At 37.3% G+C, this 131,103-nt stretch overlaps 1 protein-coding gene and 2 pseudogenes across 2 annotated transcripts; 1 reads left to right on the top strand and 2 right to left on the bottom strand.

Moving 5' to 3' along the window:
• Positions 1-9,822: 9,822 nt before the first annotated feature.
• On the top strand, positions 9,823-84,461 carry CD58 (CD58 molecule). Of its 2 annotated transcripts, XM_012549631.3 has the most exons (6): positions 9,823-10,170; positions 10,367-10,491; positions 59,324-59,641; positions 75,185-75,433; positions 78,004-78,096; positions 83,081-84,461. In XM_012549631.3, the coding sequence occupies exons 2-6, from the start codon at positions 10,431-10,433 to the stop codon at positions 83,098-83,100; spliced, it is 741 nt and encodes a 246-aa protein (XP_012405085.1). In that variant the 5' UTR covers positions 9,823-10,170; positions 10,367-10,430; the 3' UTR covers positions 83,101-84,461. The 2 variants fall into 2 exon arrangements, with proteins under 2 accessions (XP_012405085.1, XP_031823224.1); XM_031967364.1 differs by lacking the exon at positions 10,367-10,491.
• On the bottom strand, positions 55,174-56,016 carry LOC111720744 (annotated as a pseudogene).
• On the bottom strand, positions 71,667-72,273 carry LOC105750520 (annotated as a pseudogene).
• Positions 84,462-131,103: the final 46,642 nt, after the last annotated feature.

The raw sequence follows: 131,103 nt of genomic DNA, 5'->3' as shown, positions 1-131,103 counted from the left end.
CCATTCTCCAACTGATGGGCATCCCTCGTTCCAGTTTCTGGACACTACAAAGAGGGCTGCCACAGACTTCTTGCCTGGTCCCTTTCTCTTCTTTAAAGATCTCTTTGGGAGATTTAAAGAGGAAAGGGACCTTATGCCGGTTTTGTGGCAACCCTTTTGTTTAAACGGCTTGGATTCCATCAGGGAAAATCGAATAAAAATGATAATAGAATATTTTTGAAAGCCCAGATTTCGAAAACCTGGAAAGGACTTCCTGGTTTAAATTAGCAGACCAGAGATCTTTTCTTCAACAACAATACAATGATGACCGGTTCTGATGGATCACCTCCTCAACGAGATCGCCAAATCATTTCTTGGAGAGAAGAACCTTCCGAAAAAAGAACTCTGGAAGAAAACTCTACATTGAATTCCCCAATCCTATTTTTACCTGCTCTTTGATTTCCTTCACAAGCAATGTGCAATAATTCAAGTCTGTCTTTAAACAACAAAATTCATGTATCTTTTTATCTAAGTTATATTTTAATATTTTAAATCTCTGGTATCCTGCCATTTTGGGGAGAAATGGTGGAAAAAAAGGAAAAGGTATTAATGTAAAGTCCATGTTTCCTGTAAATAAAGGCTATTAAATAAAAAAAAAAGAACTCCAAATTAAAATTCACAGTGTATAGTAGCAATTATAAAATACGTTTTCTTATACATATAATTATGAAAACTTTAAATGTAAAATTATAAAACTTATAAACAATTATAAACAAATATTTTATGTGAGAATTATTTAATAAAAAATCTCAAAAAACAAAAAAAAAAAAAAAAGATCTCTTTGGGATATAAACCCAGTAGTAACACTGCTGGATCAAAGGGGTATGCACAGTTTGATAGCTTTTGAGCATAGTTCCAAATCACTCTCCATAATGGTTGGATGTATTAACAATTCAAACAACAATGTATTAATGTCCCTGTTTTCCCACATCCCCTCCAACATTCCACATTATCTTTCCTTGTCATTCTAGCCATTCTAGTCCTGTCATTTTGACAGGTGTGTAGTGCTATCTCAGACTTGTCTTAATTTGCATTTCTCTGATTAATAATGACTTGGAGCATCTTTTCATATGGCTAGAAATAGTTTCAATTTCTTCATCTGAGAATTGTTTGTTCATATCTTTTGACCATTTATCAATTGGAGAATGGCTTGATTTCTTATAAATTAGAGTCAATTCTCTATATATTTTGGAAATGAGGCCTTTATCAGAACCTTTGACTATAAAAATGTTTTCCAAGTTTATTGCTTCCCTTCTAATCTTGTCTGCATTAGTTTTGTTTGTACAAAAACTTTTCAATTTGATATAATCAAAATTTTCTATTTTGTGATCAATAATGATCTCTAAATCTTCTTTGAGTACCATATATTTTTGATAATTACTGCCATATACAAATTTAAGATCTAATGCTGCTAAACTTACTTCCTTTATTCCCCTTCCCATTTTTTCTTTAAAATTCTTTACTTTTTCTTCCAAATAAATTTTGTCATTATTTTTTGGTAATTTAATTAGAATGACATTGAATAAACAGATTAGGTAAAATTGTCATTTTTATAATATAAAATTATTGCTTACCTATGAATGATTAATATTTCTCAAATTATTTAAATCTGACTACATAAAATTTGTATAAAGAGAGTTATATAATTATATACACATAGTTTCTAGATCTGTTTCAGCAGATATACTCCCAGATATTTTATACTGTCTATAGTTAATTTTCTTATAGCTTTCTATAATTATTTTAAATGGCGTATCTTTTATTATCTCTGCTTGAAGGGTTTTGTTGGTGATATATAAAAAAGCTGATAATTTATGTGGGTTTATTTTATATCCTATTACTTTTGCAAAATTATTGTTCCAACCAACTTTTTAGTTGAATCTGATTCTAAACTCTTCTGCTAGAAGATTGCATTAGGATTGAGTTTGATTTTAGGCTTTCTGATTTGGCTGCCATCTTAGTGTTCATTTATCTTGAGCTTTTAAGCTATAACCCCCCCCCCCATAGATTTTTTTTCACACCATTTCCCACCCACATTCTCCCTATATTGTATTTTGAAATTAGAGCTTTACACCCAAGTACAGAGATTAGCATTTTTCTTTATCGAATCTCACTTTATTAGATTCAGCCCATCATGTTGGTCCTTTGAGGACTTTGTGATTCAGGACTTTGCCCAAATTCAATGTTCTCTGACTTCCAGAATCTACCTTCTCCTCTCTCTCTCTCTCTCTCTCTTTTAAAATTAGTACATTTGCCCCCTCTCTAGCCCTGAAGTATCTCTCCTATACACACTCTAAAATGATCACTGAAGGAGGCTCAGTCCTCAGTAACCTGGGGTGCAGTTCATCTGGGTCTGGTGCTAGAATTCATTAAGGAATCGCTAGTGGTCACATTTGCTCTTTTCTATTGTATTTCAGCTCCCTGTGAATGAATGGATAGATGAATGAGTGAAAAAAACATTTATTTAGCACTTAGCTGTGTATCCGACATTGTTAACTGCTAAGAATACAAATATTAGAAAAGAAAATGGCCTTGTCCTCAAGGAACTTGTACTTTAAAAGGGGAAAACAACATATATGGGGAAGTCATGATGAGGGAGAGTTTTGTTCTTGGAACGAGAAGGGATGTAAGTGAGGGTACAGTGAAGGTGAAATGGCCTGGCTGGCTGGCTGGATGTGTGGGATGGAAGTCTGCTGTCTAAGAGGAGGCTGTAGATATAATAGACAAAATGGTCCCTGGGATGGGAACTCCTAAAATGAGTGGATTAACTTTCCTAAAACCTGGGAGACCCCAGATTGGAGGTTTAGGTCTCTGTGGATGGTATTGATCCACATAGAGAGGATCAGTTTAGCAGCAACAGACAGATGAGATAGGCAGGCATACTGGCAGATCAAAGAACCTAACCATAGTAGTTGAAAGATGATGGTGGGAGTAACTAGGTAGCACAATGGATAAAATCACTAGCTTGAATCAGAAGGACCCAAGTTCAAATGTAATCTCAAATGTAAGTCAAATCTTAAATTTGTATATGGCAGTAATTATCAAATGACCTTTACTAGGTCTGTGACCCTGAGTAAATCATTTAACCCTAATTGCCTCAAAAAATGGTAGGGGGAAAACAAGAATGAGTGGTTTTACCTTCTCAGTGTTCAATTTTTATTGTCCATTTTATACCCCTGGCAGTCACACTGTTCAGGGGATGCTTGAGTCATGTTATACCTGCTGATTTTTAGTTTTATATGTGAGCATTTATTTCCATATTGGAAATGGGCAAATACTTCAAGTCAGGGCTTGGTTTATTGTTTTGTTAATTTTCTAGATTTAAGAAAGTGAAAAAGAAAATGTTAATTCTGCAAATCAAATGTAAATATGTGTCCTGGACACTTGTCCCCTCCCCCAGCCAGTTAAGCACTTTTCAGAATCCCTTGGCTCCATCCTTTCTGTGATCTTCCTTTTTTCAATGTCATTTAAGAAATCCTTTTGATTGCTTAGAGAACAAGACCATAACTAGTCTTCCTTTATTCTGAGCTTTCATGTTCTGGCTTTACTGGATAAAATATGATTAGATCCCTCTTCATTATCCTTGGATCCCCATTTATCTGCTTCTATATGTATTGTTGTAAAATCTATGTGTCTTTGTTTTGTTTGTTTTTTATAAAGTTCAAGTACATGAGGACAGGTAGGTGCCATGTGACCAAAACACTGGCTCTGGAGTCAGGAGGACCTTGGCCTCAGATAATAGTTGTCTGATGCTGAACAAGTAACTTCACTCTGGGGGGGGGGGGGGGGGAGTCAGGGAGGGGGAGAATGGTGTGTCTGTGTCTGTGCCTGTGTCTGTGTGTGTCTATGTGTGTCTGTGTTTAATAAAAAAGTCCAGGTATATCTAGGCCAAATTATTCATCTTTCATCTCTCCATCTCTTCAAACCTTTCTGTCTTAATTCATTCTTCTTTCCAGCCTCAAAGGATAAGTTCTCCCTATGGACTATCATCTTCTAGCTATTCCCTCCCTTAAGTCTTTCTCCTTCTGCTGATCCCTTTCCTTCTGAAACAATCTAAGGAGACACACAGAGAGAGACAGAGACAAAGACAGAGTCAGAGAGAGAAGCAAGTAGTGAAACAGAGAAACACAGAGAGAGAGAGAGAAAGACAGAGACAGAAAAAGGGACAAAAACACAGAGTTAAATCCTTCCTTTAAATGTGACTTTATTGAGATACCATTGTCATTGTATCATTCCACACAATGCCCTCCTCATTCCCCTGCAATTTGGATTCTGTTCTCATCACTCTCCTCAAATTGCACTTTGCCAAGTTACCAGTGATTTCTTAACTACTGCACAGAATGGGCTTTTCCCAGGGGAGTCCCCCTTGACCTTTCTGCTGACCATCCCTTCACTGATTGTCTTTTCTCCCTCTGTGATACTTTAATCTGACTCTCCTCTTACCACTCTATTTCTGCTCTCCCCTGCTGCCATCTAAATATCAAAATTTCCCAAGACTCTGTCTTCAACCATTTCTCTTTCCTTTCCTCCCTCCTTTCTTCTTTCTCCTTCCCTTCCTTCCTCCCTCTCTTTTTTCCTCCCTCCCTCCCTTCCTTTCTCTCTTTGTCTTTCTCCTTCTCTCCCTCCCTCTATCTCACTATCTGTCTGTCCCATCTGTCTTTCTCTGTCTCTGTCTCTGTTTTCGCTGTCAGTTTGTCAGCTTGTCTGGCTGCCTGCCTCTTATTCTCTGTCTGTCTCTCTCTGTGTCTCTATCTCTGTCTGTGTCTATGTATCTCTGTCTTTGTCATTCTGTCTCTCTCTCTCTTTCTGTGTGTGTGTGTGTGTTTCTTTGTATATGTCTCTATTTCTATCTTGGTCTCTATCTCTCACTCAATTTCTCTCTCTCTCTCCGTTTCTGTCTCTGTCTCTCTGTCCCTCTGTCCCTTCCTCCCTTCCTTCCTCTCTTCCTCTTTCTCCCTCTCTCTCTGTATATATCTCTGTCTCTATCTTGGTCTCTGTCTCACCCTCTCTCACTCTCTGTCTTTGTCTCTGTCTGTCTATCTCTCTTTTCTGTCCCTGTCTGCCTCTTTCTTTCTCTCCTTCCCTCCCTTCTTCCTCCCCTCTCTCCCCCCTTTTCCATTTCTGTGCTCCCTCACTGGTCTCACCCACTCAGTTTATTTCACTTGACCCCTTGATGCAGATGCTTCCCAATCTATGCCTTTAATCCTAGTGCCTCCTTCAGCTCTACTTACGACTGTTAGGATGCATCTCAAATTTTTCCTGGAGAGTTCATTTCAAGTACCACTTCCTCCATAATTGGAAGAAGGATCATTATTTTCCTAATGCAACTTCCCCACTCCCACTAGATTTAACACATCTCCCTTTCTCAGTCATTTAAAATTTTGTTTATACATTTTGAACTTAAATTCAAAAAGATCAAAAAGGGGAACATTTCCATGTACACGTAAGAGGATTCAATCTAAAACCATGGATTTATTTTCAATAACAAACCAAGTAATAAATGCTACATATCATTTTTAAAACTGCCCTGCTTTTCTGTACTTCCAATTAAGTTTTCTTTTGTTGTTTGCTATGAAGTTTTAATGTTTTTTCTCTTTCTTTCCCTCCTCAATCCACCCTAGAGGAGGGCTACCATTACACAAGTATGTCTGTGTGCATATGTGAGAGAGAAACTACTATATATATATACTTCTGTTTAACAGTTTTTTCTCTGGATGTAGATAGCATCTTCCTTCATAGAGCCTTTGTAGTTGATTTGAATATTTATAATAATCTACGTTTTCCACATTTTCCCTTTGTCATTCATTCACTCATTCAGCAAGCAGTTTTTAAGGCAATTAACCAAATTAGTTCTCACAAATTCTATAAAACATCATTCCAGGAAACAATGGGGTAGGGGAGAAGGAAACCACTCAATACAAACTAGCCATTCTCAGAAAACCTCAGAGAAGCTTCTATTTTAGATCAGGAGAAAATCTTTTTCAAAGAAGTCAAGAAGTAGTAAATGTTAAGAATAATAGTTTGTCATATATATAGGTCACTTACATTGTGAATATAGGATGGGGGATTGCTTGCTTCAACAAGCATTTATTAAACACCTACTGTGTGCACCTGAGATATAAAGACGGAAAAAACTATGCCACTTCTGCCTGAAGGAGTTTTTACTAAATGTGGGCAAACATGTACACAGAGTAAGGAGAAAAAAAATTTTTTTAAGTAAATAAGATCATTTGCAGGGGAGGGGGTCAGAAAACACTTTGTGTAGAAGATAATACTTGATCTTAATCTACATTGAGGGTGAATCTCCTAAGATTCTGAGGAACAACAGAAGAGAATTTGAAGCATGGGGAAGAGGGGCAGCCATCCATAAATAGACACAGAGGAAAAGTGTGGAATGGAATATAGGCTAGAAAGTAAAGTGTGGGAGAGGGTGTGATATAGATCTAGAAACATAGGTTGGGTTTTAATGTGATAGAGAAGTTTCTATTTATTTCATCCTGAAGGCATAATGGAAGGAACCATGAAAACTTCTGAAGAAGGCAACGAGGTAGTCAGACTTGTGCTTTAGGAATATCTATTTGGCAGCTGTGTGGAGGATAAATTGGAAATGAGAAAGAGCAGAAAAGCAGGCAGATCAATTATGAGTTTATTGCAATATTCAGTCAGAGATGATGACAGTCTAATTTAAGGGAGGGTTGCCCCATGAGTGGAGACAGGGGAGATATGGAAGTGGAATACCCCAAACTTAACAATTGATTATTTATGAGAAATGAGGGAGAGTAAAAAATTAAGGATGATGGACATTGAACCTTGACCATGGTTAGTGGGGTGGGACATGGAAGATAATCCGGCAGAGGAGACAAGGAAGACATCGGCAGGCAAGTAGAACAGTGTCGTCCAGGGAAGAGAGACTATCCAGAAAGAAAGGGTGGTTACCTGTCAGTTGAGCAATTAAGAAATTCTTAATCTTATCAAAGTGTTTTAGACAAATGATCAGATTAGATTAGAATAAGATGAGAAGTTGAATGAGAGAGAAGGAAGTAGAAGTATTTTTTCTTACCACTTTAGCTAGGAAAAGGGAGGAGAGATGTAACTTGAAGGATGGAGACTCAAGTGAAAGTTCTTTAGGGATGAGTCAAGTCAACAAGCATTTAAATGTCAGTTGTTTTCTAGGAATACAAAGAAAGGTAAAACAAACTAAAACTAAAAAAACAAAAAACAAAACCCTGCTTAATCATTGTCCTCAAGGACCTGAGGAAACAACATATGACCAACTCTGCAGGACTGGGATATGTTTGTAGCCAATAAAAGAGTCCCATTTTAGGAAGAAATTTTAGGTTAAAGAGGGAAGAGCAATGATTTGAAGAGAAAAGCTACTGGAGAAAGAGACAGATTGCTATGGGATCATGGGCACAGGTAAAAGAATTGGACTTGGACTTGGTAGTCTTGGTAAGAAGAATCTCTTCCTCAGAGACTCAAGCAAGTAAGGAGAGAAAAGGAGATGATATCAAGGAGTTTTGAAGCATTGAAAAAGGGAGAAGGAGCTCTCAGTGAAGGGCCTTTAATCTTCCAATAAAAGTATGAGCAAGCCCATCTGCTAAGAGGAAATTGGAGGAGGAGGAGCAGGAAACTTGAGGAGAGAAGGCTTGGAACAGTCTGCAGGGGATTGTTGTTGCTTGTCTATTCTGGAAGAGGATTGATGACATCACCAATGACATCAGGAGAATGATATCCGGACTTGCAAGTGAATTGGATTTGTGTGGCAGAGCTACGCAAATTCATCAGCCTCATTCTCTCCTCCAGAGTCAAGGGGTCCCCCGGCAAGACATAAGTCAGAATGACTGGTGATGACCCCTAATATAAAGAGTTAATAAATTAAAAGAGAAAAAGGATTGCATTCTAGCTTTGAGGGCCCAATTGAGATGAGATAACAAATATAGACCTAGTTAGCACAGTTGTGTGAGTTCTTCCAGTATCTTCAGTAGAGTAAGAATAGAAGAGGAAGATAATTGGGTAACTCTGGGTTAGGGTTTAAAGATTTGAGAGTTAATTAATTGGATCGATAGCCTGAAAAAGCAATGAGAAAAAAACAAAAACCTAGAGATCTCAACAGAGATTTAGGCAGATTGAAGCACAAGGAAACAAGAAAGGAGGGATGAAGTTCAGACAAGAATTGTAATCTGCCTACCAGCTTGTCAAGTATGTGGCTATTGTTAAGTATATGCATTATATATAGTGCTGAGAGAAGAGTTTTCACAAATCATGGGACTTGACTGAGGACTCTGGTGAACTGGGAAACCAGGTTGTTTAAGGGGACATTAACCTGTATATTAAATGTTGTCAAGTAGAAGAGAAGTTGTTGGGTGGTGATCCAGCTATTTAACTTCTTGAGAAAGAGAGGATAACAAATACAGGATGAGTAGGAAGAGCCCTAGAGATTGAGCCTTAATGACTTATTTTACAGATAAAGAAACTGGGAGTCCAGAAAAATTAAATCATTTGCCCAAAGTCAGTTAGCTAGTAGCTAGGTCTTCTTGACTCCAGCACTCTCTGCCTTTTACTACACTGCCCCTCAAAACCTTTTGACCAACTACTGGCAAAAGGATCTGTATAGGGCATTATATCTGAATGGGTTCATTCCTTCATTTCTCTCCATTCCTGATTTTCTGGATTTCTCTTGTTACCATATGCCAATAAGCCTTCTCATCTGGAAAGATCTTTCTATTCCTATTGTCCCTTCCATGGGGGGTCCTCAAAATACGACCCTTGGGCCATGAAGCAGCTGAGGACAATTATCCCCCTCACCCAGGGCTATGAAGTTTCTTTATTTAAAGGCCCACAAAACAAAGTTTTTGTTTTTACTATAGTCCGGCCCTCCAATAGTCTGAAAAACAGTGAACTGGCCCACTATTTAAAAAGTTTGAGGACTCCTGCATTAGTCATTTCCTTCCAGATCCTCCATTTTAAAGAAGAGGCCAGCCATGTTAATTCCTTTATACCTTTCTGGGCCCTATCCCTTACTCTTTGAGCAGGTTCCTTCTTCCCTTACCCCTTACATTGTATTTGTATTTTCATTTCTTAGCCCAGTGCCTATCACTTAAGAAATGCTTCTTGATTTGACTTAGATTCTCCCAAGCAGAGGTTGTTAAATGATGGGGCAGAAGAAGGAACTAGAAATGTTTATAAGGATCAGAACCAGGACTGTTATAGCAATGTGACTAGTGTCAGGAGAAGGTACATAAAGACCTGGATAGGACAGTCAAGAATTGAGTGTATTGGGGATGGGGTAGGGTGGATAGAGGGAAAGCCATGATTAATTTCAAAACTTGGGAGAGAGGAAAAGAATGGAGGGGTAGTCGCGTGATGGACCATTGTCCCAGTGGGCACAATAACAGGGGAAAGCAAAGCAAGATGGGGACTTGACAAACGCACAGCTGATGCCGGTGGACATGAGCCAGCTAAGGTTGGTAGTAGTTTGTCTATAGAGCAGGGATCCAGTCTGGCCAGAGTTAGGGGTAGGAGAGGTGGGACTTTGCTAGCCATAGCGCAAGCGTTTAGGGCCTTTAGATTGAGGACCCTCAGGGGCCCTGAGATGGCAAGAGGATGCTTTAGAGAAAGATAAAGAAATTGTCTTAGAGAAGTGAGATGAGAATTTGAATCTCCTATGAGGCTTGAAGCTATGAGAACCCGAAGTACTGCAAGGGTTAATTAGAGTGCGATTTCAAGACAAAAGGCGGAAGACTTTTTTTTTTTTTTCTTAAGAGTTAGACTGGAGTAGAATTGTGCTTGCTTTCCCCCTGTGGCTGACACTCATCCATGGAGTAAAGGTAGCTCCTCTCTCGGTGCTTTCCCCTCCCCGCCAATTTAAAAAAAAAAAAACGGCGGGAGATTAATCCAGCTCTAACTCTCAAGTACACTAACGGACTATTGACCGTGGCAAACCCCGCCCACAGCCCTGGCTTCCTCGGTGCCTTTTTGCGCTTCCTGATCTTCAGCCCCTCGAGCCTCTGCGCCGCAAAGTCCCCACTTAAACTGCGGGACAGTTTTCATCAATGGCGTATTCTAAAAACCACTTTGCATGAGCCCAGAAACGAGTGCCGGACCTCCTTTTAACCACGGACCTAATTTGGGGTAAGCCGAAAAGGACCCTAGAACTCAGGGGAAGAGGGAAGTAAAGGGGTGGGGGAAGCCCACAATTAGAGAAGAGACCTTGGAGCTACGTAGGTAGGTTGGAGTGAAAAGGGAAGGAAGTACTGGGAAGGAGATAGGAGTGTCTTGGGATAGGTCCTTAGGGCGGAGAAAGTTAGTTTCCTCTCGCCTCTTTCAGAAGCCCCAGCTGCCTCTCTCAGAGCGCCCAGCTCGACTTCTTCTGCGTCTAGATCCGCGACTCTATGGCGTCGGACTTTTGGGGGGCAAAGATCCTACTGGCAAGTGTTCTGATCGGGTATTTCGGTAAGTGGGAGCTCTGGCCTAACTTTCCGGGCGGCCGCGGCCTGGAGAAATTGCGTTAGAAAGTCGAGTGAGACTACGCCCACCCACCGACTTTCTGGGGACTCCGGGGACAGTTGCTCTTGGGGAATAGGGAGGTGCTCCTCGGCGAGAAACACACTGGGGAGGGTGGCGGGGTACGGGAATTCCGGGAACTAGGAGAGACGCGGCGATGGAACTGCCTCTTGGCCAGGATCCAGAACAGTTTGAGTAGAAGCAATAAATGCCAGAGTGATGGTTTGCTGTCAGAGATCTCTCGCTCTCTCATAGTCATTTCCTCATTCTTTCTGCCATTCTGGCCTCTCGGTCAACAGAATCTCCCTTGAGTCCTCCTCTCCCAGCTCTACAAACAGAACTTTTTTTTAAAGTAAGGAAACCTCGAAGAAGTTTATGCTCACTTGAACTTGATCAAGTTTTCTTTTATTCCACCTGCTTCTTCCCCCTTCATCTTCCTTCCCTCCCTTCTCCCCACCCCCAACTTCAATCCCTCGTGCTTTCAAAACTGGGCGGCGTTTTCAGAAAGTTTTAAGGAATCTTTCGCTTCGGTCCCTGTTCACGAGCTCGTGAAAAATTACCTGTTTAATCTATACTGAATTACTTGCCGTCTAGGGGAAGGGGGGTAAGGGAGTGGGAAGAAAACCAAAGACAAAATGACTTGCAAACCATTAGCATATCTTGGAGGGGCTTAACTTCCTCCTTTCCCCCATATCTGTGGTTTCCCTTTGAGTTAGGGTACTCAGAGTTTGCCTCTTATTATTTAATAGATGCTTATTGCATTGCAATAATCAGTTCCCTTCAGTTTTTCCACTTTCCAATTCATCCATACCAGAGATGCCCCTAAACCAAGTCACTCTGGAGCTGGAAAGTCTTCTATGGTTCCCCACAGGTCACAAAAGGGGGGAAAAAATTAGCTTTTTGTCTTAGGGACTGTGCCAGTTTGGGAGTTAAGTGTTTGGGAGTTAAGTGTTTTTATTAAACCCATTTAACAGATGAGCAATCGGGGTTAACTGACTTGTGGAGGTTCCCACAGCTAGTAAATATATGAGTAAATATATCCCAATTGAACTGGGATTTTCCGATTCAAGGCCTGGTGCTCTATCTACTGGCTGGTGCTCTATTCACTTCACACCTAGTTACCCTGGGGTGGGGAAACAAAAAATAGTTCAAAATAAATTTCTAAAACTTAGAAAGTTCCTTATGTTAATTTAGCATTTTCTTCCCAGAAACCCCCAAACCCTAACTGTATTCTTTGGAACAACAGATTCCAGATATTCTTTGAATATTTGAAGATAGACCTCTTACCCATTGTCTTTATCAAGTGAAATATGCTTACTTTTTTCATCATTTTGTGTGTGTGTGTGTGTACAATAGGGTTTCATCATTGTTCTAATTTTCACTTTCTGGCATAGACTTAGTACCTTTTAAATGTGGCATCAAAATAGACCACAATTACACCAAAACAGAAAATGATTTTCCAGATGTGGATTGACTGATACAGTGCAATAGGATGATTGTTGAAATCAGAACAATACACATCTATTAATTTCGTCCAAGATTTAGGGTCTTTTTTTTTTTTAAGCAGCTTTACTGTTGCTCCCACTGAATTTGTGACTTTTTTTTTTTTAAAGCAGTTTCAACATTGCTCCTAGTGAACTTGTGACTTAAAAAAAAAAAAAAACTTCATATTTCCACTGAATTTGTGATTTTTTTTTTTAATTTAATAGCCTTTTATTTACAGGATATATACATGGGTAACTTTACAGCATTAACAATTGCCAAACCTCTTGTTCCAATTTTTCACCTCTTACCCCCCCCAACCCCTCCCCTAGATGGCAGGATGACCAGTAGATGTTAAATATATTAAAATATAACTTAGATACACAATAAGTATACATGACCAAAACATTATTTTGCTGTACAAAAAGAATCAGGCTCTGAATTATTGTACAATTAGCTTGTGAAGGAAATCAAAAATGCATTGTGCATAAATATAGGGATTAGAATTTAATGTAATGGTTTTAGTCATCTCCCAGAGTTATTTTTCTGGGCATAGCTAGTTCAGTTCATTACTGCTCCATTAGAAATGATTTGGTTGATCTCGTTGCTGAGGATGGCCTGATCCATCAGAACTGGTCATCATCTAGTATTGTTGTTGAAGTATATAATGATCTCCTGGTACTGCTCATTTCACTCAGCATCAGTTCGTAAGTCTCTCCAGGCCTTTCTGAAATCATCCTGTTGGTCATTTCTTACAGAACAGTAATATTCCGTAATTTTCATATACCACAATTTATTCAGCCATTCTCCAACTGATGGGCATCCATTCAGTTTCCAGTTTCTAGCCACTACAAAAAGGGCTGCCACAAACATTCGTGCACATACAGGTCCCTTTCCCTTCTTTATAATCTCTTTGGGATATAATCCCAGTAGTAACACTGCTGGATCAAAGGGTATACAGTTTGATAACTTTTGAGCATAGTTCCAAACTACTCTCAAAATGGTTGGATTAGTTCACAACTCCACCAACAATGCATCAATGTCCCAGTTGTCCCGCATCCCCTCAACAATCATCATTATTTTTCCTGTCATCTTAGCCAATCTGACAGGTGTGTAGTGGTATCTTAGAGTTGTCTTAATTTGCATTTCTCTGATTAATAATGACTTGGAGCATCTTTTCATATGACTAGAAATACTTTCAATTTCTTCATCTGAGAATTGTCTGTTCATATCCTTTGACCATTTTTCAATTGGAGAATGGCTTGATTTTTATAAATTAGAGTTAATTCTCTATATATTTTGGAAATGAGGCCTTTATCAGAACCTTTGACTGTAAAAATATTTTCCCAGTTTATTGCTTCCCTTCTAATCTTGTCTGCATTAGTTTTGTTTGTACAAAAACTTTTCAGTTTGGTATAATCGAAATTTTCTATTTTGTGATCAGTAATGATCTCTAGTTCTGCTTTGGTCATAAAGACCTTCCCCTTCCACAGGTCTGAGAGGTAAACTATCCTATTTCCTCTAATTTATTAATAATTTCATTCTTTATGCCTAGGTCATGAACCCATTTTGACCTTATCTTGGTGTATGATGTTAAGTATGGATCAATGCCTAGTTTCTGCCATATTAGTTTCCAATTTTCCCAGCAATTTTTATCAGACAGTAAGTTCTTATCCCAAAACCTGGGATCTTTGGGTTTGTCAAAGACTAGGTTGCTATATTTGTTGACTGTTTTGTCCCTTGAACCTAATCTATTCCACTGATCAACTAATCTATTCCTTAGCCAATACCAAATAGTTTTGGTAACTGCTGCTCTATAATATAATTTTAGATCTGGTACAGCTAAGCCACCATCATTTGATTTTTTTCATTAATTCCTTGAAATTCTTGACCTTTTGTTTTCCATATGAACTTTGTTGTTATTTTTCTAGGTCATTAAAATAGTTTTTGGGAGTCTGATTGGTATAGCGCTAAATAAATAGATTAGTTTAGGTAATATTGTCATCTTTATTATATTTGCTCGCCCTATCCAAGAGCATTTAATATTTTCAATTGGTTAGATCAAGAGTTAATTTGTGTGAAAAGTGGTCTGTAATTTTGCTCATAAAGTTTCTGATTTTCCCTTGGCAGATAGATTCCTAAATATTTTATATTATCAGTAGTTATTTTAAATGGAATTTCTCTTTGTAACTCTGACTGTTGGAATTTTTTTAGTGATATATAAGAATGCTGATGACTTAGGTGGGTTTATTTTATAACCAGCAACTTTGCTAAAGTTGCGGATTATTTCTAATAACTTTTTAGCAGAATCTCTGGGGTTCTCTAAGTATACCATCATGTCATCGGCAAAGAGTGATAATTTGGCTTCCTCATTGCCTATTCTTATTCCTTTAATCTTTTTCTCAGCTCTTATTGCTATAGCTAGTGTTTCTAATACAATATTAAATAGTATCAGTGATAGTGGGCAGCCTGGTTTCACTCCTGATCTTATTGGGAATGGTTGCAGTTTTTCCCCATTACATATGATGCTTACTGATGGTTTTCAATAGATGCTGCTGATTATTTTAAGGAAAAGTCCACTTATTCCTATACTCTCAGGGGTTTTTAATAGGAATGGATGTTGGATTTTATCAAATGCTTTTTCTGCATCTATTGAGATGATCATATGGTTTTTGTTAATTTGGTTATTAATATGGCCAATTATATTGATAGTTTTCCTAATATTGAACCAGCCCTGCATTCCTGGTATAAATCCTACTTGATCATAGTGTATTATCTTGGAGATGATTTTCTGTAGTCTTTTTGCTAATATCTTATTTAAGATTTTAGCATCAATATTCATTAGGGAGATTGGTCTATAATTTTCTTTCTCTTTTTTTTTAAAAGCAGTTTCAACATTGCTCCTAGTGAACTTGTGACTTAAAAAAAAAAAAAAAAACTTCATATTTCCACTGAATTTGTGACTTTTTAAAAAAACAGTTTCACTGTTGCTCCCACTGAATTTGTGACTTTTTAGAAAAGCATTTCACCATTGCTCCCACTGAGCTTGCAACTTAAAAAAAAAAAGCAGCTTCATCATATTTCCACTGAGTTGGTGACTTTTTTTAAAGCAGCTTCATCATGCTCTTACTGAATTTGTGACTTTTTTTAAAAAAGCAGCTTCACCATTGCTCCCACTGAATTTGTGACTTTTTTAAAAAAGCGGTTTCACTGTTTACTCTGAATTTGTGACTTTTTTTAAAACCAGCTTCATCATGTTTCCACTGAGTTTATAGCCTTTTTTTTTTTAAGTTGCTTCACCATGTTCTTGCTGAGTTTATGACTTTCTTCCTTCTTTTTTCTAGTCATTGTGGTTAAATTACTTGTTCAGGGCCTATACAGCTAGTTAGTATTTGAGATCATATTTGAACTGGGGTTATCCTAATTCAAGGGCTAGTTGCTCTACCTATTGTACCACCTACCACCAGTTTGTGACCTTTTAAAATTCTCAGATCCTTTTCAAATGAACTTTTCTTAAACCAGATGTTTCTCATCTTTTACAGACCCTTTTAAAATTCATTAAAATGCAGCTTCTTGTATTTCTTTCTATTAAATTTCATCTTATTCACCTACTGAAATAAGGCAGAATAACTAACAAATCGGATGCTCCACTTGAACATCTAGGTTTGAGTTTTGCCCCTGGACATTTACTAGTTGTTTGACCTTGTGCAAATCATTAAGTCTCTTTGTTCCTCAGTTTTCCATCTGTAAAATGAAGGAGTTTAACTTGATAACCTTTCTAAGGTCTCTTCTTGATGTAAATCTAATGAATTTTGACTGTTATCCAGTATATCTTACACACCTCACACCTCAGGGTTCTCTGTAAATGTCTTAGCAACCAGTCAACCAACAAACATCACACACTATAGCTGTATCTTCATCTAAGTTATTGATAGCACTGAACAGGAAAATACATGTGGAGCACTGAAGTATTCATCAAAGCATTCCCTTCCTGTTCTTTTGTCAGTCCACTAGCTCTGAATTCTACTAGCTACTATTACTGGACCCATTTTTTTAATGTCTCCAGCTACATCATGAGTGTGAGGTGCCTTATTTGAGAGCCACCTGGAATGTAGCATTTTCCTGGAAAAGATATTTTATGAGAGAGAGATTTTGATGAACATTTTAAGTAGATTAGTGAAGCACCTAGGTTTTCCTGGCCATTCTGGTTTTTTGAGAAACTGATTCAAGGATGTCTGTCTTATTGCTCTGTTTTTCTTTTTGGTAAATTTTATTATGGTGATCTTTCTGCTTTTTTGAACAGTAAAACAGTGAGTATTTATTAAATTGTTTTGCAAAACATCTGTGTTGTTCAGTCATGTCTAATTCTTCCTGACTTGGGGTTTAGCTGGTAGAGATAATCGAATCGTCTGTCATTTCCTTAAGTAACTTGCCCTAGCTATTTAGTATCTGGGATTGGATTTGAACTCAGGAAGATGAATTTTCCTGACTCCAGATTTGGCCTTGTATCCACCAAGGCACGTAGTTGCCCCAATATTCTTTACTAGAATAATGATTTTAAATGCATAAAATAAAATATACAGTATTACAAAGGAAACTATACTTCCTAAAGTTATCAAAATATTGGAATATTTTTGAAGTTCAAGTATCTCTGGTTAGGAATCTCTTCTAAATGAATGTTATCCATCAAAATGATTTCCAGAGAACAAAAAATTACAGAAATTTATATTTGGAATCATTCTCAGAACCAGCTATTCAGATAAAAATTTTAATAAACTCATAGAAACTTGTCCCTGGCCCTTGGTTCATACTTCCTGTTTCCTTTTTCCCCTTTTGCTTTTTGCTCTTTAAAGATAGCCCTCTGCTTTTTCTAAGGTCACATTAATTGAGAGCCCAAAGCCCTTCCTCCCTGAAAAAAGTTCTAGGCTGAAACTGAGATCCAGGAGAAGGAAAGTAGAGAAAGAGCTGTGACATGTGGGTTGTGGCAGGCAGCCTGGGCTGTGCTGTCCTGATAATTGTGGGCTACATTTTGTTTTTGCAAGTTGTAGAAGGAATTCATAATAATCCCTATCACGGCCTGCCTTTATACTCTGATGAAGTCATTTCCCTACCAATTCAATTCGAACTAAGAAGCATTTATTTAGTGCTTTCTGTGTACTATTACCAGCTCTCACAGATCTGTACTAGTACCTGGCAGTTTGAGGAAGGGGAGATGGTAATAAATATTAATGAAATGCCTATTATGAGCCAGGGACTGTTGCTAAGTGCTTCATAAGTATGTCCCTTGATTCTCACCACAACCAAAGTAGATAGGTGTCTTTCTTATTCCATTTTACAGTTGAGGAAACTGAGCTAGTCAGAGGTTAAATGACTTGCTCAGTCACACAGTGTCTGAAGGCTAGATTTGAATCGGGTTTTCTGGACTGCAGGCCTATTCTCTATCTGCTTCGACACCTAGCTGCCTTAACTGGTAAACTCATAGGGCAGTGCTTACTTAAGAAATCCTACTTGACTGACAGGAGGACATTTAATATGGAATCAATAAAATACATACACCATAATTATAACTCTGTAAATGAAAAGATCACATTTGAGACAAGGAAAGTCCTGAATGTAGTGTAATTGTAATAGCTATGCTAGGGCCTGGAGAAAAGAGGGGAAAATGTGCCCCTTTTCTCTGCTTTGCAGAGGTGGGGAGCTCTGGGTGTAGAATATTGCATGTACACTTAGATTCCCCTGATGTGTTGGTGAGTTTTGTTGAACTGTTCTCTTTCCTCTCCAGCCACATTTTAAAAAATTCTATGTGATAAGAAATGATTCTATAAGTAGGAACTCTAATCCTATTCTTTAAATAGGTTCAGTCATTTCAGTCACATCCAACTCTTTATGATTCCATTTGGGATTTTCTTGGCAGATATTGGAATGATTTGCTGTTTCTTTCTCTAGTTCATTTTACAGATGAGGAAACTGAGGCAAACAGTTCAGTGACTTGCCCAAGATCACAGTTAGTAGATATCTGATGTCAGATTTGAACTCAGGACTTCCTGAGTCCAGACCTGGTTCTCTATCCACTGAGCCCCTTAGTTTTTCAAGAAGGTGGAAGAGGAAAATATTTGAAAATGTAGATGATTTTTTAGAAAATGACAAAAATGAACTAACCCGAATCTTGCTTTGAAGGTGTTTATAATGGACCTGGAAGTGGAGGGATATCAATTAATACAATATATTTTTATTGAGGGGTGATGTGGTACAGTGGAGTCTGGGAACCTGGGTTCAAATGTGACCTCTATTCTATGTGTGGCCTTGGATAAATCTTTAAAGCTCCTTTCCTCATCTGTAAAGCAAGAGGATTGAAGTTGAGGATTTCCAAGAGCCAGTTCCATTTTAGAATTATTTTTTTCTTATGTTTAAGACACTAGGGATATAATTTAAAAAGAGGTGCATGTGAGTAGTATACCTGGATTTTTTTTTTTTTTTGCAAATATGATTTCATTTAATCCTTATGACCTTTGAGATACTTATTATTATCTCTATTTAAATTTGAGGAAACTGAGGAAAACAAAGGTTAAGTGACTTGTCCAGTATTTGAATCTAGATTTGAACTAAAGTCTTCCTATCTCCAGTACTCCATTCATTGTAGCACCTGGGTTGGTTTTAGTAGATTAAAAAATGGCAGAGCTCTATCAAAACATAGATATTAATCCTGTGCCTTCCCTCTGAGATCTCTGATTCATTCTATGTCTTGTTTTTTGAGCCAGGAAGTCCTGAGTTCAGACACTTACTAATAGTATGAACTTGGGTAAATCACTAAAGCATGCAAAAATAGTTGTTTGCATATTTTCCCCTGCATTAAGTGTGAGTTAGGATTCTTTTATACCCAACTTCCAACCCTCATTATTCAGCATGGTACCTAATTTTATGTAGTAGGTGCTTGATAAATGCTTGACTTGACACTTAAATAGCCAGTCCCTTCTGATATGATATCTAAGTCTTTGCCTCTGCTGAAATCCAGTCTACAGCCACATTTACCATTTACAGATGGCCACAAGCCAGCTAAGTCTTGTGAATTGAAAACTGAAGAAGGAAGGAGAATTCCCAGCAATAAATATAACTTCTAATAGTAGAGCTAAAATGATAAAATTTGATATGCTGACTTTTGACCAGCATCTTCAGTGCCTTTCTAAATTGTTATTTGAAGGTTCTTTGGGTGTGGTTTCCCTTGTAACTCAGTTCTTCTTTCTGATGACTCATGAGATTGTACTGAGCACCCATTGGGGATTCTGAGTGGGGGTAGGAGGCAGAAGAAGCAACAGCCTAGCAGGGGGATGGGAGGAGTGTAGCCTAGAGTGCCTAGAGATTTGAGAGAGTGAACTCTTAAAAATGAGGAGTATAAGTCTCCATGGTTGGCTCTGGAGATAAGGCAGAAAAAGGCCGAAGGGCAGCAACAAAATAGGAAGATGAAAACAAAATGATGAGCATGGTAGTGTGGAGAAACTTCCCCCCCTATCACTAGAAGTCCTTTCCTCCAACCCTTTTCACTGTAAATCCTTTACTTTCCCCTAAACATTGTTTCTCATTTTTCTGCTTTCTTTCTAATTTTGGTTGCATAGGTTTTGTTTGTGCAAAATCTTTTAAATTTAATGTAATCAAAATTATCCATTTTGCTTTGCACAATGTTCTCTATCTCCTGTTTGGTCATAAATTCTGACAGCTGATTTATTCCTTGCTGTCCTGATTTGTTGGTGGTATCATGCTTTATGCCTAAATCTTATACCCATTTTGACTGTTTCTTGTTAGATGTTGGTCAATGTCTAATCTTTGTCATACTATTTTTTTTCCCAGCAGTTTTTCTCAAATAGTGAGTTTTTATTCCTGTAGCTGGGGTCCTTGGTTTATCAAACAGTAAATTACCACAGTCATTTTCTGCTTTGTCTTGTATACCTGAACTATTCCACTTATTTCTTAGCTAATACCAAATAGTTTTGATATGCTTTATGATATAATTTTAGATCTGATATGGAAAGACCACCTTTCTTTGCATTTTTTCAGTAATTCCATTGATGTATACATATTTTTTTGCACAATAGGATTTTTTTCCCCCAATAACATGTAAAGATAAATTTCAGCATTCATTTTTGTAAGATTTTGAGTTCCAAATTTTTCTCCCTTTCTCCTTTTCTTCCTCCTTCCCCAAGACAGCAAGCAATCTGATATAGGCTATACAAATATAATCATGTTTAACATTTCCATTTTAGTCATTGTTTTGCAAGAAGAATCGGGACAAAATTCCCTTGATATTTTTGATCTTTTATTCTTCTAGATGGATTTTGTTCTTTTCTTGCTCTATAAAATATCTTTTTGGTAGTTTAATTGGTATAGCACTGAATAAATAAATTAATTTAGGTAGAATTGTCATTTTTATTATATTAGCTTGGCCTACACATGAGCAATTGATATTTTTCTAGTTATTTAGATCTGATTTTATTTGGGTAGAAATGATTATGTAATTGTGTTTTAGGATTGTCTTGGCAAATAGCCTCCCAAATATTTTATGTCGTCTGCTGTTTTTTTAAATTCTATCTTAATCTCTTGCTGCTGGGTCTTGTTGGTAATAAATGGAAATGTTAATGATTTATTTGGGTTTATTTAATTTCTTGCAACTTTGTTAAAATTGTTAATTATTTCAAGTATTTTTTTAGTGATTCTCTAGAATTCTCTAATTATACCATCATATCATCTGCAAAGAGTTATAGTTTTGTCCTCATTTACTATTCTAATTTCTTCAATTTATTTTTCTTTTCTTATTGCTGGTTAACATTTCTAGTATAATAATGAATAATTGTAGCGTTAATGGGTATCCTTGCATCACCCCTGACCTTATTGGAAAGACCTAAACTTATTTCCATTACAGATAATGCTTTCTGATGGTACTTAACATTTTCAGAAAATCTCCTTTTATTCTTCTGCTCTCTGGTATTTTTAATAGGAATGTGTTCTGATTTTTTTTTTTTTTTTTTTTGGTGAGGCAATTGGGGTCATTGACTTGCCTAGGGTCACTCAGCTAGCAAGTATTAAGTGTTTTAAGCTGAATTTGAACTTAAGTCCTCCTGGCTTCAGAGCTGGTCCTCCATTTACTGTGTCATCTAGCTTCCCCAAGGTGCTGTATTTTGTCAAAAGCTTTTTCTGCATCTATTGAGATAATTATATGATTTCTGTTGGTTTTGTTTTTGATATGGTCAATTACATAAATAGCTTTCTTAACATTAAACTAGCTTGTATTTGTGGTATAAATCCCACCTAGTCATTGTATATTCTCCTGGTGATAAATTGCTGTAAACTCTTTCTGAATATTTTATTTAAAATTTCTGCATTAATATTCATTAAGGAAATTGGTCTATAATTTTCTTTCTCTGTTTTTGCTCTTCCTGCTTTAAGTATTAATACCACAATTGTGTCATTAAAAAGAATTAGATGGGACACCTTCTTTGCCCATTTTTTCCAAATAATTTATATCGTATTGTAATTAATTGTTCTTTAAATGTTTGGTAGGATTCACTTGTAAATCCATAGGGCCTTGGAGATTTTTTCTTATAAAATTCTTAAATTAAATTTAAATTTAAATCTCTCCTAGATCCTAATTTCCAGGTCAGTTCCCCGCCCCCCCCCCCCATCAGATATTTTACATTTTTTTCTATTTTTTTTCATTAATTTGATTTTGTTTGACTGATTCTTGGTATCTTACAGAGTCATTAATTTACATTTGCCCATTTCTAATTTTTAAGGAATTATTTTCTTCAGTTAGCTTTTGTACTGCCTTTTCCATTTGGCCATTCTATATGTAAAGACATTGTTTTCATACTTTTGAAGGATTCTATTTTTTAAGGAGCTGTTTTCTTCAGCCAATTTTTGTGCTTCAGATTCTTTTCCCTATAATTCTCTGGTTATAATTAATTTCTTTTCCCAATTTTTCTTCTACCTCTCTTACTTGAATTTTAAAATATTTTTTGAGCTAAGAGGACTTTTTTGGAATTGAAACCAATTCACATTCCCCTTTGAGGCGTCATATGTAGGCATTTTGACATTGTTGTCCTTTTCTGAGTTTGTTATCTTCCCAGTTATCATAGTGGCTTTCTATCTATCATTTCTTCATTTTGTAAAATTGAGCTCTGCTCCTGGGATACAGGGAGCACTTTCCAAGCTTCTTGCACTGGGGACTAATAGCCCAATCATTGCTTTTCTGTTCTGGGGCCTCTGAGGCTACAGTTTGCCCACCACACTAGAGTCTAGTAGTACCTCTTGTACCCTGGTTCCTGGGGCTAGCAGTTTGCCTGCCCAGTTGGGGCTGAAGGCCTATGGCTGGGCTTCTGTGCTACTGACCTGCTGGGCCAGGTTTGTGGGAGACCTTAGTTGCTGATCTGTACTGTGGCTAAAAGATTTCCATTATTAACTTGCCCAGACACCGCCAGTACTGGGCTGTACTCCCTTTTTGCCCAAGTGAGACAGACCTTTCCTGAAGTCCTTCTAAGTTATCCTGGGCAGAAAATTGTTTCACCCCGTCTTTTTGTGGATTCTGTGACTCTAGAATTCTTTTAGAACATTTTTTCCAAGGGAAACTGGGGAGAGCTCAGGCAACTTCCTGGCTTCTCAGTTCCACCCCTTTCCATAGTTCTATTGTGAAGTTCTGTGAGTAAAGCAAAATAGGTCTCCCTGTAGTTTTCCTTCATTAATTAGTCCTAGTTTTGCCTTCTGGAATTATCCTCTTCAACACTTTAGGTGGATGAAGACAATTATTATATGTCTCTCCTGCCAACTTTTTTCCCTCCAGAAATCTTCTCCAGTCTGAATATTCTCACACCATTCAATTATCTTTCATCAAGAATGGCTTCTAGAAGCAATCAACACGATGATTTCAGAGAGGCTTGTAGAGACTTACATGAACTGATGCTGAGTGAAGTGAGCAGAACCAAGAGATCATTATACACGGCAACAACAAGACTATACAATGATCAATTCTGATGGATGTGGCTCTTCTCAACAAGGAGATAATTCAGGCCAGTTTCAATAGACTTATATTGGAGAGAGCCATCTGCAACTAGAGAAAGGACTATAGAGACTGAATATAGGTCAGAGATTAGCATTTTCATCTTTTTTGTTGTTGTTTGTTTGCTTTTATTTTCCTTTTTGATCTGATTTTTCTTGTGCATGATAAATATAGAAGAATTGTACTTGTTTAACATAAAAAAAATTCTTCCCATTTGGAAAAAAAAAAAAAAAGAATGGCTTCTAGAGCCATCATCATACTGGTTGTCTTTTTATCTCTAATATGTTAACTTTGGTCTTGGTTAAATTGTAGTACATATACCAGGACACAATACTCCCAGTGTGATCTGACCAGTTTAGGAAAAAATGAGACCATTTCCTGTTTTAATCTGAATAGGAGATAGCTAGGTAGCAGAGGAGAGAACACTGAACTTTGAATCAGGAAGATCTGATTTCAAATCCGGCCATAGACATTTTACTAGCTGTGTAACCCTGGCCAAGTAGTCACTTAACAATACTGTTTATCTTAATTTCCTCATCTGTAAAATGTTCAGATGAATATTTAGCACACTGTTTAGCACAGTGCTACAGCAATGTTAGCTATTATTATGATTAATACAGCCTGATTGTAGGAGCTTTTTAGGTAGCCATTTTTCCCCTATGTTGCCTGACACTGAACTTTTGGTTAAATAAAGCCTCCAACTGTTTTTGAGCTGGAGATCTCCTGTTTCGAAACTTTTTTTCTTCTCTGTCCCTGTGCCTCTGTGTGTGTGTGTGTGTCTGTATCTGTGTCTATGTTAGTTCTTGGAGTATGACAAATTCTCTTCTGACTGATAAATTGAACTCTGAAAAAAATATTGAAAAAAAGTATTTGAAGGATTTGAAGCCGGATCACTGGGTCAAAATGCTGGCAGTAACTATGTGCATAAACCTCATACAGATGCATCAGCATAATTTTTGCCACTTTCATGAAGTTCTTTGGAAAGGGACACCTATTTTGGTTGAAAATAATGTCTCATTGTCCAACTGATCCATCAGTAATCAATATATTTTGGTGTAGAACACTTAACAGGCTTCTTTTTTAATATAAAATTCTTTATTTTGAACAGTAAAGTATATGTATATATAATGTAATTTCAAAATCAAATCAGTATTAAAAAATAAAAGTCAGGACATATACCTAGTCTTAAAAAGTACTCATAGAGTTTATACACATACACACCACATTTTACAAACCTCTTTGATTTAATTAACTTTCAATCATAATAAACTATGCAAAGTGTTGACCTACATTTATATTAGAATTACAACATAAGCTATATTTGTATGTCCATGAAAAAGAAATTGGAGTCCCTTTATTCAACCACATTCTTTTTTTCTGGCTGGAAAATGGAGAGATTTTGGTTTTTATTTTAAATATAGTCATAAACTTATTTATAAATATGGAAGTGAAAAGAACATTAAATTTGTAGTCTGAGGACTGTACCCCCTCCCTTTCTTTTTTTTAAAAATATTTTATTTTTCCAAATATATGTAAACATAGTTTTCAACATTCATTTCTGTAAGACTTTATATTCTAAATTTTTCTCCCTCCTACCTTTGTCTCTCCCCTCCCCAATACACTAAGCAATCTGATATAGATTAAATATATCAGACATACTCTTAATAGGCTTGTTTATCTTTGATGTGGTGATGGGTCACTATTTTGGCAGAGAAACCCTGAATACTGATAAGATTACTCCCTGAGGCAAGCAGGGAAGGACACTGATGGGGATCAGCTCAACCTTACAATTCCACCCTTTGTGGAGGTCTTGGGTAACCCCATTTCACTGTATCTAATAAGAAAGCCAAGTTATGTCAGACTTCTGAGGTTAACTTTTCCCTATAAATTTGCCCATGGCTCATGTCATTTTTGCTGAATTCTTTTGGGTTAGTACATCACAGTGTTCTCCCTCATGGTGTCTTTCTTCCCATTTCTTCTCCCATGCCTCATGGTGTTTTTCCTCCATATAGCTGACTAACTCTTTTAAGGTATTAAATTCCTCAATGGATTTAGCCTACCAATCAATGGCATTTTCCCATCACATAAAGTAATTCCTTTTTCCTGGTTAATTGCAAATTCTACCGGGGAAATAGTTGTCTTTTCCATTGTTAACTGTTATATGATCTCCCAAATCTGTTCCATATTTATCATTTCTTGTATCTGTTATCGCTTGGTTTTGTCTGTAACCTCTTCTCATAAATAACTGTCTCTTTTGTCAAAGAAAATGGCCATTGTGAATTAGGCCAAACCTAATTTGGCCAAACCCCAACATTTGTTGTCAAACTCCAACATTTAGTGCCAATTGCTTTTCTCAGTCTCATCATGTAGGTTCTGCCCAATGATATTCATTGCCCAATGATATTCATATTTTGGGCTGGCTGATGTCATGGGGCAGGTCTCCTTAGTACAAAAGTCCATGATAGTCCTATAAAGTATATTGATCTGGGTAAAGAAATCCACACTGTCTATTGTGGCCCACCCACACTGGTGAGAACCTTCTGAAATGTTCTTCTTTGGCTTACAGGTTTTAGAGGAGCACTACCACTCACAATTTTTGTGTTGCTATCATTTTGTGCCTTGGAGAACAAGCAACTGCTTTTTCCTCTGAGGATCCAACTCCTTTTCTCCCCCCCGCCCCCCATAATCCATAACATGTATTTCTTATTAGAAATTAAACATAGAAGAAAATTAATAATTATAAAGACAAAGGAAACCCCCCCTCCCCACACTTATTAGCCTATAAGCAATGAATTGAAAATGGAGCTAAGCCGGGAGGGGGAAAGTGTGTGTGTGTGTGTTAAATCAGGCTTAAGTCTAATGTATTATAAATGGTCTGCCCATTCACAAGCTTTCTTTGTTAACACTTTTACCATGGTTAACACCTTTCTTATTTTCCTTTCCTGAATCATCTCTCTTCAGATAAACACTGGATGAAGGAAGGTTAGGTATCACTGGGTAAAAAGACAAAAGCAGCCTAAATAGCTAAGTAAACAAAGACTATTAAAGCTAAAACAATTAACTCTGATCATCCTGTGGTTTCTACCTATGTAATCTTTTCTTGTTCATATAAAATTTAACCTTTCTTAGAGAGACTGTGAAGTTCCATGTGTAATATGCCCAAGAAAGCCTTGTACTCACAGTTACGTTGTAATGCACTGAATGAAATAAAAATGGATTGTTGACAATTTGACATGATCTTAACAAAAGCATGAATTGTTTCTCGAGTGCCACGATTGTCCACATTGCTGACAAAACTAGAAACTGCTTCAAAGGAGGACTTAAAGTGAAGAATGCATGGAGGTTCATTTACAAAGAATTTTCTTAACTACAACCTTTTTCTTTCTTTCTTTCTTCCTCTTTTTTTTTTTTTTTTTTTTTTGATCTCTCTCTATATATGTGTAATTTTTCCTTAGTTTTGGGAATTCCCCTTGGGGAAACTCCTTTACTTATGCAGATCAGCTACTGTTCTGCATGTGATAGTTTAGATGTCTACACACTTTGAGAGAGTAATTGTCACCCAGATCTGCTTCCAATCCATTTTGTATCTTGACCATAAATAGCTCAAAAAACCTATTTGAGTGTTGGGTGTATTTTGAAAATCTGAAAGGTATGTACAGCTGTGAAGAGCTCTATATAGAAAGACATCTAGCTTCTACAGCACTAAAAGTTTTGAATTGTTTTTGGCATACTTATATCCTATTATGGCAGTTTCATTCTTCCAACAAATATTGTATTTGCAGGAAAGTCTATCTTTGCCACAAACCTTATGCCTTTTTTGGGGCATTCATTGGGGTTTGGGAATCCTTTTGCAAAGTCTGCTATCTACCAAGGGGATCCCATTGCTATTAGGGATCTCTTACCCTCCATTCTGACACCTCATCAGTATTCAAAGCTATGTTATAGCTAAGTGGTTCATTAAAGAGAAGTAGATAGAAGACTCATCTTCCTGAGTTCAAATCCAGCCTTAGACACTTATTAGTTGTGTGATTCTGGGGGAGCCATTTGACCTGTTTGCCTCAGTTTCCTCATCTATAAAAATGGTAATAGTCAGAGCACCAACCTTCTACATTTGTTGTGAGATTCAAATGTGATAATATTATAAAATGCTTTATAAATGATTCATTGTAGTTACTATATTAATGTTAGCTAAAATGATGATGGTGGTGGCTGATAGAGGGAGAAGGGGAAATTCCCCTCCCAAGGTCTTTACCATAGTCACGTTCTACTTTCAAAGACTGCAACTCAATAAACAAGGGAACTTTCCAAAGGCTTAGCCATGCAAAGCCCAAAGAAACATTCCTTGCACATAGTAGGCTTTTAATAAATGCTTGTTGGATTAGATTATTTTGGTTTGAACTTCTTACAAGAAGCAAAAAAAAAATCTGTCTCCCTAGAATTTCCTGTGCCTATGTTCCTATGAGCCAGGAATAATAAAAATGTAAATGTGGATTTTGAGAGTGCTAATTGTTTTGCATTCTAAGTACCAAAAAACTAGCTGCCAAAGAAAAAGCTCTGGGCCACTGATGAGGACGCCAGAGGGAGGTGTTTTGGGGGAAAAGATCAAAAAGATGTAACGTCTAGGAAGTCACTGGTTTAGAGAATTAGAATTTAATTCTACAAGCATTTATTGATCTCTGCTTTCTGCAAAGCACTGGGGATTCAAAATAAGAGTCCCAGACTTCTTGGAGTTTACTGAATGGCAAATACACAGATAAGTATTTATAAGCAAGATATAAAGTAAATGCAAAGTAGTTTCCTGGATAGGGTTGTTTATTATTAACAGCTAGGGATTTGAGGGGAAGGCCTCTTGTAGGAAGTGGCAGCTGTGCTGTGATTTGACAGAAGTGAGGGATTCTGGGAAGGCTAGTTTGGTTGGAACCTAGAGCAAATTGTTGTTGATGTGACGTTGATGGTGGTGGTGGGCCTTCCTTCCAAAGGCATCAGCAGAGAGATTTCTTGACTTGCAATTGAATTGGTTTTGAATGAAGCAGATGTACAAAGTTATCAGCCTCTCTTTCCTCCAAAGTCATCTGAATCTAGAGGCAAGATAAAAGTTAAAATGACTGGGGATGAGGCTGGATTCAGTGGGAGACCTTAGCCTTTCCAGGTCTTTTTGTCTGGGGCAACACTCATTCAAGTAGTTAAAGGCTAGATACAGATTGAAACAAAACAAAAGAATTATTTTGGGAGGAAAAGACCCTCAGAGTTTCTCACTTAAAGCAAATGAAGGAGAGTAAAAAAGAAGATGGGTTTGATTTAGATTGGGAAGGGCTTTATATGTCAAACAGAAGGGTTTATATTTTTTCTTAAAGGCAATTGGGAGCTACTGTTCCTGGAGCACAGGAGTGGCCTATGACATTGAAACTAGCTCAAAGTGATTGGAGAGTCATTTAAGTGTGGAATTTTCAGCCTGAGCATTTACACTTCAGCAAAGGCTACAGATCAGGCCTTGATTTATTGTTTTGTTAATTGTTTAGACTTTAAAAAGTGTTATAGTAAAGAAAATAAAACTTAAAAGTGTGTCCTGGTGTGTGTGTGTGTGTGTTGATAAGATTAGGGCAACAATTCATAGTTTGAAATAAACATGTGACAAATTCACAATGGCTATTGTCTTTGCCAAAAGGTAAATTTATTCAGCAGAAAAGGTTACAGATGAAATAAACAGTAAAAGTCATCAGAAGTGGCAAATATGAAATAGAGTTAGAAATCAACAAAGTTATCAAGGAAAGAAACTTGGAATAATCCATTATATCCCTTTAAATGGATATATCATGAGGCCTGGATATACCATTGACTGGCAGGTTAAATCCACAGAGGAATTTAGCAGACTAACCAGATTTAGGTTGAGTGAGGAGAAAGTCACCATTACAGGGACAGAGAGAGAGAGACAGAGAGACAGAGAGACAAAGTGATAGACAAGAGAGACAGACAGACAGACACATACACACACACACAGAGACAGAGACAAAATGATAGAGAGACAGAGACACACAGAGAAACACATACATACACACACACACACACACAGAAGAGACAAAGATACTGAGAGAGAGAGACAGAGAAAGAGAAAAAGAGAGAGAGACAGAGAGACAGAGACAGAGAAACAGAAACAGAAACATCTTATAGTGGGCATACTCCTGGAAAGAACTTAGCAAAGATCTTCATATAAACAGAGGGCTCAAGGAACCAGATGGAGTGCACTTGGCAGACCAGGTTCCAGATTGTCTAAAGATACTCAAATCAATATCTCATAGGTTGTTTAAAGACGCATAGATGTTGGAGATAAACAATGAAGGTTGAGTTCCTTTCTCACAATCACTTTATATAAACAGGATAATCTGGAAATTGGTTATGCCTGATAATAGCTGGTTCTTGACAAGGGAAGAAAGTCAGTGAGAGAGAGAGAGAGAGAGAGAGAGAGAGAGAGAGAGAGAGAGAGAGAGAGAGACAGAGAGTCAGAAACAGAGAAAAAGACACGTATACACACACACACACAAAGACAGACACAGAGGGAAAGAAAAGCAAGAAAAACAGTGTTAAACTTTTACTAGCCCACCCCTGAGCATGGGAGCAGGTTGTGTGGAGGATAGATGAGAGAGAAAAGAGACTGGAAAAAGAGAGAAAAATTAGAGGCTGTTGTAGTATTCCAAGTGAAAGGTGATAAGGGCCTGAGTTAAAGTAATAACCGGGTAAGAGGAGTAAAGGAAACTGTTAGGTGTATATTATGGAGATAGAGTCAGTAGGAATCGGTAACTGTGGATATATGGAGAGTGGGGAAGAAAGAAGAACTGAAGATGATTCCAAGGTCCTGGGGTTGGTTGATTGGAAAGATGATGGGACTTCCACAGAAACAGAGAAATTGTGAACAGGAGTGGATTTGGGACTTTTTGAATTGAAAATGCCTGTGAGATATTATAGTGGCTAGATGGTACACTGGCAAGAGTTCAGGGCCTGGAATCAGGAAGACTCTTTTCCCTGAGTTCAAATCTGGCTTCAGACACTTACTAGCTGTGTGACCCTGGTCCAGTCACTCAACTCTGCCTCAGTTTCTTCATCTGTAAAATGACTTGGCAAAGGAAATGGCTAACTGCTCCAAGTATCTTTGCCAAGAAAACCCCAAATGCGATCATGGGACATGACAGGAAACAATTGAACACCAGCAACAAAATGGGATATTTTGATAGATATGTTGAAGGCCAGATCACCTGGTTCAGGAGGCAAATTTGGCTGGATATAAATTTGTTAGTCATCTGCACAAGATGATCATTGAATCCATGGGATCAGATGCAGAGGAACTAGAACACAATAATTCAGGGCTACTTCAGTAGAAAGGAAATGGATGACAATGCAACAAAGAAGCTTTAGAAGTAAGAGTTATATAGTTAGGAGAACTGAGAAAAGCATATCTCAGAGGAGAAGATTTGAGTGAAGTGTCAAAAGCTAGAGAGAGAAAAAAGGGAACGGAATAAGCATTTATATAATATAGCAATTATTTGTGCCAGGCACCAGGCTAAGTAAAAACTTTTTAAAAATATTATCTAATTTTTCCTCAAAAACTTCCGGGAGGTAGGTGCCATTATTATCCCCATTTTACAGGTGAGAACACTGAAGCAGACAGATTAAATGATTTGTTTATAATCACACAGTTAGTTAGTATCTGAGATTGTTCGAACTCAAGGTATTCTTGACTCCAGATAAAGTTTTCTATCTACCTTACCACCAGATATCTCAAGAATGATAAGATCTAAGAAGAGGCCACTGAATTTAGAATTTAAAAATTGGATAACTTTATAGAGTACTTTTATTTGAGGAAGCGGAGGCAGTGAAGTCTAGGAGTTGGGCAATGAAAGGGAGGAGAGACCTAGGACTAATAATAGCTTGGAGAAATGGTAGAGTCAAATGAAAGGCTTTAAAAAATTAAAGACTTGGGGAGGATTCTGGGAAGATGGCAGAGTAGTTTGGCAAATTTCAAGCTCTCCTGATTTCCTCTACAAATAGAATAAATTTGTGCCTCAGGGTTAACAGAGTGAAAAATCAAGAAGACTTGGGGCAGCATCAATTGGAAAATGGCTGAATAAATTGTGGCATATGAATATTATGGAATATTATTGTTCGGTAAGAAATGACCAACGGGATGATTTCAGAAAAGCCTGGAGAGACTTACACGAACTGATGCTGAGTGAGATGAGCAGGACCAGGAGATCATTATACACTTCTACAATACTATATGAGGATCAATTCTGATGGACGTGGCCCTCTTCAACAGTGAGTTGAACCAAATCAGTTCCAATAGAGCAGTAATGAATTGAACCAGCTACACCCAGGGAAAGAACTCTGGGAGATGACTATGAACCACTACATAGAATTCCCAATCCCTCTATTTTTGTCTGCTTGCATTTTTGATTTCCTTCACAGGCTAATTGTACAATATTTCAAACTCTGATTCTTTTTGTACAGCAAAATAACTGTTAGGACATATATGCTTTAACATACTTAACATGTATTGATTGGTCAACCTGCTATGGTGGGAATGAGAGGGGGGGGGTAGAGGGGGAAAATTGGAACAAAAGGTTTGGCAATTGTAAATGCTGTAAAATTACCCATGCATATAACTTGTAAATAAAAAAGCTATAATTAAAAAAAAAAAAAAAAAAGACTTGGGGCAGAATAGGGTTCTCCTGATACAACCCTAGAAGATCTGAAGAAAGACCCAAGGCTGGGATTAATCCATGTGAAATGAAAAAAACCTCCAGGCTAGCTCCACAGAAACACCAAGTAGGGACCCCCGAGGCTGGCTGGATGTGGCTGGAGAAGTCTGGGTCTGAGTCTGGGAAGATTGAATGAACCTTGATTGATTGGGAATGCCAGGCCCAGCAGAACTGCTGAGATATGTCCCTGAGTGAGAGGGAACCAGCACACCCATGAGTGCAGAGACAGTGGGGCAGGAAGACTGATGGCTGGAGGGTGGAGATTTTAGTTAGGATTTCCTGTGAGAGGAGAGAGCTGAAGTGGAGCCAGAAAGACCATCCTCTCCCACCTCAGGATTAGAAGTGCTTACACTAATACCTCTTATTAAAAAATGAGCTGGCAAGGAAGAAATCACCCCACCATAGAAACATACTATCGGAACAGGGAAGACCAGGGTTCATCTACAGAGGAGGACATTGAAGTAAAAAAAAGCTTCTACCCCAAAAAGTAATGTGAAATGGCTTCCAGCCCAGAAAAAATTTACTGAAGAACTCAAAAAAGAATTTAGAAATCAAATGAGAGACATTGAAGAAAAACTAAAAAATAAAAATAAAAACCATCCAAGAAAAACAAGATTATGAAAAAAAAGTTAACCAACTAGAAAAGGAGATACAGAGTGTCAAAGATGAAAATAACTCTTTGAAAATTAGAATTGGGCAAGAGGAAGCCAGTGAAGCTATGAGAGACCAAGAAGTAACAAAAAAGATTTTAAAGAATGAAAAGATAGAACAGAATATGAAACACCTAATTAAAAGGTCAGTACTTCTGGAGAAGGAGGAAATGGGAGGGTGCAGGATCCAGGGCAAAGGCAGAAGGTGGGCCTTAGCCAGACCAAAATTGGAGCAAAGGAAGAAAAAAGTGGAGGAAAGACTTTGCAGGGATTTGAGATGTAGAATTGGAGATAGGAGACACAGAGAGAGATCCAATTGCCTCAATCTTCTCAGTAAAGTATTGTGATGAATAAAAAGTTTGAGAGACATAATTTCTTGGTAATTAATAATTTTGTTAATTCTTTCAATGGATACTTAATAAAAGAATAGTCATCTGGTGAAACATGATAGACCTTTCCAGTTTATGTGCCCTTAAAAACATGGGTGTTCCTGATAGCCAGTAATCAATTCTGATTGGTTAACTATTAGAGAATGAATATTATAATGAGAGGTGGCTTTATTGTAATGAATGTTAAAATATGGAAAGGGGAAAAATCTTAGTTCTAATTCAATACTGGGTTATTAATATGAGGGAAATAATCATTTTTCTCATTATAAACTGATTGAGGTTTCAAGCAAGGATCAGCCATTTGAGGAGACTAGAGAGGCTGGAAGGAGAGGGCCCAACCAAGGGAAATGTTTGTGATCAAAGAGTCTATATTTATTAGTTGGGTTTCATAGAGGAATTCAAACTGAAACCTGGAGGTGGGATATGTGTCTAGAGGGACTTCACTTTCTCTCCTCTCTGACCCAGGGGACCAAGGGGGAACTACCAAGGGTAGTAATAAGGAACCAAGGAAGAAAAGAGACAATGTGGTATTGTGGAGAACACACTAGACTAGGAATCAGGAACCTGGATTCTAGTCCTTGTTTTGACATTAATTCTGTAATTTGTGGCAAATCCCTTCTTATGTCTAGGCTTTTGTTTCCTTTGACCATTTCTAGTCCTCAATTTGCAAATCTGTAATATGACAGGATCAGACTAGATGAGCTCAAAGGATCCTTCTAGTTTAAGTGTTTAATCTTAAAATGAAATTCTTGGACTAAATGGCTTCAGGGGCTCCTCACAGCTACCATTTAGAGGCAGTGTGGTATAGTGGATGGATCACTGAAATTTGAACTTGGAGAAAGAACCTTGGTTCCAGTCCCATCTCTGCTTTAAGTACTTTAAGTACTTTAAGTAAATCATTTAACCTCTGTTTGCCTCAGTTTCCTCAACTGTAAAATGGGGAAAATGACAGCATCTATTTCCCAATGATGTGTTCAGGATATTAATTCCTAGTTTCAATGATGTGTTGGGGATTTAGCACCAAATGTTGAAATTGATGTAGGCACCAAATATTAGGAGTTGGTCATGTGAAGAATTCATAATGACTATTCTCTTTGACAAGAGCTAGGTTTTTTTAGGAGAAGAGGTTAAAGACAAAATGAAGAGATATTATAAACACCAGAAATGGGAAATAAAATGAGAGTTCGGAGGCCATATGGTTAGACAGGAAAGTGGTTTTTAACAATGAACAAGGGAAAAGATAAGTTCCCTAGTAGAACTCACAATAAACCAGGAAAAAGGGTAAACTCCATGAGGCAGGAGTATGGCCTTAACTGTCAGGCTAAAGCCATAGAAGAATTTAGGACCTTAAAAGAGTTAGTTAACTATAAAAAAAAGAAAGACTAACACCTCAGTTTCCCTAAATTCTAATTAAATGTTTCAGACAAACTGATTTGGTTATATATATATATATATATATATATATATATATATATATATATATATATTTACATATACACACACACATATATATATATTTTTTTACATACACATATTTTAAAATTGGCTTCCAGAAGTTTGACTAGATAAGGAAGCTATTCCTTTGCCAGTTTTTTTTTTTCTTCAAAGCAACTGACATCAGCTTCTTTTCTTTTCTCTCTCTTACCTCCCCCCATGCAGAGCTGCAACTTGATTCAGATATGGTTTTATTGCCCCCCCTTTTTTTTTCTTAACAGGCTTTTGAAAAGACTGCTTTTCTGCCAGATTTTAAAAGCAACCAAGCTTTCTCTCTCTTTTTCTTCAAATTAGTGCAAACAGGTTACAATTAAGTCCAATAAGAAGTTTTAAAAAAAAATTCTCATAAAGCATTTTTTAATGCTAAGCACCTTTGCAATATTGCAATGACCAATTGACAAATTTCTCAATCATTGTTCTTAAAACTTAACAGAACTCCTTAAATCAACACAACAGACAGAGAAGTCACAAACACAGAACATAGAGATACAACATTTAACAAAAAAAACTTGGGGCAAACTCCTGATATCTCAGGAGTACTGGGAGGGGAGTTTTCAGGCCCACAATCTCTCCTTCACAGAAACCCCAACTGAGACCTTTAAATAGGCTTCCAAACTCCAGTCTGGTATATGCGTTGCCTTTACAGAGAGTGCTCAGATATAAAAAAAAAAAAAAATACCCAGAACCAAATTGTGCCTAATGGCACCCAGATTTGTGCCGGATGGCACCCAGACCAGATAGTGCCACATGGTGTCCCATTGGCACTTCCCAGAGTTGTATGGCTCTTCAGCCCAACTATATCTGGGGACCCAAAGTGCAGCAAACTGTTATGCCACAGTTCTTTTTAACTGTCCTGGCTCAGTTTTCCCTTGTCTCAGTTTCCTTAACTGTTCTGTCTAAATCACCTAAGCTGTAAAAACCCACTCCGGTCCATTAAGACTGAGGACTATTTGCTCTAGGGTTGTAAATTGTTAATGTAAGCAAGATAAATAAGAGAGTAGACCTCTTTCTGTCCTCAAGAATTTACAATATCCCTTTAAAATATTCCAAGATACCTCACTGATATCTTTACCTCTGTGTATTCAGATGTCCAGTCTCTGGGTTTTTAGGATTTATGGTCTCCCCACATCCTGACAGAAATTTTCCCACGCTTCTTACCCCTTCTTTGTTTCTAAAAGGTATTTAAGAAGTTAGGTTTCTCCCATTCATTGCTGGAGGCTGGCTGCTGCATGCAGCATGCTGGATTCTTTGAGATGACAGTCTCCTCTAGCCCTGGGACCAACATGGATTCCTTGGTTCCAGTATATCTTTATCTCTTTCTGACTGGATAATTTGATATGAGAGTCCTGTCCAGTCAATTATACTCTCCAATTAATAAAATATTAAAAAGCTCTCTAATCTCTCTCCTGCCTCAGTTTCTCCGGCATTACAAAACAGAGCAGAAAACTCACCTCCAGAGGATTTTAAATCAGGTTCTCAACTGCAGACGAAATACAAATGTCAGTGGTGAGTTTTTGCTGTGGCTGGAACTGGTTTCTCCATGGGATTCTGAAAGAAACCAGGTGCCAGCTTCCCTAAAAGAGTAAAGGATCAGCCAGCTCAAGCCCTCCCCCTCCCTCCCCTAAGCTGTTCTCTAATATCTAATCTTGCTCTCAGATCTCATCTAACAGGGGCCTCCAAAAATGTACCACAGGAGAAACTGAGGCATTACAAGACACCATGAGGTATAGGGGAGGAGGGGAGGGGAATGAGAGGAAAGTACTCTGTGACATGGGTAAGGGGAAAGACACCTCTGTGATGACTGCATTAGCACCCTGGATACTTTAGAATCAGCCAGAGTCAGGATCAGCAAAAGTCCTTGATCTTTATTCTTTGTGGACATGAAAGATTAAAATAAGAACTGAGGCCATGCCCAGGTTGGCACCTGCCTTGGCTGACATCTTGTATTGGGCATAGAGTTTGGGCCAAAGGAGTTGTCATGGAGCAATAAAGCAGTTTTGCATCTGACTTGATGAATGTGTGTTGGATGTTAGGGATGAGACATGGCAACCCAGAATGAAGGAGAAGGTTGGGGCATAGAGATCCTGGAGGTTACCCTCCCCATACCCCACAGAAGGTTTGGTTTCTGATAAAAGTCCGGGCAATTGCCCAGGGAAACTGCTGAATCACAAGGGGGAAATCATCTCTCAAATTTTTATTTAACCACAACACAGAGGGGATTTTTCTAAAAAGACAAACTACTGCCTTCACTTCAACTGTTAAAACCCGTGGAACAATGTTGAGGTTGACAGTCTTGAAAATGTGCTGTTCATCTCTAAGAGTAGAATATCCCCAAACCAGCAACATGCAGTCAAGGAAATACCTGGACTCTAGAGCTCCAAAGATGTTTGGCACAGAGTTTAGCACTAAGTACATTTTTCCTAACTGTGACTCTCTCTTCTATGAAATTTGAATAAAGGGTCTATTTTTTTGCCCTTGATTATCCCTAGTTCTTAGCTCTTTACACATAATACTTGCTTAACAGATGCTCGTTGACAAACTGACTGGGACACTCTTCCCACGTGAGTGTATATTACACTGAGATTTTTCCTTTCCTCCTCTCCCATCAGACTAGCCTCTCACAATTTGTCTAAGAAAATTGCCTCAAGTGAACTTTAGGGCTAGAGAGAAGTTCAAGATGGGGCTCTGTGTAAAGAAGGAAAAGGGGATGGCCAGGCTCTTCAGTCAGCCCCAAGTCTATCTTTGGTGGGGGATGGAGATTTATATTCTGCTTTTGTAACCTTGCCTCAGGCCACTAATGTTGTCTCCTGCCTCCTGCTCAATCCCAGTCACCTGCTGCAATTTTAAGCCTCCCAAAAATTGAGGCCTGGGGCAATTGCCCTAATTTGTTATAGGCTGGAGAGAGGCCTCCCTAAAATTTCTCTTTAAGTTGACTTTAAACCAAGTTAGTTCTAAATTTATATTGGGCCAATTTTACTCACCTGGGGAAAAGGTCTGTAATATTCCTTGGGAGTTTGTTTTTATCATATTCACAGAATTCTTAAAATGTTTTAAAAATCCATTTCCATATACCAAGTAAAACAGAAAAAGGATTAGAAATGAAAGGGTGACTGATTCATAGAGTCACTTAAAAAATCATATCATATCTGATCTCTTTTTGTATCCCTGATCCTTAGCATAGTGCCTGATATCATATGTACCATCTAGCCACTATCATATCCCACATATCATATTACTTGCACAGGTGTCCAGTTTCTCTGCGATCCCATCAGTGAACCCACATCTTTTTTTTTTTTTCCTATATTATGGTACTGATTCCTCCACCAAATCCCTCCTCCTCTACTCAGTGTAGAAAAGAAAAACAAAGCCCTTATAACAAAGAGCCAAGTCAAGTTAAAGAAATCCCCATATTTGCTATTTTATTTTGCATTTCTTTTTATCCCTCCCACTTAGCACAGCATCAAGCTTATAATTAATGCTTGAAAAATCCTTGTTTACCACTGAAAAATCCTTGTTTACCACTGCCTGGTCTAGCTGTGGAGCCTGGTCCATCATGACCTTTTCATGTCATGGTGGAACACTTAACGGATCAGTGTTCTAAAATCTTTCAAAGTTTTATTTTCTTTATAATGTTATTACTGTCTGTACAAATTATTCTCTTGTTTTTTCTGGGTTCAGATAATTCTTCCAGGATTTCTCTGAAACAGAACCTGTTATTCTTTTCAGTAATTTCTTATAGTACAATAATATTTTGTTATACTTACATAGCACACTTTATTCAACCATCTCTTTTGTCGTTTGTTTGTTTTTTCAAAGGCAATGGGGGTAAGTGACTTGCCCAGGATCACACAGCTAATAAGTGTAAAGTGTTTGAGGTTGGATCCTCCTGACACCAGGGACAGGGCACTAGCCACTGCCCCACTCAGCTGCCCTCCTCAGCCATTTCTTCAAATGATTCATTGCTTCAGCAAAAATTGCCACCCAGAATATTCAAACCATAGAGATAAAATAATATTTGTAAAATAAAATCAAACATTAGATATAATTAATAAAAGTTAAAATACCGAAGCTAGTGTAATTGTGATTAATATAAAAATCTCTGGCACCAATTGAAAACAGGGCAGCTAAGTGGTGCAGTGGATAGAGCACTGTAGTCATGCAGACCTGAATTCAAATCTAACCTTAGATATTTCCTAGCTGTGTGATCCTGGGCAAATCACTTCATCCTGTTTGCCTCAAGTTCCTCATCTGGGAAATGAGCTGAAGAAAGAAAAGACAAACTAGTATCTTTGCAGAAAATCCCCAAATGGGGTCTTTAAGAGTTAGACATGAATGAAAAAACAAAATTGAAAACATCTTTCTCATTTCAATTTAATATATTATACATAATTATGTTATATTATTGTACATTTATATGCACATATATGATACTATAATATATTCATATGTATATATGTGCATACATATATATTAGTACAAAATAGTATTTCACAAGATCCTGATTTTTTTTTTAACACTTTGTTATATTTTTCCATATATCCCCATCCTTCTCCCTCCCAGGTAGCTAGTCCTCTTTGGGGATGACTATTAAGTTTTTATAAAATGTGAGCTCCTTGAGAACAGGGGCTTTATTTTTACCTTTATTTTCTTCCTGAGGCAATTGGGGTCAAGTAACTTGCCCAGGGTATTAAATGTCCAAGATCAGATTTGAACTCAGGTCATCCTGACTTCAGGTCTGGTGCTCTATCCACTGCACCAAATAGCTGCCCCTTTTACCTCTTTTTGTATTCCTGATCCTTAGCATAGTGCCTGATACATAATAGGCAATTAATAATTTTTTTGGATTTATTGATTGATTGGATAAACAAATTGTGCTATACAAATGTAATTGAGTATTTTGTGACATAAGAAATAATATATTGGTGGAATTTCAGAAGAAACTGGGGAGACCTTTATGAATTGATGTTAGAGTGAAATGAATACTAGGAGAATAATTTGTACAATGATAACATTGCAGAGAAAAACAACTTTGAAAAGCTTTAGATCAATGCACTGATAAGCCATGAATCCAAAAGAAAGGACATGAAATATATTACTAGTTCCCAATAGAGAAGTGATTAATTATAAATGCAGAGAATGCTGTGTATTTTTGTACATGGCTAATGTGGAAATTTGTTTTATAAGACAATATTCATCTGTATTTGAGGAATTTGGTATTTTGTTTTTTGTTTTTCATTTGCTCAGTGAAGGAAAATGGGAAGGTCAGAGGGAATAGACTTGTTATTTGAAAAATGAGAAAAAATTTTTAATTTTAAGCTGTTATTTCTCTTCCTCATACTGAATTAAATCTGATGTGATTGATTTAGGAGTTCCCTTCAATGACATACATAAAAACTTGTCCATGTTTGCCCATCCTGTGTAGTTTTCTTTTCTTTCTCCCAATATTGTAAGGGTGCCAGTAGACCATTGTAGTGTTCCACTTGAAATCCCTGCTATGTGACTACCCTACCTTCTGTCTTTATTCTCTTTAGTATCCTTTCTACCCTCATTATGCAGTATTTAAGAACTAGTACCTTTGATGGGAGGGTTTGTGGAGCCTTTTTTAGGACTCCTTTGGTGTCTACCTGATAATCAACTCTCACTTGTGGCTCCAAGGAGCGTGCAGGGTGGCCACACCCTGGTAAACCATCTTAACAGACAGGCTAGAACGCATTGAAGATAAGTAACATGTCTCAAGCCCATTTGTGAGTGGCAGAGTATCTAATCCAAACATGAAGATTTACCCAGCAGGATGAGCAGATAGCAATAATTTGTTCCAATGACCGGGAGGGAGATGGAGCAGATGTTGTGGAGTGATTAGAGTTTAATCAGACATCAAAGATGCCAAAGTCATCCCCTGCATCCTGGGCCATCATCAATTAACCTGATTTACCTTGCCATTAAACCTTGATGACTTTGGAGGAGGGAGTGGGACTGACAACTATGTGCAACTACTTCACTTAAAATCCAATTCATTCCCAAGTCAAGACATCATTCATAATGACACTGGTCCTCTTCTAAAACAAACAAAAAATAAATAAATAATCCCTTTTGTAAATACTTCAGAGCTATAATATTTAGATACAGGCTTGATGGTTCAACTGTGCTTGATGGAGAAAGCTTTTTTTTCTTTAAAATTTCTCCTTTTTTTGCTTTATTTTGGACTCTTCTTTTCATTTTCACCCCTCTGTGCCTTAGGATGAATGACTTGACTTAGGATATCTTGCCAGTGTTTCTTTAAATTGGTTTTGCCCTCTATTGCTTCTCTCTACTTTATGAGACAATACTGCTCTTAATTGTCCATCATCCTTCTTTGTAAGATTTTGCAGATGAGTTTATCCTCTCACCCAGTGTTCTCTTTGCTTACTCTCTCACCATCTGGCAAGTCCAGTGTTTGTTGCTTAAGGCACTTTTTAGTCTCTTTTGGTCTCTTTGTAGCAACAATTAATCTACATTAATTTAACTTCCAGACGAAATTATTATAATCAGGGGCAATATAATTTCTGTTGTCCATTTCCTATTTTTGACTTTCAATAGTTTATTAAAATAATTCTGGGTTAAATCTTCCTAATTGTAGATCTTTTCTTCCTCCCACTACTATTCTTTCTTCTTGTTTATTATAAATTCTGCTGCTCTTAGTCCTTGTGAGACAATGGTGTGACTGCACAAACAGCTGATGCAAGGATAATTCTCATGTCAATAATTTCTTTCCCTGTCTATCAAAATGTAGTCAGGGGATTGCTACATTACTAAATTTCTTATAATAAAGAAGAAAATGAAGAAAATAATTCTGAAGAAACTAATCTGAAAAAAGCTACCTCTATGGCCTCTCACCCTCCCCCCCCCAAAAAACAAACAAACAAAATACCTTTGCAAAAACAAGAGGGAACATGTGACTTTTCAGTCTTCAAATATGTTTAAAGCAGAAATTAACTGTTTGAAATATATTATTGTGTGGTAGGCAAATCACCCTATAAATCTCAGAGATCTCTCAAGGTGCAAAGAGAAAGTTTATTTGATTCTCTTGAGAAGGGGGCAGTCACTCTCACCATATGGAGAGGTGAAAGTGAGGGCTCCCAAGCATGGACAGAAGGGGCAATATACAATTTCCCTGACTCAATATTGACCTTCCCCATCTTGGTTCATCCTCATTAACTGAGAATGTGACCTTACATTCTAAGCATGAAAATTACCCCAAATGGGGAAACAACACATAGATTCAAATTTAAACAAAGACATTCCTTTTATTGACCCTGAGACTTGTGCTTTCAATGTATGAGAGAGAAGGGCTGAGTCAGTTTGCTTTATAACTCTCCCAGACTTGCTCCCCCTCCCCATATCTTGGGAACTATTTGCCAATGAGAAAAGGCAGGGGGGGAAAGGAACCTGATCCCATAGTTTAATTAATTTATAATTCGTCTTTTGAAGAAATATCAGATTTTCCATTCATAATTGTTGGGTCATTTCTGTCATGATCAACTCTTCCTGTCTCCATTTGAGGTTTTCTTAGCAGAGCTATGGAATGGTTTGCCATTTCCTTTTCTAGCCCATTTTACAACTGAGGAAATTGAGTCAAGCAAGGTTAAGTGATGTGCTCAGGTACACACAGTTAGTAATTGTCTGAGATCAAATTTGAATTCAGATCCTCCTGGCTCCAGGCTTGGTGTTCTACCTAATTGTCCTTTGAAATATTTATCTGTCTTATATTCATACTACCATAAAGATAGAATCCAAACATACATATAGACTACTTCTCCAGGTAAACTGGAGCTAGGTTGTGAGGACTTTAAATTGTCAACACAGGAATTTGTATTTTTTGTCCTAGAGGCAAAAGAGAGACATTTAAGATTTTTTTTTTTTTTTGGGGGGGGGGGGGAAGAGACTATTGGGTTTAAGTGATTTGCCTAGAGTAACATATTTAGAAGGTGCCTGAGGTCAAATTTGAATTCAGAACCTCCTTATTCTCAAACCAATGTTTTATCTATTGTGTCTCCTCACTGCCACTTAATTTTTTAAAATAGGGAAAGTCTCCCATAGTGACAGCTGTGTGAAAGATAGATGGGAGCAAAAAGGGACTACAAGGAGAATTATTTGAAAGTTATTGGTAGTCCAAATAGGAGATGATGAGATAGAGAGATGCATGGTTTTTAATTATTTACTGGTTAATAGAGTTGCAATAGATAGAGCTCAGATTTAGACTCAGGAAGCCCTGAGTTCAAATTTGGCTGCAGACACTTATTATTTGGGTGACTCTGACCAAGTCATTTAAGCATTCTCAGCCTGTTTTCTCATCATAAAATGGAAATAATAATAATGACACTTTCCTTCAGGGTGGTTGTATGGATAAAATGGGTTAATATTTGTAAATTAGTATGTAAATGCTAATAATCATTATTTATATAACTTTCACATTAGCTGGATTTAAATATATTAATGTACCTTTCCAGACATCATTTCCCCTTATGTCTTTAATTCTAGCCAGATTCTCCTACATGTTTTCACCCCCTAGATTTCATTCCATTTCTTGGTTCTGCCTGTTCCCCATTTTTAAGATGCACGCTCTCCTTTCCTCTGCCTCTTAGCTTCCTTCCCATCCTAACTCTGATGTTTTCCCCTACAGGAAGCCGTTTCAGCCTCCTAAAAAAATTTTTTTAATAGGGCATCAAGGTGGTACATAGATTGTCAGGCCCGGAGTCAAGAAATCCCATCTTCCTAAGTTCACATCTGGCCTCAGATCCTTACTAGCAGTGTGTGATCCTGAGCCAGTCACCTAATCCTATTTGCCTCAGTTTCCTAATCTGTAAGATGAACTGGAGAAAAACAACTCCTTTATCTTTAACAAGAAAACCCCAAATTGAATCATGAAGAGTCAGGTATGACTGAAAACTGTCTGAACATCTGAAATGAGAAAATAGTTACTTTCCCAGGCTGCCCATTAAACTTTGGAATAGAAATTCTGAGGCCAGTTTCCTTACAGAGACCACATCTTTCTCTCTGAAACTGGTAACCCTTCTATAGCTAACAGAATAAGCCCCTCTTCTTTATGACTCATAGCAGCCCAGTGGATAGAATGCTGGACCTGGAGACCAGAAGACGTAGGGTGTTTTAAAGAGGCTCAGACTATTTTTTTGTTTGTTTGTTTTATGCCTGAACAACAACTGTTTTATACCTTGTATTTACTTCTTTGTTTATGTATCATTTTCTGGCAACAAAAAATATGTATCAGCAAGTGTATACAAAATATTCTTGCCGTTCAATCATTTCACCTACCTTGACTTCCCCTGACCCGCTTTGAGGTTTTCTTAAGCACAGATTCTGGAGTGGGTTTTCTATTTCCTTCTCCAGCTCAGAGAATTCTGGGCCAGACCAAGCAAGCCCAGCCACTCTATCCACTTTGCCACCTAGCTGTCCTGTGGATACAAAATAAATCCAAAGTAATTAGTTGGAGTGGGGAATTAGAACCAGGGAGATTGAGTGCAAATTCTACTGTAGATACTTGTTAACTAGCTGTGTGTCAGGGCAAGTAGTTTTGGTGGGACCAAACCCAGAGAGCAGAGGACAAATGTTCTTAGGGAGGTAGCTTTTCAGGCTGGTGAGCAATGGGTGTGATTCTTAGCCAAAAACAAACTTGTACTTTGGCCTTATAGACAGCTAGCCTAGGAGGGGAGAGGCTCCAGATGCAGATAATGCCCCTCCCTTCTTCCCCAGATTTTTCTGCTTGTACCCAACTCATCATTCCCAGAAAACTCCCTTTACAATGCAAATATGTTTCCTGTTCAAAGTATTTTATACTTTGATATATTAATTATATAAAGTATCAATAGATTCCATTAATACTTTAACAGATTATTTTATTCATATCACTTGATTCATTCAAAAACAAGTAACTTTTTTGTATGTGAATCATACTAAGTACATGGGAATAGTTATATATTTTATTCCTTATTTATTATTATTTAAGCTCATATATATGTGTGTGTGTGTGTCTATATCTCTATATATCCATCCATCTATTCATCTATCTAAAGTTTGAATCCAGACCCCTCCATTTACTACTTGTGTGATCCTAGGCCAGTCACTTAAACTTTCTAAGTCTCAGCTTTCTCATGTATAAAATGAGGTGGATGTGATGAGATTTTGTACCAATTTTGTACACAGCCAAGAAGTGTTAAGTGTCTGAGGCCAGATTTGAACTCAGGTCTTTCTGACTTCAGGGCTGGTACTCTGTCCACTGCACCACCTGTTTACCAACCTTTTGATAAAGTACTTCATATTATTCTTCCAGAGCAAGGGTGAAAAACCTTTTTTCTACTAAGAGCATTGGGATATTTATAATATTATTATTATATATCATATATATATAATTATATATTAATATAATAGTATTCACAAGTCACAAACACTCCAAATTGACAACTTATAAAATTCAAGCAGTGAGAGGTTGTGGTACCTAGCTTTCAGCTCATGATTTCATGGGCCTTAAACAGTCTGCGGATTGGACGTTCTCTACCCCTGTTCTGGAGAAAGAAAAAAGAGAGAAATGGATTAGGTGAGAATACTGTTAGATGGAGGCATAACTCCCAGGAACAGGGAGATAACAATCATACTATGTTCTGCCCTTGTCATACCTCATCTGGAATATTGTATCCAGATGTGGACACCATAGTTAAGACCAATATAAGGTCTGGAATTCTCCAACCAAGGGGACTCTGACCATCTTCCCCACCCCCATCCAAGGGGTAAGCTAATTGTACTAAAGAAAGAGGCAGGGAACTCCATTATGATTGTATAAATGATTTAATAGTCGTGTGGGTTATTTACATAGGGGCTCTCTGGGGATGAACACTAGATAATTCATCAGATCTCTGATCCCTGTCATGCAGTCTGAGGCAGTGCTCAGACTATTCAATGAATCCACACAAATGTCCCCAATAAATCCCATGTAATTATAGAAATCAAACAAAGGGAGGAGGAGCTGCAATGAATCATTACATATGTCACTGTGGATTTGCATTATACATACCAAGCAGTTTTAATTTGGGGCCTGGGTCTTAGACTTGGGCATCATGTCAGCACTGTTGGGTGAGTGCCTAGATATCCAAGACTATGTGGTAGACACAATGAAAGTTATGTTTTGGACACAGTGTCCTTGTTATATTTTTTTCTTTAGCTTGTACCTGGTTACTATATTCTTGTAAGAGTTTTCAGCCCAATAGGGGCCCCACAGGACTGTGTGCTGATCAACTTGAGTAAGTTCTCAGACCCACATCAGGTTATTTGCTAGGCACAGTATCTTTGTAATAGCTTTCATGTCTCCCTGCCCTTCTCATGGCTTTCACTCCAGTAGTGTGGCTTTCACCAATCAGGACCAAAAACCAATATTGAGAAGCTGGAGAATAGCTGGATTGGAGGCAATAAGGTTGATGAAGAGCCTTGAATGAATCCTTATCGTACAAGGAACAGTTGAAGGAAGTAGCCAAATTTAGCCTAAAAAAGAAGAATCAGCAAGTAACATAATAGCTGTCTTAAAGTATATTTATTCTCTGGAATCAAACGTTATTTGGTGGGGGGGGGGAAGAGGGGAGCACTAAACAAGCAATAAGTACAATGGAATCATATATTTTTCTTTTTTTTTAATTAGTTTTTTTTTAATTTTTCAAAACATACACGCGAACAGTTCTTCAACATTAGCCCTTGCAAAACCTTGTGTTCCAGTTTTTCCCCTCTTCCCCTATGCACTCCCCTAGATGGCAAGTAGTTCAATATGTGTTAAACATAGTAGAAATATATATTAAATCCAATATATGCATACATATTTATGCAATTATCATGCCGCACAAGAAAAATCAAATCAAACCAGTTTTTTTTTAAAAAAAGAGAGAGAAGCAAAATAAAATGCAAGCAAACAACAACAAAAAGAGTGATGCTATGTTGTGAAACACACTCTCTCCATCACTGAACAATTGCAACTGGTTTGAATCATCTCATTGTTGAAGAGAGCCATGTCAATCAGAATTAATCATTGTATAATCTTGTTGCCGTGTATAACGATCTCCTGGTTTTGCTCATTTCACCCAGCATCAGTCCATGTGAGTCTCCCCAGGCCTCTCTGAAATCATCCTGTTGTTCGTTTCTTTCAGAACAATAATAGAATCATGTGTTTTCAACACATTTCCAGCCAACTGAGAACAAAGACATGATCCATTGTTGGCTACTGCTCATAAAGGCCTACTTGTTCTCCAATAATCTAGCGTGTTCTCAGTGTGTTGATGAGCATATCCACACATCTTCAAGAAAGATTTTTGAAGCTTTTTGGAAGATGGAAAATAGCTATATATATATATATATATATACATACATACATACATATATAGTTATTTCAGTTGCTTCTTAATAATCGTTATATATTCCAATCATGAATCCTTTCCCACTAAGCCTTAGTGATACTTATGCCTAGGAACTTTAGTAGGAAGGAAGGAGGCATTTACCTCTTGATATAAATATATGAGAAGTCATTTCAGGATTGCCTTTTTTTCTGTTCCAGAGATTCTCAGCTCTTACATGAGCAACATGGGTAACCCTGGCTGCCTCTCTTCTGGGAGAGGGGAGCTACCCCAGTCCACATTCCACTAATGGAGTTTTATTTTTCTGAATTCTATTGTGTAGAAATTTTATTTCTAAGGCTTTAGAAGGTTAATGGTGTTCTGAAAAGCATTTTCTCCCCCAGAGGCTAAGTCAATCTTTACCCCCACGGGCCCTGAGTTCAGAATTACTCATTGTGGACCTGACTTTGAAGTCACCTTTATTTCCCAGTTCATTGAGTTCATTACCTATGCTTTCTGCATTTTACATGTAAGATGCCCGAGGCCATGGGTTTTATTAGTGGCTAGATTCTTCTATGTTGTCTCCCAGGAATTACTGGTCCTCTCTTCTGCACTTCTTCATCTGCTCTGCTACTCTCTGTGGTATCAGAATTCTCAGTTCTTTCCTGTTCTTCCTTTTTAACTTAAAGCCCTTTACTTTAAATCACGACATTCTAGGAAAATGAGGGGGTTTGTTTTTGTTTTGTTTTTACCACCCCTGCTTAAGTGTATGACATTCCTAAACAAGAGCTTTTCATTCTGATATTTTATATTGCCCAGAAATTTGAATCCTGTTTTTGGACATTATATTAACCAACTGTCATCTTACTCATCAGTCTTCAGACCTTCAGTCTTCAGAATTTTGGACTTCATAATCCTTATCCAAGCTCTCTTATTTCTTTGTTGTTATTTACTCATTTTTTCCCAATCATGTTTGACTCTACATGAGCCTCTTTGGGGTTTTCTTGGCTAAGCTACTGGACTGGATTGTCATTTCATTCATGAAGCACCATGAGTGGTGGCTATTATGTTTGACAAGTCTGCTCCCTCCAAAGGTATTCCAATTCTCCTCTTACCCAAAACTATTGTATCTATTATTTGGCTCTATATGCTTACCAGTCAGTTCTTCCCTTCCTTTGCTGTTTCATGTTCTTCCTTTCTCTTGTCTTGTAGATTTGTAGAGGGATTTTCAGTAAATATCAGGTCCTGCTCATAATTGCACAAGTTTATTTTTTGTCCTCAAATTTATTTTGTTTAAAGAAACAGAATTACAAAAAAAAAAAAAAAAGAAAGAAAGAAAGAAAAGCAGAAAAGAAAACAAAACAAAAGAGAACATTGTCTTGTGCCCAGCAGAATATCAAAGAGGATTCAAATATATATAACAACAAATATCAGTTCAAGCCCACCAATGAAGATATTTTCTTCTTAGTGTATAATGCCGGAGAAACTGAGGCAAGATACAGATTAGAGAGTCTTTAATATTTTATTTGAATTTCTGAGAGGGAGAGATTGTCTGGGGGCAGAGCAGAATCCATTTTGCCCCCAGGGATGAATGGGATTTTTGTCTCAAAGAATTCAGCAGTGAATATAAGATTCTAATAATTTTTACATGGCTCTAGTGATCAGGGGAAACAAAGGCAAGGGGTGGAGTTTGAACATCAGTGGGAATTTCCAGAGATGGACCATAAATCTCGTCCTGACAAGTTTGGGGGTGAGGACCATAAATTCTGATAAATTGGGAGTGAAGGGGGTATTCAGCTAGAGATAGGAAGTCTGGAGAGATAGAAGTAGAGGATGCCAATTAGGTATCTGAAATAGGATATCTGGAGTTTTATGACTCTTTTGGAATGCCAGAATGGCCAGATCTCCACAGCCCTAATTATCTCACTTCTAACGAGCAGGAAAGGGGGGTTGCAACCAGGGGGATTGAGGCAGAACAATTTAGGGAAACTGAGGCAGGACAACAAAAGGAAACTGTGGCACAACAAGTGTCACTTCTTCTTTGCAGAAATCCTAACAGGATTTTTTTGCCCACTAAGAAAGATGTCTTCTTAGCAAGCTGTCTTCTTAGGGCAAATAAATCCCCTTTTGCCACAAACTTCTGATTTGTGAATTCTTTTGCAAAGCATCTGTGACATTGACCAGAGGGAATCTCTTACCCCCAATTCTTGCACTTCATAAACTTCACTGGCTTCCTCTTGCTCAATTCTAATTTTCAGAGTTACTTTCATCTTTGACACTCTGTATCTCCTTTTCTAGTTGGTTAACTTTTTTTTTTTCATAATTTTGTTTTTCTTGGATGGCTTTTATTTTTATTTTTTAGTTTTTCCTTAATGTCTCTTATTTGATTTCTAAATTCTTTTTTAAGTTCTTCTTTAAATTTTCTCTGGACTGGGAGCCATTTCACATTACTTTTTGGGGTGGAAGCTTTTTTGTACTTCAGTGTCCTCCTCTGAAGGTGAACCCTGGTCTTCCCTGTTCCCATAGTATGTTTCTATGGTGGGGTGATTTCTTCCTTGCTAGCTCATTTTTTAATAAAAGGTATTAACGTAAGTACCTCTAATCCTGAGGTGGGAGAGGATAGTGTTTCTGGCTTCATTTCAGCTCTCTCCTCTCACCAGGAAGTCCTAACCTAAATCTCCACCTTCCAGCAAGTGCCCCCAGCCATCAGCCTTCCTGCCCCACTGTCGTTGCACTCATGAGTGGGCTGGTTTCCTCTCACCCAAGGACATATCTCAGCAGCACAGCTGGGTCTCACATTTCCAGTCAGCCAAGGTTCACTAAGTCTTCCCAAACTCATAACCAGACTTCTCCAGGCACACCCAGCCATCCCCAGGGGTCCCCAATTTTTGTTTCTGTGGAGCTAGCCCAGAAGTATTTGTACTTCATGAGGATTAATCCCGGCTCCAGGTTTTTCTTCAGATCTTCTAGATTTGTAGCATAATAACCCCTGTTCTGCCCCAATTCTTGATTTTTCTTGATTCTATATTCCCCCTGAGGCACAAGACTATTCTATTTGTGGGGAAAATTGGGAGAGCTTGAAATTTACCAACCTACTCTGCTATCTTCCCAGAATCCCCCCTCAAGAAGTCTAGGTATACACACTATCTATCTATCTACTAATAAATCATGATTTCATGACCTCACAATCAGTTATAAGATCCCATAGGAGTCGCAAACATCCTCAAAAAAGTGGATTTTGAGATGTTGTTCCTCCTCTTTGTTCCTTTTAGTTACTGGTTTGTTCCAGGCACTGTGCCAAACACTGGATACAAAGAAAGGCAAAAGTCCATTTCTGATCTCAAGGAACTCACAGTCTAATAAGGAAAAACACAGTATTTTAAAAGAAGCTGAAAGTGGGGGTGGAAGAAAATTGTGGAGGCAGGCAAAGGATATTAAGGAAGTATGTTTTGTGAGTTGATGTCATCTTGATGTGAGATTCCATAGAGCTTTTTTCCAATCCCTAGTGCCTTCCTTCTATTGATTGTTTCATATAACTTCTCTGTATATGCTTGTTTGTATGTTCCCTTTCCTTCTCCCTCCAGATTGTAAGCTCCTTGGGGACGGTGACTGTCTTTCGCCTTTCTTTATATCCTCAGCCCTTAATACAATTCCTGAAGCATAGTAGGTGCTTGATAAATAATTATTGAGTGTTGGGTAATCTGAATAAGGCTTCTTAACCTTTTTCTACTGGAGACTCCTTTTCACCTGAGAAGTTTTTTATGTGACCCTGAGTATATAGATATATTAAATAGGTCCACAAATCTACAAACATTTAGGTATACACACATCTATCTAACTGTTCTGCTAATAAATCATAATTTCGTGACCTTATATTCAGTTATGAAACCCCATAAGAGTCACAAACCATAGTTTCAGAAGGCTGGAGTCTAGGGTGAATCTCATTTAATTTCAGTTCTGAACCTGAAGCACCAGAATGGTAGTCACACCTAGGCTACTGCAGGTTGTGAATTTCCCTTTGCTTCTCATTTTTTCCTTCTGTGCTTTCTTCCTGAAGCTCATTTTTAACTCTCTCTGTTAACATGGAGTGTAGAGAGATATTCTTCTCTTGTTATTTTGATATTTTTACCTATTAGGACTATTGGAGCTTAAGAGGATGCCAAATGTCTAGCAGAAATCTAATGCTCTAATTAAATCTATCCGCCATATTTCTTTGTCTCTGATCTTCAGATATCTTCCAGTATTTTTTTTTATCACTAGACTCAAGACTTCCTGAGTAATGCATTTAGCTGTTAGTAAACATAAGACACAACAAATGAGCATCTAAATGTAAACAGTACCCATTCCACAAGTAAAAATCTAATTATCTTTTTTTTTTTAATTAATTTATTTATTTTTTAATAGCCTTTTATTTACAGGATATATGCATGGGTAACTTTACAGCATTAACAATTGCCAAACCTCTTGTTCCAATTTTTCACCTCTTACCCCGCCACCCCCTCCCCTAGATGGCAGGATGACCAGTAGATGTTAAATATATTAAAATATAAATTAGATACACAATAAGTATACATGACCAAAACGTTATTTTGCTGTACAAAAAGAATCAGACTCTGCAATATTGTACAATTAGCTTGTGAAGGAAATCAAAAATGCAGGTGTGCATAAATATAGGGATTGGGAATTCAATGTAATGGTTTTTAGTCATCTCCCAGAGTTCTTTTTCTGGGCATAGCTAGTTCAGTTCATTACTGCTCCATTAGAAATGATTTGGTTGATCTCGTTGCTGAGGATGGCCTGGTCCATCAGAACTGGTCATCATATAGTATTGTTGTTGAAGTATATAATGATCTCCTGGTCCTGCTCATTTCACTCAGCAAGAGTTTGTGTAAATCTTTCCAGGCCTTTCTGAAATTATCCTGTTGGTCATTTCTTACAGAACAGTAATATTCCATAATATTCATATACCATAATTTATTCAGCCATTCTCCAACTGATGGACATCCATTCAGTTTCCAGAAAAATCTAATTATCTAATTAAAGCTCCTACCTCTACCAGACAGTAGAGAGAAAGTAGTTGGGAAATTGATTTGTACATGAAGATAATTCACTATATCTTTTCATTTAATACATACCCATCACAATAGGTAAAAATCAATTTGTGCATTGATTAATTAGAGTCTTTCCTATAGATCTATATATAGTGAATGATAAACATGTGTAAAAGACAATGCTGTGCCTCAGTTAAAATTGCCTCTTTATAGTGATTTAAAGAGAAAGGTCTGTTAGGAAATAGGAGACCTTGAATTTTAAGCATACTTTGTCAAATCTAGAAATATTATCATGTATTTATAGGAATTAATAACTGAGAATGGAAAAGCATAGTTAATAGTGATGATAAAAATTACTACTATAATAATAATAATGGCAATTAGCATTTACACGAGCAGTTAGGTGACACAGTGGATAGAATGCCAGGCCTGGAGTTAAGGAGGAACTGAGTTTAAATCAAATATCAGATGCAGTATGATCCCGGGCAAGCCATTTAACCTTGTTTGCCTCAGTTTCCTTGCATGCAGAAGTTGGAAAAGGAAACAGCAAATCCCTCCAGTATCTTTGCCAAGCATCCTCCCCACCCTCAATCAGATACTGACAGAACAACAGCAAACATTTACACAGTGCCTTAAAGTCTGTACAGCACTTTATATTATCTGTTGTTATATGGCATGTTATATCATTTGTTCTTCACAACAGCTCAATGTAGTAGATTTCATTGTTATCTTCATTTTACAGATGACATAACTGAGGCTGAGAGAAGTTACCTAATCACGCAGGGAGTAAAGATTTGGAATTTGAATTGAGATCATCCTGATCCCAAGTTCAGTGCTCTATTCACCCTTAAATATTAGAGAAAGGGAATAGATATTTATAAAGCACTTACTATGTACTGGGTACTGTGCTAAGCACTTTACTAGTATCATCTCATTTGATCCTCACAACAACCCTTTAAGGTGAGTGCTTTTATTATCCTCATTTTACAGATGAGAAAACTGAGGCATACAGCCTTAAGTGACTTGCCCAGGGTCACACAGCTAATAAGTATCTAAATCCAGATTTGAATTTGGATCTTCCTGATTATAGGCCCAGGACTCTGTCTATTCAACGAGCTACATGATTAGAGATGACAAGTCAATTATATCTTTTTTGTTGTTGTTGTTCAGAATCTGCCAGGATTCAAGGAAGAAAATAACTCTGATATAATGCCTGAAGAAGAAATATGTGATGTTGTTTGAATAATGATGGAGATAAAAATGTCATTCTCCTTTTTATTCCCTTTATCAATTGAGAGGCAAAAATACAATATATACATCACAGTTTCATTGCATTAAATGGGTATTTTCTTTTTAAAATTTAATTTTATTGATGCCATTTCATTCACTTCTCTGCATCTGCTCCTCACTCCCAACTGAAACCTTCCTTGTTAGAAATTGAACAATTCAGAGATTTGGAATGCTGGAAAGATGACCACATTTCACATGCAAGAGCCTGTTGAAGATACCAGATAATCTATCTAATTATACCATCCTCTTACCCACATCTCTTCATCTTTTCTACAAGAATAGCATGAGAGATCTCAAATGTTTTACTGTCAAACATTTCCTTGAAATCTGTGTTTTCTACTGTATTTTTAACTAGGAGAATCTGATAACCCTCTTTAAAAAAGAAATTCAAATTAATTTGGAATGAACTATTCTTGAAGGTGGATGCTGACTCTCTGTGATGACCATTTCCTCTTCAGTCTGTGCTTTCTTCCCCCTTTTCCCATGATTTAGCATTCCTGACACTTTTTATAGGATCTTGTTACCCTTTTTAAATTCATTTTTTACTTTTTCTTAAGTATCTGTTGATCATTTACCTTTTCCTTTTCCTCGATAATATTCTCAGTAGAAGGAGGGAGGGAATAAACATTTATTAAGTGTCAAATCTATGCTTGCAGAAAAAGACTATTTTATGAAGACTCACACAAGGCAAGTGCTCACAATGTGGTCAGAAAAAGCAGTATGAGAATATTCTCAAGAGCTCTCTTAAGAATTTTAGAATTAGAACTGAATGTGGATCACAACATAACATTCTCACTCTGCTTGTTCGCTTGCGTTTTGTTTTCTTACTCATTTACTTTCTTTTTTTGATCTGATTTTTCTTGTGCAGCAAGAGAATAGTATAAATATATTTATACACATTAGATTTAACATATATTTTAACATGTTTAACATATATTGGATTGCTTGTCATCTAAGGGAAGGGCTGGGGGGAAAGAAGGGAAAATCTGAAACACAAGGCTATTCAAGGGTCAATGTTGGAAAAGTATCTGTGCATGTGTTTTGAAAATAAAAAGCTTTAAAAATTTAAAAAAAAATTTGGAATTGATTGTATGACATGAGAAGGTTCTGTGCTCTATGAACAAAGCAGAATTGAAGTAGCCCAAGAGAAATGTAAGATACGCAAAATTAAAGAATCTACCCCAAATGTTCATCGGGACTATCTGTGTCCAACCTGTGGCAGAGCCTTCTAAAACTCATATTGGTCTGATCAGCCACAGTGGCTAGTCCAAATTCTGCCCTGCCAGGAAATCATGGGAATTGGGAGGAAACCTTATTGTATTGTTTGAACCTAGGTTAGCCCTCTGTAGCTAGGAAACTGAGCTAAATCCAGAATTGAGTCATAAGATGAAGTTAATGTGGTTCAATTTACACATAACTACTTGCTATCCTCATGTTCTCAATTCCCTTATTTCTCAAATTTCATCATCTTGATTGGGGGAATTCTTTAGATTAATTCAAAAGTCTCCAGATCAAATCATATATTCATTCCTATACCAGTGAAGAATATTAAAACAAAAGGGCAATCCCTCCATACTAACTAGATTAGCAGTACACGAGAGAGACAAAGCAAGGAAATTCCAATCTACTATTAAAAATATTTTGGGATAGAATGTGTGAGACATTCAAAATTGAATGGCTTTTAAAAGTGGTATCTTGAAAAATCACTTAAGGTTAGCTACTTCTAAAATAAGCTACTTATGAAACCATATAATATATGCAAAATGTTTTGCAAAACTTAAAGCACACAAAAATGCTAACTATTATTATTGTTGTCTAACCTTCACTCCATATTCTTTGTTAGAACAATACCTGAATAAAAAAAAAAGCTATTTCATTTTTAGTACAAAATTTTAATATTAAAGCTTTATAATTATGAATTCTTGTGTACATTTAGTCAGTCAAGAATCAAGCCTCAATCTAGGCTACTGCATACACACATGAGAAAAAAAAATGCTCAGGGGATTCTTTACCATAAAGAAAGAATTAATGATGTTAAATTATCTTTCATACTGAACATTGTAAGTTGTTAAGTCATCATTATATATTATGGATTTTATTCACCAGTTTTTTCCAAAAATCATTATTGTAGTTGAATATTACAAGAAAAATGATAGGTAGTAGGTAGTGTTAAAATGGTAGTGGCTTCATTTGTGCACTATTGCATTCAAAAAGCAGCATTACCATGAAGACTATTTAAGAGCCTCCAGTAAGAGGTTTGATGGGGAGCACCATCTCGGAATGATACTTATACTCTTCTATTTGTAATGGGGGCTAACTTGAGGTGGGTCAAAGGGTTTCACTCTCCTCTATTTCCTTAGTTTATCTGATGAAAGCTATTTTCTGGGGAATTTATTTTAAATCTAACTATTAGAACCCCCTTTTCAGTAAAGCTGGTGATAAAGTAACATGTTTTTATTCAGCACACATCTAATATCTTTGACAATCTGACTAGGATGAGAAGTAATGACTATATTTCTACAGTCAAGAGTTCTTCACAGTTTCTGAAAGCCACACAGTACTTCAGCCAACTGGATAGCCACACCCATGAAAGGGTTCTCATCTCATCATCTAAATATAGCATTGTCCTTCTGATGAAAAATAGTGAGAATTTTTCTTGGCTAAAAGTCTGGTTCCTAGTTACCTTCATGATGGAATGTTATCTTCTAGACCACCTTTCATGCCCTGGACAATATAAACTTCCAGGATATTTTTCTCATGAACAGCTTTCCTTCCATTACAATTTTTTCATTTGTCTTTGTGGATGATTTCTTCACCCTACTCCACCCCATGTCCTTGGCATTCCGTGCAAATTAATTGAATATGCTGAACTATTCCAAGTTCTATTTGAAGAATTCTTTTTTTTAAAAAGATATTCATTTTACTTTAATTTATAGAATAAAACAAGTTTGTTTTCAGCACAGTGCCATGGCGGGCTGAGGCAGCAGCCAATGGGATGGCACATAAGTAGATTTTAAAGGGAAAATTTAACCCCAGGGACATGGCTAAGATTTCTGACAAGACATGGCAAAGTGAGACTGCTGGAGACCTCTACAGAAGATGGGTCTCAGGGGTTTGTCATAACTTGGATTTCAGACTGGATGATCTTCCCAGAGGGTGGGACCATGGAATGGAACTGATCTCTATTAGCGCCTTCTCCCTGACTACCTCAGGGATTAATTTTTATCAATTCCTCAGCTAACCACACCTGATATTGAAGACCTCATCAATAGTACAATAAAAAAAGGTTGCACATGAAACTGTAAATCTATTGTGTAAAGCTATTCTTTTTAAATATATAATACAATTATCTTATTCCAATTCCAGTTTCTCTTCACATTTATCATAATTTACATTCTTTACATAATTTTACATTCTACAATTTACAGCCAGTTTTCTTGTCACACCATTAGGAGAATGTTTTTTTACTTCTCTTTTCCCTTGGCATTCTTCCACCTCCTCCAAAAAATAAAGGAAAAATATCACTTGGAAAACCAAAGCTATCACCAGAACCCCTCTCTTTGATGTCTTATTCTCCACCTTTGTCATAGAAATCTCTTTTTTCATTAGTATGCACTTCATAAACTTTAGAAATCCTTTTATACTTTTCTCCTTCATTTGGATTCTTATCCTTATATCTTATCTTGATATTTCAAGGTTAACTTCCTATGTGCCTATTTTAGTTTTTCCTAAGAGATATTGGGTTTTATCTTCAACACACTGTGGTGTGTAAAAGATGAAAGGAGAGTTTTTCTCATCCATGTTCATAACACATGAGTGATATATAAAGTTTTCTATTTGGGACACTAAAAGCTTAAGGAAGAGTTCCTACAAGGTTTCTTGGGCTCTCTTTAAAAATCTTAACAACTTTCATTTGTAGATGTAGGCAAATAAATGGCTAATAGAGCTTTGATCAAAATCAGTAGTGCACTTAATCTGTATTACACACTCAGTACATTTACACTTGAGTAAATTTACCCTACTTTGTCTATAGTACACATATTTGATCTACTTACAATTTGTAAAGCAAGAGAGCTACTGGAATGGTGAGGGAGCTCAAGACTGGACCTGAAATCAATTGAAGGAATTGGAAATGTTTCACCTGGCAAAGAGAAGACTTAAGGAGTAAGGGAGGACATCATAGTGATCTTTAACTATTCAACTAGTTGTGGAAGAGGGATTTGATGTGGTTGGCTTGGCTCTAGAGGACAGACCAAAGAGCAATGAGTAGAGTTTATGGCAGATTTTTAAAAACTTCCAGGTTATTAATAGAGCTATCTAAAAAAGAAATAGGTTGCCCTAGGATATAGTGGTTTTCCCCATCACTGAAAGTCTTCCAGTGAAATCTAGATGTTCCAGGGTCAGGGATTTATACTGGAGAGGACATTCTTGATCTGATGCAAGTAGAACCTAAACTACTTCTGATGATTTTCCAAGCTCTATGAGTCAGTGCCTACCTTCCATGGGATAACTCTACAGATAGCTCTCTTGTCACTAGTTCTTTTACATCGAGATCTTTCAGATGTTCCTCATCTGTTCCATGTCCATCTTGTTTGTCTTCTCTGAATTGTCTCTAATTTGCTCATTACCTTATTAAAATATGACAGTCAGAACTCAAAACCAGTATTAGAGTGGTAAAGTGACCAGGTAGAAGTTATTAGGACCATCTCTTCAGTCATTCTGGCTATCCTGACTCTCTTACTACTCTCTTACTTGCCCAAGATGGCAGTCACTGGAGTTGGCTAGAGCTTCCAATCTTATCAAAGGGCTAGGCTTTTTTCACTGCTTTCTAGCTGTACTTTTCCTTCCACAAAATGCTTTTCAGCAATGCTTCTTTCCTATCTCTTTCTGCACTCCTACAAACTACTTTCTAACTATGCTTCCTATCCTTTCCCACACAGAAATTGCTTTCTAGTTGTGTTTCCTTTCTATCTCCCTCCCCAATCCCATTTATATTTGTGAAGTTAGTTGTTTTTAACTTTATAGGATTTTATCTCTTTGATTATTAAATTTAATCTTATTATAGTAAGATCATCACAGCTTAAGGAGATTTCTTTTACATGCTAATGCATATTAACTACCATGCTCACCTTGTCATTAGGAATGAATGTATAAAGCATTTCTTAAGCATTTTCTCTGTGTAAAGCACTAAGAAAACAGTTTTTTTCCCCAAAAAGTAAGATTGCCTCTGCTCTCAATATTATAATATGCTCCCATATTAATTTAGGGAAAAAACATATGGAAGAGGGGCCAACTGCAGAATGGATAGAAAGACTTGGGTGGTCCTTAGGGTGAAAGAATAGGGTGGATAGTAAACTACCTTCCATTTTCCATATCCGTATCATTTCCAATAATAAAAGCATATCTGTTCTATTGAACCATTGAGCAATGACAAGGATGTTGATGGTGAATACAGGCAGTTTCACTGGCTTTCCTGGACACTGCTTGAACTGAGCTGAACACCTGGTGAGACTGACTTTTCTTGAAGTCCTTCCAATCCATCTTGAGCTAGAGAGTAGTTTCATTCCATCAGACTCTGTTCAGAGATTCAGTTTCATGTGGTTTTTGAGGAAATCTGGGAAAGCTGGAGCAGCTTCCTAGCTTCACTCTGCCATCTTGGCTCCACCCCCAGAATTCGTTCTTTCAGTTCTGATTACACTTGGGAGAAATTTCAGTTGACTATCTATTTTTAACACCCATTTAAAAAATTTATAATTTATTTTAAAAATATGAGTTCTGAATTCTCTCTCTCCATCCAGTCCCTTCCTCACCCATTGAGAAGGCAAGCAATAAGATACTGATTATATATGTGAAATTGATTATATATATTTGAAAATATGTAAAACATTTCCATATTAGCCATGTTTAAAAAAAAAAGAGTAAGAAAAATAAAGTTTAACATCCATTTTTGAAATCTAGTGGTTCCCCTTTAAACTGAATAGTGTGCCAGAAAGCAGGAAGCACTGGCTTATTAGCATGTGCCAAAAAATGCTACCTGGGATAATGTTTTCTGAGTTTGTCTCATTTTCTTCATAAGACTGGAAGCTGTTATAGGTAGGTGCTAATGCCTTCTGTTATCTTCACATAGTGAGCTTTCAGTTGGTGATGATGTTGGCTCTCTAGACTAGAAATCATTTTTGTTGGCTGGGAAGGAGGTGGTATCTCAGATGGGATGATTATATTATCAATATGTTTATAAGATTTTATTCCATTTATCTCTTTTTGTTTTTCAGACTTCGGGAAGTGTGAGTCCATGAAGATATTTGGCTGCATGAACGATTATGTTACACTTTCACCACTTCATCTAAACATAGAGAATTTAAAGAACTGGAAGTTTAACGATATTACCTGGAAGAAAGGGAAAGATAAAGTAGCAGATTGGCAAAAGAATGAAAATGTTATGTACTTTGGATCCTTTCTAAAAAGGGCTACTTTAGACTTGGAATCTGGAAATCTTACCATCTATAATTTAACAAGACCTGATGAAGGGGAATATAAAATAGAATCACTGAATCTTCCACAAGGCAAGGCCGTGTATCTTTATGTTTTAGGTAAGTAGCACATTTATTTTATAGACTTGCTCTGGACTCTAGACTGTGAACCTTTGTGATTTTCCTGATGTGGGCCCTTTCTCTCTACCGAGGAAGATTGCCACATCCTTGTCTTTCAGCAGTAAGTCTTTGTGAGCTGTTGTGGACAAAAATTTTCATCTGCTGGTGATCTGTTTTGTGGTAATAAGTCTGCCCACATCCATAAGGTGTCCTTAGCCATCATTCAATAGACTTCTATCTGATATAGTCAAATTTAGCCAGAATGTGAAATTAGCTAGTAGAATCTTTAAGACCCCAAGGCCACTGTCATATCATACCACACCACAGTGAGATGCTAGAGTTCAGTGAAGGATAAATTTTATTTTGATATTGAAAAGGATACATTTTTTACTATTTTAAGAATTCTTTACAATGAATAATTATGGAAATGAGAAGAATTTGACAGTTACAAAACATTTTGAGAGAGTGGTTCCTTTTCTGGGAGTTTTCTGATCCATGGATTTTGGATGGGGTAGAGAAAGTATGTGTCTGTACTGCTTCCCTCATTGAGGGCAGAGATTGTTTCATGTTTGGTTTTGTATGTCTAGTGTTTGTTATGTGGTAGATGATTAAGTTGTTAGTCATTTTCTGTCATGTCTGACTCTTTATAACCCCATTTGGATTGGTTGATTGGTTGGTTGGTTTTCGACAAAGATAATGGAGGGGTTGGCCATTTCCTTTCTTCAACTCATTTTACAGATGAGGAAACTGAGGCAAACAGGGTTAAGTAACTTGCCCAGAGTCTCACAGCTAGTAAATATCTGAAGTCAGATTTAATTTAGGAAGATGAGTCTTCTTAACTCCAGGCCTGGCACTGCACCATCCAGCTGCAACAGAATAGATAGGAAGTGTTTACTGATCAATTCTTGATTAAACTGATGTGGGTTGTGTAGATGTACTTATATTCTTGAGTGAACAAGAGAAAAGATCTTAAGATCATAGGTGTAAATCTGGAAAGGGCAGCATAAGCCATCGTTTCAACCCTTAGTTGAGGAAACTGATTCAGGAGTTTGAAATCTCTCGTGCAACCATAATCACTGCTAGAATTTTTGACAAACCATGGAAAGGGGGAAACGATGGCAATGCTGACTGGGATCATACAAATTTATGTTACAAAATCTCAACTTCACTGCAGAAAGGTAATCCTTTTATACCTCCCTAATCTGTTCAATATCCGCTCACAAGAGTGGCCACCCCAAACTTCTCCATCTCTTCCTAAGCTTCTCAGGGTACTATCTCATCCCACATTCTTAATTGCTTCAGTCTTCATCAAAAATAATAAGTTATTTCTCAATAACTCTTCCTTCTCTTTTTCTGTTCGTCTCATATCACTCAGATTTCTTCCCCTACTATTTCCTTCTACACCCCTATTTCATAGGTGACCTTTGTTCTTGTCAAGATGAAACCTTCTACATGCATTTTTTATCCCCTTCCATCCCAATTTCTCCAGCAGGTTGCCTCTCTGTCAGCCCCACTCATTTACTAATCTTCAATATCCCTAGCCCCTGGCTCCTTCCTTTTCCTGTGAACATTCCCAGATCTCCATCTTTAAAACAAATATGTATTTGATCTTATACTTCTGCGTGCTAACATACTATATTTTTCTTCCTTTCATGGCTAGAATTCTTGAGAAAGCTGTGCATTCTCAACATTTCCGCTTTGCTCTCTTTCTTTTGTAAGTCTCACTATCTTCATCATTCAACCAAAACTGTTCTCTCTGAAGTTACGATGATATTTTCATTGCCATATCTAAAGACATATCTTAAACCTCATCCTCCTTAACCTCTCTGGGACCTTTGACACTGTCAAACGCCCCCCTCTACTTCTAAATGCTCTAATTTCTATATTTTTTATAACTCTGCTCTTTTACTGCTCCCCATGCTTGCAATACTCTCTCTCCTTCTACTTCCTGGTTTCTTTGGCTTGCATCAAGGCTCAGCTCAAGTCCAGTCTTTTGCAGGAGGCTTTTCCTTGTCTTTCCCTCTTTCTTCTCCCACTTCCCCCCACTTCCATTTGAGATTACCTAACATTTATACCATATAGATAATAATAATAATAGCTAATATTTTATATACCATTCCTACATGCCAGTCACTGTGCTAAGCATTTTATAGCTATCATGCCATTTGTTCCTCATAACAACCTAGGGAAATAGGTATTGATATTATCCTTATCTTTTAATTGAGAAAACTTAGACAAACAAAGCTTAAGTGACTTTACTGGAGTAACATAGTAAGTCTCGAGACTGGATTGAGTGAAAATTGACTCTAAGTCCAGATCTCTGCCCATTATACCACTTTACATGTGTTTTACATCTTCCCATTAGAACTTCTTGAGATCTGGAACCGTGTTTTTGCCTTTCTTTGTATTCTTGGTCAAATGCCCAGCATAGAGTGAGAATATAAATTTCCTCATCACTAAAATGAAGGGCTTGGACCAAAACGCCTGTGAAATTACTTCCAGGTCTAAATTTGGGTTTCTAGGATTTTTGCCCACATCTTTATGTAAATCTGCAAATCCATTTAACATGTTGCAGCCCTTCCCTCTTAGACTATCCATTTGTTCTCTCTATCTCTTTCTACATAACTGGCCTCATATTTACATATATAACTTATTCTTTAAAATACCATCTTTGCTACAGCCTACTTATACCCCCTCTATCTCTTTCCATTGATCTCTGAGTCACTGGTAAGTTTAATTTTTCTGAGATCTTGATGCTCTGTACTTGGTAACCCAGTAGCAACCTTCAAGGAATATTAATGACAAGAGGATGGATTTTCAGGACAGCTAGCCACATGGGATTATGGGAAATGTTACAAAATTTCCTAAATGACATTCTGGTTTCAAGGAAGCTAGATTCATTAAGACAATGAAGTAGCTTGGAAAGGTTGTTGAACTTGGAATTAAGAGATCCTGGATTTGAATCCTATCTCTTACATGTACTCCAAGCATATTGTGAACCTGAAAACATTATATAAATATTAGCTGCTATTAGTTAAGAATTATCCATTTAGAGCTGGGAAAGCTCTTAGAGGTTATTCAGATCCAACTTTCCCATTTTATAGATAAGGAAAATGAGGCACAGTTGACTCTCAGAGTCACAGAGCCAGCAAAGAGCTAAGGCAAGACCTACCTATGGGTCTTCTCGACTCCAAATTTGCTACTCCATCCACCAGGTCGCCCGACTTTTGGTGGTCACATTTTTAGATTTAACTATCCTATAAAACAGATAATTACAGCATCTCAGAGGGATTTCAGACACCAACAAGTCTAATCATACTGGAATGAGAAACCTTTCTCCTCTCTGAAATCTAAAAGTTCAAAGGGATTGCAGAGATTTAATTTCATCTCCTGCCCAATAAAAAATTCCCCACTGTTGTCTTCCTGACAAGTAATCATCCATTCTCTGCTTGAATCTATGCAGTAACGGAAAAGTTCTTGCTCACTACGTATTTTTTCACTTTTTTTTTTTGCCTCATTTAAAAATTATTTTATATTTTATTTTTCTCCATTACATGTTAAAAGCAATTTTTAACATTTTTTTCATTTCTTCAAGATTTCCAAACATTTCTTATGATGTACTTCTTATGATTTATACTTCTTATGATGAATTAAAATCTTTCTGTGGCTGTTATGTTCATATCAGGAATTCCTGTGAGCCTCCACATCAGAAGAACTGGTTTTTCTGGCCCTAAACCAATTTTTTTTCACCCACTGAAGTTTTCATACTTTCTAAATCCATGTTTCTTGCTTTCAAATGGCTAGCAGCCTGAAGTCTGTGAAACTTGTCTCAGATATAGTCTGTGCTCAGCCATGGCATGCTAGAGACACACTCCTCATTTGTTGGGACATCCTGGCTCTTCTCTGTAAATGGCTCATTGTAACAGGCCCTTAAGAGCAAAATGTAGAAGCCACTTCCCCCTTTTTCCACATCCTGTTCTATGTTTCATCACACATAGAAATGGCTGATCAGCTAAAATCAGTGGTTTTCCTGGTGAGCTGGGAATTGGGGAAGATGAGCATATGGCAGATGGTGCTGGCTTTGGCAAAAGGCGTTTCTCTCTGTATTTCTTACAAGCTTAGTTCCATGTACAGATGTGCTATTCTCAATCAGACCACACTTAGGGCTACTAAAAATGGACCTGGGGTTTATTGTCACTTCTTGAGTGTGATTATTTCTTCTTGTAAGTTAGATGTTTGGGAAAATGTATACTTCTAAGAAATGGGTGCAAGCTTTGCTTTTTCCTTTAAAAAAAATAATTCAAGTATTTTTTTTAGCTCTTGCTCATTTCTTCTAGGAATTATAACTAACCTAATTGGAAAATATTTAATTTAACAAGAAAAAATATTTTGTGATGATGAACCAGTTTCCAAATTAAAAGTAACCCTATAAAGCAGAACAAGCTAAAGAAAAGATAAGTCCCTGCCTCAATTAAGAATTCCAAAATCTCAGAGTAAGGAAGGACCAGAGGGGATGTTCAGTCCATTCAGTTAGTCAATAAGCATTTATTGAGTGGTGACTATGTGCCAAGTTCTATGATAAATGCAAAAGAAAAGCAAAAAGCAAAACGAAACAAAACAAAAAAACAAACCTAACTCCTCCCCCTAAAACTGTTGGTTCTTCCTCAAAGGAGCTGACATATAAAAGAATGAGAAAACATATAAATGTATAAAGAGAAAATGGGAGGGAATCTGGAAGGGAAAGGCAGTGCAAATGAGGAGACAGTGGCAGGCCTTCTATCCAAACTAAGATTTGAATAGAAGCTTGAAGAAAATGAAGGAAACTCAAAAAAAGAGAGGTAAGAGTATAGAGTATTGAAGGTATGGGGATCCACCAGTGCAAAGGCATCCAGTTGGGACATGGTGTCCAGTAGTCCAGCCTAATCTTAATCAGAAGTCCCTCTACAACATACATCCCTTAGAAGAGATCATCCAGTTTCCATTTCAAGACCTTGGGAAATCTGGGGCAGCTAGATGGCACCATAGTGGATAGTCTGGTCTGCATTCAGGAAGCTTCATCTTCATGAACTCAAATCTAGCCTCATATGTTTACTAGGTATGTGGCATTGGAGAAATCACTTAACCCTGTTTATCACAGTTTCCTCTTCTATAAAATGAACTGGAGAAGGAAATGACGAACTACGTTAGTATCTTTGCCAAGAAAACTCCAAATTGGGTCATGAAGAGTCAGACATGACTAAATGGAAAACCAGCTTCTTTTTCAGGCAGTCCATTGCATTCTGGAATAGAAATGCTGAGGAAGTTTCCTTCCAGAGAAACCACATCTTCCTCTCTGAAACTTCCACCCTTGCTTCCAGTTCTGCCTTTTGTGGCCAAACAGAATGTATCCCTCTTCTCATGACTCATGGCAGCTGAGTGTCCTAGTGGGTAAAGTGCTGGATCTGGAGATCAGAAGACTTGGGAAGTTTAAAGAGGCTCTGACAAGAGGTAGCCTGATGGAGTGAAAAGAACCCTGGTTTTGGAGTCAGAAGCTCTGTATTCAAAACCTTCCTCTGATCAATTACTCTGTGATTTGAGGCAAATCCCAACTTCTCTGGACCTTAGTTTCCTCGTCTGTAAACAATGCTAGCCTTCCTCAGTTACTATCTTCCCCTGCCCTCTTTTTCCATTGAGAGTGTTCTTAGTGCTAAGGCAAAGTGGGAAGACAGATGGTTTTACCATCTGAGGACCTGATTTTTAATCCTGGCTCTGCCCCTTCCTATATGAGACTCAGAGCAAGTCACTTATTTGTCAGAAAGGCAGAAGTGGACTTGATGACCTCCAAGATTCATCATAGACAGCTAGGTGGTATAACAGATGAAACACTGGACTTGGACCTGGAAAAACTTGGATTCAAATCCCACAACTGAAATAGTGACTATGTAGGACATTTCATAGTCTCTCAGTCTTAATTTCCTTACCTATAAAAATAGGAATGATAAGGGCAGCTAGGTGGTGCAGTGGATAGAGCACCAGCCCTGAAGTCAGGAGAACCCTGGGCAAGTCACTTAACCCCAATTGCCTAAGCAAAAATAAATAAATAAAGAATAAAAATAAATAAAATAGGAATGATAATATATGTGGTACTATACTCACAAAATTATTGTACAAATCAAATAATATTTTATAGATAGATAGATAGATAGATAGATATAAAGGTACTATATTAATTTTAGTTATTACTAAAGCAGTATTTTAGGAAAGTTAATTTGGAGCCAGCTCATGAAAGCTGATTGTTAAATTTTTCATCTGAGCATTTGTATGCCTTAGAAAATTCTACAAATTAGGGGATGATTTATTGGTGTTTTTTTTTTTTTATTGTGTTGATTTAGAGTGACAGAGAAAATGTTAATAATGAAGATTCAGTTTAAAAGTGTATCATGTGCACATGCCTCCTCCCCCAATAAGAGTCAGTTGTTAAGCTTTTTCCATCATACTTTTGAAATAGAAGCCAGTTGTTAAACACTTTCCATTATATGAAATATATGACAAGACAGTAGATGAGAAATGGAAGTTTGAATTAGGATGTTGCCATTGAAAGTGAGAAGGCTATAAGTAACATTAGGGATGGTGGAAGAGGTGGTGAGGATGTCAAATGAAAAATGAAGAATAACAGTGAGTCATTAGTTTTGGCAATTAGAGGTCATTTTATAGTAACCTTTATGTGAACAGCTAAAGAAGAATGATATAGACAGAAATTGAATTTCTGAGGGTTTAGGTATGAGTGAGTTCATGGTTAAAAAGTGGAAGAACTAGCAGACATTTCAGAAGTTCTAAATTTTCTGAAATCTGCAAGGGAAAAATTATTTGTTCGTTCTAGAATAAAGGAAACTAGAGTAATTTTGTAAATGGGAAGGAAGAAGTCAATACAATAAAATAAAGAGATTGTTTCCCAAAAATAAGAGCCCAATTAAACGAGATGACAAATGTATAGGGAAGCCAGCCAGCACATTTCTTACAGCAGTTCAAAGTGATTCAGGAGTAAGGCAGAAAAGGTAAACAATAGGAGTGACTAAGGAGTGCACTAGTAAATGTTTAACAACAAGCTTCCCAAAAACAGCAAACAGCAACCTGTATGCAGGATACACTTTTTATTTTATTCTTTATCAACATTTTCTTTGGTTTCTCTTCTAAAGTCTAGGTAATCAACAAAAGAACAAATCAAGCCTTCATCTGTAGCATTTGCTGATTCTTGAAGTACAAATACTCTTATCTACAACTGATTCTGGCTCCAGTCCATCACTTGGCAGTGGGTGACTCAGAACTTAAAGTCACGCAAGTGAAAAGGAGGGGAGAGCTGTTAGATAAGGAATTTCAGGATAGTGGACAGTTCGCTACTAAAGTGGTTAACTCCAGAGTCAAAACTATGGAAGGAAGTGGTTAGAATGAGGTGCTAGATGTGAATAACAAAGATATGGTGTTATAGAGAAGCGAGAGTTCTATTCCATCTTTGAGGCAAGATACTAGGATTGTGATACTAAATTTGTCACTCTGGCTATGTGGCCTTTCATTTAAACATTCAGAAAATCAAGACAGAGTAGTGTTGGGAAATCTGAAAGAGGAAAGGATATTAAGAAAGAAGGAAGGAAATAAAGACATTTGCTGTTGTGGCTGTTTGTCCTTCATTCTTGAAGAGGACTATGACATCAGGGAGATGATTCCATGACATGCAAGTGAATTGGACTGAAGTGAGGGAGGCTGTGTCAGGTCATCTGCCTCAACTTTTCCCTCCAGAGCCATTTGGGTCCCAGGGCCAGATATAGACCAGAATACTGGAGATGGCCTAGAATGAAATGGGCCTTTTTAAGCTAAGGTCTTTTTTGACCGAGGATATACCCATTCATGATTAAGGTTAGGTAGCAATGAAGGCAAAGAATCTCTTCTTTCCCAAAAGTCCAAAAAAAAATCCAAATAAATGAATGAATTTGGGAGAGGAATTCTCTCTGGGTTTTGGGTCAAAGCAGAAAAGATTGCTATTTAAATTCATTCTGAGTCAATAAGCACCTACTATGAGCTAGGCACTGTGCAAAGTGCTTTATAAAATCTCATTTGATCCTCACACAGTCCTGGGAGGAGTTTTCCAGATAAGGAAATTGAGGCAGACAGAGAGATTGAGTTCACCAAAGTCACATAACTTGTTAGTGTTTGGGGCTAGATTCTCATATCATCACATATAAAACCAAAGTGTGGGACTAGTTGAACTTTGAAGTTGTGCTGAGGAAAGGAAACAGGTTTAGCAAAAGCAGAACAGGAAAGAGAGATCAATCACCTGTGGATAATAAAGGAAGAGTTAGGAGGCTCTTTTTTCACTTGATTGCAGTGCTTAAAGGACTTCCCAGGGTGAGAAATTCTGTACTGCAGAGAAATGCTAACTCTGGTATTGTTTTTCCTTCCAACTGTACTAAAGGATTGTTCATGCAAGTGAGATGAACTACTTTGCCCTCAATCTGAATTGCAGTAATACCTTTTTAATAGATTAATTCAGGCATTTCTTTGAGAGTTATGCATATAACTCTGTTCTTAATGAGCAAAGGATTGCATTAATTAATTATGAACACTTATGAATAGGTTAATTATTTCATCTTTTAGTCATGAAGTCAGTCTATTTCCTTTCCAGGTAGACCATGAGGCAGGCAATGGTTAAGTTTGTCTTCCTGGAGGATTAAGGTGTGTCTCTGAAAGAATGAATCATAGGAGAGCTAGAGCAATCTGAAAATCCAGAATTGGGAGACAAGAATCTGGAACTCTGCAATTATATTTGCATATTTTAATAAAAGTTATCTGGCATCAGTAAGTGTAACGAGACTCGGAAAAGATTGTGCCAGTATTTGGGCTATCAGTCTTCGTGTTGGCATGTTTAATAATAATAATAAAAGCAATAATAAGAGCTGACATTTTTATTGTACTCTAAAATTAGCAAAACTCTTTACGCATATTTCTATTGGATCCTCACAACAACTCCATGCTGGTATTATACCCATTGATAAGAGAGCTGAGGCAGGCAGAAGTTAAATGACTTCCCCAGGAGTACACATCCAGTAAGTGTCAGAAACAAGATTTAAACTCCTCTTCCTGACTCCAGGTTCAGTCCTCTATCCACTGAATTACACCTTAAAAACCTAAATTATAATATAATATGCAGGTAATATTGTATTAGATTCTGAATGATACAATAAGATTTTGATGGATACTGATTTCAGTATTCCCTTTAAATTTAAACACACACACCCATTCAACCTGACCTACATTTTTTCTGATCCTAATGAGAAAACTCCCTTTGTCAATTCAATTCATGGTTTTTTCTCCAACTTTAGAGATGCCTTGGACACTGAAAGGTGCAGAGGCAGGCTGGTATCCAAATGTTCCTAAGGGAGGCTGTTTATTTATTTATTTATTACCTATCATACTATGCTGATACTGATACTCTTTGTACAAGTCCTCCTACATATCTCCTCCATGATGGGGAGCACCCAGCATGCTGAAGGCTTTCCTCTAGATAGCTTGACATGTGAATTACCAGTGAAACAGAGATGCCCCATAGCTATGCTTTGCCACATAAATAGAAAGTGATGCTCTTTAAAAAAAAAATAATAAGGTTTTTTGATGTATTTTTATATTACCATCATTTCCTCCAGTGTCCCTCCCTTTCCCAAAGCTTAACAGACTACTAGAACTCATGTTCCCATAGAGAACTTCCTTTATTTAAAAAAAGAAGTATTTTTTAAAAGGCAAAAAAACAAAAACAAAAAAAGGTCAAAGCAACCAATACACTAAAAACCTGAAAACATGTGCAATGTGCAACCTCTGAAAGAGTAGGTTGGAGTAGCTCCTCACAGATCTTTTTTCTTTCAAGCCATGCTTATTCTTTATAATTTTGCAACATTCACTTTTTATTTTTGTGTGTATGGTTCTTACTGTTTTCATTGCTGAAACTGTGTATATTGTTTTACTAAACAATGAAATGAAATAATTTTAAATTAAATATTAATAAACAACCCATATTTGATTAAAGGACATTTATTAGTTATTTACTATGTGATGCTTACTTATCTCTATATCAGTTCTTGTAGTTCTTTCTATGCTTTTCTGTATTCATCATTTCTTAGGGTATCATAGTAATTCATTATATTCAAGTACCACAGTTTGTTTAGCCTTTTCCCAGTTGACAGGGCTCTATTTTGTTTCCAGTTCTTAGCTGTCACAAAAAAAAAGTGCTGCTATAAATATTTTGAAGTGTATGAGAACTTTCTTCTTATCAACTGCTTCATTGGGGTATACCCCCAGGAAGGAAATGTTTGGGTCAAAGGATATGGACAATTCAGTAACTTTGTTTATGTAATCAAATGGAGAAGTTATGTTCTTAATTTGTTTTCATTTCATAGACCCCTTTGGCATGTTAGTGAAACCCATAGATCACTTCTTGGAATAATTAATTTACATGCATAAAATAAAACATGGAATTAAAAAGGGAAAATCATATATGGTTGAAATAATTGTAATTAAAAAAAAAAAAAAACAAGTTTATGAGGGCCACTAGGTAACACAGTGAATGGAGAACAGGACCTGAGTTTAAATTTGTCCTCAATCACTTAAGAGTTGTGTGACCCTGGACAAATCACTTAACCCTAATTGCCTTATTCTCCTCTCTCCCTTGCCTTCCCCTCTCTGCCTCCAACCAAAACAAAACAAGTTCATGTAGGCCATGAACCTTCTCTTTATACGTTGAACTGTCTACTCCACATCTCTCCCAATAGAATATAGATTCTTTTTATTTTGAGCAAAAGCTTTATTAAATTGGTAGCTTTATTATTCTGCTAACACAAGAAACCCACCTAAAATAATTAAATGTTTCACAAATTTTAAGTTTACTTTCAACTAACTGAATTAGTTGAAACAAGAAATTTTAATTATACTCAATCATGTGAATTTTCTTTTTTTTTCTTTGCTTTTGAAGAATCATAAAAAAAAACTTCACTCTTGCAGAGTACATAAATTGCACTTGTATAATTTGTTATATTTATTGTTTTAAAAGTTACTGATGTTATTCTTTTGTTCAATCTGAAAATGATTTGTATCAAATATTTTTAAGAATAGAAAATACTAAATTAGTGGATTTGATACAGTTCAATGCTTACATACATCAGTTATATATCTTGAGACAGCTAAAAAAAACACTAGATTAAGCTTTCCAAAAAAATTAGCATGGACTAACTGATTTATTTTCAAGATCTTTTTTTTTTTTTTTTTGACAGTTTGAATTTCTGGCAATGAAAATAGCTGTTTCATTATTAAACATCTGAGATCTAAATCAATGAAACATAGGAACCATCATTACACAATTGTTCTAATTGACTCACTTCATCTTTCACATGTTGTCTTTTTCTTTAGCAGCAGGTATTTAAATAAAAGCTTAAGACATCTGTAGATCCAGATTTCAAGGGGGATATACCTTTTAAGTTTTCTTGATAGTTCTTTGCTTTAACTGTGAAAATCTATAAGAATTCATGTTTTTTTGTAATGGGATCTGAAAACAATGCTTTTCTTGTAACATATACAATCTTAGCTAATTTTTTGTATATGTATTGCATAGACTGATTTTATAAAGCTGGAAAATATCATAGGCTGCAGATAAAACTCAATACAAATTAAACTGGCCAGGGAAAACATGTTTAAAGCATTATTAGATACAAATGCAACTTTTATGAACACTTGCATAATATCCAACCATTTTTCCCAAATAACAAAAATGTTCATTATAGAAATGTTCTCCTATAGGATACATTTCCCCCCAAAATTACATAGAAAGGAACTTGAGCAATCACTTACCAAGTTTACTTTCTACTATATAATAGAAATAAATACCTCCTGTTGAGAACAGAGGCAATAGAAATACCTCCTGTAGACCAACAGATGACATAAAAGAATGACATTTACAGAATGCCATCATAGAGGCAGAAGAATAAATACGATTGATCATTATGAAGATATCAAACTATTTGAGTATTAATAGTTGCATCTTAGTTATTTACAAAGAACCTTACTCTATTAACACATATAATTGAGAACAGTAGCCAGAGTCTTTCAATTAAGATACTCAGCTGAAAGGGTCAATAATCATTCTTCCCATGGTTTCCTATGGGCAAGTTCTTTATCCATAGAAATCTGACTGCAATTAAATTCTGGCATTTCCCAGATATTGGATGAACAAGATGCTGAAAGCCATTACTATACATTCCACTGATACATAGGGTCTCTTTCGTTCACTGGTTCTGACACATTTCCAAAATATGCCCAAAAGTCCAGTTTTATTTTTGTCCAAGACTCTAGGAGCACAGATACATAGAAGCAGCAAGATAAGCTCTGAAAATTGAAAATGGCAGACATTGTGAGACCTCTGATACCCCCAGTCACCTAGAATATAGGTTCTATGAGGGCAAGTATTGTTTATCTTAGCACAGTGTCTTACCCTTAGAACCACTTTTCTAAATCCAAAAGCCAAAATTCTCATTTCATAGGCTAATTTGAAATTTAAGTCAGATATATAGAAAGAAGATCCGATAGATTTTTAAGGCAGGGAGGGACAATAAGTAAGGCTGTCTGTGGGAGTGGTAAGAAAGCCAGTCTGTCCAAGACTGTGGGATATATTAGGGAATTAACAGTTTTGATTGGTATCCCATTGCTTCATAATGATAGAAAAGGGGGATCCTGATGATGTTGGGACTTAAAATTCAGTAGTGTAGGGTAGTGAGTAGATTGATTGATTGGTAGTGTAGATTGGTGTTTGGCAGAGGTAGGTTTCTGCCAAATGGTAAAGGGAAGAAAGCTCTGAGTTCCAGTGCCTGCTCTGTTACTGTTTGTGATTTGGGGCAAGTCAATTCAATTGGGCAAATCTTTAGGCTTCAGTCTCCTATGTAAATATAAAAAAATGAAAGATGTGAAATAGAAAATCACTTAGCCAAAAAGCCCTTTCTTCAGACCACTCACTAGGTACCAGACATTGAACTAAGGGTTGTGGCTACCAAAAAAAAAAAAAAAGAGGTGGGGCCCAACACATGTCTTTCAGAAGCTTACAATCTAATGGGATTTTTGAGGTCTCTTTCAGCTTAAAAATCTATGAAATATATATATATTTAAGCATATTTTCCTTCTGATTCCTTTTCTGTGAACCTATAGGCTCTTCATGCTGCCATCTTGGCTATTGAGGAGCTTCTATTAGATATTGATCCCAGTAATATCTGGGGTAAACTGTTGAGGACCATGTCTAAGTGTGAAACCCAGAAAGCCTGTAAAGGATTAAAGGGGACTGTATCATTAAGGGATGGGTTGGTTCTCTGAAAGCCTCCACAGTGATAAATCATAACACACTTGTAGGAATTGTAAATCAGCCTTTACTGACATAGATGTTGCTGGTGGATTGGGAATGGAATAAATTGGAGGCAAGAGGGAAGAGGAGAGAGGTCAGAGAACGCAACTGCCTCTCATTCTCCTTGTATCGTTATCATCCTTTCACATGAAGGGATCTATTCTGCTGGTCAGATTTAGATCCCCAGCAGCCACGAGCAAGTGGCTCCTGTAACAGTAAACAGTAGAAAAGGTGTCCTTTTAAAGACAAATACAGTTGTGGGCAGTTCAGGGCTGATCCCCCTGAACCAATGAGTATAAGACCCAATGAGGGAAGAAATCTGGAACATTTTCTTCTCCATCTCCAACCTCTTCTGGGGTGATACAGAAGTTGCCTTTTGTGGCAGAAGCCTCAGAATACTGAATGAGGCTACTTTGGGAAGAATATTGATGAAGAGCTAGGGAGTAACCCAGTCAGGGAGGAGCTCAGGTGGATCAAGGAAGCATGGGGTGAGAAAGCCTTCTTTCTGGTAGCTTCTTCTCTTCTTAATTATTCCTGTTGCATGCTAAGGTTCCTTCTTTCTACCTATAGAAGGAATACTGAAACTTTCAAGGTCCTCTTTAATCTTGACCTCCTAGATAAAGGATCCATAGTTACACCCTGGGCAACACCTTACTATACCAGGCTTTCCCTAATTTCAGAATCCACTCATTTAACCTTTGCTTCATTCCTTGATAAATAATTGGACCCATCTAGCAAGTTAATTTAGCAATTGTGAATTATTAACAAGTGACAGTAGTTTAATGTATAACATTGTCCAGGTAACTGGTATCTTAGTTTATTGCTTAAAACCCTTTTAAGTCTAAATCTGTGAATGAATGAATGAAAAAGGAATTATTCAGCCCTTGCTATGTTCTAAATACAAAGCCAAGGACTGAAGATATAAATACAAGAGAGAAAGCATAGAATGATGGGAAGATTGTTGGATTTGCATTCGGGGGACCTGGATTGTGTATATAGGTAGCCATGCTGATCATCAGACAGCAGGAGACAGGAGCTCTCTCTAGTGGCCAGATACCATGTTCTGTTCTGATCCAAGGAGTCTCCAAAGCATGCATATGAGAGAATTCTCCCCCTTGTTGCTTAGAGAAGGTAACTTTATGCATTTCTCAGTTAATAAGGAAGACTATGGCTCATTATAGTTTTGTAAATAGGGAAGGAAATAGAGAGACCTGTAATTTTATGCTATTGGGGACTCCCAGATGAAGAAACCTGCTCCGTGGGATAAGTTGGTACCTTTTGCCTCCAATTTATAGTTTTAAAAAAGTCACTGAGAATTAAAAGATTAAGTGACTTATTCAGAATCCACAGTCTTGAGACTGGTTACCATAAGGCCAGTTTTCTCCCTCTGCTACTATCCCACTGCCTCTCACCTTTTCATTTTTTTTTTTTTCCCAATTACATATCAAGGTAAATTTTAACATTCATTTTTAGAATAAAATTTTGAGTTCCAAATTTTCTCCTTTTCTTCTTCCTAAGATGATGTGATTTTATATAAGTTTAATATATCACATAAAATGCATTTCTGTATATTCATGTTTTATGTTGTATGTTCCGTGTTGTCAGAGAAGAGAGCAAAAGGAAAAAAAATTACCCCAAAAAAAGTGAAAATAGTATGCTTTGATCTGCATTTAGACTTTATCAGTTCTTTCTCTGGATGTGGATGACATTTTCTATCATGGATCTTTTGAAATTATCTTGGCTTATTGTGTTGCTAAGAAGAGCCAAGTCAATCCTAGTTGATAATTGCACTTGTTGCTGTTACTGTGTGCAGTGTTTTTTCTGGTTCTGCTCACTTCACTCAGAAAAAGTTCATGTAAGTCTTTCCACGTTTTTCTGAAATCTGCCTCTTGTTATTTCTTGTAGCACAATATTTATTCCATTACTTTCATATACCACAATTTGTTTAGCCATTCTCCAATTAATGGGCATCCCCTCAATTTGTAGTTCTTCATCACCACCAAAAGAGCTGCTATAATTCTCATACAACGTTGGTCCTTTTCCCACTCTTATTTTTAAATGACAGTTTTAAATGTACTTAGAACACAAACCAGTTTCTGTTGTGATACATAATTTGCTTGGTTTTTTTTTTTTCTCTCCAGAGAATCTTTCACAACCTAATCTCTCCTGTTCATTTGAGGATGGAAAAATTACGGTTTCATGTGAAGGATCAGAAGATGATCGTTTTCTAAATTATAAATGGAAATTTCATGGATCGTATGTGAATATTTCTAAATCACAGGTACAGCTAAATAATTCTGTAGATTTCCATCAAAGCATTTCCTGCATTACATGGAACCCTGTATCTACCAGTGAATCTCCACTCTTTCTCCAGTCCTGTGTTCCAAAAGGTAAGTATTCATATACATATATATACAATTAATTATAGGAGACAGTGTAGTACAATGGAAAGAGTGCTGGAATTGGTATAATAGAGCTAGATTCTATGATCCTGATTCAGCAATATCTTGCCTGTGTGACCTTGGACAAGTGACTTGACCCTTCTGAACTGTAGGATACTCATTTGAAAAAGGAATGGTTGGAGCTGTATATAGGCTAGACTCGGATTTGGAGTTCAAAGGGATCTCAAGAGCCTAGAGATCCCTTTGAGCTCCAAATCTATGTGTCATAAGCCTATGCATCTCCTATATCTAGTATACAACTTGCCCAGTTGGAAATAGGTATACTTGTTTTAAAATTAATGATGTGAACTTTATTCAACAATCATTGGAACAAAATGATTACAGAAAGGCAGCTATGGGTCCAATATAAGGAATAACTTTCTGATAATTATAGTCTAACACTGAAATGCACTACTTCAGGAGGTGGTGAATGCCTTAACCAGGGAAAACCAAGTACAGTAACAATATGCTTTTTTGTTTGTTTGTTTTTGTTTTTATGATAAATGTTGTTTATTCTGTCTACCTTCCTTCCAAATGTGGAGTCAGGGGTATTGTCAGTCTTTGTCTTTACCCAAAGTTCAGAAAATTCACTTGACTCATGAAATGAAATTTGTGGTATAAGATTGTTTTTGTTTGTTGTTTGTTTTAAGTCATGGAGCTATTAAGTGTCTGGGATCACATTTGAACTCAGATCCTCTTGACTCCAGGGCTTATGTTCTATCCATTGAGCAACCTAGCTGCCCCAACAGCATTGGGCTAAACACTGGGGAGAAAAATAGTCTTTGTCTTTAAGGGACTTGAGCTATACAAGGGGGAGACAAAGTCTAAGGTGCATTTCCTATGTCCAGCTCTCCTATCTCTCTGTCATAAATTCTAAGTTGGAACTGTCATTCATATCTCTCTCCCAAGGTTTATTTTTAACAATGAAAGGAAATATATAAATGAGGTAATATCTGAATGGGATAAGAGAAGCAAGGCAGAGGAAGGCTTGTTGAAGAATAAGGAGTCCTGAGAACGAGATAGGAAAGAACCCATAGAGGAAGAATTTAATCTGCCCTTCATTTTCCCATCGAGAATGGAGTCTGGCTAAAACCCCACCATTTTTGCTGCGTTCTAACATTCTCTAGAGTAGCTAATTGGCACAGTGATTGGAGCTTAGAATCTAGAGTCAGGAAGAACTGAGTTAAAATCCAACCTCAGACAACTGTCAGCTGTGTGACCCTGGGCAAGCACCTAACCAGTTTGCCTCAGTTTCCTCATATGTCAAATAAGTTGAAGAAGGAAATGGCAAAGTAGTATCTTTGACAAGAAAACCCCAAATGGGGTCACAGTCAGCTATGACTAAACAACAGCAAAATTTCCCTTAATGCATTTTGAACTTTAGCACTAACACTTTTCTTACAGTACGACAATCTTGTATTCATTCATTTTTCCTACTTTCTCTAAATGTCTTTCTATAATCTCTGTTGGTCAATGTCTTTCCTGTACACTCATCCCACCAGGCAGCTGGTGGTATGATGGATAGGAAGCAAGACCTGGAATTAGGAGCTAAAATCTGGCCTGAGACACTCACTAGCTGTGTGACCCTGGACAAGTCACTTAATCCTGTTTGACTTAGTTTCCCCAAGTGTATAATGAGATTAGTAATGGAACCTTCTTCCCAGAGTTATTATGAGGCCCAGTTGAGGTAATATTTGTAAAAAGGCTTTAATTCAGTGTATGGTACATAATAAGCACTATAGAAATACTATTCCTTTTTAATATAATGCCCCATTTTCTTTCTCTTCACTTAATTACTGAGGCATTGACACCAATTCATGAATATATTCTTTGAGTCTGATTATTTAGCCTGTTTCAAATCCATCTAATTATCAAATAACTGGCTGAATTTATATTTAGAGAAAGTCCACGATCTACAAATCAAATAAATTTATTTTTCTTTTTCCAGAAGATAAGGCAGATAGGTGGTGCACTAGATAGAGCGCTGAGCATGGACTCAGGAGGACTTTAGTTCAAATCTAACTTCAGACACTTATTAGCTGGGTGACCTTGGGCAAGATGCTTAACTCTGCCTCAGTTTCCCTATTTGTAAAATGATCTGGAGAAAAAAAAAGGCAAGCCACTTCAGTATCTTTGCCAAGTAAACTCCAGGAGTCAGACATGACTGAAATGACTCAATAATAAATAAAATAAATGAATCCAGAAAGCTGGAGGACCATTTATTAAGGATTTTGAAAAAGGAATTTCCATCCTGACCTTGCTGATAAAATTTTAAGCTCAGGAGAACCATTTTGGGACAAGATAATTCCTCCAAATAATGTCATCAGGCCATTGTTTATTCTATCTACCTTCCTTCCAAATGTGGAGTCAGGGGTATTGTCAGTCTTTGTCTTTACCCAAAGTTCAGAAAATTCACTTGACTCATGAAATGAAATTTGTGGTATAAATTAATTTCCAGTGCATATTTATAATATACAACAATCATTTTATTTGCATTTATTTGGTTTTCTTTTAAACAGGGAATCAGAGAAGACATAGTTATTTACTAATTGGAGCAATCCCATTTGTAATTGTTCTATCCGTGGGAAGCCTTTGCATCGTAAGAAAATGGGGTACGTATAATTTTTTAAAATTACTTTTCAAATTTATAACATTTTTTCAGGGTTGTAGAAAGAATAGTTCAGCAATATAAGCCATTGATTTGAAATGTTAGGCATTTGAAGGATGCATGGAAACTGGCTCATGTTTGCTGTAGTTTTTCAATAATTTGGGGCTGTTTGACATCCAGTTTTCCCTATGGTGATAAAGCATTCTAACCAATAATAACAGTAACATTAATAATTAACATGTATATGGCACTTTAAGGTTTGCAAAAGAATCTTTATATATGTTAGTTTTCACCTTGGAGAATACTGTTATGGAGACATTGCAATTTTGCCAGAGATTCTTTTTTCTAGATCAGTGCTCCTATAAGTATATCAAGTAGCCTGGGATGAGGGGAGAGAATTTTTTTTTCTCTGCCCCAAAGTGCTCTTGGACAGGAGTTCTGATATTAGTACTGTTTCCAGAAGTAGATCTGGATCACCTAAAGATCTAGCCTCTCTAGGATTCTCTGAACAGAACTGACCCTGGGCCCAACATTCTTATGACAACCTTTAATGATCTTGGACCCAATTTAGACTTTTTGAATGTGATGAATGGCCCCTTGTGCCTTAATCAGTATTTGCTTGGTTGCTAACCACAGTGCACATATGCACCTAAGATTATAAAGATTTCCACAGAAGACAATCACCAGTCAGGGAAAGAAGGTTTCATTTACAATTAGAGGAGCTGAGAAGCTGTATGACCTTGGACAAATCACTTGAACATCACAGTTCTTCATTAGTAAAATAAAGGGGTTGGCCTAAATGAGCGTCATGAACTTTTCTAAAGTCCCTTTTGTGACCCTATGATACATTTCAGCTTTTTTGATCCAATGGTCCTGGTCTCATGAACACGACAATCCATATTTTGGGTCTGGGATTTTTTTCTCATTGTCTCCCTATCTGAAATAGCTTGGAATATGGATTTCCCTGACTTCCTTTAAATCTTAAACTAAAATCTGATCCTTTATGGGACCTTCTCCAACCTCTCAATTTAAATGCCTTCCCTCTGTTAACTATTGACTATTTCTCCTCCGTATAACTTGCTTTAAATATATTTGTTTGCATTTTGCTTTCTTTATTAGATTACAATCTTCTTGAAGGTCGACTGTCTTTTGCCACTTTTTGTATCCTCGGTGCTTAGTACAATGCCTGTCTGGGCTCTGGCTCTGGGTCTCTGTAGGCTCTCCATGCTGCATTCCCCTCACCTTCCGCTAGGCTGTTGCCTGTTCTCCCTCCTGCCCCTACCCAGAACCCCATTATCCCTCGGGCCTCAGCACAATCTGAGTTAGAAAGTATAGCCTTACCAAGGGATCTTCTTATAACAAATTAGAAAGGCACTCAGGAAGCCAGTCTTAAGTAAGTATATCACATTTTCTTATTTTAGCTCTGCTGTTAGAAGCTCTATTTATTGCTGTAAATTCTTCTTCCTTTGGTTTTCAGTTCACGAGATTTGAGTTGACTTGACACCATCTGTAAATGATAATTGTTAATTACAGACTGGATTTCTAGTAAGAGGGAGCCACTTAGATATCAAGTCAAGTCTAAAAGCAATTATGAGTCACCTGCTGTGTGCCAGGTATTTCCTTCGGTTCTGGAGAATACTAAGTCAAGAATACTAAGAATCCCAGCTTGCAGTTGAATGGGGAAGAAAATATGCAAACTATTATATTCTCATAACTTATCCTTTAGTATACTTATCCGGGATCACACAGATAGTAAGTGTCTGAGGCTGGATTAGAATTCAGGACCTCCTGAGTCTAAGAACAAGACATAAAAGATATTTCCAGAGGAAAGGTGCTAAAGCTGTGTCCTCTTAGTGCCCTGCCATTTTAAAATTGACTGAATCCAACTCAGGAGGTACAGTGAATAGATGGCGGGTCTTGGAGTCAGGAAGACCTGAGTTCAAATTTATTCTTACACACTCACTAGATGTATGACCCTTGACAAATCATTTAATCCCTATTTGACTCTGTTTATCCATCTGTAAACTAGGTATAATAATAGTACTTATCTCCCATCGGTGTTGTGAGGATCAAATCAGATAATATTTTGAATATGTTTAACACAGTACCTGGCACTTTGTAGGTACTATAGAAATGTTTAATTTATTATTTCTTCTATCTACTAAATTATATTTGTTTCTTTTCCTTTCCTATGGCCATTGTTTCTGGATTCTTAGTGGTGGCTTGGGCTTAGCTTCCCCTTTGGGTAAGACAGATTCATGAGACCCCCCAAGCAAAGAGAGGAGATGTATAGTGGGAGGACACACACAGACAGGAGAAGCGGGGAAAGGCGAGTTAAGCAGGAATGGCAGGGAAGGACCAATCTCATGTTTTTCTTGGAAGGTATCTGTCGTAATCATCAGGACACACTTAACGTACTAACGTGTGTAAGAGCATGTGCTCTACAAAGATATACTTCTCCTTCTCTCTTCTGCTTTCACAGCCTCCTCAGATCTTGCTCAGGTCTATGATGGCCCCAGGATCTAGCACGCTCTCTCTCTGGCTGTGTCAGCACTTTTGTAATGAACGTTCTGCACAATGGTCACAAGCATCTCCCTTTTTGGATGTTCCAAAACCTGTTCACATATGCTGCCCTCCTGTGGCTATTTTCTTAACTACAAGCAGCTCTTAGCTCTACATTCTCAGAATCAACTTTAGGGGTTAACTCCCTGCCCCTGAGAAGCTCACAACCATATACACATGGTGAAGTATAGTTCTTGTCAGTGTTCAGAACAGCACAGGGGAAAATAAAATCAAAAGCTAAGAAAATAAGTTTATTTTCAAGTGACGTTGAACCAAAGATTTATAGACAAAAGTGACTTTAATGGCTTTAATGGCTCTAAGTCTCCCATTTTACTTATAATAAAACAGAGACTGAGAGTTTTTTAAAATTAGGGTCACACAGCTAATAAGTATCTGAAGCAGGATTAGAATTCAGGGCTTCCTGACTCCAGGCTCAGCACTCTATAGCTATAGTTCCACCTTGATAACAATTCCAAAAGGAAGGAGGGCCTTTTTTATCAGTTGATAAGGATCATAGGATTTAGTTATAGTTGTGCAGTAAAATAACAAATTTTTAAGAATAAGAATTATTTTTATTTAAATGACAATAGCATTAATAATAACAAAACATACTGAAATCAGATCGTTACCATGGAAAGTATCATCACTCAGACATAACACTGATCCATTAAAAAAGACTAAACTAAAAAACTAAGAATAATGTTTTTAATAGATGGGAGAGATAGAATAACTGCATCTGTTGCCAGCACTGAATTCTAGTCTGTGGCACTCATTGGCTCCTAAACTGCTAGACCTATAAGGAACTTCAGAGATCTCTTATACCACCTCCACTGTGTTTCACACAAGAAAAAAAATCAAGGTTCAAATTGGTGAATGAAATGATTTGTCATCCTTGATTCCCACTGAAATCATTTCTTCCCTTTTTAAAAAAAAAGAATACTTCACTCTCCTTGACATCTACCCCCTCCTTTATTTTCCCTCCTTTGAGTAGCATTGACCTTTTCTTTAAGTATTAAAACTGCCCCTTAGCCATGACAGAAATTCACATGTTCAGCTTTCTATAGGGGTCATAGCAGAGTCCTCCCTATTCTCCATACTTGTTGGAATTGAAATCTCAGACTTTTATAGTAAATTCTTGTTCTTAGCTCCCCTGTAGGCTTGTGAAACACTGATTGTAAGAGGTTTTCAACTTAGATTTTATTCTGATTGCTTCATTAGCAGGCCCTTACCTTGTTTCTCTAGGTTGCTGTCCTTTCCTCAGTGAGTTTGGTGCTTGGCTCACAACCTTTCTCTCCTTCCCTTTTACCCTCATTATACATATTAATAGTCCCTCAAACACCTTGATGTCCAAGTGGTCCATTTAACCCATGTTTCCCCATCCTGCATGACTCTAGGCAAGTCACTTAGCCAATGCCTACCTTTTCTATAAAATGGAAATAGTAATGACGTACTCATCTATAAAATGGGGATAATAATAGCACCCATCTCCTTGGGTTGTTGTGGGAATAAAATGAAGCAATATTTGTAAAGCATTTTGTAAACCTTAAAGAACCATATAAATGTTAGCTATTATTATTAGCAATAATAATCATAATCATAATAAATGATGCAACTAAGCTCCCCAAACTGGTCCTCTGACATCAAGTCCCTTGTACTTTCTGCTATATACAATAAATTGTAATCAAATCCTCTCAGATTTCTAACCACCCATTCAATAGCGCATCAGAAGTATTCTGAATTTGGAAAAAAAAAGTTTGGGAATGGAGTGGATATCAAATATCCCTCCTTTCCTTCCAAGAATTCAAAGCACTTATTTTTCATTTACTAATAGAGAGGCTGTTGTCTCATCTATAGGTGTATTGGCTGGCAAGAAATACTGTTTTAAATCAATGTATTTATTTGAGCAAAATTCCATTATAATTCCCCTTTTAGAATCCCTGGATTCCTTCAAGGATCTGCTTATGTTTCACCTGCCCTGTGGAATTCTTCTTCTTCTCTCTCCCTCCTGATATTATTTTTTTATAGAAATCTGTATCTCCCTCCACCTCAAGAAAATGTAAACTCCTTTTAACACCAGGGGCTGTTTTTGGTTTTGTTTTGTTTTGTTTTTTAATTCTTTTTGGTCCATGCATGCCCAGTTGCTAGCACAATGGAGACATTTAATAATGTTTGTTTAATCCAATTGCATCTGCTATAAAAGATTCACTTGTGTTAGATAAGAAAATATTACTTCCCAACACAGATCAAAGAATGGTGGGGCCCTGTTGCCTGTGGAGTAAAACCCAAACCCTTTTGCCTGGCATTTAAAACTTATTTCATAATGGAATCTAGCAAAGGCCTGAGCATACAGCAGGTGTTGAATACATGTTGGTTAAGTTTATTGAACTGAATTTTGGAAGATATTCATGTGAATTCGTATTTTGCAGGGTTATTGAATGAAAGATGAACCCCAACGCCTATAAATGGAGCAATGAAAATATCTTTGGAAATTTCATTTGAGTATTTTCTTCATAAATAAATGTATAGCTGCTAAAACACTGGTTCTTCTCCAGCTATAACTTCAAAAGGAAGTTGAATTAAGAGGTCAGGAGCAACTGAGTTCAAATTTGGCATCAGACACTGAACACTTCCAAGTTGTGTGACCCTGGGCAAATGACTTAACTCCAATTGCCTCAGCCCCCCCCAAAAAAAACCCACAACAACAAAAAAAAATCCCGCTGCACTTGAGCACAACATCCTCTCAAGAATTGTTTTCCTTTGGAGAGTTACTCTGTCGTCATCACCAGCTGCCATACCAGGCTAGCCAACCACCAGCTTGGCCCAAGAAGAAGTGGGACACAATAAGCACTGGCAGAGCCAGCAGCAAACTGAGAATTCTATGGGAACAAATTGCTTTTATTTTGTGCATTCAAGCTGGGGGCCTTTGGAAAAGGAAATGGGTTTTTCTTTCTCTTTCTTTAGAAGATCCTTTAAGGAAAAGGGAAGGCAAGAAGGGTGTTTATTATTGATGACTTATTCGGTACTGATTGCATTTTGCATTATCGAATCCTATGTATTGTCATAGCTCTGGCAGTGAAGCCAGTCAACAAGGATGTCAACAAGAATGATTGAGCTATAGCCCAAGGAAAGTGTTCTGCGCATGTATATTTTTATGCTTGTACATATTTATGTAGATAGATAGATGTAGATAGGATACACATTTTTAATATCTGTGTATGTATTTTTTTGGTGTGTATGTATGTATATTTTTAATTTAAAAAAATTTTTAAGTGGGGGGCAAGTCAAGATGGGGAAGAACAGACAAAATTTTGTCTGTGATCTCATCTGATCTCCTCTCAAACCAACAGCAGATTAAGCCTCCAAATTGGCTTTGGTGGCAAAGAATCCACAAATATTTGGAATATAACACATTTCTAGAAGTTAATTTGGAAGAACTTCAGAAGAGGTCTGTTTCAAATGGGCAGGGGGACAGTCTTCCGAGCCCAGACTTCAGCACAGGAAGATGGGGCAAAGAGCTGGGGCAAGAGGCAGAGCACTGCAGCTTCCACGCATCTGGGAATCTTCTGTGAGCCTCTTAGGCTACTTTGTCCTAGTGCAAGCAGGTGGTTTGGCAGATTTGCCACAAAAGGCAAATTGTAAATCATTGAGCCATGAAAGAATACAGGACCTGGTCACAATTACCCAGTATTGGAAATCAATCAGCAGAACTGCCTCAGGGCAAATTAAAGCAGCTATCTGCTCCTTTTTGTTAAGATCAGACCTTAAGCCTTTAAAAAAAAAAAAAAAAAAAAAAAAAAAAACTTCACCATAAACAGTTTTTAGGGAGAGAACAGACCTCAAATCCTAAGGTTCCTAAACGCAAATCAACTCTAGATGAAGCTCCAAAGGGAGATATAAGCTGGTCCCTATCTCACAAGGCTTTCTTGGAAAATTTTGTAAAGGATCTTAAAAGACTTAGAAGAAAAATGGGGAAAGGAAATGATATCTTTGCAAGAAGGGATGGGAAAAGCATATAACTCCTTACAAAATAGATTTGAAAAAAGATATCAATTTGTTGAAAAATAGAATTTGTGAAATGGGGAAAAAAATGCAATGAACAAAACAATTCGATTGGCCAAATACAAAAGGAGCTAAAAAAGGTAACTTGCAATGCCGAAGAAACTGCAAGACAGGGGGATTAGAGACCAATTCAATAGTTTATTAAATGGAGAAATATACTGGGACCAATGGATCCATGTTTGCTCACAGGGCTGAACAAGACTATTATCACAAAGAGTCCAGTCCCGAGTATTGAGACAGCAAGCTTTTTTATAGGATAACAAGAACAATGACATAATGGGGCAGGTACCTAGGTGGGGATAACCTGATGGTGGGGGAGGCCCCTAGGGTGACACAATTGAGGGAGGTTAGTGATGTTCTAATAACATCTAAAATGGATAAACCTTTATCCTGTCAAACCTTAAAAAGGAATGTCTATAACCTAAAGATATAAAATCTTTATCTCATCAAACATTAAGAGGGAAAGGTTATTACCTGAGGCAGAATAACCAAATAGGACAATGGGGAAACTAGATCTGGACATCAAAATGGAACTTTGGCACAACAAACTGAAGAAAATGATACACTAAAAATTAGAATAAAATTTTTAAAGCTATTTTTCTAATGAGGAATAGACCCCAACAGAAAGCTGCAATATTCTTGATATCGTTGTAAGCCATAGGGAGGAGCAATAACAGTATTATCTTATCTTTAAGTGGGATTTTTTGTTGTCCTTAAATAGACCTTTATTACAATGGATCCTTGTAATATCCTTGTAAAAAGAAAAGAAAATCTCTTTTCTAATTCCTTACATTAACAAAATTATCTTTACCCCCCCCCCCAAAGTTGCTGTATCCAAGCAGAAGTCCAAGTTATAGATGTCAACCCCCAAGGTTATTTCTCGCCCATAAATGAACCTACTACTTTGCTTCTCTTGTTAACTACTTTTAGTAACTTGGTCCACTTACTAAGTATCAAGTTGCTACTTCCTTAGGAACTTAGCCCACTTTAAGGCATCTTCCCCATCTTTTCCCTTTTTGATGGCAAGTTCCTTTAAGAATTCGTTAATCACTAAACTCTCCTTTATTATGCGAACAATATAATGAAATCTTTGCCTCTTAATTTGTAGATGGCCTAAGCCTACAAATTCTTTTGAAATACCTTGTGACACCAGCCTGAAAACCCAATATATATATGTTTGCACTCCAACACTTTTAATAAAGTGCTGGGCCTGAAATCCTGAAAACTTGAATGATCCTGGAAACATTGCTTAGCATCTTACTTTACTGCCTTTAAAAAAAAAAAAAAAAAAAGCTTAAAACATAATTCTTCCAAGAGCAATATTTAAATTCAAAAAAGAAATTCATTGTACAAATATGAGCAATAATAAAATTATAAACTACAAATTTAGGGGAATTCCTTATATTTGATATAATCAGAAGTATGCAGAAATCAGCTCCTCTGGGTCCAATTGTTACATTTTGAGAGTGAACATTTCCACCTCCTGTGAGGAGTATGAAAAGTTAGATTTCCATGGATATTGTCAAAACAGGATGAAGGGCGGGATAAAGTATTTTGTTAAGATATCTCCAACCAATCATTAAATGGGTCTAGGAACTGGCTAAATGACAAAGTTCCTAACAAAGGGGCCCAGGCTTAAACCAGCCCAAACCAGGTAGGGTCAGTGACTGGACACAAGCCTTTAGACACATAGAATGGATTAATAAAGAGGATTATAAACTCGACCGATTATAACTCTGATTGTAAATCTGACCAATTGTAATTCTGACTATTAAAAAATCTGACCAATTCAAATCATGAATGTGTTGAGGGACGAGACCCAAACAGCGTTTGGGTCACCACATCAGTGTTGCAGATTTTGCAAAAGAATTCGCAGTCCTGATCTTCAAGTTAAGTTGGCAAAAAAGAGTTTATTTTGATACTGAGAATTCCCATTGGGCTGGATTCCTAGTTGGAATAGCAGCAAAGCATTGAGAGACAGAGTTCAATTTTTTATCTAATCTTCTGTAACCTGAGGCTAAGGAGCAATCTCTGGATGAATTAAGGGTGGTGGGCCAGGGAGTAATCCAGATGAATTAGGAGTGGATGATGGTGGGCCAAGGAATAATCTTCAGGTGAATTAAGGGTGGTGGGCTAGGGAATAATCCAGATGAATTAAGGGTGGAAGGTAGTGAGCCAAAGCCCGAAGATTCAGGGTTTCCTGACCCAGAAACTGCCTCCCCCAACAAAGATCAGAGAACCAAAGAGTCATGTTACATCAAAGGGAAGGGTAAGGAATTGAACTAACAATATAAAGACTTCAGTCTTCAATGTGTGTCTCATCCATAAGCCTACCTACTTCTCATGAGAATCACTGAATAAAGCATTCTTCTCTTTAAAAATGTGTTGCTGTAATACTACGGGACTAGTTTGCAACTGGGGAAGTAGTGGACAGCAGCAGCTCATCTGACTTATTCCCCAACCCTGTTGAGTTCCATGGAGTTTTTTGATAATACCTCCCAAATTGGCAAACATTACAGATCAATTTAATTTACAGAATTTGTAACTCAATGTTAATCAGGGGTGGGGAATATTTTTAAAAATTATATTGTGTGAACTTTTTTCCTCCCAGAGAACAGGTTATTAAACATTTGCCAACATACTCCTGATATAGTCATATTTCAGCAGAGTACTTGCCAGTCTCTTGTGATACCCTTTGGACCAGATGGAGAAGCATGGGCTGGATTATATTCTAATTATATGTACCAGTAACTATTCTATGTAAAAACACAAAATAATTCTATCAGGAATCACGAGAGTTTTCAAAGGAAGCTAGGAGTTGCCAGAGGTAAGGGGGGAGAAGAGCATTCCAGCCAACCTGGAAAGCCAAGTCATGACTATATTATATGTTCCAAGTCCCTGGGATCATGCACTTATTTTTTTTGATTGACTTTTGATTAGCCCACCCCTTCTTCACCCCCTCAGCTCCCTTACTCCTCTCCAAACATATGCATAGTTTATTCAGTCATCCCTTTCACATCTCAACATTCCCCATTGTGATTTTGATATATCATGGATCAGCACTTGAAATTAAATGGGAGTTTGGAGGGAGTTTTATGGAAGCTGCAGATAACATGCAAAGGCCAGAAGGTGATCCAGAAAATGTTTAGAAACTCAGAAATGCATTAGGTATATGTATAGTATTATTTAATAATACTGCCCCCCTCCCTATGGCCTACAAATTAAAATATTAATTTGTAATTTATTAATTTCTATCTACTGATAGATATGATTTTTAATTTATATTATTTGTGGATTGTACAGTGAACGTTTTGGGGATAGGGACCAGTTTCAATTTTATCTTTGCATTTTTTCCCTCTATCCAGCACTATATTAAAAGACAAGAGCCTTACTAGGCACAAGGTATACAAATCTTTAAAAAGTGACTCATATGCTCATATTTTCTTGGAGAAAGCCTCTGTGACTTTCTTTGATGGCTTAGAATGGATATGAATCATAATTGTTTTCTTTTCAGTCTGAAAACTCCAAGGGTCTTCCCTTTCCAGATCCATATCTTTGTGATGGTAAATTGGGCCATCCTTTTATCTCCTTTCTTACATAGCTCTTAGTCATCAAGTGGGCATTTTATTTTAGGAATTAATTAATTTAGAAAGACCAAGATCACCTGCTACATCTTGGGCCATCATCACTAATCTAGACTAGGATGACTCTTGAGGAGAGTGAAAGCTTATGACTTTGCACAACTCCGTCACATTTAAATCTAATGCACTTACAAGTCAAGCCATCACTCTTGTGAAGTCAACGATCCTCTTCCAGAAGGAAGCATGCAGAACAAACCTTCTCTTGGAGCGATGTTGCTTATGCATCTAGAATTTCTCTAAAGGTATGCCGTAACACAGAGGTAAATCCCAAGTTTCTTAAGGTGTACTTTGTAGTTTTGGATGTGTTATTTCAAATAAAATAAGCTTTATAAATAACTTGACATGTTTGTTTACCTAGTGTATGTAGTATAAATATAGCGTTTGTAAAATTAAAAAAAAAAACTTATATGTATATACTAACCTTGAAACACATCAGACCATAAACTAATAACTGTTCTCAAAGAAGGGAAACATGCACGTGTGAATCTCCCAACTCTACTATAGTGTTATCTACTTAAACTTGTGCCTGGTATACAGCAAGCCCTTAATAAATGCTTGTTGACTGACTGTGTACCATAATTCCCCATGGCAAAAATTGCTGTTTCATAATCAAAGAAAGTCTGAGAATCATTGTTGGAAAAAGACAAGAAAGGGCATGAGGGCGAAGAGCACTAAACCTCATCTCTAACATGAGAGAGTCAAACTGAATGGCCACCAAGATTCCTTCCACTTTTAAATCTATGCTTCTAAGTCTGTTGCAAGAATTCCAGAAAAAAAATGTTCTAGCAGCCTACAGTTTAAGGGATCACAGAAGAACCCCTAAAAGAGGAGACACTTAAGGTAAACTTTGAGGGATAGAAGGCAGAGGTAAAGAATGAATGTATTCCAGGCACAATGGAGATTTGTTGCTTTTATTCTTGGTGTAGGGATTTAGAATTTAAAGACTTGGGTTCAGATCCTGCCATACATATTTCCTAGCTGTGTAACAATTGGTTAAGTTGTTTGACTTATTTGAACTTTACTCCTCCATCCTAGGCATCTGATAATAATATAATATGTTAATATATAATGTTACCTATCCCAAGCATCCAATAACAACATAATTATATAATATGGTACCCATCCCATACCTAAGAATAATATATTATAATTACATGTTAATATATAATGTTATAATAATAATTCCAGAAGATGTCATGCTCACCTCCAACAGAATGATAGACTTAGGATGCTTTTTGGGGGGGAGGAGGGGTTATAATCATTTTGTTTTGCTTGACTGCATTTTAATAATGGGTTTTGTTCTTTTAAGCTGAGGCATTTGGGGTTAAGTGACTTGCCCAGGGTCACACAGCTAGGAAGTGTTAAGTGTCTGGGGTCAGATTTGAACTCGGGTCCTCCTGACTTCAGAGCTGGTGCTCTATCCACTGCCCTACCTAGCTGCCCCTGTTCATTTTTTTTCCTTCCAATGGTGAAAAGAGGTAGGAGAGAGAATATTTTTTAATGGAAAAAAAAATCAAAATCAAAGCATTCCCCCCCTCTTGGTCCCCTGGGTTAGGGGCTCAGTGGCTGGAGTAAGCCCTTTTGGCTTTTCTATGGAGCTTCTGTAGCAGTAAAACTGTAATAGTTTGGGATGTGATGGTGATTAGACCACATCTAAAGCAGTCCCTTCCCTCCAAAACTCCCTGTAGCCTTGCCCAACTAATTGCAAGTTAGTGATTTGTTATCCTTGAGTGAGGCTGTAGCTCTCCTAGTGCCTTAGAGCTGAATTCTCCTGTATAGTTTTACTAGCACTTCCATAAGCTACCCATCATCATCATCATCACTCAATTCCAGGTTTCAAGAGTCACGTGCTTTCCCTTGAGGAAGGCCATGGACTCGGTAAATCCTCCCCTCCCATTCTCGGAGTGTGTATGCTGACTGTAGTATTTGCCTGAGCTGTACCTGTTGACTTCTAGCTCAGATTTTATAAATTGATTAGCCCACACCAAATAGAAATGGGGTTGAAGTCTGAAACCATTCAGGTGGGTCTTCATACCGAAGGCAGGATCTCCTTTGCCCTGGGGCAGGCTGGGCATAAGGTGTGGCAGGTCAGAGGAAAGTCTATCTAATCCCTTAAAGGAATTTGACCTCCTCCTTTGGAGATCCCCATTGGGGAACCAGCTCCAACAGGAATTAATCTTGATAGAACAGGATGAGAATAACTCAGTTTTAGCCACCTGAAAAGGGCCAAAGGGCAGTCTCCATTTGGAGATTCTGTTAGATGTGGCTGACAGTGAGAAGTTAGTCCTCCCAGGTCTTCCGGGCTATGGAATCCAGCCAGAGATTGACTGGATCTGATCCCCTTAGGCCATTCCTTCAAGAAGCCTCACTCCACTTACCAGGTTTCCATTTGAGCTTCCCTCGTCAACACCAACCCAAATTTACCTCCAAGTCCCCAATATTTAAATTATAAAGTAATTAAAGATTTACTATTTTGCACCAAGAGTTCAATAGGAATTCAGAGGAGTGAGTCAGTATCCTGGAAAGAACAATGATTTGGAGTCAGAGACTTGGGTTCAAATTTTACTTCTAACTCTTACCATCTGAAGGAATTTGGACAAAGATACTTGCCATCACTGGCCCATAGTTTCTTCATCTATTAAATTTGGACTCAATGATTCCTGAGGTCCTTTCAGCTCTAGATGCATAAAGAACATGTCATGAGATTAAAAATTCATTGATTTTTTTTTTTTTTTAGGTTTTCTTTACTCAATATTTCATCTTCTACTTCTCATGTTCATGACATTCAGCTTCTGGTCAAAACTTGCTCTTGTTCATCAGCAATATCTCATATCCCATTCTATCCTCATAACATTGCAGGGAGGTAGGGACTATGATTATTCTTATTTTATCATAAAGGTATTAAGAAATTTAGTTACTTGCCCAGGATCATATAGCATATAAGTGTCTTAGTTTGGATTTGAACTAAGTCCCTCTTGATCTCAGTGTTTACTTTCTACCATTACCACTTTAACTGTCTGGACTCTGACCAAAGAAACTCTCTGATGGACCCTTCCCTTGATCTTGAGCATGCCAGATAATTAGAATGAAATTCCACTCTTTTATCTGTATATCTTGAGTCTTATGAAACTCTTATTGTTGTTCAGTCATATCTGACTCTTTGTGACCCATTTGGGGTTTTCTTGGCAGAGACACTGAAGTGGTCTGCCATTTCTTTCTCCAGCTCATTTGACACATGATGAAACTGAGGCAAATGGGATTAAGTGATTTGCCTAGAATCACACAACTATTAAGTGTCTGAGATCAAATGTGAATTCAAATCCTTCTGATTTTAAGCTCATATCCACCATAGCCCAGAGCTGCCCAACTTTTGTCAATTTTGTGCTCATAGGCTAATTACTTCTAATTAAATCTTTTCTCTAAAAATCTGTCCTAGTTTCTCTTTGTGTATCCTAACCTTTCTTCCCCCCCTTTTTTCCTTCACATTTACATTCTTCCCCTAAATTCAATAATTTACTTGGATAACCATGAAAGTCACATTATCTAGTCCAAAAATTTACCCTGGAGTAATCCCATCCCCCATTGTCTATGCACTTGTAATATATGCATAGAAGAATATCATAGAAGATCATATAATTGACAAAGAATAATAATTGAAAGAAACCTTAAGACCTTTTAGTCTGACCCCTTTCCCACTAGAGAAGGCAGAAGAAAATCAAAAGCCAGGCTGCTTAAGACTGAGAAGAGTCCTGACTCAATCTCATAACAATCATAACAACCTTAGTACCTTTAAGGGATGTTGAAGGAAATATTTAAAAAATTATACTCTGTTAAGTCTTCTAGGAAAAAAGAGAACTTTATTTAAATTTGATTATTAATATCTAATCATTTCTAGCTTGGAGAGAGAGATGTTAGAACATCTAACATTATTAAAATAAATTCCCCCATGCTTTCTTACATCTCTAGCCCAGCATGATTTGAAATAACAATTACAGGAATCTTGAACAAGGAAAATATGTTAAAATCCTAGTTTGGGATTAAAAGTCCATGCTTATAATCCATGATACAATAGAAGGAATTCTTCCTGGACCCCATCCCTGTAGGATCCAAAGTGACTGGTCCCTGCTATCAATATCTTAATCTTTTCTCCATGAAAAAAGATGGGTCTTTATGCTGAACATTCTCTAGAGTAAATGGATAAATAGGAGATTCCTCTAAAATGGGTCCATAGCCTAAACATTTCAAGGGACAAAGAGAAGACTTCTCTAAAATGAGTCCATAGTCTCATCATTTCAAGGGGAATAAGGAAGGCACTTTTCTTAACAAGAAGTAATTTTTGTTATCCATTGACCTATTTCACTTTCAAAATAAAAAAGTCTAGGAAGGGTTTTCAGCAAGAGAAAATATTATTTCTTAATATTTCTAGAAGGGGTTCCAGGTTCCTTTTCTGTAAAACAAAGGGTCAAAATTAGGTATCTCAGTTCCCTTAAGTTTTGATCTGTTAGAAAAGCAGCCTGGAGTGGGGGCTCAGTGGGAGAAGTACAATAATACAAATCACCACTTGGGGTCTCTCTCACATAAACAATGGATCTTCCATGTCCTATCTGCTATTAGAGAAAATGGACGCCAGAGGAACAGAGCTCTCAGCTAAATTAGATTGGTGGGAAGGGTTCTTGTGGCTTGCAGGTCCAGTTCCTCACATGGTCATGTGGCAGACATTCTGTCCTTCTGAATTCTCTGCAGAAACCAAGCAAGCAGAGAACTAAAGATTTGACACCAGAAAGTCAGCGATGACAGTCCTGGTCTATTGGGGTTTCATGGGGGATTGGTATTGCTGGACTGAATTAAGCTGATAACTCACTCTGCTGTATTCACTCTGTCTCTGCTTTAGCAGGTGATTAATAAATGCTTGTTCAAGGAAGGAATGAATGAATGATACCAGCTCCTTTTTGATGCAGCAGAAAGATCTCTGGCTCTGGAGTCAGAGGACTTGCGTTCACATCCTTTGTATAATTTTGGTCAAGTCATATATTCTCTTTGGACAACATTTCCTCTTGTAAAACCAGTGGGTTTGACTAGATAGTTCCCAAGATCCCTTTTGCCCTAACCCTATATGTTCAAGTATTTCAGTGAGGAAATCCTATGATCAAAGAATATTTAGAACTAGAAGGGACCTACTATCTGCATGACCCTGGGCAAGTCCTTTGACCTCGATTGCCTCCAAAAATAAATAAAAAACTAACAAGCACACCAATTATGGGTCAGGAGACCATGTTAAACATCAGGAACATGATGCTAACGGTAGCTGACATTTACAGAGAGTCTATTGTATGCCAGGCACAGTGCTAAGCGCTTTACAAGCATTATTTCATTTAATTCTCACAACAACCTTGGGAGATAGTTGCTGCTATTATCCCCATTTTACAGATGAGGAAACTAAGGAAAGACAGAGATTAAGTGATTAGCCCAGAATCATACAGCTAGTAAGTGTCTGAGACTGGATTTTTTTTTCAAACTGAGGCAGTTGGAGTTAAGTGACTTGCCCAGGGTCACACAGCTAGGAAGTGTTAAGTGTCTGAGTTCAGATTTGAACTCAGGTCCTCCTGACTTCAGGGCTGATGCTCTATCCACTGCGCCACCTAACTGCCCCGAAACTAGATTTTGAACTCAAGACTTCTTGATCCTGTGATCTATCCATGGCACTACCTGGCTGCCACAAAGAAAGACAAAAATAATAAAATAATAAATATAGTATGTTACTGAGCCAGAACTTGAATCCAGGTCTTGTGACTCTAGTAATAAATTTTGAAGTAGAGCCACAAAGCATGAAAAGAAGTAGGTTCCAAGTCCTGATTCTGGCATTATCTCTATATATGATTCTGGAATTCATGTGCAAAATAAGGGAATTAGACTAATCCCCTAATTAACTTAATATTAATCTTTTTTTGTGGGAGTAGGTGGGGAGGGAATAGAGGTTAAGTGGCTTGAATAAGGCCACATAGCTAGTAAGTGTTTGAGGCCAGATTTGAACTTAGATCCTCTGTTGCTCTATATACTATCATTCTGCTGCCCCTTAATATTAATATTAAAATATCAATAAATTAATAACACTTTTAATGTTAAAATAATATTAAAAGATTAATATTAAGGGGCAGCAGAACGATGATGATGTTAATCTCATGTTCCTTCTGATCTAAAATCCTGAGCTTCCAGGTCCTGCTCACCACAACCAAATTCTAGGGTTGAATAAGAAGGAAAAGATTTCTCCTCATAGTTCTTTTTTCTGGGCTATTTCCAGAAGATATTTGAAAAAGGATCAACAGTGTCTCTAAGAATTAGCCAAAAGATAATCTAGTAAAAAAAAAAAAGACTTTCATTTTACTAATAATACCTTATATTTCTGAACCAGTATATATTTTAATCTGAAAATGCTTCACGCTCTACAAATATAAATGTTATGACTCATAGGCCATCCTGGGCCAACCTGGGCCTCCAGCCCAGTACAGTAGAGATTTTTTAAAGAGCAAGATCTGTCTGGCTCAGCAGAGTCTGAAAAGGTCAAGGTCAAGCCCAAGGAATAAGGATGCTTCCTTTGCTAAACCCTGCTATTAGCCTATGGGAAATAATCTACAAAAAGCCAAAACCACAGTAAGCAAGTAGACAAAACCGGCTCCTGAGGAAATAAACATTTCAGTAGCAAATTAAAGCTTGACCCATGATAATGATGCCCCATTTAAAGAATTGCTCATGAGGTCTTTAATTTATCCATAATGGCAGAAGAGGAGATATGAAATGTTTTCGGGTGGGGTTCCCTGTTCTGGCCTTGGAATTACAATGGTTGAATCCTGCCTCAGATACTTATTGTCTACATGACCCTGAGTAAGTCACTTAACTTTATTAAACATCAATTTCCATATCTGTAAAATGGGGATAATAATGCCTCTAGTACTTACTTAATAGGCTTGTGGGAAAGATCAGATGAGATAATATAGAGAAAGTACTTTCAAGCCTTAATATACTTATTAAACATTAATCTAATTAATTAACAAAAATGAACAGATATATAAAACAATACTTGTCTGTCCCCTTCTGGTCTGTGGATCTTCAATTCTATCTTTCTCTGGTTCCCATTACTATCTAGGAAATTCAAGGCTGAAGATGACCCAGGGCTCATCCTTTTGCCATGGCGGCACAGCTAGTCAGGGTATAGGCAAATGGACTTGAACCGCTGTCTGATAAAAATCAAGTCACTTAATCTTTCTGATCTTTGGATTCCTTCTCTGTAAAATGGGAGTAACTACCTGCTTACTATCTACCTCATATAGTGATTGAAAGGAAAGCAATCTGTAACACATTATCATAATGGAAAAAGAGTTGCTACTTTTGTTGTTACTGTTATCATCTAGCTAACTGTGATCATGGAGGAAAGGGGGGGAATCTCAACCTCTATGGGCTTGTTTCCTTATCGTGGGGCTCTGTGTCCTTAAAGGTCCATTTGCAGAATACCAGAATTTTAGAGTTGGAAGGAAGAACATAGACTAATCTAAACTGAAAAAGGATTTCCATAACATAAACAAGTGGTCCTCTAGCCTTTGCTTGAATATTTCTAGTGAGAGAGAACTCATTATTTTTCCAGGCAACCCAAATTATCAAGAAGCTTTTTTTTTTTTTAACATCAAATCTAATGTTGTCTCCTTGTTCCTGGATCTGTCCTATGAGGAGACCCTTCTCAAGCGTCCTATGACCTCAGTGTCTAAGCTGTCCTTTACTCTGTACCCAAAGCCATGGATTTGGGCTAAAATGTGGTTACACATGTGAGAATCCCATGCCCAATGGGTTGGTGGTATTTCATTCCTTATATAATCCTTGTGTCAGATCCTGGGTATATTTGGAGAAATTTCTTACTCCTTGGGTACCTTTCTCTTGGCCAGTTGAATCTGTATTGTACCCAATTCCCATTATAAGCACCCAGATCATGAGCATTAAAGAGCAAACATTTTATCTGAATCCAATTCAGGAGCTTCAAAACTAGGTTTCTTTTGACTTTCTCAATCTTCTATTTTACTCCCACCCATGTATTCTGTGTTCCAGGAACAGGCTTTCTTGCTATTTCTCAAACAAAACATTTCATCTCCCAATTGTGTACCTTTTCCGGTGGCTAGAATGCTATTTTTTCTTAATTCTGTCTTCTGGCTTCCCCCAAATCAGCTCTAATCCTACCCCTCTTTCCCCCCAATGTTACCTTCTGCAAGAAGCCTTTCTCAGTCTCTCCTGTCAACCCTCAGAGATTCCCTTTCTTTTATATTGTATCTGTCTTCTATGTCATGTATGATATCGTGTTGTTTCCTCCATTAGAATGTAAGTTTCTTGAGGATGGGACTATTTTTGCTCATCTTTGTATCATCATGGCTCAATACAGTGCCTGGAAAAATAAAAACTTAATAAATTCTTTTTGAATGAATCCAAAAAATATAGAGTACCTAGAAAAGAGCCATTCCCATCAGTGATCAGCCATTTCTAGTAGCCTCTGTAGGTTCAGTGATTTAAAGTAGTGTCCTGGCTAGAGTTTCAGCTGAGGGTACCCAGGGCTGCCTCCCCCATGCAGACATCTAAGTCTTCACTTAGTCTATAGCTCCAATCTTCTCCACAGCTTAAGGCTTTCTCAGTTCATCCTTCTCTTTCTGTCTCCTTCAGCTCCCAGTTGATTACACTAGACATTATCCCCTCCAATATGGTACCTGCATTTCTGCTAAGGTCATAGAAAATGACATTTTCTTCTTCCCTGTAACCACACAAAATTAGTTGGAAAGGACCAACTAATGCACAGTTGAGGATTTTTCTGTGCAGTCTGTCTGATAGTGGAGTCCAGTTTTTGCCTGAAAACTCATGATCACTCACTTGTCCTCCTCCAGATATTCTGGAAGTGGGAGATGGTAGGTGGGAGCTACCAGAGTATGCCATCACCATGCTTAAACATCTCTACACAATGTTGCCACCATTTCCGAAGTCTTCCTCTGGAACTTTGTTTTCATGACCTTGAACCGCAGGGGCACGAGCTCGCCTGGCAACACTTGCAGGAACATTCCTTCTCCTGCTTTCTATGATCTGCTCTCCCTCATCGGTCCCACAGTAGCCAAGGGTGACTTTCAATTTCATGTCCTCTTGTTCTGAGAAAAGCAATTTGTTATTATAAATACCTTATGGCCAGAGATGAATATCAGTTGTTATTTTCATAATACTATTATTAACTAGTTGTAATTAGGTGAAAAACTCCCTCCATGACCTCTGGATTCCCCATCTGAACCATGAAAAAGTTGGACCATTTATTCTAAGGTTCCTTCATCAAATTATTTAGAATCGTAGGATTTGGGGGTTAGAAGAGATCTCAGTGATTAATATAACCAACAAATGTCCATCCAGCCTTTACTTCCCGTGATGAGAAATTCACTATATTCCACTATACGCCCCACTTTCTCCACTATGTTGCTGCTGGGGTAACTGGATAGTTATTCATTTTCAAGTTAGAATTATTTTCTAAAACTTCTTGGAGAAGGGGGAATGAAAGAAAAATTTGCAAACCCCACTACAATCACCAGAACTCTTTGAATGAATAAGCTTTCATAGGTCAGAGAGGAGGAAACAATCATTTTTAGGGAGAAAAAAAGACAAATAGGTGAGAAATTAGGGACTAGAGCTATAGGAAATGGTGACAATTATTCTTCAGTCCCCTTGTACAGTCCCCATTAATGCTAAGGTTTTCTCACTGAGATTATCTCAAATTTGTTCTGGCTGTATCTTGTCAGGAAAACCTGAGTTCAAATTCAGTCTCAGCTTTGTGTGGCCCCGGACAAGCTACTTAATCTCTGTTTTCCTCACTTTTCTCTATACAAAAGGGATATTAATAACTCCTATCTCCCAAGGTTGTTGTAAGGATAAAGTGATCTTAAAAATTGTAAAGCACTTAGCCTGGCACATTGCAAACACTATATAAATATTACTTATTATTATTATTATCAGTATACATAGTTGTTTGCATGTAGATGTTTATTTTGCCTTTTTCTGTATTCCTGAACTTAGCATAGTACTTGGCACATAGAAGTCATTTAAAGATTGTTGACTTGGCTTGACTAGGCATAAAATACACTGATTATCATCAGAGCTAGAAGCCTTCAGCTGTCCACCTTTCTCTGAGCTTGTTGTCTCTTCCTGGAAGCTGTGAACTTTATCCTCCATGGTCCTTAATCTAATAGGAGCTCCCTAAGCTTTCTAATTGTTCACCTTCAATATCAGCAGCTTTCATATTAACTTTCGAGTTTCTTCCATAATGCAGTTACCTCTGATTCCCCCACCTTAAAGGCCTTTCGATTTTTTCTTTTTTATTGTGTTTCCCCTCCCCAGTGTCTTCTCCTTTTTTCTTTAATTTTCCTATTGAAGTGGCTACTAGATGTCAGGTCAAAGAATCCAGCTCATGGGTCTGAGTCAGAGGAAATCTTTCTAAAGCATTTATGCTTCTGCCTTAAACCTTTCTGGCTCCCCTTTCCCTATGATTTTCCTCTTCTTATTGACAAAGACCTTTTGCTTGTCAATAGTGGACAGCAGGATGCAAGGCCCCTTCAGAGTTTAGCTTCAGATGATCTCGCTACGGGTTTCTGTATTCTGCATTATATCTCTGTTCATTCCAGAGAAAATGTTTGAACTTGTTTCTTGGGGGAAAATGAACCACCTTGTTCTGGATGCCTAGGGAAATGTTCCCATTATTTGCCTGTAACGGTATCTAAACTCAGAAGACACCCTATAGTTTTGTTTCCAAAAACAGCTAACTCAAAAATGCCCCAGATGTGACCAGCTTGAATTTAAAATCTGCCTCCTTGTTTCTCTTCCTTTCCTCCACTCCCACAATCTCATTGTTCCACCCCCCCCTCCCCAACATATATACACACATACACGTTCAGAATAGACTGTGACCCTTAGATTGCTCCCAAAATAGTGCACCCCGCCAGATAGAGGGGAAAGACTTACTTCTTTTGCTCCCCATCCCTGTTTGGATAGAATTTATAGATATTTCATCCAATATAGGGGAGAGTGCCCTGGATCTCAAGGCAGAAGGGCTTGATTTAAATGGCAAGATTTGTGTGAACATGGATGTCACCTATGGGTCTGTTTTCTCAACTGCAAAATATGCATAGAATGGTGTTGTTAGAAGATTTGTATTTGCATCCTTTTTCTGTTTATTTGTTGTACAAACCTGAACAAATCATCTTTATTTTGCCTCAGTTTCCTTATCTGAAAAATTAGGAGTCATGATGAACTCTGAGGTCCCTGCTAGTAAGGATTTTAGTGGAGGAAAGTTTTCACACGTAGTATCCACATGTAGTTTTTACTGCAGACCCTCCTGGAAAAATCCATTTAGGAATGGATTGAACCAAGTTGGAATAAGCAGATAAGTTTGCCTTCTAGATTAGAAACCCTTGGAATGTTGAGGGTGAAGAAGTAGGACAACAGATAAGAAAAATGATAGATTTTTTTCTGAAAACCTAGGTTTAAAATCTGCTTTTCTCTTTGGGACCTTGGGACAGGGATGTCACTTTTATGGGATTCAGTGTCCTCTATGTCATATAATTGACTATATTAGACAATCTCCAAACTGTGGTTCTCTGATTTAGAAATGTAGATATGTGCTAATATATGTACTTTTTTTTTTTTTTTTACTAGAAGAAGGTATACAGACCAATTTTTTTCTTAGAAATAGTCTGTAACTTAAGTAGAGCCATATGATATATAACACAATGTTGGGCATTAAACTAGGAAATGACTCTCGCTAATAAGTGGGAGTGATTATTGGCTGTTGGAGGCAGTGTGGTATAATGGAAAAAGTTGGAATCAATCTGGGGAACTAATGAGTAGAACTCCAACTGTGTGATTTTTAGCAGTTTACTCTATCTGTTTGGGAATCAGTTTCTTCATCTGTGAAATGGAGAAAATGGACTTCATGGTCTCAAAGATCCATTCTGGCCCCTACAATCTAACAATTAGGCATTGCAGTGGATTAGAGAACTGGTCCTGGATTCAGGAGGATGAGTTCAAATCCAGCTTCTGACACTTGCTACCTCTATGACTTAATCCCTGTCTGCCTCAATTTCTCATCTATAAAATAGGAATGACAGTAGCTCCTACTTCCCAGGGCTGATATGAGGATCATTTGAAGTTATAAAGCACAATGTAAGTGATTGTTGTTCATCCTTCATTCTCTAAGTGGACTGATGACATCAGGAGGGTGATGTTTGGACTTGCGAGTGAATTGAATTTAAGTGAGGCAGAGTTGTACAAAGTCATCAGCCTCACTTGTGGAGTTACCTGGGTGCAGAGGCCAGATACAAATCAGGATAGCTGGAGATAGACCTTATCTTCAGTGCCCAGTTCACATGCTTCCTCTTCCAAGAATAATCTATATCCTTCCAGCTAAAAGTGATCCTTCCCAACTCAAATCTTTCTAACGCAGTGCATGGATCTCTCCTTCATTCCTATCTCATTTTGCCTTGTAGCCTAGTTAAATTGTGTATATTCTGTGTTCCCAAGTCTTGCCTGTATCTCTAATGCCTCAGTTCCCTTTTTACCTTATAACTTTCCTCCATTCACGGGTCCTTCTCAGACTGAAACATCCTCTACTATACCAATTTCCTTTACCCATTGACAGATTCCTTCCATATCCACCATATTTTGGGGAAGTGCTCAGGCTGGCTATCTGTTATTCCCCTCCCCTACCTGCTTCTGACTTCCAGGACTCTGAAACCGTACTCTTTCAGAGGTACCCTTCTCTCTCTCTCCACTTTGCTTTTCACCTCACTTTCAAATATTGCCTTACCTCATAAAAATGAAAGCTCTCTGAGATCTGGGACTGTGTTTCTCTTTGCTTGTATTTGTACCCCCAGCTCTTAGCACAGTGCGAGGCACTTAGTAAATGCTTAATAGACACTTTTTGTCTTGCCTTGTCCAAAAAGATTCTGAATTTCTTGAGAAGAGGAGTATATGTTAGTTATTTTTATTTGTCTATTTCATGCCAAGAATAGTACCTTGTACATAATTCGTACTTAATAAATATTGATTTTAATCAAAATGAACTTTAATTATTTGATTAAATTGAATTATTATGGATCTTACCTCCTCCTCCTCCTTTTCTTCCTCCTCCTCCTCTTTCTCCTTTTCCTTCTCCTTCTCTTCTTTCTCCTCCTCCTCCTCTTCCTCTTTCTCCTCTCCTCCTTGTTCTTCTTCTTCCTCTTCTTTTTCTGCTTATTGTTGTTGTTCTCCTGCTTCTTTTCTTCCTCCTCATTTTCTCCTCCTCCTCTTTTTTCTTCCTTCTGACTTCTCCTTTCTTCTTCCTCTTCTTTTCCTTTCTTCTTCTTCTTCTTCTTCCTTCTTCTTCTTCTTCTTTTTCTTCTTTTTTCTCTCTCCCCCTTAACCAAGTTTATAATGAGCCACCTTGGCTTCAGCTGAAGGCATAGGAATGTAAGAGGTATTAGGAGGTGGGAGGGGTACAAAGGACACAGAGGCGAAGATATAAGAGACACCAAAAACAAACTTTATTTATTTCTGAGTACTGTCTTATTCATCTTCATTTGTGGCCTGGAGGTATTCTTCTTGTACATGGCCATCAATTGTAGCTTAGACAGAACATTGGCCACCATTTTGAATTCAAAGGTTCAACATATGCAGTCATAGGTTTAATCAGAAGAGATCTGAGAGATCACTTAATTTGGTTTAGAAAGCTAAGCCCAACCTTGGCCCGGGGTCACTTTTGGAAATTTTCCAGAGTTTTTCAGCCTGGAGTTACCATAGTCCTTCCCCACGTTCAGACATTAAAATGCAGAAGGGCATGTCTTACATATTAATTCTGAAAGTGACTATGAGCTTCAGGGTAGAACATTTTGAATTGTTCTCTGGGGCTGCCTTGGTTGATGGACATTAGAGACTTTAAAATACAATGAGACATTAAAATATTCATTAAGAGCTACTCTTGAACCCTTTTAAAAAAAATGGCTTGGGAAGTGGGTATGGTATTGTTAATAGATCATTTTGTTCCAAGAGTCATTCTTCTCTGACAAATGAAACTTGGGATGCTTGGTTTGGCAGATTAGTTGGTAACCAAGTCATTGAATCAATATATAGTTATTGATCCTTTGCTGGGAACAGAGGATGCTCTCATCCTACTCTTCCTTTGGAGGATACTGATGAGTTTTCAAATACACAAAAAAATCTATGATCTTATCTATTCAAGAATTGCTTCTAATTATGTAGATTGCAACGTACCCATGCCTACCCCTCCTGAGAAACTTGTTCATGGTTTTCTAAAAGTTCACCAGAGGCAATAGTGTTCAATATTCCTCTCTGTCTTTCTGTGTCTGTCTCTGTTTCTGCCTCTCAGTGTGTTTTTGTTCCTGTCTCTGCCCCTCTGTGGTTCTGTGTCTGTGTCTATGTATGTTTTTCTCTCTCTGCCTCTCTATCTCCCTTTCTGTATCTCTGTCTCAGTCTTTGTCTATTTCTGTCCCTGAATCTCTTTTTCTGTTCCTGTCTCTCTCTGTCTCTCTCACTCTGTCTTCTTGTCTCCTTGCCTCAGTTTCTCTGTCTAACTCTCTTTGTCTTGCCATCAGTCTTTCTGTTTCTCTGTCTCTTTATTTGTCTCTCTGTCTCAATCTCTCTCAGTCTCTTTGTGTGTGTCTCTCTCTGTCCCTGAATCTTTGTTTCTGTCTCTCTCTGTTTGTCTGTCTCTCCCTCTGTCTCTCTGTGTCTCTGCCTTCCTGTCTTCCTTTCTGTCTGTCTCTCTTTCTCTCTCAGTCTCTCTGTCTCTATCCTGCCTCTCTCTGTCTCTGTCTCTTTCTCTCCATCTCCAGAGTATCAGGAAAACTTTTCTGGCTAGCTATCAATCATTCCTTCCTCCTGCCATTGGACAAACCTATCTTCCCTTTCTATCATACGCTTTCTCCATGACATAGTTTATTCTAGTTCTTCCTCTGGATTTCTTGCAATTTGTTTATACTTGTCATCCATCTTTCCATTGCCCTGGTAGATTTCCTTATAGGAGGATCCAAATGAAAAGAAATAAAATCATGGAGTGCTAATGCCTCAAAAGACCTTTGAGATTACCTGGTCCAATTCCCTCATTTAAAGATCAGGAAACTGAAGCCCCCCAAAAGGTAAATGGGTCCCTCCAAGGTCACATGGAAGCAACAGAACCCGTAGGCCTTAAGCTTGACCCAACTGGTGGAACTCAAAACTCAGGTTTCTGATTCCAAGACTTCTAACCATGCTTCCTCCATGGTGAGTTTTGGTGCTAATCCTGAAGTCTCATATTTAAAACCATTTCAGTATAAGGTTTTCTCAAGTGAGTCCACAGGATCATCCTACACTTCTGGTCACTCTCAGGCTAATGATACTTGAAGACTTAAGGCAACTTCCTAGGTCTCTTTGGTGATGTCATGGATGCTTATAGTATTGGAAAGATTTTCCCCTTTAGGGAGTTCCTTAGGTTAAGGTGTTCTCACATTCAAATCTTTACCATTTAATCTATCCCTGAAGGTCTCTATATAAGGACCATTTACTACCTACTGATTTCAGTCAAGTCATATGACCTGCTCTGGTAAAAGGACCTTGCACACAATAGACTCCAGATAAGTATCTTGATGCTTATCTAAATAATCGGCTCCTTTCTTTCAACTAAAAGATAACTTTCCTGCATCAAAGGCTAGCAGCAAATAATTTGTACTACAGATTACCAAGGTAAGAGCAGCATATTTCACTCATGCTTATGCTCAGGGAGTTTTTAAAGATGTGTTTATTATGAAGACAATCATAAAGACTCATGTTTATTGTTTATTCACTAATTCATATATTTATTCACTAAGCTAAAAAACTTAAACCAAACTAAACTTAAGCATAATATTTATGCATTATATCAAGATGTAATACTATACTTTAAAATTAGAAGGTATCATGATATTACACTAAAATACAAAGCCACTTTTTTTTTTTAAGATAACAGGAAGAAGGTACCTTTTAGAAGGCATATCCTACTTCTTCCCTAAATTCTCCAAATGGACTCCAAATATCAAGGGAACTTAGATATAGACAGGATCAGAGATCTAGGAAAGGAAATAATTAGTTATTAGGAAATAATAAATTAGGTTAAAGGAAATAATTCCATCCTCTTCTATTATGTAGATCCAAGAAATTTCATTGATTTGCTTGGGGCCACACAAATGATAAGTAACTGAGGCAGGATTTGAACCAGGTCCCCTGCCTCAGAAAGCAGTTAAAGAACTGCTTTCTACCATCTTGTGCCTTCTCTATGTCACACAGTGAGTTTGAGGCAGCTCCTGGGATTATAATTTTGCACTTCTGACTCCAAGTCTGGTGTTGCATTGTCTCTCTCTCTCTCAGCCTTTGGGTTGAAATATGGTCAATCATTAACTTCCCCATCAATACTAAGTGTATTTTCAGTTAATGTCCCCAATACTCATATTCTGCATTGCTCTGCTTGACTTCCATATGATTTTTTGGAAAAAAAAAATTTTAGCCTATAAAGTGTACACCAGTGGATATATTCTCAATTATATTTCTAAAGTAGAGGGCTGTAAAATGAAGAGTTGGAAGAGTCTCAGTTTCCTCTTCTGCAAAATGGAAATAATAATAGACAACATGGCACAGTGGAAAGAGCACTATTCTAGAATCAGAAGCCCTGGGTTCAAATTCTACTTTCTCTAATGCTTACTTACCTTAGGGAAAACCCTAAATCTCCCTTTCCTGGTTTGTAAAATGAAGAGTATTGAAGAAGAAGGCCCTTGAAGTCTTTTCTAACAATAGATTTATTACCTTGTGACTGTCTGATTTCACGAGGTGGCTTCGAGGATGGAATCAGGTGTATAGAAAATGTGTTAAAACCCTCAAAGCGTCACACGAAAAGGAACTTCTGTCATTATGGGTTGGGGGAGAGGGAGGGACTTCTGCCTTTGAAATCACAGAGTCAGATCATCACTCTCTATTTTCAACATTCCCTACCCTTATCTGTTCTACCCCATCTACTTCCCCTCCAAGCTGGATAGAAAAGCAACAATAATACACAGTAACTGACCTTCAGAGAGTAATTGATTCTTTGTAGTAATATTCCACTGGAAAGAGCGAAGACCTTGTGGGCTCTAGGATGCTAGGACTGTAGATCAAGGGCAGAAAGAGATCCCAGGGGCTGTTGAGTGCAACCATCTCATTTTAGGGCTAAGGATGTTGAAGCCCAAAAGGGCTTATAATAGGTTAACCAAGCTGCTGAGGGAGAACTTGAATACAAGTCTTCCTGACCCAGAACCTAGTGCCCTATGTACTATGACAGAGACAAAGTGGGTAATGGGAAGTCCCAGAGTTCAAGGAGGAATTACCCTCCTCCTCCTTCTTCCAATCCAGTCTAATTTTTTTTTTCAAACAGCTCTTTAGAAGTACACTTCCAAGGTAAGTGAACCTACACAGTTATTATTTAACTCTACTGAATAGCTCTAATTCTTTAGCTAGAGCTTTAGTTTAAAATCAGTTAAATAGATGACTTTCAAAGTAGGAACAGTAACATCCTTTGCTCTTTTCTTCCTTCTTTCCTTTCCCATCATGTCCCAGAAAGAAAAGTTACCTGTGGTTTAGTAGAAAGAGCACTAGATTTGACAAGAACTTGAGTTCCAGTTCCAAACCTCATTTGGTTCTGGGAAAATCATTTTCCTTCTCTGGGAGGCAGCTATTCATTTTAAAAATGAAGAGCAGGAGAGGTAGTTAGAGGTCACAGAGGATGGAATAGTAGATCTGGAGTCAAGGAGATTTGAGTTCAAATTCTGCCACAGATATGTACTGGCTGTGTTATACTAGAAAACTCTACCTGCTTCAGTTTCCTCATCTGTGAAATGGGAATCCTAATAGCACCTACCTCCCAGTTGTTGTGAGAATTAAAATGAAATATTTATAAAGCACTTTGTAAACCTTAAAGTGCGATGTAAATGTAGGCTATCATGATTATGGGAAATGGGGAAAATTTTAAATTGGAGTTAGGGGACTGAGGTTAAAATTCCTGCTGTGTGACTTTCTACAGGATGCTTCATCTCATGGAGATGACCTCTAAGGCCGTGTCTCCCTTTAAATCTGCCATGCTATTTGAGAAATATGAAAGTTCTAGTAAAGTCCCAAATGGCCTCTCAAATATACATACCATATAGCATATATGATATAGATTTTGTTCAATTATTATCAGTTGTGTTTGACTCTTGGTGACCCCATTTGGGATTTTCTTAGCAGAGATACTGGAATGGTCTGCCATTTCCTTCTCCAGCTCATTTGACAGATGAGGAAACTGAGGCAAACACAGTTAAGTGACTTGCCCAGAGTCATATAGCTACTAAGTATCTGAGACCAGAGTTGAACTCAGAAAATGCGTGTTCCTGACTCCAGACCTGGCGCTCTACCCACTGCACCACCTATAATAAAATTGGCAAGGCAATTCCTAAGGAAACATACTCTGTGTGTAATATTTTGGCCTCCTCTGCAGAAAAGAAAGATACTGAACTGCAGTGATTACCACAGACAAACAACAATTTAACAATGGAAACAATGGATAGGCATTGGAAAAACTCAAGAACAGATAGACACAAAAGAATCCCATGCAAACCAAATCTAAATGCTGGTGATGGGTCTGATTAGGAGATGGAGTGAGGAGACAGTTTACAAGGGAAGACTTGGAAGAACTGGTTAGTGAGCTGTGTTTGAAAGGAGGTAGTGTGGAGAGCACAGGATTTGGAGGCAAGGGATCCGAATTTGAATCCTGACTTTATCTCAGTGCATTTTATCTCAGCGAGTTTCAGTATGGAATCGGACTGTTTGATCTGTCTCATAGGTCCCTTTTAGGTCTACATCTCTCCAAGGCTGCCAGAAGGGAGACGGGAAAGAACCTGTTGGTTGTCTCAGGGTCAAATGAGAAGATTGACTGCTTTGGAACAAAGGACTCCAGTTGAAGAAGTTAATCAATAGCCCAAGGTCCAAGACTCCCATACTCCCTATTGCAAACAGTACACCACTCTCACTTTTCCTGAGGGGAAGCTTTCTGATCTAGGGAGGACAATTGTTTCCATAGCAACCAATTGTTCTGTCACAGAGATGTGTTTCTGACTCCAGGTGGGTTTGGAACAGAAAACCACTAAGTGACAGAGATCTAGTTTCCCCAGTAAATGCCCCTGCTAATAAAGACGAGCAAAACCATACAAAATAAAAGATAAATGGAGCAGAGAAGAATAACATGTTGAAATTTCCATGAGGCATCAGCTGTTTGCTAAAAACAACAATAACCATCTAATAGGGTCGACAAGGAGGATAGCTATCAAGGACAGCCGACAGCAAGTTCTGTCAATCTGCCAGGTTGGGGCAGATGGCAAGCAGGGCAGGCCTCTATCTGACAATGGAATATTTGTGAGGCAGAAAAGAAGGCATCTTACATACACTCATTTTAATCTCACACATCTCTAATGCATTTAAAGGAAAATAGCGCTGATTAAGTCATGAATCATGATCTAACAGGATCTTTGCTCTCATTCATTCACTCCCTCGTTCATTTAATGAGCTCTCCTGGGTATTAGAGTGTGCTGCTTGCTAGGGGTTATGATACCAAATACAATCCTCACTAATTTGAGCTAAGGTGGCGGTGATGGGGGCAGAGGCAAACTGAATTAGTGAAAATATGAATGTTAGAGAAATGAAGTTTCTTATTTTAAGAGCAGCGTGGTGTGGGCAAGAGAGAACTAACCATGGTATCAGGAAAGGTGGGGGCTGGACACCACCTGTGTGATTTTAGGCAAGGGATTTAACCCCTCTGAATCTCTAGTTCCTCATCTATAAGACAAGCATAGTGACCCCTTTGTTATTTTTACAGATGATGGTCAAAGGGATGTAGAATACCTCACAAACAGTAAGACAATAGGCAATTATCAGTTGTAATTATCCAATAATGACTATTAGAGTATATCATGCACCTGTATGGTAGCTTGGGGAAACCTATGGATTCCTAAAAATTTTTAAGTGCTTAAAAATACACAGGATTACAAAGGAAAGAAATTATATTGAAATAAAGTTATCAACAGATTTAAAAAAATTTATGAAGCTTTTTATTTTCAAAACGTATGCAAGGATAATTTTTCAGTCTTAACCCTTGCAAAACTTTGTGTTCCAATTTCCCCTTTCTTTCCCTCACCCTCTCCCCTAGATGGCAAGTAATCCAATATATGTTAAACATAGTAAAAAATGTATATATCAACAGATTTTTTAAAATAATACCCAAACCCTAGGTTAAAAACCCTTGAACTTGACCTTGGCTAACAATGCTGACTGGTAGAGCTCCTCAAAATCCTCTGTTTTCATCAATAAATAAGAACAGGTTGAAATTGAGACATCAGTCTTTTATGCTTTCTAAATAGGTGCATCTAAATTATATGAAGATGGAAGGATACATCAAGAAATGGAGATGATGTAAAAAAAGATAAAAGTTAACTTTTAAAGTAAATTATAAAATTATTTTTAAATGGTGTACTAAAACCATCTATTGTTAAAAATCCCATTCCATATTCCCATCCCAGTTTTGTGTATAATCTTTTTTTTAAGTGATTTTTCTTTTTTTAATTAAATGTTTTCTTTTGTTTTGGCTATACATGTACCTTAACTTTTTAAATACACATTTCTTCATGGATCATATTGGGAGAGAAAAATCAGAACAAAAGGGAAAAATCAACAGAAGAAAAAATCTTGTCTATATTCTTAACTGGCTTGAACTTGAGTTCAGCAAACATTTGCAAACATTGAAGTTTTATGTGCACTGGGTGACCAGATAGATGTTCTTTTTTATTAAGTTATGGGATGATAATCAAAATGGCCTCCTGGAATACAACTTGGATAAAAGGAAAAGTTTCCAAGAAGATGGATGAGGAAATTGTCCAAACAGTAGGATCAATGATTCTGCATTATGTAAAACCTGGAGAGTGAAATGATGAATGCTAAACTAAAACAAGATATGAATATTAATGAGGTGAGGGCAAAGGGATGGGGAGGAAAATTAGAGGCTCCTCTAGCCCATTCCCAGTGCTGTATTGGAAGAAGAAAAAGGATCCTGAATGGAGTTGACTTTTTTCTTTTACATGTGCAATTAGAAATTCAGGGAATAGAAAGGGGAGATAGAGAAAAGAAAGAAAGGACTTTGTAGTTCATCTCTTTCAATACCTTACTTTACAAAGGAGAATGTGATGCTTAGGGGGAATGGACAATTTGCCTGGGGTCCTACAATTAGAAGTAGCTTGGCTACTTGGTTCAGTACATGTCCTCTAACTCCAAATCCCATGTTTTTCTCATCTCACAAATCTGCCGTTCTATTTCAATCGCCAATTCTATAATCACTTATGAATAACAAGCTTGGCACATAGTATGTCTTTAAAAGTTCTTTGGTTTGAAGTGCCCATTTTGTACCAGGCACTATCTTGAGTACTAAGAATAGAAAAGAAAAATGGAGAGATCTTGTCTTCAAGGAATTTATCATCTATAAAGTCCTCCACAAATAAAGGGCTTTCTACCTTAAATAACCTACCTTCTCATCCTCTCCATCCTTAAGCCCTGCTCTTTTTCTAATTATGCAAATGATTGAGGAAAAATGAGGAGGGAGTAGGGATGGACAAACAGGGATGGACAAGCAGGGATGGACAAGTGTAATCCAAGTACATTGGGTAGCAGCAGACCAGAACACTAACAAAAACAGTCTTATCATGATTCATAAGTACTTTGTTATGACTCTTTGTTATGCTATGGGAGGCTTTTTCCTGAAAGGAAAGCCCTGGATTTGTTTTTGGACACTTTCCCATCTCTCCTCACCCCTCCCAAGATAATCTGATTCCTTCCCAATTTCCAAATATCCTGGTATATACCACCAGTTCCTGATTAGTGTGAATAATGAATCCTATGAAGTGGTCACATTATTTGATTTTATGCTATTCGAGGAGTCATTTTATATCAAATACAGTAATCGGTTTCAATGCAATGGAAATATGCGGTGTGAATTCAAATAAACAACCATGTTATTGGATGAGTTACTCTCACTAATGGAGACCTAGTTATACTCACTAACTCCTCTTAAAATTATACAGAATCACAAGGTCATGAACAGGTTTATTTAGGGCTAATGGAAATAAAAAGACTTGTTGGAACTCAAATAAGATAGTAATATCCACTAATGAGTAATCCATCCTCCAGAGGTCATAGTCATAGCAATGATTGAGTTTGGAAGGCATAGTCTATATGGATTATTGCAATAGCCCGCTGGTGGGGCTTCCTGCCTCAAGTCTCTCCCTATTTCAATCTATCTCCATTCAAACACTGAAGTGATTTTTCCTAAAGTACAGGTCAATTCATGTTATTCCCCAGCTCAATATGCTCCAGAGGCTCCTTGTTTTCTCTAATGTTAAATAAAAAATTCTGTTTGGCATTTTAAGCCCTTGGTAAGCTAGCCCTGTTCTACATCTCCAGTCTTCTTCTGCCTTATTTCCTAACATGTATTCTTCCATACAGTAACTCTGGCTTCCTGTTTGTTCCTTGAACAAGACCATCCATCTCTGGGCATTTTCTCTACCTGGCTCCCATTCCTGTCTAGAACATTCTCCCTTCTCTGCTCTAATTACTGACCTCTCTGGTTTCCTTTAAGTCTCAACTAAAATCCTGCCTGCTGCAGGAATCCTTCTTTAATCTCTCTTAATTCCAATGCTTTCCCTCTCTTAAATTTTTTCCTATTTATCCTGAATAAAGCTTGCTTTGTATATATATTGTTTGCATGCTGTTTCTCATATTAGATTGTATATTTCTGGAGAGCAGGGACTGGTTTTTTTGCCTCTTTTTGTGTCCCTAGTGCCTGGGCCACAATAAGGCCAATCTAATAAATGTTAATTGATAGAAAAATTGTTAGTTAACAATTGTTCTTTTTTTTTTTTTTAATTACAAAGGTCTTATATTTCTCTGGTGGAAAACACAGATAAATAGAAAAATATAAAATAACAAGCAAATAATTAAAAGAGGGGACTAACAACTGGAACAATTAGCAAAAACTTTGTTTTTTTAATTTTAAAAAGCTTTTTATTTTTGAAATATATGCATAGTCTCAATATTCACGCTTGCAAAACCTTTGTGTTCCAAATTGTTTTTCTCCCTCCCTTCTCCCCACCCTTTCCCTTAGACAGCAAGTAATCCAATAAATGTTAAACATGGGCAGTTCTTCTATTTATATTTTCGCAATTATCATGCTGCACAATACAAATTAGATCAAAAAGAAAAAAATGAGAGAGAAAACAAAAATCAAGCAAACAACAACCAAAAGGTAGACACCATGTTCTGATTCATATTTAGTCCCCACAGTCCTTTCTCTGGATACAGATGGCTGTCTCTATCACAAGTCTATTGGAATTGCCCTGAATCACTTCATTATTTTTTATTTTTTGCTGAGGCAATTGGGGTTAAGTGACTTGCCCAGGGTCACACAGCTAGGAAGTGTTAAGTGTCTGAGGCCAGATTTGAACTCAGCTCCTCCTGACTTCAGGGCTGGTGCTCTATCCACTGTACCACCTAGCTGCCCCCAAATGCTTATTATTGAAGTGAGCCATGTCCATCAGAATTGATCATCATTGTTGCTGTGTACAATGATCTTCTGGTTCTATTCACTTCACTTAGCATCAGTTCATGTGTATCTCTCCTCTCTGAAATCATCCTGTTCATCATTTCTTATGGAACAATAATAGTCCATAGCTTTCATATACCATAACTTAGCCATTCTCCAACTGATCCACAGTTTCCAGTTCTTTGCCACTACAGAAAGGACTGCCACAAACATGTTTGCACATGTGGACATGCTTTTCCCTTTTTTATGATCTCTTTGGGATACAGGCACAGGAGACACTGCTGGATCAAGGATATATAATGTACATTTTGATAGTCCTTTGGGCATAGTTCCATATTGCACTCCGGAATGGTTGGATCAGTTCACAACTCCATCAACAATTTAACAGTTGTTCTGATGAAGAACTAGAGATCTTAGTGGACTCCAAATTTAATATAAATCAGCAGTGTGATACAGCAGCTAAGACAGCTAATACAAACTTGGGCTGAGTTAGAAGGGAGATAGCTGGAGAGGACTCAAAGAATGCAGACAGGATGGTGATGTTTATTCTGAAGAAGAGAAGACTTGGGAGGACATGATAGTTGTTTTCAAGTATTCAAAGGACTGAGATAACTTCCAATTCTATAATCCTATGATTTTTAGGATACTGTAAGGGGTTTTATGGGATGAAAAGGACAGATGAGGCTTTATCTGCCTCATTGTTTGCTCTTGGACTCTCCCCAGCTTGGAAAAGACTCATCTTCAATCCTCTCCAAACTTATTCTGGACTCAAGAACTTTCTCTACCCTGCCCAAAACAGGTACCTCCTACTTCCTGCTCTTATTACATGACTGGCTCACCTTCTTTTCCATTCATATATTTCTTTGAAATGGCAGGAGTGACACAAAAATTACAATGCAGCAAAGAACAAAGAGACCTCTGAAAAATCACCAACACATTCTGGGTTTCCATTAGAATGTAAGCTCCTTGAGGACAGGGACTGTCTTTCTTTCTGCTTATATATGTCTTCCTAGTGCTTGGCATATAATAAACATATAATAATAATAAAAAATATAATAAACAAAATACAGGCTTGTTGATTTGGCTTTTAGGATGATTGAGTTAATACTAGGCCATTTTATGATGTTGTTCCTTTTAGAGAAATCCAAAAACTGGGAAATTCCTCTCCATCAGTTGATTCTACTTATGTATGAATTAGACTAGGGGGCCTCTGAAATTCTTTGAAACTTTCAAATTGTGTAATTCTATAGTGTTGCCCCTCCTTGTCAGGGGCTGTTATTTCAAAGGTTGCTCTTGCATGCTTCCTCTCAAGGTTCATCTTCCGATTCCCTCTTGTTCTATAACCCTTCTTCCTGAAGCAATTATCTGCTTCCAGAATGTGATGATTGTTTTTCAGAAGTCTCTTTGTTCTTTGCTGTATTGTAATTCTTGTGTCACTTCTGCCCTTTCAAAGAAATGTATGAATGAGAAAGAAGATGAGCCAGTCATATAATGTGAGCAAAGCACAAATGATGGACAGTTGTGTGCTCCAGGGGCATCTATGTAAGATCAAGAAATCTGAAGGAAGTGTGTCAGCTTAGTTGGTGCATCCACTGTGGAAAAATAACAAGAGGTTAGGGACAGGAGTCTTCCTGGATGAGGAGACATGGATGGGTAGTTGAAGGTAGTAATCATCTGGATGAAATCCCAGATCCTTTGAAGGAGCAAAGTTTTCATCAGATTTACAGCAGATGATGCTTGATTCTTTTTTTTTTTTTCCTAATAATTCCACTTTCTAACTTAATCCATTGAGCAAGAATCTTTAAAAACTGCAGCCATGAAAATAAAAGATGCTTACTCCTTGAAAGGAAAACTATATCAAATCTGGATAGCACATTAAAAGCAGAGACATCATCTTTCTAACAAAAGTTCATAGAATTAAAGCTGTGGTTTTTCCAGTAGCAATGTATGGCTGTGAAAGTTGGATTATAAAGAAAATTGATGGCCACTGAATTGACATGTTCAAATCACAATGTTTGAGAAGATATTTGGAATCCCTTAGACAGCAAGGAGTTCAAATCAGTGAATACTGAAAAGAAACTAATTCAGACTATTTACTGGAAGGTTAAATACTGAAGTTGCAGCTTAAATACTTTGGTCACATAATAATAAGATAGGACTCATTGGGAAAGACTCTGATTTTGGGAAAGATTGAAGGCAAAAGGAGAAGGGATGGATAGATAGTGTTATGGAAGCAAATAAGATGAGCTTGGAAAAATTTCAGGAGATGGTGAAGGATAGAAAGACCAGGTTGTTATGGTCCATGAGATCATAAAGGATCGGACAGCAACAACTGGGAGCCCCCCAAAATGGGGGAGATGAAAGGAATCATAATGAGAGAGAGGGCCCTTCTGAGGCAAGAATTCCAGGACTAACGTTATCTTCCAAGATGAAGACTTTTCTGGGGCATGATGGAGGAGTCTGAAATAAAGCCTGAAGAGAAATAAATTGTACTTTCTGAGTCTGGTACTCAGGAGAATCACCCTACCAATCATCTTTCAGTTCTTCGTACTTCCCCTGGGCAGCCAAATAATGTTATTTATAAAGGAAGAAAGAGGGAGTCAGTGTGAAATTAGAGGAGGCTATAGAAGAATTGGAAAAGATGGAGCATCAACATCACCAGCTGCTGTCCTCGGGAGGGGACTAGAAGTCCAATAAATGTTTTCTCTGTGAGTCAATAAGGTTTTGCTTTCCTTCCTTTGGTTAGAAGAGGAAAGCAAACAGCAGAGTAGGCAGAGACAATGGAGCACAGGGGTCTGACCAAAGCCAGGAAAGGAAATGGAAAAATACAGAGAAAAGTAATGTCAAATACTAGAGTTGTTTGGCTGGAAGATCTTGTAGCATTTTCAGGAGGTATCTGGGAAGAGAAGGGGTAAAAAGAAGAGGAGGAAAAATAAAAAGAAGAGGAGAAATGTACGTGTGTGTGTGTGTGTGTGTGTGTGTGTTGATGTGTATATTTAAGGGAAGAAGAAAAACAGAAGTATTGTGGAGGAAGAAAATTACCAGAGAAGGTAGAAACTTCCTTCCTTCCAGAGAAGGAAGACTTCCCCAGATTCCCTCTTGGGGGAGGATCAAATCAGAAGTGGAAGGATTCAGAAAGTTCAACCGGTCCAGCCCCCTCTCTGATTTATCAATCTTTTCTACCACATCCCTGACAAGTGGTTTCCAGCCTCTGCCTAAACATCATCAGCAGAGGCTGACTCACTTTCTCATGAGGCAATCTATTCTATTTTCAGCTCTTTCCAATTGTTAGAAAGTTCTTCTCTGAGGTTGAAATCTGCCTCGATGTAACTTGTACCTTTCTTTCAGTCCTCGTTCTATCCTCTCCAGAGAACTCCTAGTCTACTCTTTCCCCCCCCTCAGCAGCAGAGAGAAATTTGAAGACAGGTATGATGTTCCCCTCAACTAATTATTCTCTTCTTCTGTTACCCCTCCTCCCTCAACTGTTTTTCTGAATGATATGAACACCTGACTTGGGAATTTTTGATTAGATGATCTCCAAAGGTTCCTTCCAGCTCTAATGGAGCTGTTTGTGTTCTCATGACAATATTGCTACACGGATCCTTTCCTAATCCCCTCAGCTGCTTGAGTTGTGCTCTCCAAAAACCTTGTATTCATTTTGTACATCTATATTTGGTTATACATACATACACACACACACACACACACACACACACACATACTCACACACATACACACACATTTTAACTCCCTTGTCAGGAGTGTGTGACCAGGGGCTATTTGCTTTTGTCTTTGTCATTGTATGACTTATGCCTGCTATAGAACCTGACACAGAAGGCTTGTGATATTTTTCTTGATTCCAGATATGGCCTGACTGGACCTGGGCAGCGGGGAGCATGGGGAGTTAATACCCCTCCATACCTTGTTTTGAAGGTGATACTCATTGCAGCCTAAGATCAAAAACTGAGATTTTGATAATTTTATCATCCTTAGGGCACATATGGAATTTTCCATTAATTAAGACCTCCAGATCTTTTTTTTTTTTTTTTTTTCACATGAACTAGACATCTATTCCATTCTGTATTTTGGCAATGGATTTTTGAAAACTTTAAGTGCTGTTCTTAACATTTATCTCTATTGAATTTCATTAGATTTAGTTCAGGATTTCAGTATATCATGTGAGAAAACTCATAGATCTCTATTTTGTCATTTAACATATACATCTATCCTTCTTAGCATAGTACTCCCTTTGAGTTTACTCACTAGCAAATTTATCCCTAGAGGGTGGTTTCTTCTTCTATGACCTAGAGTTCAAGAGATAATTCAGAGAAATTGCTAATGTTAATGAGCCTTCATGTGGTGTGTTTTCCCCAATATCAATCAATCTGCTGACATCAATTAGATTTTTTTTAGAGGAAAGTTACTTAGAAAGTATAGTAAGAACTACATAGACTTAACTAAAAAGATATGGTAAGAACAGAATGGCAGTATATAGAACAGTATGGCAGAATAAATTCTGCAAACCATAGAGCACATTTCTCCTTTGCTCTGTGGATAGAATTTTGGGCCTGGAATCAGGACAACTAGAGTTCAAATTTAACGTCACACCTTAACTGTGTGAACCTAGGCCAGTCACTTAACCATGTTTGCCTTATTTGTCAAATGAGCTAGAGAAGGAAGTATCTTTACCAAAAAAAACCCTCTCCAAAACCCAAATGGATTCATGAAGAATCGGACAAAGCTGAATTAATAATATGCATTGAAAAATAATTACTGAGCACATTTAGTTGGTTGGATTTATGTTCAATGTTAATTTTTCAATAGAATATTATTTTTAAAAGAATGGAAAATTTGAATAGCCTTTTTATATGGGATATTTATATATAGTAGTAAGCACAGAGCTCTTGTCAGTGGTGATTAAAAATGTCTCCATGTTCTCTTTGGCCTCCTATATTAATTTGCTTCATATTGCTCTGGGATCAGACTTCTTTTTGAGCTCTCTCCTTCCTTTGTTTCCACATTTGTTCAGAAGTGATGCTTCTTCTCTTCCCTTTCTTACCTCCTACAGATTAAGCGAACTAATGTCTCCAGAGCTTGGTTCAGTGCCCTCAGAAATGGGCACCGATCCGTAAGCCCCTTGGTCTGTCTGACTAGTGGAAAAATGAATTCTTTTTCAAGGCTGTGGGGTGAAACGAGTACATCAACTTTACTCCGGATATTTAACTTCCTGAATCTTCTCTTGAACAATGCCATCTCTGTCTCACCCCCAGCTGAGTAGCCCTGGGAGAACCAGGTTCATGTCACATGTCTTGTCCTTGCAGTGAGTCATTGGACAATTGGGCTGCAGTTTTAACCTTCACCATGGAGGGAGGTGAGAAGTGTATTAGTTTAGAAATCTTTCAACCCTGGTGCTTAATGTTCCCTTCAATCAACATTTTGCCCTGGGCCTTGACATCACAACAGGCAAATAAGGGTCACAGAACCAAGGGGAGTAGACCAAGTGACCTGCTCAGAATCTTCCAACAAAAGCCCTTTCAGCTTTGCTTGACTTAGTTTGAGTTACTCAGTGGCAAACTTAGCGGTGAATGCTGTCCAATGCTTGGGACTTATCTGTAAATGAAGCTTTTCTCTAATTATACTTTCTTGCAAAACAGGTATTTTTTACAGCATAAAAAATGAATGACCACTTGTCAGAGAATTTGGAGAGGAGATGCTTGATTGGGTCCCATTTTGGGACCTTCTATCTCTGAGATTCTATAACTAATGACATTATCACTATTTTTTTAATTGAAAGTTTTTATTTTTTCCCATGCTTCCTCCTACCCCCTCCCCTAGATGCAAGTAATCCATTATATGCTAAACATGGTAAAAATATGAGTTGAATATAATGTAGGCATATGTATTTATACAATTATCCTGCTTGTTGCACAAAAAAAAAAAAAAAATCAGATCAAAAAGAAAAAAATGAGAAAGAAAACAGAATGCAAGCAAACAACAAAAACAGGGAAAATACCAAGTTGTAATTCTCACAATTCCCACAATCCTGTCTCTGGGTGTAAATGGCTCTCTTCATCACAGGTCTGTTGGAACTGGCCTGAATCATCTCATTGTTGAAAAGACCCACGAATGACATTATTTTTTAAAAATGTATTTTATTTCATTTTTTATTTTTTGCTGAGGCAATTGAGGTTAAGTGACTTGCCTAGGGTCACACAATCAGGAAGGGTTAAGTGTCTGAGGCTAGATTTAAACTCAGGTCTTCCTGACTTCAGGGCTGTGGATCTATTTACTATCCCATCTAGCTGCCCCAAATGACATTATTTTTAATAAATTAGGGTTTTTTTTTCTAAATATCAGACCTGTGATATCATTGACATAGGGAAAAGCTGATGAGAAGCTGCCAATGCAGACCAGCGGCTGTTCTGTATTTTATAGCCTTAGACACTTTTCTGGACCTTGATGGGTTAAGTAGCTTGCCAAGACTCCCACAGACATTATGTCAGAAATGAATCTAGAACTGGTTTTTCTGATTTTAAGGCCAGCTCTTTACTATGTCATGCTTTGTGATTTTAAATAATCATAGCTCATAAATATAGAGAGGAGTTAGTCATCAGGCATTGATTAACACTACAAGGACTACCCATGCTAATTGATGCATACAATTTATTATAATTTTACTCGGAAATAAAATTGTTCATCCTATCTTTATTTTCTTTGCCTTGTGGATTTAAAAATGCATTGTGTCAATTGATGCAGCTCAGTCCTTTGAGGTATTATTAAATTTTATTCTTTCATTAAGAGCTTATTTTGTGCCAGGTATTTTGCTGAGAGCTGAGGATAAAAGAAAGGCAAAAACTGTCCTTCTCCCATGTCCTCTAGCAGTTCTATGAGGGAAGTAACCAAAATATTATTCCAATTCGCAGTTAAAGAAAATGAAGTTTTGCAACATCTAACTAATAGCTGTTAGGAGGATTATTTCCAGGAGCTTCTCTTGCTTTTGTTTCCAAACTCAACATCTTAATCCCAAGCTCAGGACTCTTCCTACAGCACCAAGCTTCATCCCCCACCATCACTGATGTATTCTAAAAAGAAGGAGGTGAGAATGGTCAATACTTCAAGGATCTATGGCTTCCTTACTGTGAGACTAAACAGAAAAGGGGTAGTGGAGGTGGAGAAAAACTCCCACAATATTTGATGGGGAGCCATAATGGATTTTTAACTTGAAAACTACAGACCTTTTGATGATACAAATTCACATGATGACGTGTGCATCATGGGCAAAACCATATATGGCCCTCATAATTCTTCCTTTTCTAAAGTTGGACAGAGACTCAGGAAAATGCTAGTAAATACCACACAGGAGAAAATATGAAGTAGTGGAACGAGGTAGTCATGTGGAGACCTGATTCTACTACAATTAACTGTGTGACCTTGAGCTTCAAAGACATGACTTCAATGGAAAGAACACAAAAGAGTAAATTGAAGGGTTTGCATTACATGATTCTAAGGTTCTCTCCTAGCTTTTAGATTCCATCATTGTTTTTAAAAGTGTCACAACATCTCAGAGTGCAGCTGGGGTACAGAGGAAATGGAAGTATAATAGCCTTGGAGTTGAATTCCTGCTCTGTCATTTAGTTTCTATGTGACCTTGGCAAGCCCGTCCATTTTTCTCAACATCAGTTTCCCCAATTCTCAAAAAAGATGGGTGGAATGAATGGCATTAAAATTTCCTTGTAACCATTTTTTTTGTACTTTGCCATTAAGCTAAACAAAGAAACAAAAAATCCACTTCAAACAACCACAACAAAATTAATTTACACTGTACTTCGTACAATTCTTTACCCCTTGAAAATTATTAAATTTTATTCTTTCATTAAGAGCTTATTATGTGTCAGGTACTTTGCTAAGAACTGAGAATAAAAAAAAGGCAGAAACCATTCTTCCCCCCATGCAGTTCTATGAGGGAAGTAGTTCAAATATTATTCTAATTTACAGAGGGGAAAAAAATGACACTTTGAGACATGTAACCAAGTAATGGCTGTCAGAAAGATATTTCCAGGAGCTTCTTCTTCTTTTGTTTCCAAACTCATAATGAGAAAGTCACAGATCCTTGAGTTTTGACCATTTTCTGGATTTTAAGGAGACACCCGAATATTGGCATTGGACTTAAATTTCTATATTTAACTCTAAATCCTAGACCTTGTAAAACTAGGAGCTGCTACTTATTGACTTTTTTGCTTTGAAAAAGTAGTATCATCACTCTAGGCTTCAGTTTGTGAAATGAGACAGATTGGTTTTGCTGGTCACTAAAATTCTTTCCAGGTCTAAAATCTAACTGGCTCCACCATATACTAGTAGCCTTTCCATTATAACCCAATGCTTCTCTTCCTTCCTTTCAATTCTGTGCAGCTATGAAAAATACGGAACTATGAAGTCAGAATGACAGACTACAGAGAGAAGGACCCTGCTGTGTAGAGAGCGTAATCTCCAGCTCAGTTGGATCTTTAGAGAATTGTCTCACAGCAAATGCATTTCATAAGCCCTTTATTCCTGAAAGCAAAATTCTCCCCCTACAGAAAAAGCCTCCTGTTGAAAGTGGAAAGAGAGAAGTGAAGAAAGAAAAGAAGGAAAATGGGGAGTGTCCTTTCTGTGGGTTTGAGGTGCTATTGAATCACCAATATCTGGAGTTCTCTTATAAAGTGTAGGTTAATAAGAGTATAATAGGATTATCTATTTAGAATGAGAAGAAACTTTAGAGGTCACTTTCATTTTATAAATGAGAAAACAGATACAATAGGTAAGTTACTCAAGGTCAACCAGATAGGAAGTTTCTGAGGTAAGATTTGAAACCATTCTAACTCTTTAAGTCCAGTGTCCCATAAACTTTTCCATATGGTTTTCAAGAGTTTTTCCACATAAATTATCTCATTTTACCTTCACAAACCACCTTAGGAAGTAGGTGATAATAATATTTGATATCTACATTGCACTTATATTTTTTCAAATCATTTTATGTATATTATTTCACGTGGGTCTCATAGCAACTACTATAGCTATTATTATCTTTTTTTTTTAGCTGAAGAATTTAAAGATCTTGTCCATGATCAGATAGAAGGTAGTATTTGAACCCAAATTCTGGATTCCAAAGTCAACTGTCTATCCGCTATGATAGATGAACTTTACAATGGTAAGGACAGGTGCTATGACTCCATTTTATAGATGAGAAAACTGAGGCTTACAAGGGTTAAATGACTTTCCAATATATACAGACAGACAGGACCCAATTTGACTCATTCAGTTCAATGTTCTTAGTCACCAACACTTAACTGATACTAGCTTAAACAGTCCAGAAATCATACACACCAGACTGGTATATCCCGTTAATAATAACAACACTATAGATCTGTATGGTGTGTTTAACTGTTTAAAGAACCTTCACTTCACCAATTGATAAATGGTCAAAGAATATGAACAGGCAGTTTTCAGAGGAAGAAATCAAAGCTATCAGTAATATTATGAAAATCCTCTAATTAGAGAATAATTTGAGAAATGCAAATTAAAAGTATTCTGGGATACCCCCTTACCCCCATCAGATTGATTAAGATGATAGAAAAATAAAATGACCTATTCTAGAGGGGATGTGGGAAAACAGATGCACTAATATACTGTTGGTAGAGCTGTGCACTAATTTGACCATTCTGGAAAACAATTTAGAACCTGTGGTCAATTTGGAACCAAAGGTCAATAAAACTACAAACCCTTTGATTAAGCATTACCACTATTAGGTTTACTACCAGTACCTGGAGATCAAAGAAAAAAGACCTATATTTACGAAAATTCTTATAACAGCTTTTTTAGTGGTGGCAAAGAATTGGAGACTAAGAGAATGTCCATCAATTAGAGCATAGCTAAATCAGTATGATATATAAATATAATGGAATACTAGTGTACTATAAAAACTTTAAAGGGGATAGTTTCAGAAAAACTTGAGAAGACATGTGAATGATGAGAAGTAAAGTAAGGAAAATCAGAAAAACAATCTACACAGTAATAGCAATATTGTAAAGATAATCATGTGTGAAAGACTTAGTAATTCTGATTAATTCAGTGATCTAATACAAAACCAAAGGACTCATTGATAAAAAATGTTATTTACCTCCAGAGTGAGAACTAATAGACTTAGATTACAAATTGAAGAATATTTTTTCTTTATTTTTTTCTTTCATCTCCATCCTCACCCCAAGATGGCTAATGCAGGAATATGTTTTGCCCAACTTCATATGTTTAATAGGTATCATAGTTCTTGCTTTCTCAATGGGGTATAGGAGAGGGTGGAAAGAGAGAATTTGGAACTGAAAAGATATGAATTTTTTAAAAATAAGGAACCTATATATCTGTTATCAATCACTTTATCTTCATAACACTATAAACTAACTATTATTATTTTTGCCCCCATTTTTTTCAGATGACGAAAATAAGGTATAGAGAAAGAGCCAGTTATAGAAGAGCCAGTACTACAACTTAAATTTCTTGGCTCCTATTCCTGTGTATTTTTCCAGTAAGATCATATAAAAATGATATTGGCCAACTAGCTTGCATGCTATTTGATTGATTGGTTAGTACATTAATTTGTTCAATAGACATTTGTTGAGTGGCACACAGGTGGATTAGGTTCTTGAGGTGCTTGAGATGAAAAGACAAAAAAAAAAATACTAAACCTCCAACAATCTCAGAGTTTATTGAGGAGGGTAGAGTAGAGAAAGGGATATGAACTGAATAGACATAAATATGTGGCAGCTAGACAGCACAGTGAATAGAGCACTAGACCTGGAGTCAGGAAGACTCATCTTTATGAGTGGAAATCTGGTCTCAGATACTTCTTAACTGTGTGATCCTGGGCAAATCACTTAAGCCTGTTTATCTCAGTTGGTCCAATGAACTGGAAAAGGAAATGACAAACCAATCTTTGCCAAGAAAACTCCAAATGAAGAGTTGGACTTAACTGAACAACAAATATGTAGCACTTGTATCTGATGCTTCATCTTTTGTATATTTTGGGGTTGTCTAATTTTTTTTTTTCCCACCTTAACCCTATTAGAAATCAAAAATTTAATTATCAAATTCTTCTGTTCAAGTGGCCACTAGCTCCCCTTACAAGCACTTAAGCTACTTTATTATTGTCTATTGTTTGGTTTCTTTTAATGGATTCTGCTTGTAATCTCCTTTGTAGAGACCAGCTTGTGAGCATCTGGTTCATAAGAGTGATTATACTGGAACCTCAAATAAAGTGTTGGAGCTTTTTCATACCTTTTAGGGATGGTTTATTGAAATTATGTTGTTTTATACCCACAGACTTATTCTTCAAACAAAGGATCTATTCAGGTTGATATACTAATGCTTCCCTGGACTGGTTAATGGCAACTCCATTCCATTTACCTTTTTACTCCTTTAGTGCCATGACTTCCTGCCTTCTGTTCAAATTAGCATCTCCCACTGAGTCTTTTGCAGTTTAAATAAGTATTCTTGTTCTATTTCCATTCATCTTTCTGTTTCATATTTTTTGAGAACATCTAGTCTAGGGAATCCTGTCTATTTCTCAAACACTGAAAAAGAGAGAAAGGCCATGTTGGTAGGTCTCATTACTTCATTCTAGCAGAGATGCCTCTGACTTAGAATGAAAGGCAACTCCCTTCTTATAAGTATAATACAAGATTAGGAGTAATGAGAGAAAAGAAGATATCCAAGCAAATTAATTGGTCTAGGAAAATCTGAGAGGGGAGAAAGAAGTGGTACCTACTTGAATTTTGAAGAGAGATGTATGAGAAATGGCATGCAAGAAATAGATAGCAGATGGAGTTTGGAGGAATGGTTAATAGTCTAGTTTAACTAGAATATGAGATTAGTGGAGGGCAATTATGGGAAATCAGGATAGAATGACTATTTTAGATCTTAACACACTTGGCAGTAGTGTCTCAATACATCTAGTTGGGATTATGTGGAAGTAGAGAATGAAGTAGAGGAAGTTAGTTTGTCTTCAGTGCTTTTCTCTTTAATATCTAACTTCTCCACACACACACCCTAAAATCTTTTCTAGTTGTTCCAAAAATTGCTTTGTAGTCTACCTCCCTAGAATAATCCATTTTTAAGAACTTTCTTACTATCTCCCCATTGTTACCCAAACTTAACTTTGGCGTCATCTAAGAGTCTTCTTGAGATTTAGTGTATCTAATTAACTGTTTTACATTAATGACATTTAGTAAAATATTTAATAAATATCTCTCATTTTAACTTTACAACAGCTTACTTTGGCTGCCATCTCCTCCTGGAGGACTTTTCTGAATCCCCACAAGCTGAATTTGCACTTCAAATATTTCTAGAATAATATCCTGGTCTGTAGTAGTTATCATTTTAACAGACTAGGAAACTGAACTGGAGAGAAGTTAAATGATTTTCTTGTGGGCTCACAGCTAGTAAGTGTTTGAGGCAGGATATGAGTCCAAAATACTATGCTGTCTAGAAGATTAAGGCTTTACTCCTTCTGGGATATACATTTATATCCTTCTAGGTTCTTGGAGGAACCTTATGGAAATAAAGCTTTAATTCAGAGGAATAACTACAAATAGTGGGAATTTTAGTCTCCACGGTAATCCAAAGAAGGAGATGTTTTGGTTCAGAGGACATTTCAGTGGTCTTGAGATGATATTATTTGGGTGGAAATATAGCAGTCAGATGCATAAGACAGGCCATTTTGAGAGAGATAGTATATGGATGGAAATGGAGGGGAAAGGATAGAGAGGAGTAGAAAGGATTAAGTAGCTGCAGTTGAAATGAGAAATAGTTAAATTTAGTGCAGCCTCTATTTGATTAGCTGGGCCAACTCTTGCAGCCAGCAGGTGTCAGCACTCCCATTTATAAGGAACAAGGCTTGTAGAAATAACTGTTGGCTCTTTGTTCCCCATGCTGTTCTCTAGAAGAATAAGGCCCGCAGGGCCTAAATGTATTGTCATGTTACCTGACCAACAGCAAAGCAGAAATACTACGGGATGACAGAATGGAAACAGCTTTGGAAGCAGGCAACCACCAGAGTAGCTTGATACCCTCATCCTTCATATTCCACTAGTTTAGATGTTGAGGCTTTAGTATAAAGGGGGAAAAGGCCTTATTTAAATTTTTAGATGGACTTTTGAAACCACCTTAGTCAATGGGGCAATGGGAGACCCAAACTTAAATCTGGAAGGCTCACAAAGGAATACAAGAGCAGTACATCAGAGCATCTCCCAATTGAAAGAGAGCCCAGAGGCCATTGTGGCCAACCTATATGTGAGCAAGCATTCCCTTCACAGCATCCCTTTCAAGTGTTCATCCAGCTTCTGTGTGATAACTTTCAATGGATAGGAGCTCAGTCTTTCCAGGAAGTTCATTTTATTTCTGAACTGCTCTAGTTGGGAATTTTCCTTCCAAATAGGATAAAAAGGAGAAGGAATTGGAAGCTTCAAGTCTCCTCCGCCCCCAACATCTTTTCTTGCGATCAGAAATAGTGGAATAGAATGCAAAAAAAAAAAAAAAAAAAAAAAAAAAGAGGGAGGGAAGGCGGGACAGAGAGAGATAGAGAGACAGACAGACAGACAGACAGACAGAGAGAGAGAGACAGAGAGACACACAGAGACACAGAGGGGGAAAGAGAGAGACAGAGAGGAGGAGGAGGAGGAGAAAAAGAAGAAGAAGAAGAAGAAGAACAACAACAACAACAACAACAAGAGAAGGGTGGAGAGAGAGACAGAGTTTCAGAGCACCCCCATTATCCTCTGAAAAATGAGGACATTGAGGCCCAGGGCTATTAAGTTACTTGTCCATGGTTCTGAAGCTACTTAGTAGCAATCTGGGACTAGAACCCAGGTTTCCTACCTTCTAACTACATCTCACCCTTTGCCTGCCTCTCAATATCCCTCAAGTACATTAGTTCCAATGCTAGAGGAAGGAATAGTTCGGTGACCTCTGGGATAACTGACTTTCTCACTTCCAATGGTGCAGGGGAATGTTGGTTAAAAAAATAGTCCAAAATTCTTAAAACTCGGTCAAGTAGCCTCAAATCTTGGGAATTTACCCAGTTTGTTTTGCAGGGGTTTTCAGTCATGGTAAAGGTTTGGGGAAAAATAACAAAAATGAATGTGAAAAGGGGAGATAATGCAGTCAAAATACTTAAAAAATATAAAATGTTGGAGAAATCCCCAAAATAGGCATTTCCCTTCAAGGAAAGACTAAGAGTTCAATGAAGAATAGATTCTGCTTGTGAGATTACTTCCTGTCTCTCTGATATGTATACTCTTCATTAAACATTTAATTGACAAACATTTATTGAGAGACCATTGTGGCAGATGGTTTACTGTCTTACAGAATGAGAGTAATACAAAGATCAAATAATACTTGAATCATTCTTGAAAGGGAGCTAAGTGGTCTTGGAATCAGAAAAACTCTTCTACATGAGTTCAAAGACAGCTTTAGACACTTAGTAGCTGTGTTACCCTGGGCAAGTCACTTAAACCTATTTGCCTCAGTTTCTTCATCTGTAAAATGGGCTGGAGAAAAAAATGGCAAATCACTTCAATATCTTTGCCAAGAAAACCCCAAATGGGATCAGGTAGAGTTAGACATGACTGAATAACATGACTCTAGAATGATTTACTCTCAAATTTATCATTTAATAAGAGAAGAGGAGAATAAGACTTGTATGAATAACTACAAAAGAAAATATAACTGAATAACAGTGGTGTAAACAAAACAAAAAATGAATGAAAAGCACTATTGAGTCCTTACTATATTTTAATAGTGAATACATATACAAAAAGCAAGACAGGCACTGTGCCCTCAAGGAATTTTTTTTCCTATTAGAAGAAGATAATACATTATAGTGGTGGCAGGAGGAGAGACATTTTGATCTGGAAAATTGCAGAATGACATGGAGGCTTAGGACAGACAATTGACTGTCCTTTCCAGAAATAATAGTGTTGATTTGATTATTGTTTCCAGAGCTAAAGGAGGAAATCGTTGGGAGTATGGGAAGAAGGGAAGAGAAGGTCATACATGAAGTAGCATGGCAAAAAAAAAAAAAGTTTGGAGATAAAAGAACTAAATAAAATATGGCTCTTGTCCTCAAATTTAGAACTCAATAAAGGGAAGAAAGAATAAGACTGCAGCAGAAAATGTTATTGAATAAAAGAGGTATAAATAAAAAGACGAAGAAGTGTCTTGGGTCTAGTTTGGTCTAGTTATGGTAAAGTCTCACTAATTAGGAGCGAAGGTCCCAGGGCAGGAGCTGGAGTGCAGGGTCCTAGAAGGAGAAAGCCTTAAATGCTCATCTTTGTTTAGGGGAACCATGACAGGCTTCTTGCAAGAAGAGGCATTTGAGTTTGAGTTGCAACTATTTATTTTATTTTTAAATACATTTTAAATTTTTTCTTGTTATACACATACAATAATCTTTTTTAATACACATTTCTTTATGAATCATGTTGGGAGAGAAAAATCAGAACAAAAGGGAAAAACCATTAGAGGGGAAAAAAAAACAAAAGATAAAGGAAAAAAGAGAACATGAGCTGCAATTATTAATCATGATTGGATCTGGCATAATTAAATAAGGGCTACCTAAAGTTGCTTGGGCCTCCTTTGAGTTCTGGAGAGGACTCAAGTTGTTAGTGTAAGAATGTGCTATAATGGAAAGAACCCTGGATTTGGTACTAAAACACCTAAACTGAATCCTATCTCTACCACTCACTAGGCATGTGACTTTATTAAAGTCATTGTGGGTCTCAGTATCTCAGTTTGTTTCTCTTAAAAAATGAAGGGGTTTGGACAAAATTTTCTCAAAGGTTCTATTTAGTCCCGAGAGTCCATGAATCTCTCCTTGAAGCTACCAGACACTTTCTGAACCTACAAGGTTTTGAACTTTTCTCCTTCTGGCATCCATTGCTACAAGGCGCTCTAGTAGATTAATGGGTTAAATGTCATTCTATGAAGTTAATATTTTCTTAGTGTGCTCGATATTAATAGAACAACCACTATTGCCTGGAGAATGGATAAAGCCCAAACATTGGGTCTTTTCTTTGAGAAGAACCATCTACTCTAGCTCAGTTGTTGAATGGTATCTGACTCTTCATGACTCCATTTTCTTGACAGATGAGGACAAATGAGGAACTAAGGTAAACAGGGTTAAATGACTTGCCCAGGGTCAAGTAGGTGTGTAAAGCCAGATTTGAACTCATGAAAATGAATCTTCCTCATTTAAAGTCTTTTATTCTATCCACTACACTACCTCCAACCTCCAACCCCTCCCAGGTATTCTCAAAACCCAGTCAAACAATTACTCTTGAGACCCTGTGGATAGAATCATTTTATGGTCCAGCTGCAGGCAGTGGGATCAAAGTCTCAACAGAAGGCAAACCCACTTGGATTTCAAATATTTTATCTCGACTAGGAGCATATTTGCATTAAATTGTCAGTGGTGCAAAGAAAATAGCCCTTTGAAAATGATTGACTTTTCTGTATTGATTTTTCAATGTACGGAGTGGCAAAACTCCCATGATATTTAAGACAAGAAGTTCAGTATGAGTTGTCTTTCAAAAACAGAATAATCTTTTTTTAGGGGTCAAATAAGGTGGTCAGGTCTAAACCCTCACTGTGTTTTTCTCAGGTATTTATTCTTTAGAATGGTATGAAGTTCAAGGGTGTGCTGGAGCAAACTTTAAGAACTGATTGTTAAATTCTCAGTGTGAACATTTACACCTCAGAAATAGGCAAATCTTGCAAATCAGTAACTGATTATTATTTTGTTGCTTGTTTTGACCTAAATGATTAAAAATGTTAATACAGATTAAACTCGAAAGTATGTTGTGAAAGTATATATTTTTCCTCTGGAGAGCTGGAGAGCCGGTTGCTCAATATTTCTCAATTGGCTATAATGGTCAAGTTTTAAGAGGCAGATATTGATTGGCCCAGGGAGGCAAAACATTCCGTGGTAAAATGAACCTGTTGAGATGTCCTGCTATTTTATGAATGACTTTTTGCCTGAGTTATTTTGGGCCATTCTCCCATCTTTGATGGGAGTTTCCTCATCTGTAAAATGAGAGAAGTAGACAAGGTGAGCTCTAATGCTCCATCTAGGCTTGGATCTGTTTCATTTTGATAAAGTAGGATGATTTTAAATCTCAATGAAACTAGTCCTAGTAGAAATCAATCCCATTGTGACTGGGAGCTGGGAGTTCTGATTTCTGGACATAGGCTGACACACCTGGAGGAACAAATTGTCTTTTTGTGAGCATTATAATAGTAAGAAAAGTAAGAGAAACAATTAAAGGTAGGGTAGCATAGTAGATAGTGTTCTGAGCTTGAAATCAGAAAATTTGGACTTCAATTCTAGCTCAAATATATGCTAGCTGTCCAACAGGGGAGGGCTTGACCTTGAACCTCTTAAGTGTCTCAGGCAGCTCCCTACAATTTATAAATTAGGAGGAGAAAGGGAATAAACATTTATGTGTCTGCTACAATATGTTAGGTATTTTTTCTAAGGACTTTACAATTATTATCTCATTTGATACTCACAATAACCTTGGGAGATAGGTGCTATTATTATCACTATTTTACAGCTGAAGAAACTGAGGCAAAAAGGGATTAAATGGTTTGCCTAGAATCTTACACCTAACAAGTGTCTGAAGCTGTATTTGAACTCAGATTTTCCTAACTCCAGGCTTGCTGTTATCTACTGTGCCTCTTAGCTTAATAAATACTTAGGAATTGAATTGGGTCTGTATTATTAAGTACAAGGATTAGGAAATTCAAATATATTTGTGCCAAACAAATAATCCATTTAATAAAAGTACTTCAAAAACCAGTTGTTTTGTAGGTTACACTAATAATTGGCTTCAGGAATAGAAATGTAAATAAAAACACAATTTAGGAATGGAAAAATTAATATCTGTGTTGCAGACCCTAGGTAATGTTTTCTCTTTAGCTAAGACTTAGGGATACTATATCTTCTTATTGGATAGACTCATCTTTACAGTTGGATACTGGGAATTCTTTTTGCCCTTACAAAGGACATAGAAAATAGGTGTTTAGTGATTCTTTGTTGCTTTTCTGAGCTTGTTTCTGAAAAGTGATGCCTTGATCAGTACAGAGCTCTTAGCACCCCACTGAGATGGCAATTGCTGAAGGAAGTGACAAGAGTCTCACTCTTGTTGCACTATCTATACCCTAAAAACACCACTTTAAAGAGAACTCTTAGGGGGACACTGACTTTATTCAAGCTATCACAGTATCAAGAAAAATTGATTAGCATCATACTTAGGAAGCAGTTGCTGAAGGAAGTGACAAAGTCTCACCTGTTGCAATACCTACACCCTAAAAACACCACTCTGGAGAGAATTTTTAGGGGGACACTGATTCTACTCAAACTATCACAGTGTCAGGAGAAACTGGCCAGCTCCCAAAATGTGACTGGGGATGACCCAAGCATTCAGAAGGAGCAAGTCTCAAGATCCCTGCTGGCCTTCACCATCTTGATGTATTTCGTTTTCTCTATCCATTTGTCTCCATTTCCCCTCAACTTTTATTTTTCTCCACTTTGATCTCTTCACACATTTTCTTCTAACTCTCCAGCTCTTTCATTTTCTCCTCCCTTTGGATATTGATTTGACATATTAATCATTACAATAATAGCTAAAAATTCCACTGTGCTCCATTAATCCAGAGGAAAATCCCATATAGCTACCAAATGCTGTAGGGTACACTTCTACGTTCTTCCCAGGCCTTTGGACAGTGGAAATTTCTAAGGTTCCACTTATTAACCAAACAGGAGGCCATTATGTAAGGTTATATTGAAGGAGGAAAATGGGAGAAGAATGTGGGAGGGCTTCAACCAAAGGAGCCATTTGTCACCCACCACTGAACCTGACCAGCCCAGGACAAAACCTTGGGCTCTCCTGGGGCATGAGCTAGAGATGTTTAGAGGTAAAGTCCTTAGGAGTGTTGCCAGGGTTTGCTCTGTGTA

The sequence above is a fragment of the Sarcophilus harrisii genome, chromosome 4 (assembly GCF_902635505.1).
Source record: "Sarcophilus harrisii chromosome 4, mSarHar1.11, whole genome shotgun sequence".
NCBI lineage: Eukaryota > Metazoa > Chordata > Mammalia > Dasyuromorphia > Dasyuridae > Sarcophilus > Sarcophilus harrisii.
This window is presented reverse-complemented; position numbering and strand designations above follow the sequence as displayed.

What these genes read in the sequence shown, in the direction of transcription:
- CD58 (XM_012549631.3), top strand. Translation starts at nt 10,431, where the DNA reads ATGGCGTCGGACTTTTGGGGGGCAAAGATCCTACTGGCAAGTGTTCTG. An exon ending in TGTTCTGATCGGGTATTTCG is followed by an intron (nt 10,492 to 59,323) that starts GTAAGTGGGAGC and finishes TTTGTTTTTCAG; the next exon opens with ACTTCGGGAAGTGTGAGTCC. An exon ending in TTGCATCGTAAGAAAATGGG is followed by an intron (nt 78,097 to 83,080) that starts GTACGTATAATT and finishes CGTATTTTGCAG; the next exon opens with GGTTATTGAATGAAAGATGA.